The 124,301-nt window shown below is 41.8% G+C and overlaps 4 protein-coding genes across 7 annotated transcripts; 1 reads left to right on the top strand and 3 right to left on the bottom strand.

Annotated features, from left to right (window-relative positions):
• Positions 1–21,382: 21,382 nt before the first annotated feature.
• Positions 21,383–29,121, top strand: cox4i2 (cytochrome c oxidase subunit 4I2). Its single transcript, XM_085393492.1, has 5 exons — positions 21,383–21,523; positions 27,094–27,187; positions 27,961–28,125; positions 28,219–28,350; positions 28,727–29,121. Exons 2-5 carry the CDS (start codon positions 27,094–27,096, stop codon positions 28,858–28,860), a joined length of 525 nt encoding a protein of 174 aa, XP_085249618.1. The 5' UTR covers positions 21,383–21,523; the 3' UTR covers positions 28,861–29,121.
• Positions 29,122–33,134: 4,013 nt separating this feature from the next.
• bcl2l1 (BCL2 like 1) lies at positions 33,135–64,765 on the bottom strand. 4 transcript variants are annotated; one of them, XM_085392738.1, is made up of 4 exons: positions 64,557–64,765; positions 63,436–63,551; positions 60,028–60,800; positions 33,135–35,559 (listed from the first exon to the last, which is right to left on the bottom strand). In XM_085392738.1, the coding sequence occupies exons 3-4, from the start codon at positions 60,583–60,585 to the stop codon at positions 35,416–35,418; spliced, it is 702 nt and encodes a 233-aa protein (XP_085248864.1). In that variant the 5' UTR covers positions 60,586–60,800; positions 63,436–63,551; positions 64,557–64,765; the 3' UTR covers positions 33,135–35,415. The 4 variants fall into 4 exon arrangements, with proteins under 4 accessions (XP_085248864.1, XP_085248863.1, XP_085248866.1 ...); XM_085392737.1 differs by lacking the exon at positions 63,436–63,551; XM_085392740.1 differs by lacking the exons at positions 63,436–63,551; positions 64,557–64,765 and adding an exon at positions 63,949–64,540.
• Positions 64,766–65,456: 691 nt separating this feature from the next.
• On the bottom strand, positions 65,457–90,335 carry arfgef2 (ADP-ribosylation factor guanine nucleotide-exchange factor 2 (brefeldin A-inhibited)). Its single transcript, XM_085392899.1, has 39 exons — positions 90,020–90,335; positions 87,615–87,645; positions 86,262–86,385; positions 84,341–84,487; positions 83,389–83,568; positions 82,234–82,543; positions 81,982–82,119; positions 81,733–81,860; positions 81,200–81,333; positions 80,548–80,782; positions 80,291–80,390; positions 79,777–79,916; positions 79,261–79,369; positions 78,982–79,171; positions 78,742–78,853; positions 78,447–78,652; positions 78,219–78,303; positions 76,946–77,117; positions 76,690–76,841; positions 76,010–76,138; positions 75,702–75,860; positions 75,436–75,583; positions 75,218–75,314; positions 75,092–75,132; positions 74,820–74,989; positions 73,846–73,997; positions 73,488–73,660; positions 73,158–73,318; positions 72,919–73,049; positions 72,008–72,137; positions 71,762–71,897; positions 70,067–70,205; positions 69,857–69,914; positions 69,549–69,657; positions 69,301–69,440; positions 68,769–68,937; positions 68,327–68,465; positions 67,775–67,892; positions 65,457–67,045 (listed from the first exon to the last, which is right to left on the bottom strand). Exons 1-39 carry the CDS (start codon positions 90,186–90,188, stop codon positions 66,875–66,877), a joined length of 5,532 nt encoding a protein of 1,843 aa, XP_085249025.1. The 5' UTR covers positions 90,189–90,335; the 3' UTR covers positions 65,457–66,874.
• Positions 90,336–90,811: 476 nt separating this feature from the next.
• pard6b (par-6 partitioning defective 6 homolog beta (C. elegans)) lies at positions 90,812–113,251 on the bottom strand. Its single transcript, XM_085393927.1, has 3 exons — positions 112,884–113,251; positions 111,379–111,601; positions 90,812–94,537 (listed from the first exon to the last, which is right to left on the bottom strand). Exons 1-3 carry the CDS (start codon positions 112,944–112,946, stop codon positions 93,618–93,620), a joined length of 1,206 nt encoding a protein of 401 aa, XP_085250053.1. The 5' UTR covers positions 112,947–113,251; the 3' UTR covers positions 90,812–93,617.
• Positions 113,252–124,301: the final 11,050 nt, after the last annotated feature.

Genomic DNA, 124,301 nt, shown 5'->3' with positions numbered 1-124,301 from the left:
TTTCTCCATCGTGTTCCCAGTCACTAAAAATATGATGGAAACCTCCTCATAACAAAAATAAAAAAAAACAAAAACAAATGGTGGTTGCCAGGTTATTACACAGATTTTTTTTTTTCACATTTGGAAACTAGTTGCAAGTATTTACAGCGATCTCAGCAGCTGAGGGTGTGTTGCACACTCAAATCATGGGCAACCACTTTACAATCAATTGCAAGGTGATTGCACAGGAATCACCTTGCAATCACCTCTGACATTTGCAAATAATTGCTGTCTAATTTGTAAACACAGGCAGACTGCTAACACATTGCAATAAATAAGTTCTGATGAGTTCTGAATCTGAGCTAATTTTGTTTCTGGAACCAGCAAATTTAATTTGCAGTCATAAGGTCTGTCTTGATGTAACAAATATGTCATTATTTGTGATTCTGAAGTTACATTAACTACTCAAGCAAGTAAGTAGTTAATGTAAATTTCCGTTTAATGTAAGATTCTCTGTATGTAGATCCCATAAGAGATTTTTGCAGATTTTATCATAGTTTGTTGCATATTATCACAAAAGAACGCATGACATTGCTAACTTGACCCCATTCAATCGCAACCTGATAGCAGACTGATTCTGTTTTATCTGCAGTTTATCGTCATTTTTTTGCAACAAAGTCACTTTCATTATGGCAACTGACTACAAGTGTTCGCAGATCTTGTCCCCATGGAAGCAACCATTTAAAAATCAATAAAATACTAATTCCTTGCACATGATTATAATAATTTTGATTTCGAACTGTTTCCTCCAGTGTGACTGTAGCAAAACAGACATTGACTGTTATTATAAGATTGACTGTTTTTTACATTCATTGGGTTACAAGTGCACATCTTTTTCATTCCGATTTAAAATCTTCTAATTGAAGTGAGAGGATTTGATACAATCTGGTGTTTGCATCCACATCCTTTGTGCTGCACTTTCAAGTTCACTGAGTTAAATGACACAGTTAGGTAGTTCTTGTGTGTGTGCAGGCTCAGCAGGCACGTGTGAAGGAGTGGAGGGGTAAAGGTCAAGGTTGACCATTTCAGGTCAGGTGATCCAAGACAGATGGTGATTTCCTAGGGTTAGGGTGGCAGATTCCTTCTGGGACATCACAGATGCCCAGGGGGTCCCATATGCCTAAAGACAGAATGCTGAATGACTGTATGAATGAGTTATAGTTAGATTGGTGACGGTTAACACAAGCAAGATATTTATACAATATTGTAAACAGCATAGAGTATAACGTGGAAGTAGACCTGGTTCAAAAACTGGAAGGTTTAATGTGTCCCTGAGAATGTGTTGTCTAACATAGTATAACTTTATATGTAGTGTATCTGACTACACTCCAGCTCACTGGGATCACCCTGAGTCGTCTCTACCTAAAGGGTCTTAAGGTGATTGCTCGAGTCCACACCAAACTATCTTCTGGCAGCTGGATAGTGTAGTGGTAAGACTACATGTCTTGGAACAGGAGTCACAAGTTTGATTCCCACCCAGTATCCAGTAAGGGTCCTGGCTAGATCCCTCATGCTAACCACAAAAAAAATAAAAAATCCCTGGGACGGCGCAGCTATGTCTGCAGCCTGTCCACAGCACGGACACAAGAGCATTTCACTACACATTGTACCCTGTATGATAATACTGTATGTGACAAATAATAAAGTTTGTTTGTTGTTCTAAAACGAGTCACACAGAACAACAATACAAACTAATGCAGGTTTGAATGTGACCTAAAACTTACTAATGATTCCCTTACATGTCACTGTAAAATGAACATTTGGTGTAATAGGGAGTTATAAGGTAATGGAAATGTTTTATTTAAAAGCCTTTCCTTCCTGGAGTTATGAAGAACAGGTGGGCACACAACCACAACTTGCTGTTTTTTTATGCCTCAGCTTCAGAACGGATCACACAAACAAGAAGTCATCTTTCAAACCGCTGGTTTGATGATTTTTCTTTTCCTGTGCTTGGTTATCCATTTCTCCATTTCCACTCTTTGGTTAAAGATAATTTAACCAGGGTTGCTCCTTAGCTAGTTAAAAACAAATTACCCCAAAACGTGACGACTATTCCTGTAAGTAAGAGAACTTTGATGATTCCTAAAGATTATCCCTGTTTTCGATTATTAAAAACAGCATTTCACATTTGAAGCAAATGGTAGTAAATCTATAACTAATTTGCTATAGGGGCTACTGAAGTCAAGGATATCTGACAACAATGCAATCTGTGCCAAAGGTTACTGAAAACTCATAAATAAGATCAATTTTTCTATTATTCTTTGCTCCCCTCCTTCTCCCATATATCTATCCCTTGACCAGCTCCACTTAACTCTTCTTTGCAGACAAACAGCTGCTGCTCGACACCTCCACCAGAGCGAGGAATCATCCCCAGAGAGGAAAAGAGGAGAGGGTGGAAGGATGAGCAGGATAGAGGGAGGGAATGGATGGGTGAGACTAGACGCTCTGGGTTATAGGTCAGGCCTGCATGTGCTTGTGTGCTGACACATGTCCTGAAGACCCCCACACATCTCTGGAGGTCTGACACACACACACACACACACACACACACACACACACACACACACACACACACACACACACACACACACACACACACACACACAGGCTTCTAAAGGCTTTATGGGGATCCACATTCAACAGACCTCCCCACTTGCACACTTGGGGATTTTTAACCCTGGATGCAGGATACGGGGTTTAGCTTAACAGCAGATTGAGGGTCAGAGCCCAGGGGAGTCGAGGGAGATTTCCTAACCCCATCCACCACCTTTAAGACAAATACACACACCCTGAAGAGATAAGTCATAATCACTCCAATATTTCATCTCCCTCTTTCTCCAGTCACCTTCCACCTGGAATAATACTCATTCTCTGCCTTTGCTGTCACCTCTTTAAAAGTTTTGAAGAAAAGTGCTGCCTCAAACACCTTTTTCTTAATTAAAGAAAATCAGGTCACACAACTTCAATTGGTTTCTACTCGGCAGCCAGGCGGCTGCCATTAGCAAACACTAAAAATGCAAAATGCTTGACACACTTTCTAAAAATTTCCATAACACTGCAATAAACTTGTACTTCTGGGAAAAGGGTAATGGAGCAAGATTGCTGTTTGGTGGGACAAAAAGAGGGCTTAGGGTAGAAGTGTGAACGCTCTTTGAGGTGTGTAATTGCCTTTAAAAGAGGCCAAGTTTTTATTCTCAAAGGAACTTTGGCTGGATGACAAATGTCTGATGATGGACACATTGCAGGCAAATGAGAACAGGAAACCTCAGCCATCACCAATGTGCCAGTCATGCTCCATCTGTTACTCCATCATTCCCATCCAAGTTAATACCTCATCATGTTTGTTTGCTAGATATGAAGCAAGCAGTGTATTTCTCAACAGTCAGACCTTTTCAAAAAACAAAAAAAAAAGCATGTGTAAGCAGCACTGAGCATGGAAGTGCAGGTTACTCATTGTAATCTCAGGAAAACATGTACACCTGCACATTCATGAACTTATCCAATCATGCTGCAGCAGCACAGAAGAAGAAATACTGTGGCTACAGGTCAGCAGCATCGACGTTCCCATTAAGTATCGGAAACCAAACAAAATCCTGTTTAGATTCGACATTAAGATGCTTCTGGGTGATCTCACCATAAGTGTGAATGAGTCCAAGTTGGGTCAAAGATTTTCTGGCCTGAGTGATCAGATGTCTGTTAGCGGTGTGTATGCAGATGTGTGTTTGGCCAGATTGAAGCCGAACAGAAGCACACTCTTATTCTAACACATTTGGAAAACACAAATTTGGAAACACAGATAATGTGAGTTGGTTTGTTTTGTTTGTTTGTTCAAAACCAAATGAGCATTCATTGTATTCATTGTGTCAGAGGCCCGCACCTGCATCCCAAAGACTCAAAAGTATCTGCAGCCAATGTTCTGGAGTCAATAAACCATAGGACACCTAAGAAGACCTCTATTTTGGGGGGCACAATGAAGACTTAAACAAATACTTTGGCTGACAGATATAGACTCGGGCTGTGAGAGCTAATGACAGATGTGAACTGATCTACTATGAATTGCTCACTTATGATTGGATTCCTCGAGAGGCATGTAATGCTAGTTGTTAACAAGGCCTCTGGGATTTTGCCATGTTTGTCGGTTGGCAGACAGTTTGGCTTATTTCTGGACCTTCTGATCTACTGGATACGTCTTCACAACTCTTAAAAGCAGAAAAGTATGTCAGGATCGAGTAGAAATAGGCTTAAACAGCAGAAAACCATGCGCTTTCCTTCCTTGCTAACCGAGAACAGAAAACAAAGGCACTGACTTGCAGATTCACCAAAACTGGACAAATGTAGCCTTGTTTGATAAATCCTGACACAATATTAATATTGTGTTCCCATTGAGCTACACTGGGCTTGTTTCTTTAGGCTGTCTTCTGCTAGTCTCTACCTTCCCCCATATCATCATCCATTCCACAGCCATTACCCTATCATAGTGCATTTTCTTCAATTGTAGACCCTCCACTCTGCCTCCCTGTTAATCTAGGACATACGATGTGGAGTGTGTGGCACGTGCTACACTGCAGCAGAAGCATGGACACCCCCCCTGCAGACTCTCAGCTGCGTGCATATAGAGTCACTTCAACAAGACATGAATTATGGATCATATGAAAATGAATAATGAAAAGAAAATGATATGCATAGCTGGTGGGAGAAGCTTGCAAGGTCCCAATGTTTGTGGTTCATATGGCAACATATTATTTTTCATTTATAATAGTCAGATTCACAGAGATTAAGCCACTAGTTAGAAGCGGGGGAAAAAAAACATTAAAAAAATTAAATGCTGCTAAAACGAAGTGAAAACTCCTCCAGTTTTCTGTATTTTGGATGTGTATTTTACATTGCTACAGTGACTGCAGAGCAAACAAGCCACCATTGAAAATAACTGGGCAAGTGCAAAAAAAAGGGAAAAAGAATGAGGGAAAAAATGACAGAAGCAGGAATGAATTTAAATAAAGCACCAGGTCACTGAAAGTCAAAACATGGGAAAACCTGTACAGAAAAACTATTTTAGTTAACAGGAAGACAACAAACTATTTTTATAATCAAAAGTCCAGTTACATTCTCTGTTATACCTATTCTCATTTCCTTTAGTCTTAAAAGAAATTTTATAACACACAGTGGTACAACACACTTCAGAGCTACACGATATCTGGCACGCTATCTGTATGTATCCATAATGTACGATATATGTATCGTATATGAGTCAAAAACCCTGCAACATACTCAAACGACCTCAGGCCCAGTTCACATTAGCATCTCTCCAGGTCACCTGCTTGGCAACCTGGATACAAAAGCATTTCTTTTTAGAGACTAACCAGCCACGGAGGCTGCAAGCCAATGTACTACTAGTGCCGGTCCCAAGCCCAAATAATGGGGAGTGTTGTTTCAGGAAGGGCATTCAGCATAAAATTTCTGCCAAATCAAACATTCAGCTCATCGAGAATGAGATTTTCATACTGGATTGGATGGACGGATGTTAATAAAAGCACTTCCAGTACTGTTGACCAACAGGGTGCCAGTGGAAACTGTGCTACTGCTGGCTGAAGACAAAGGCAAAGGAAAGAGGGGGGGAGTGTTAGGAGGTGAGAGCAGGGACTTTAAATGAAAGAACTACGAAGTGAGAGCAGGTACAATGGCGAGTGGAAATCCAGTTGGTCCAGTTGGTTTTGAGAAACTGTTTATGTAGAGTGCTACACATGACTGGCTGTGCTAAACAAAAAAACCCAAAAAAACACTTGAACAGGAACTTTATCTTATTGAGTGTTCGTGGCATATTCAAATGATTTGACAGTGACTTGTAAACATGCAAAAACACAAAAGATGAAGTGATTGCATGCCACACTGCTGTGATTGTGCTAGTTATTTGAAAGTGTATTCATGGTGGAATATTTCAAACTGTGTTAACAAACAAATTCTTTAATTTATTTGTTCCACAATCACATCCCTGGAAGCATGTCAAGGTGTGCTTATACGGTTACCATGCAAGTCCTAGGAATAAGTCAACCGTATTGTTCAGGCTGTAGCTTGTTGGTTGATATGATCACTGCACGCCTGAAATTCACTTTCGCTTTTACATAAACACACGCGCACGAGGAAACCAGGAGCTGAGGGGATAAACTACGTTTTTTGTGATGATGATGGAGCAGTGAAGCTAAGTCAAAAGTTAAAGTGTGCACACTTGTGAGCAGTGGCAGTGTGTATGTGCATGAGCGTGCATGCCCACATGCCGCTATTCTAAGTGCAAGTGACACCATAAACGAGGAATCTTAAATTTTAATAAGCGATGATCACGCTATCCCCAAGATCATCATCCATCAGCAGAACCCTAATAAAGTGTCAACAGTGGACTTGTTTCACTGCTGAAACTGTGATTTAACATCTGAGGTTGAAGACAAACGACATATTATGAAGCCAGTTCATTTAGTCTGGTTCTCATTTTGTTACTTGGCAACAGTAAGCCCAGCACATGTTACCGTAAATGCCACCCTCTCTTTCATTTGAGCAATATTTCATCACAGAAACAGCAGCAGGACACATGAATAATTATCTTTTAAATAAACAGATGATCATGATTTAACGTTAAATATCATCTCATATTCTTTGATACTTTAACCTCATCTAGTAGCTCTTCATCAGAGAAACTAACAGGTGAGTGGGTTGCATAGGTTCAGTCCCAAGCTCTTTTTCTTGTCCGTCTGTAAAAGAAAACCCATTAGCACTAATTGCATCAGCTTGGAGCCGTTTTATTCCTGTCACATTTACCCGAGGTCCTGCACATCCATGCCCCTTCACAAAATAGCCAGAGTTGACAGAAGACAGCAGAGTCTGTAGATTAATTGGTATTAAGTTAATTACTGCGTAGATAGGAACCCCATTGGGTCAGGACCCTGGTATTGTGTCCACAGGTGATCAATCATGGGAACCAAAGGTTTCCTGACACAGAGGCTTTCAGCTTTCAGGACATAGACAAAAACCGGGCCACCACTGCCACGGTAACCAAGCCACACAACAACCCCACAAGCATATTAACAGAGTAAGGCCATGAAAACCAACTAGTTCAGAGTCTTAACAACATCTAACCAGACTCTGAATCTTCACAAGCTCCACTAGTCATTATTTTGTTTGTGTGACCCACTTACATCAAAAGGCTATGCACAAGTTTTACTTCTCCTTTTACTTCTTCTTCACAGCACATTAGTCAGCAGTAAATAACAGTGATGCTGTTTAGATGTATTAATTGCGACAGGATTCAGATTTCTAAGAGAAACACTATTGATACATTTCTATTTGATTTCAATTCCTGATATCATGATGGGAATTAGGTCAAATTTTCCAGTCATTTCATCAGCAAAGACTCCAACACCAAAAAGTAAATGGCAAACTTATTTATAGCAAAGCTGTGAGCTAGGCCGGAGGCTGCAGTTTGGGGAAAGTTTCACTGAGGACCAGCAGCAGCTCCCAGGCCTGGCAGGTCCAACATTTTCGCCTCTCGTTGTTTGTCAACATGTGTTGACAAACTGAATTATAGGTCAGTTGATTCACTAGCTTTGTTGGGGTAAAGAGTTAAGGAAAGTTCACATCATAGGTTTTTACCTCTCAATCGTAAAAGGCTGATGAGGTATCGGCTTACTTGAACATCCGAGTTTGTGAATGCGATAACTTGAGAACAAAGCCATGTAGGATTTTGACATTTATACTGCAGGTGCATCTACTGAGGGTTGCTCCTGGCCACCGCCAGTATTTTTAAAAACTGCTCAACACAGCGAGACTCTTAGCTAATTAATCAAATGTTCTAGTGGTATGATCTATCAGTCATGCTAAACTATCAGATAGTAATATAGTAACATAAATTAAAATAATGCCAATTTGGATTACCTAATCGAGTAAGGAAAGCAATTCCGCGACTTCAAGCAGCGACAGGAGAAACAACAAGTGGTGACAAAGTGGTCAGGTCCTGAGTTAAACTTAATCAACTCTGAGGAAAGAGGAACTACTAATTTGAGACCAAAGGATAACGGTCACTGACTTATATCCATCCATTCGCTTCCGCTTGTCCTTTTCAGGGTCGCGGGGGGCGCTGGAGCCTATCCCAGCTGTCATAGGGCAAGAGGCGGGGTACACCCTGGACAGGTCGCCAGTCTGTCGCAGGGCCAACACACAGGGACAGACAATCATTCGCACTCACATTCATTCGCACATTCACACCTAGTGACAATTTGGATTAATCAATTAACCTATCCCCACAAGCTGCATGTCTTTGGACGGTGGGAGGAAGCCGGAGTACCCGGAGAGAACCCACGCAAACACGGGGAGAACATGCAAACTCCACACAGAAAGACCCCGGCCTGATGTTGGAATTGAACTCAGGACCTTCTTGCTGTGCGGCAACAGTGCTAACCACCGTGCCACCGTGCTGCCCCCGTGATAAATGTCGTGATGCATGCTCAGTCATCCAGGTAAGTAAACTAGCACAACTGACTGAACAATGGGCTGTGAGGTCAGTTCCTTAATCATTAATATGCAAATTCTCATGACCATTGATCAACAACTACCGATCAAAGCCCAGTGTTGCTAGTTTCAGTCACTGTGCAATGTACCGTTTATAAGGTTGGGGAAACCTGCAGTCAGCTGAGACTGAAGAGTTTTTCCACTGAAAACGCTACGCCCAGATGAACAGAATCAGCCTTTTGGCAAGGTGATAAATATTACATTGTAGGCAACTTCATACCAAAATGTCTGCTAACAACCAACCATCAGAGATGCACGATGAATGAGTGTCTTGGAGTGTAGACAACCCTTTATGTATCACACAAAGAAAGTCAAGAGAGCAAGGTTGCTTGTTTGGCCAGACTTAAACACCAGTTCATATGATCGTCCTTGCACATACATGCTAACATGAGGTCATGACTGCTGAGCGAGGGAGACTGCTGCCTCGGTTGGTTTTGCAAAAAAATGTGAAAAACCTCAGCAATTGCTTTGTTTCCTGTTTTGGTTTGTATTCATGTTCCAAATGTGATTTTTTTCTGAGCTGGGACTACCAGAGGACTGCAGCACGTTGAGTATGCCTCAGTACAAGTATAAATAGTTATGGGAAGATTTGGCATTTTTCCATACCTGTACTTCTTATAAAAGTCTTCTAAGAAACTTCCTATAAAGAAGAATGAATCTATGCTTATGAGTTTAAGGCATTGTGCTGAATATTAGCATTCCATTAACCCTGTTGCTTTGGTTGCATTTGAACTAATCGCAATGAGCATGTTTAATTAAATTAATTATCATCAGGCAGTAATATCTTGGGGACTGAACACTCACAGAACACCTCCATTTGATGATTTTTGTAGTAACTTAAATATATTTCAAGGCGACTTGAATGTGCTCCTGTAACTTGAATTCTCTCAGTGTGATTTCCTTTTGGACAAACAAACAGCAAATCTGGATCAGCTTTCCTGGATGAGAGAAAATAGCCAAACCACAAAATGTGGGTGAGAGATCTTGCCCAATGAAATCAAGACAGCACAAAGCCTGCAGAAACAATGTTATCGCACTACACCAGAACTAACTTTAGAAATTTGGGAGCGAACTGAGAGGAGCACATTACTGAACAAGCTACTGATGAGTTTGATTTCTAAGTTAAAACGAATCAAATTATCTTTTTCATTTCAAACTAAAACATGCTGTTAAAATGAAACTCCTCCCTAGGACTGAGAGGGACAAGAAACTCTCAGGGTCAAATGTAGAATCTGTCCTGGGTCATCATGCTGTACGGGCTGTAAGACAACTCATGATCATGTCGCCAATGTATTTTAGGAGATAAAGTGTAAGCAGGGAATGTGGTGACATTGAGCTGGAAGTCAAGTCTATTCTTTATGGACTGAAGAATACAGCCAAAGTATGAAATGTATACGTGAAGAGCAAAGTGACCTCAGGATCATTTTATTTTCAGATGTTGCTGCTGTTTCCAATGTGAAGCTTTGCAGTTCATTGGGAAGCAGAAGAGATGAGGTCAGGGGCCTCCGAATCTATGGCCCTGAGGAGGAATCTGACCCTGAAGCAAAGATATTTGTCAGTGTACATGTTCATCTATGATGAAACGTTATGACAAGGCCGAGAGGATACAATACACACAGAAGGAGTCTAGTTTCCCTGAGAGGATTTACAAAGTTTCAGGCAACAAAAGACCAAACTTTAGAAGAGTCACAATTGTGTACAAGGTCAGTGAAAAGGCAGGTTTTATGTGAATCTGCCTTATAAAAGCACAGAGAGAAGTGTAGAAACTGAAAGACTAGAATTCTTATTGAGTTCTGAGCTCAGTGAGGCTAAACTAAATATGTCAAGCTTCTTAGACTAAGCTAAATATATGACCTTTTCCTGAAGCCAAAGTCTGTATCCATTGCTACCTAATTAATGCATATATATACAGTGGGGCAAAAAAGTATTTAGTCAGCCACCGATTGTGCAAGTTCCCCCACTTAAAATGATGACAGAGGTCAGTAATTTGCACCAGAGGTACACTTCAACTGTGAGAGACAGAATGTGAAAATAAAATCCATGAATCCACATGGTAGGATTTGTAAAGAATTTATTCGTAAATCAGGGTGGAAAATAAGTATTTGGTCAATAACAAAAATACAACCCAATACTTTGTAACATAACCTTTGTTGGCAATAACGTTTACTATAGGTCTTTACCAGGTTTGCACACACAGTAGCTGGTATTTTGGCCCATTCCTCCATGCAGATCTTCTCGAGAGCAGTGATGTTTTGGGGCTGTCGCTGAGCAACACGGACTTTCAACTCCCGCCACAGATTTTCTATGGGGTTGAGGTCTGGAGACTGGCTAGGCCACTCCAGGACTTTCAAATGCTTCTTACGGTGCCACTCCTTTGTTGCCCGGGCGGTGTGTTTTGGATCAGAATCAGAATCAGAATCAGAATGGGTTTATTGCCAGATGTTGAGGTTTACAACATTAGGAAATTGCTGCAGTGCTTCAGTGCAGACAATAAGAATTAAAGTGCTATGTAGAAAGAAAGATATGTGCATGAGATATACATGAGATATATACATGAGAATAAGAATTATGAGTGCTACGTAGAAAGATATATACATGAGTGCAGGTGGTGATCAGTGCCAGACATGAAATGATGCAGTGACACAGCGTAGGGTCATGTGTTAGTGGCGGGGACAGTCATGTGGTTATTGTTCATGTGACCAACAGCAGAGGGGAAGAAACTGTTCTTGTGGCGAGAGGTTCTGGTGCGAATGGACCGGAGCCTCCTGCCTGAGGGGAGCAGGTCAAACAGACTGTGTCCCGGGTGAGAGGGGTCAGCTGAGATCCGGGCTGCACGCCGCAGTGTCCTGGAGGTGTACAGGTCCTGCAGAGATGGGAGTCTGCAGCCAATCACCTTCTCAGCAGAGCGCACAACACGCTGCAGTCTCTGTTTGTCCCTGATAGTGGCTCCAGCGTACCACACGGTGATGGAGGAGGTGAGGATGGACTCGATGATTGCAGTGTAGAATTGCATCATCATCCGTGTTGGCAGGTTGAATTTCTTCAGCTGCCTCAGGAAATACATCCTCTGCTGGGCTTTCTTGATGACGGAGGTGATGGTGGGCTCCCACTTCAGGTCCTGGGTGATGGTGGTACCCAGGAAGCGGAATGAGTCCACAGAGGTGATGGGGGTGTCAGTCAGGATGATGGGGGGGAGTGGGGCTGTGTGCTTCCTGAAGTCCACAATAATCTCCACTGTCTTCTGGGCATTCAGCACCAGGTTGTTGTGGCTGCACCAAGACACCAGGCGTTCAACCTCCCTCCTGTAGGCAGACTCATCCCCGTCAGAGATGAGCCCAATGACGGTGGTGTCATCTGCGAACTTGATTAGCTTGACAGACTGGTGGGTGGAGGTGCAGCAGTTGGTGTACAGGGAGAAGAGCAGAGGAGAAAGAACACAGCCCTGGGGGGAGCCGGTGCTGATGGTCCGGGAGTCCGAGACATTCTTCCCCAGCCTCACGTGCTGCTTCCTGTCCGTCAGGAAGTCAGTGATCCACCGGCAGATGGGATCAGGCACATTCATCTGGGAAAGTTTGCCTCGGAGATGGTCTGGAAGGATGGTGTTGAAGGCAGAGCTGAAGTCCACAAACAGGATCCTGGCGTAGGTTCCGGGGGAGTCCAGATGCTGCAGGATGAAGTGTAGGGCCATGTTGATGGCGTCGTCTACAGACCTGTTGGCTCTATATGCAAACTGCAGGGGGTCCAGGAGGGGGGCCGTGAGGGTCCTGAGATGGGAGAGAACTAGGCACTCAAAAGACTTCATGACCACAGATGTCAGAGCCACGGGTCTGTAGTCATTTAGTCCAGTGATCCTAGGTTTCTTGGGGACAGGGATTATGGTAGAGGACTTGAAGCAGGCAGGCACATGACATGCCTGCAGTGAGGAGTTGAAAATGCCAGAAAACACTGGGGCCAGCTCGTTTGCACAGTGTCTGAGGGTGGCAGGAGACACGCCGTCTGGGCCGGGAGCTTTCCGAGCATTCAGACTCTTAAACTGCTTCCTCACATCTGCTTCATGAATATGAAGAGTTGTGGTTGGAGGAGGTGGTGTGAAATCCTCTTTTGTGTGGGGTGAGGGGGCGGGTGTTGCAGGTGAACAGTTTGAAGGTGGTGATGGCTCTATGGAGGGGGGAGAGGTGGGGGAATGAGTGTCCAAGGTGCCTCTATTGTTGGGGTTGTTGGAGGTGTGAAGGCTGCCTGATGGCTCGTCAAAACGACAGTAGAAGTCGTTAAGGGTGTTGGCTAAGAGCAAGTCATCAGTGGAGTGGGGGGTTTTAGGCTTGTAGTTTGTAATATTCCTAAAACCTTTCCACACAGAGGCTGAGTCATTCTCTGAGATCTGCTGCTGCATCTTCTCAGAGTGCTGATGTTTGGCAATGTCCACTTCCTTAGTGAAGTGGACATTGCCTCTCTGTAGCAGTCCCTGTCTCCGCTTCTGAACGCCTTACTCTTTTCCAGCCACAGCTTTTTGAGTTTAGGGGTAAACCAGGGTTTGTCGTTGTTATAACTCACCCTGGTGCGTGATGGCACAATGCTGTCCTCACAGAAGTGGATATAGGAGGTAACAGTGTCCGTAAACTCGTCCAAGCTGTTAGAAGCAGCCTTCATTGTGTCCCAGTCTGTGGTCTCCAAACACGTGCGAAGCTCCTCCACAGCCTCGTTGCTCCACAGTTTTTTGGTCCTCACGACAGGTTTGGAGAGCTTCAGCCTCTGTCTGTACGCGGGGATTAGGTGGATCATGACGTGATCAGAAAGTCCGAGTGAAGCGCGCGGCACCGCGCGATAGGCCCCGCTGATCGTGCTGTAACAGTGGTCCAATGTCCTCTCCTCTCTGGTCGGGCATTTAATATACTGCTTATATTTCGGAAGCTCATGGCTCAGATTGGCTTTGTTAAAGTCCCCAAGAGCAATGATGAGAGAGTCCGGGTATGTCCGCTCCGTGTGGAGAATCTGCTCTGCGAGTGCGCACTGAGCTGCTTGCGCATCCGCGTCCGGCGGGATGTAAACAGCGGCCAGGATGAATGAAGCAAACTCCCGCGGAGAATAAAACGGTTTGCAGTGAATGAAAAGATATTCCAGAGAGGGAGAGCAGTGCTGAGCAATCACTGTTACATCTGTGCACCAGCCACTATTGATGTAGAAGCAGACACCTCCACCTTTGGTTTTACCGGAGAGAGCGGCCTGCCGGTCCGCGCGCAGCAGATGAAAGCCCTCCAGCTTGAGCGCGCAGTCCGGGATGTCCTCACTGAGCCACGACTCCGTAAAACATAAGACACAGGAGGAGGCAAAGTCTCTGTTCATGCTTCTCATCAGGGCCAGTTCGTCTATCTTATTCCAGAGTGAGCGTACATTAGAAAGGAAGATCCCAGGAAGGGCCGTTCTCAGTCCGCGTTTCCTCAAACGCACGAGTACGCCGGCTCGCTTACCTCTCTTTCGACGTCTCACTTTCCTGATCAGAGTCAGCAGTAAATCTGCCGCAGATGCGACAAATATTGGAAATAAATCCACAGGCGTTGTAGTCCTGCAGTTAAGGAGCTCTTCTCTGGTGTAAGAATATCCAGAGGAGTGCCCAGACACAGAAGAAATGCACAAAAACAAGACAAAAGTAACGCACTGAAGCACCAGGGCATCCATACGCGGCGCCATCTTGGATCTTGGATGTCATGTTGGAAGACCCAGCCTCGTTTCATCTTCAAAGTTCTCACTGATGGAAGGAGGTTTTGGCTCAAAATCTCACGATACATGGCCCCATTCATTCTGTCCTTAACACGGATCAGTCGTCCTGTCCCCTTGGCAGGAAAACAGCCCCATAGCATGATGTTTCCACCCCCATGCTTCACAGTAGGTATGGTGTTCTTGGGATGCAACTCAGTATTCTCCTTCCTCCAAACACGACGAGTTGAGTTTATACCAAAAAGTTCTACTTTGGTTTCATCTGACCACATGACATTCTCCCAATCCTCTGCTGTATCATCCATGTGCTCTCTGGCAAACTTCAGACGGGCCTGGACATGCACTGGCTTCAGCAGCGGAACACGTCTGGCACTGCGGGATTTGATTCCCTGCCGTTGTAGTGTGTTACTGATGGTGACCTTTGTTACTTTGGTCCCAGCTCTCTGCAGGTCATTCACCAGGTCCCCCCGTGTGGTTCTGGGATCTTTGCTCACCGTTCTCATGATCATTTTGACCCCACGGGATGAGATCTTGCGTGGAGCCCCAGATCGAGGGAGATTATCAGTGGTCTTGTATGTCTTCCATTTTCTGATGATTGCTCCCACAGTTGATTTTTTCACACCAAGCTGCTTGCCTATTGTAGATTCACTCTTCCCAGTCTGGTGCAGGTCTACAATACTTTTCCTGGTGTCCTTCGAAAGCTCTTTGGTCTTGGCCATGGCAGAGTTTGGAGTCTGACTGTTTGAGGCTGTGGACAGGTGTCTTTTATACAGATGATGAGTTCAAACAGGTGCCATTCATACAGGTAACGAGTGGGGGACAGAAAAGCTTCTTACAGAAGACGTTACAGGTCTGTGAGAGCCAGAGATTTTCCTTGTTTGAGGTGACCAAATACTTATTTTCCACCCTAATTTACGAATAAAGTCTTTACAAATCCTACCATGTGGATTCATGGATTTTTTTTTTCACATTCTGTCTCTCACAGTTGAAGTGTACCTCTGGTGCAAATTACTGACCTCTGTCATCATTTTAAGTGGGGGAACTTGCACAATCGGTGGCTGACTAAATACTTTTTTGCCCCACTGTAGCTGACAAGTGACTGATGGGGACAGATAATCAATCAAGCAGTCAAATGTATTTCACAGAATTTTGCCTGCAATTATTCATACTGCTGCTAGAGCTGATTTAACTCCAAAATATAAATATAGGTCATAATAACAGATTTTCATGATGCTGCATCCTATTTACCAGGAGAGATGTGAGTGTGAGGAGCTCATGTCATAAGGTAACTCAGAATGGGTCTATTTCTTTGTGTTGAAAGGGGTCAGTTGAGGTGGTTCGGGCATGCTGGCTGGATGCCTAATGTTGATATATTCTAAGCATGTCCAACACCCAGAATGTGGAGGGATTATATACCCCATTTAGTCTGGAAACATATGCATTCCCGCAGGGCTGAGCTGAGACATCCGGCGAGAGAGAAGGACTAAAGGGCCATCTTGCTTACTCCAACCCAATTAAAGAGTAGCAAATGAACAGATGCAATATATAGAATTAAGCTCAGCACGCACTGCAGTAAATGATCCAAAAATCAAATGTAGCTCGTATGTTTGGCTACTAATGTGGATTATGCATGCAGAACGAGCACTTGATCCCAGTCCCTTTCATCCTTAGTCATGCTTTGGTGTTCTCTTTGAGGGGATGCCAACGAGGGGGCGATGGCACACTGCTCACCGATACAACCCAAAGCAGCAAGGCTCAATATTACAGAAGGGACTGGGAAGTGAAAGCGAGCACGAGCAATATTGCTAGTGTGGGGGCAATTGGGAGTATGCCCCAGTTATGTACAATGTTGCAAGGGCAGAAGTGGAGGGGACAGTCGTGCAGACTCACGTGCCAACGCACGCTGTGATATTTTGCCAAGGTCCAGACAAGTTATACAGGAAGAACAAGGCCAAATAAAACACGTTGAGACACGCTGAGGGTAAGCTGTGACAGACAGAGCCAGGCACGAGTCTGAGGCTTTCGCACACACACAGAGCACGAGGGCAGGCAGCGGCAGAAAGATCTGAGGCCACACGGAATCAGAATGAGTTCTTGCTTTCTGTGACCTACATACACCGTGTTAAAGGAATTAAGAGTTTGTTGTAGACGCATTTGTGGCTCGTGACTGACGAGCAGACGCTCAGTCCTCGATCCTTGTGGGTCTCTGCCCTGCGGCTCCGCACAATAACATATGATCAATAGCACATGAGGAAATGAAAGAAAAAAGTCAAAATAACAAAATAACTTACAGAGTGCAGGAATCACAGGGTGCGAGTGACTCCCAGAATCACTTTCCTGCAGGGCAAACTCAGTTGATTAAAAAGATGTGATGAAGCCCTCATCTTGACAAACGGAGATGATAACTGATGACAAGGCACTTGCCATCAATTCCAAAGAGCGTCAGTGCTACCGTCTGAGATCAGTGTGCTGAGTGTGGCTTTTGTCAGGACATCAGATGGGAAACATGTTTGAGTAGGCAGCTGAGAGATCTGCCGTTAGGCCCGTTTTTAAGGAGGCGTGTTGATGTCTGTGTGTGTTAATGTGCCAGATTGACTCCAAGCTGATTCCCTCCCTTCAGCCCTGATTTCTGCTGCTTTATTGTCCTAAAAAGGCACGATGGCTTAGTGGTGGACAAAGGGGAGAGAAGAAATGACTGATGGCAAATGCTTCTCATGAGAGATGGAGCAACATCTCCAATTCTAATGGGACAGCAGAGGGTGGCTGGGTGGGGTTGGGGGGGTCAAAACAAGGTGAAACCCCAAAGGAAATAAAGCACAAGTGTTTGAGTAGGAACGAAGGGGTAGGCTTGGGGATATCTGCCCCGTCACGGTCCTCATCTCATTTCCATAACTAAATCAGGGACGCGTGCCCTACTGTGTTTGTGTTGTACTGCCAGCTGCTGCCTTCGTTTGACAGACGCAGCACCCTCGCTAAATGTCACTGAGAGAGCTGCTTTGTGTCTGCTGAGATAAATGCATCTCACAAGCTTGATTTTCGAGAGTTTTATCATCCGTGAGGTTGCTTTGGCTGAAAAATGGAAAATCTGAAACTTATGCGTTTCTTTGATTCAAATACTTCTCGAGAACTGAAAGCTGAAACCTACTGGTCGGGCAGCATGTGGCTGCTTAATGACACTGACAGACAACACGAGAAGCTTGAACGCTCACAGGCGCATCTGCGTTAGCTATTACACTGATGTAGAAAAACAGGACAGGCAATGAGCTTCAGGGAAATAAGCAGTATTTTTAAGCTGCGTTGGAGTTCATGAATTATGAAACCATAAAATAAAGGTTTTGTCACGCATTCAAAAGTTACTTTAAGAGAACTTAACTGGTTACATATGTGGTGTTCTGAACGACTGTGCAGATGGTTTTTCTTGTAGTTATGCTACAGGCATAAATGTTTCAGTCAACATCTTCATCTCTGTCACATCCAGTTCTAAAAATAGTATTCCTGTTTTTATTCAGCTAAATCAGAAACTCGAAACGCTGTGACTGAATTCTCAAATGCTGAATGCTTTAAATGGTTGAAAAGGAACTTATATACACCAGTGAAATACGGCCTGGATCAGTTCCAGCAAGATAAATACTTGGCTTTGTTTCAACTCTAACTGACAAATGTGCCTTTTTTTAATGCTTTCATTTTGTAATTATGATGCAAGCAGGGTCGATTCTAGGATCAACCATAATGTTGCACATACAGTGCTTTGAACTTAATATTAACAGACTATGTTTGCAAATCTCTTTAGATCTCGATTCAGTTGCATACAGATTACATTGTTGGCTTCAACGCCATTCAATTTTATTTATATAGATTGATATTACAACAACAGTTGCACTTTATATTTTAAGGCGAAGCCCCAAAATACAAAATTTAGAAGCAACCCAATTAGCTGGATGGTCTACTGTAGTGTCTTAGAATAATTCATAGTAAGTAATCAATATTATTCACTAGATTTAGGATGGGCCCTTTAGAATTTTCCAAAGTAAGTTAAAGAACAAGGAAAGAAAAGAGGACAAACATACACAGCATTGTTTCAGTCTCTTAACCACATACAGCAGAGGCAGTCCACCAAATCATTAAGCACTTACAGCACCATTATTCAGCAAAGACAGTGGGAAATCACCCTGCCTCTCCACACAGCTGGACAAGGAGCGAACTGGTAACAGAGTCGGTTTTACACAAATGTTTTGTAATTCATACAAACCTGTATTGTCCAGACTCAACACAGAGCATTGTGTATTCAAAATTTCAAGAGTGGAGAATAGATTGTAGTCTGTCACATGAATGTGGACAAACATAATTTCTTGAATGTGACATGTCCATTCGTTTCTTTTTGCTCCCTCTCTATCCTCCTCTCAGTCTTTGTGTTGCCACCCAAAAGTTTAATGTAACAATGAAACAGAATATGCTACTAATGTCTAGTGATCTAGCTAAAGTCAAATATAAATAAGTAGACACTTTATAAGTCACAGCAATACCTCCACGTTCAGAACAGTTTGCACTTTTGCTATGTTTCAGTTGATGAAACATAGCAAACAACAACAGCAACAAAAGTCTTATTCAATAATGAATCCGTTAAAAACAATGGCATAAACTAATACTACATGCATTATTATGATTATTATGTTTTTAGTGGTGCTATGAAGAAACCTAGGGGTGTTTAGACTCTTTTTATGGGTGCTCAAACTCACCTATGGTTACAAATAAAGAGATCAGTTCGTTAGTCTAAGGATGTTTGTGTGGTACTGCTGTCTAGTGGGTGTATCTGGTATTACCCCTAAAAGCAAAAAGGGTAAAAGGTTAGTCCATCATTTGCAACTACAGTTTTTTATTTACCATTATCATTTTTTTTAAGAATAAAACCCTTTAAAGTCTCTTCTTGTTTTTAAGGTTCTATACTGATTACTTCAATAATATCCATCTATCCATTCTCTGCCGCTAATCCTTTTTCAGGGTCGCGGGTGGGAGCCTATCCCAACTTGGACTCTTCACCATTGGACCCTAGAACTGAAGAAACTTCTCGGATGAGAGGTAAAACGTCTTCAAGCAACTTAAAGAAGTCCAGAGGCTTTTCTTTCCAAACTCCTTAGACTACATCCTGGACAGGTCGCCAGTCTGTCACAGGGCTAACACATAGACAATCACTCACACCTAAGGGCAATTTAGATTTCCAGTTAAACTAACTGCATATCTTTGAACTGTGGGAGGAAGCCAGAGTACCCCGACAGAACCCACACAAACACGGGGAGAACATGCAAACTCCACACAGAAAGAGCCCGGCCTGATGGTGGAATTGAACTCAGGATCTTCTTTCTGTAAAGAACAGTGCTAACCACAATGCCACCCACTTTAATAATATATGACTTTTCTATTTATGTTTTAAACTGTTTTGTTGATGAATGTTAGGAACCACACTGTGTGTTGAAATTTGCTTGTGAAGGCAACTACTGCTACTGAAAAGGTAGCAGTAGAAAAGGTAGCAGTATATATATATTTTTTTTCTTTCTTTTTTTCTTGCAGTGGCCAAGTGAAAGTCCAGACCGCCATTGATTGTGGCGAGGCTTAAAGAAAGTGGAGCATAACTCAGTTAACTCAATTGAGTGACTGATAGTGTCATACAAAAGACAATTACATAAAATTATTGTTCTAAAAGTTATTGTACTAAGTGTGCTCAGGTTTTCCACACACTGCTTTGTCATTTTGGCTCAGTTATTGTTAAGTGATGACACAGTGTAATGTGGCATGTGCTGTTGTTCATCTCATGTTGTATTTATCTAATTTTAAGACTTGATAACGACTAGATCTTTTTTATTGTGTCCAGATATGCAAAACTCTAGAACTGACAGAGAGTGTACTTTGATTATGACTACAGATGGTAGGGAAGGAAGCAGCATGGGCAGGACGTTCCCCCAACTCTGCATTCCTGCCTCACACTACCACCTGGCTGAATTCCAAAACTTAGGAGAAAAATGGCACTTTTTTACTTTGTTTATCTTTTTGATTTCGCTCTGGAAAGTGCATTTAAAATTCTTTATCTACTTAGATGGAACACTAAACAAATAATTTCCCCCAGGGATCAATAAAGTATTCTGATTCTGATTCTGATTCTGATAAACAAAGATGGGATAATAATTTATGACAAGATTTCCTTTCTTAGCAAATAACTCTAGCTGTACTTTGACCCATGCTGGCTGGCTTACATTATCAGCCAGCTTTTCCTGCATTTCCCAGACTATAAACTCAGATAGTGTCAGTGAACCAAAGCGTATAATCTTAGGGTTATATAAAACAACATGAGTGAAAGAAACATTCCCGACTAGCTCCCTTGCTTTTTAATAACAACATGTCTGCTTTATTTTCCTTTTTTTAAGTCGAGTTTAACTGAAAAGTGCTTTTTATGTCCCCACCCCCTCATGAAGAAATGTTTAAAAGGTTAATACCACCTTAACTGAATTTTGGGTTCTAGGTATTTTGGCAGACTCACACAACTGAGCAGTGTGAGGTTACTATGAAAAGTCTGTCCTTATTTGACCCCTATCCTCCTGCCTGCACATAGGAGACTGTTGACCAGCTTGTGCACCACATATAACCCAGTAGCAGTTGGTCACAGCTATGAGATTAATGAGGACCTGGTGCCAGCGTGCACTTGTGCATGAATTAGGGGTAAATCGTGGAAACTTTACCCTTTATTTCCCGAAATCTCTGTCTGACTGTTCATATACAAGCACTCATCTCTCATTTTGTACTGTAAAAGATAGCCCACTGTGTGTCCTAATGTAACCTCCACAAATGTGAGCCCAAAGTCTCCACTCTGGCTGAATGTAAGCAGTGAAGAAAGCACATGGAGATGGGTCAGTAACAGAAGTGTAATGTGCCCTTGTATTGCCTTTGTTCTGCAGTCTAAACTCTGCCTGGCTCCCTTCTTTGCTAGTCCTATCACATGCTTTGCTCGATTGTTTACTTGCACTAGTTTGGTCACTCTCAGTCTAAGCTCCCTCCCTCTCTTTCTCTCTACACTCTTCTTTCCATCCAGCCTCTCTCACCCACACACCAGCTGATTCCTGCTTAGTGTTATGTGGCGATAAGGGCAGAGACGAAACGGGAAAGAAAGCTCTAAAGAGACCTTTTCTCTCAAGATTTGGCTTTTTGCTGCTGCAGCTTTAATTCATCTACTGTGAGTATCTTTCTTTGCCCGATCCAATAAACAGGCTGTAGTGTTGTTTGGCAAGGAACACTTTAGGAAATAGATGAAATAATAGACGAGTCTCCCTGCTCACACAACCCCAAACTGCAAGGGAGAGGAGGCGGACGTGCAGAAAAGCAACATAGATTGAGCTGAGAGATTTCTAGAAGTGTGTCAAAATGAACAGCCTAAAAAACCCACACTTTTAATGCAAATTAAAGTAAGTCAGCACTACTGGTTATTTTTGCAGAATAAAAACTGAACTTCAAGATTTGTTGATGCAACTGTATAATTTTTTGTTTGCCAGTGGGTCTTTGAGTCAGTTTTATTCTGCAGAAAGAAACGGTGTTGTAAAGGCAAAACCGAGTCTCTTATTTCTTTCCAAATATGTGTTTGTAACACGGTTTAAATGTTTCCATTTACCTCTGCCCTTGCAGAAGGTCAGCTCAGACACTTCAACTGACTCATGGCCAATTTCCACCATTTTCACTTGCTGTGTATGGGGGTGGGTGTTGAGTAGTGGTTTGCCAATATGAGTGAGGACCAGTTTAAATTACATACCATTAGAGTGAGGGCGTTTTTAGGAAAGTGCGGCACGACCTCACTTTGGCACGGACTTTCAATGCATTATTTGAGTGTTACAATTTGGTTTAGAGTTCAGTTTAGAAATGAGAAAAGGCTGGGGTAAGGGGTAGGGATGTAATTGTGATGGTTATGATAAGGGGCTATGGAATGAATTTCCTCTGTGAAAATCCTCAAAAAGATAAATGTGTAAATTGAGGGTGTATGCTGTGCAGACATACTTGGTACATACTTTGTAGGGACTTTGCCACCTAACAGAGATTTTAGAAACATGTAATTCATTGGACAGATACTTCTAAAAGGTAGTTATTATCTGAAATGAACTAGGCCACTGGTATGGACCCTGCAAATAATACCAGGTAACAGTTTGTTTAGGTAAACTTTAACTATCAAGGATCAGACTTAATTTCTGTCTTAGTGTCTTTCTGTTAAAGCACTGTGCAGAAGTCTTGAGCCACAACTCATTTCTATATATTTTGTTAGCAAAACAGGAAATAGATGTAACGATTTTTGAAACATCCAAACACACATGGAAACACAGTAAATAATATTTTTAAAAACTGCATTGGAAGTGTTTTTGGGATGATTTAATTTGTGCTGGAAAAATGAAGCCATTGCCAATCAGAAACTTCCCAAATTACACTGAGCGTGGATCAAAAGCTGATGTTATATTCCTGTGTTCATAATTTCATCATTGTGACAGAATCCCCAACACCAATGGCTGAAATGTAGCCCCAGACTATAACAGAGCCTCCACCATGTTTCTCAGATGGATGTAGACACTTACTGTTGCACGTCTGTCCTGACTTTACTCACATGATTTGCCTTTTCTCCCCATTTCCCTTCCTTAACGATGGCTTCTTGTCAAATACCCTTCCACTGTGACCATTTCTGGCGAGGCTTCAGTAAAAAGTTAGTGGTTCAGCTTAAGGGTAAAAGCTATATTTCGGGTCCTCGTCTGTTTTTTTCAGGTTTTTTTATCTTTTCCATCTTTTTTTTATTTAAATTTTATCCTTTTTATCATTTCCATTTCTTAAGTAGAATACTTCAGATACTGTTCATCAGATATTGTTTAACTGGGCTTAGGGCTGCTAATTCTACTTCTATCCTCAACTTGTCCAGTTTCCTAAAATCTTTTAAAGGACATGCTGCACACCATGCCGAGCTTCCAGCTAATAACTTTGAGAATCACTTCCCTGAGAATCCCTGTTTGGGTTCGGCAGACAGGGATAAAATTCTATTTATCTATACCTAGGCCTGTCAGACAGTTAAAGGGTTAAGAAACATATATATTTTTGACATAGTGCTAGTACCAAAATGCCTAAAGATACAATTTAAGTTGGCTCTTTGCTAAGCTATTTATGTGTAAAAGCTCTACTGAGCTAGGTACTACTTTATGCTTGAATTAGGGGCAATTGTAGGATCAAACCTTCAGTGAGGCCTCAATCATAATGTCATGCGTACAGTGCCTTCTAATTAATATTCATTATTAATAATAATATTATTATGTGCAATGTTACCATCAAATCTAATTAGTTGGATGACCTATTGTAGTGTCTAAGAATAATTCAAAATAAATAATCACAGATTTCTATATAACAAAATACTTTTAGCCATGAAACCTGAAGCAAAGGCTCAATCGTCTTGGCCACAATTTTCCAAAGTAAGTTGAACTATTTAGCAGATGAAAAGCAGATAAATGGACAAACATGAACATGACTTCATTCTCTTAACCACATGCAGTAGAGCAAGTCCACATAATCATCAAGTACCTAAAATAAGACACCTATTTGTACTTGTTGACCTTATATCCATCCATTCATTTTTTTTTCCTGCTTATCCAATTCAGGGTAATGGGGGTAGAGAGGTGGGGTGCACCCTGGACATGTTGCCAGTGTTTCACAGGACTTGACCTTATAACATCTTGGTTTAATAAACAACCCAGAATTTCATGAATACATCCAGTTAACTTCTTTCAGATAATCTATTATAGCAGATCTATTGATAAGTAATTAAAGATTACAACCTGTTCATCTGGACAATATAAAAACTCTATTAGCCCAGTTTTAACCTATTTTAAGCAGACACTTTCATTACAGTTAAGGAATCTCAAATATCTATTGCTCAGACTACTGCTACATAATGTTTGATGTGCACATTGTTATTTAAAAGCTAGCTAGAAATACCGTCTCTGCTTTGTTATGTGCAACAGGGAATCAGACGAATCAGGTGAATCTCATTAAGTGCTTTATAAAGGTGGCTTGGAAGAGTGCCAAATCCTCTTTTTGGTAGTCTGGCCACCTCATTATCTTTTGCTTTAGAGTTGCCAGATAATAAACCATAATAAAAAGCACCTTGATGCATACTCAAACATCCAGTTAAGTAAATCCCAAAAGGCTGATTCTGTTCATCTGGACGTTGCGTTTTCAGTGGGAGAAACGTTTCGCCACTCATCCAAGTGACTTCTTCAGTCTCAGCTGACTGCAGGTGTTGCCCCCCTGGTGTGACAGGTGCCTGGGAGGGGTGCGATCCTAGATCCCGCAGCTGTGTATTGACATAAAGAGGCACAGATCATGAACTTGTTTACGTTTCAACTGCAGGATTTATTCTGCAGATTTGCCTCCCAGGGGGGTTTACGCTCCTCCTGGCCGCTATGCGCCACCTAGTGGTATTTTTTAAGTAATGCCATGGAAGATGTAAAGTGTAATTAGAAAATACTGATTTAACACTGAACGATATAACAAAGACCAAAATATAACTGGGGTGTTCCCTTTTTCCTTGTATGAAGACATAAACTGAACTAACATCCCCATAAGTCTTTTTATCTCTTAACTTTTAACTATTAGTGTAATCCAGAGGTTAACATATGTTAACCTTTTACACAGGCTTCCCCAACCTGCAGGTGAACGACTGACGAAATGTTTCTCCCACTGAAAATGCTACATCCAGATGAAAAAAAATCAACCTTTTGGGATATAGTAAAAGTACTAACAACAAAGTGTTATTTTGATATTTTATGACATTTTGCATTCCTAGAGATGGTACAGGATAGAATGAAAACAGATTTAACCCTTCTGTGTTCTTGTTGTCATGATGTTACAGTGCAGTCACACAGTCACACAGGTGTTGTTGCTTCAACAGTGTGGCTTGTCATTAATAAATAAGACTTCTGTTGCAGTGGCAAAAAGAAGATGATGAGGTAATTTCATGACCTAAATCACTGGTGCAGATTTAAAACACACTTTACATGAAATACAGCAAACATTTCAAAGTGCTCTGATAATGTGGGGACATTGCTGTGTCTGTGTATTTTTGCTTTCTAAACAGTGTCAGAAATGTTAGCTAATGTAGGCTAGATCACTAGAGATTATTAGCTAAGTTGGATGTACTTTATTATTTTAGTTAGTTAAAAGTTCTGTCCCTGTTCTGGAAAATTGGGCTTCATTATTTGTTTATGGTACAGCTCTCGTGCCAGGTAACAGCAAGTGAAAAAAAAGTTGCCCATCAATGGACAGCAGCAGTCTGTATTCAATTTAGATATTGCTATTCATATGTCCAGGTGTATCGACTGTCAGGGTGTTTTTTCACTGTCTTTATTGAATAACGGTCATGAGGAATCATGCATAAATACTTACAGAACAATAAAACTGATGTAAAATTGTTTGATGCAGACAAGATAAAGGAATAAAGCTGCATCTAATAATCTACAATACCACTGTTCATCAGGCATGCACAAAGATTTTATATGCTCTTGAAAAGCTTAAACTCTCCTATCATCAATGCACATAGGTCAGAGGGATCATCCATGACAAGAGAAGTGATTAGTCAATAGACTGATTTCTTATCTGCCAATCTCTGATCTAGAACCTAACATGCTCTGGAGCAGGTTGGGTTTGCACCCTACGTTACTATAGCGATGTTCCCAAGTGAACCACTTTGGTAGTACTGAAAACCCAGTTACCACAGTGATGTTCCCAGGTAAGAAGAGAGCCACCCTGGTAGTAGTGGAAACCCAGAGTTAATCCTGAAGTTACCTGGATTTTAGTGTGCAATATTCAATACCTGCTGCCACTGACATCCAACCACCGCACTGTGAAACATTCTGTTCCGCTGCTATTAGCATACTGTACTATTGTATCATATATACATATAAATACATTTATTTATATCTAAATTATATTTCTTCTGCCTTGTATAGTGTATAGTTTCTTCTATGTTTGCATAGTATAGTTGTTCTTAGGTATGCTGCATCTATTTATTTATTCCTGCCACGTCCACCACTGCTGCTGTAACAATGTGAATTTCCCATCTCTGGGACTAGTAAAGGCTATCTTATCTTATATGACAATTAATACTGCTTCTTACTATTACTCTAGTATCAGATCTAGAAAATTTTACATTGGGGGGGCAAGTCAGTCAACTCAGTGAAGTATGTGAAAATCCCCTATATGTAAATGGACTCAACAAAATATCCACAAAAGCACTTTAAAAATATTTATTGTTATTATGTCTTCTAAGAAAAACGTTTTTATGTAGGTAGATAGGTTAGTTTAGACAGGTGCTGGGGGGTAAGGCTAACTAGTACCCTCGAATGTTAAAAATATTGTGTCGGAAAGAGAGATGAAACTGTTTCTTTTCCAGGTTTTATAGCAGTGATGTTAATGCGACATTGCAGAGTAAACATAATTAAGAACACTAATTCTGGCCTTATTGTATTAGTGCTGTGCATCGTGGCTCACTGCAGTGACGGTGACACTACACAGTGCAGCGCCTAATTGTATTTATCAATTACACCCGTGTTCACCCTGCTAGCAGCGTTTGTACGGCTCCTGCTGAGTGTTTTCTTCTCTCTAAAGACTCCAGTGTTTAACCGTCACTGACCTGTAACTCAAGTTACCGCTGAGGTTTGTCTCTACGGTGTCTATGACTATATGCCGGTAAAGTCATAATGATGTTAATGTACATTTACCTGTTTCTAGATGCTGCGTTTGACTACTGGGCGCGTGGGATGCCTCCTGGCCAGGCGCGCGACAGCTGCCGTGACTACCAGCAGCACGAGGATGGCGAGCAAAGGTGAAGATCGTTCAAAGGGGGTTTATAGGTCCACTATAAATATTTTAATCTTACTTTTATTTAATAGTATAAGTAAAATGGCATCTCTAAAGTTTTTTCTGTCTCACAAAAAACGGTAAATACTGACAAGACCTTAAATTTTCAGAGCATAAACTTAAAAAGAACAATTTCAGACATATTAAGCTAACATGGAGATATGAAGTTTCTATCACGGCAGAGATGTGGAATTTGAAAAGTAGGCAAACACAGGTGTAAATTAAGGCTTAGAGTTATTGATAAAAACTGAAGTGTTTACCAACAATTTCAAATTCAAATTCAAATTTTATTTGTCACACACACACACACACAACCATACACAGTATGACATGGGGGTGAAATGCTTGTAGCTGTACAATGCCCGACCATTAAATGACAGAAGAAAAGTTTTACAATATTTACAATTTACTACAAAAATTTACAAAAATTTACAAATTTCATGCTAAAATGGCTGCAGTTTATATTGTTAATATTAGTAATGGCCGAAACTGACGAAGATCGCCACCATAGAAAAGACGTGATCCAAAGGAATTATGGATTTAAGTCAAGTAATGTGATTTGTTAGTGGGGGGTTTCCCATCATGCAGTATACTGAGTTAAACAGCAGATGGCGCTTATGTACTTTCATAACTACACACTCATCTAGACAAGATGGTACCTGGGCTTATCAATGATGGAGTGGGTTGTGAGGGGGGACAAATGTACACTGCTGAGTATCTTTGTATCTGTGCCTCCAGAGGTGTCCGAGTCAGTGGACATGTCTCAGCCAATGTACTGGGACCGTGTGGACATCCCACTGCCTGACAAACCCTACAAAGATGTCCTGACTGATGCTGACAAGAGCCTGAAGCAGAAGGAGAAAGGACCCTGGGGTCAGCTGACTAAAGAAGAAAAGATTGCCTGTAGGTTCTTTAGTTTAGCTCATTATGCTCAGTAGAAGGGGGGGTGCTGTGTTATTGATGCACTCATCTTACCCCCCTCCTCCCCTGCTGCAGTGTATCGGCTGACGTTCTGCAAGACCTACCCAGAGATGAAGCAGCAGACAGCAGAGTGGAAGACGGTCATTGGGGGCATTTTCTTCTTCCTGGGCTTCACAGGCATAGTGATCTGGTGGCAGAGTGTCTACGGTAAAATCTGACTTTTGTGGTCTGAAAAAGTTAAACCAGTCTCTCTCGCAACGTAACACAAGCAATGCCTGTGGCTGAGAACACCAAACCTTTCTTGTCAACATCACACACTTCAGTGTCATTTTTTTTTTCTCTCTCAGCAGACTTTCATTAAGGAAATAACTAATAGCATTAAAGATGGCTCTGGCTCTTTTCTAATCTCCCAGTGAGTCAAACCAGCTGGGCCAGAAAGGACCTGAACAGAGCCTGGCACAGCTAGATGAACATCAGGCTTTAATAATGCAACTGTTTAGTTGGCAAGTTTGTTTGGCAAGTTAATTACAGGTGATACTGGAGTGTGGAGCATTATGTGAGTTGCATTCTTTTGTCCTTGTAGTCTACCCTCCACGTCCCAGGACCTTTGATGACGAATGGAAGTCCCAGCAGCTGAAGAGGATGTTGGACATGAAGATCAACCCCATCCAGGGCATCTCTGCCAAGTGGGACTATGAAAAAGGCCAGTGGAAATAAAGAGGGCTAGGCAGGGGGCTGAGGTAGCACAGTCTGGACCTTTTACCTGAGTGTGGCTCAGTTTGACTATAGGAAGCTGCTATTGCTTTTGAATGCTGTTACAACTGTCAAAACCACTAGAAAGATGGAGCCTCTCTAGGGAATTGTACTCTGTTACCTCTAGCTTTCCAAACAGTATCTTCCTCTAAAGCCACTTTAGCCTTCAGTCACAGGGATAACTCTGTCCGTCCTGATGTAACAAAATAAAGCTTGGCTTTTGTGTGTCAGGTGTGTTTATTGTGGAGTCCTGTGTATAGTAAGTACTTAACTGTGCCATTAACATCTAAGAATATTTACCTCCACCACGGAGGTTATGGGATATGAATAGATTCTTAAAGGTATGGACTGATTTCAGTTTTTGCCAGCAGTGGAAATAATTTTAAAAGGAAATGACTTTAAGTAAATCTGGGTCCAATAATTGTTTTAAAGGATTGTTTTTATAAGGCAAGACTACTGGCAGACTCACTTATTTTGACAAATATGAAAACAAAAAGCCTAAATTCTCAGTATTTGAGAGCCTTTTGTCTAACTTGTAAAGATGCAGGCAATCAGGCTGGCTAAGAAAATGCTCTAGAAGGCTGCATTCGCAAATGTAGACTGCACATCAGTTTAAAATATGGTAAAAGTACTTTTAGTAAGTTCTTCTATGGAGATTCTGCATAACAAAAACAATACTTGAAGAATACATGGATGTTGGGCATGATGCTACAGTTTAAGGAAATAACACAATATGCTTTTCCTGACAGCAGACTTGTCAGAGTCTTCCGGTTTTGTGTGGTTCATGTTTGAATTATTGGATAGTTGACTGTGTGCGTGCTCATTGCTGTTCTGTTTGAAATTTGGTTTCTCGTGTTTGACTTTCAGATCATTTCCCTGTGGTGAGTTTTAGTTCATGAATGAGTCATGATGCCTGATTTTGCTGTACGGTTATTCTAGTGATGCGTTCAGTTTTGCAATTCTGTCTTTTGATTTTTAGTACCTTTAGTTCCTTCAGTTTGTTCTGTTTCTTCCTCCCTCTGTCTGCTCTTTGTGATGGTGCCTGTTATGGAAGGTTACTTTTTTTTCACGGCTGGTATTAGTTTTACTTCCTGTCTGTCTGTTTTCCCCTGATTCCCTGATTGTTCTCACCTGTGTTAATCACGCGCTGTCTGTTCATGTTTGTCCTTGTTCAAGCAGGCTCACTAAACTCTTTTATATTTTTCCCTTTTAACATTTGTAGTTTATGTGATTTTGTTGAACTATTTCGTAATGTATTTTATTGAGCTATACTCTATTACAGATTGTCTTTACCCCTCTAAGACCCAACCCATCAAAACATAGCAAGAAAATTCTATTTTTTTGGAACTGAAATGTTTATTAACCCTTGTAACAAAATCCTCTTTTTTTGCTATATCATGTTATGTATGACATATTTTTTGTATCGCATTTGATACATTGGGTGTTTTGTTTTTGTTGGCAACTTTTTGTTAACAACAGTGTTAATTTTAGACAAAATGTTTTTTAAGGTTTTTAAGGCAAGTATCATGTTGATGAGACAGAAGTCTCAGAAACTCATGTAGCAAATATGATACACATGGCATTACAGGGTTAATGTTTCGGCACCTGTAACACAGGAGTTTCACAACTTTGGGGTTAACCGTATCTGAGTTAACACAGTAATATAACAGTAATAACAGTAATATTCGTTTTATTAGATAACCAACGCACTCCCCTGACTCGGCTGTCTATTTATGCAGCAGAAGTTTGCATCTCTTATCTGAGATATTATCACTGCCTGCTGTGTCAGCCCCTTCACCACCCCAGCATCCACCTGCAGGCTCTGAGAGAACAACGTGACTCATGTCAGTGTCCACAGGCAAAATACCAAGTTTTACTATTTAACTCAACTGATAATAATAATAATAATGGATTACATTTATATAGCGCTTTTCAAGACCCTCAAAGCGCTTTACAATTCACTGTCACATTCACACACTGGTGGAGGCAAGCTACAGTTGTAGTCACAGCTGCCCTGGCGCAGACTGACAGAAGCGGGGCTGCCATATCGCGCCATCGGCCCCTCTGATGACTACACATATATATTATTATACTCTTCTATTGCAATGACTCATTTGAAACCATAGCTTTCTATTTAGCTAGTGAATAAAGTTAATATTAGAAGTTTAGCACTGTTGATCTAAAAGCTTGACTGAAATCTCCATTGCCTCAGTACATCATGGTTGACCTTTATTTTCGCAACTCCCATTTCCTCCCATCCACTAAGCAGTCTTTTGTGGCATAAAATTAACTTTCTTCTGGCTGATTTCAGCTTCTGGCAAATACCCTGAATATTTAACAGCATATGTTCACGGGCATCTCTGCTCCAACACTCCCCACCACTATCCAAGACATCAGAAAAAGAGACTCGGCATATCTTCCAACAACGGGCTTTATTAGGTTCAGTGTCATTTCAAATTTTACATTGGCATTCTAAAGACATACAAAGTGACCATTGGACATGACAGCAAACTTTAATTTAGACCCAACAGGAACACACCGGATAACTTTTTTTGAAAATGTTTTCTTGATTTGTTTGCATTTCTTTTCATCTACTAGCAGTCCAACAGTCCTAAAGAAAAGAAAAAAAAACACGACTGACAGTGCACATGGATGCAACGATGGAATTTAAGGCCATTTGAAGGAGCACAGTTATGCTTTTTTTTTTCCTTTTTCTATTTTTTGACACCAAATATAAATAAAGTTGAAAGCCATCAGGTCTGTTTTAAATATTTCACTAAGCTAATACTATTCTAATCAGCTTAAATAACTAGCATATATATGTGGGGGGGTCGTGCCAATGCTGTCACACTTCCTTCATTTGTGCCTCCCTTCTGCCAGAAAGAAATTCACACACATGCTCCCGCACACACGCACGCACACACGCACACACATCTATAAATGGGTAAGAAAAGAGCTCGTTAGAGTCAGGGGCCCGGACAGCAGGGACAAGCCTGTGAGGAGCTTTTGATGGGGCTAAAAAAATAGATATATACTGTACTGGAATGTTTGAGAACATACCCTGGCTAACAAGGCGGTGAGGAGAACACGAGCAAACCAAACGATACTGATTATTCAGGCTATGCGTTTTGTGTGATTTTGGTGAAATATTCATAACCAGGTCAAAAATCAGGGCATTAACAGGAAAAATATGTGGACGGTAACATAAAGGAGCCAATATGTGACGTGAGTGATGAGTCCTTGTTTTGAACATGGAGGCAAAGCTGGTAGCTGGACACCATGATGGATGTCTCAACCACAAATCCTTTTTTCCTCTTGTTTGCATTACACTCTGTTCCTTTAATGTTTACTAGGTGTGGCTGAGTGTAGTGCCTCGATGAGAAAACAGCACTCGCCTGTAAAGCTCCACAGTGCTTTATTGTGCTGTAGGACATACTGTTCAGCAGAGAGAGGGAGAGGCTGTTTGGAATAAGATCAAATTTGGAAGCAGTGGGAAGATTCTGGGAACGGGAATGAGTGTACTCCCTTCTCCACCACCACCCCAACCCCATCCTTCCCAGTGAATTAATCGAGCAGTTGTTAGTGCACAACACGCCAGGCGACAAACACTCTTCTGACTTCAGCTTCAAATTAAAGATGGATAGGTGTCTCCTTCCCGTCCTCCATCTCCTGTGGACCGGCTCTGATTGGCACGTGCGTGCATGTGTCTGCGAAGCAGCAGGTGGGCCAGCTGTGACTGACACACGTGACTAAGTGCAGTGACAGCTGGGGGACCGCGGGAGGAAGAGGTGGAGCTGGATGGCGAGGGGAAGAGAAGAGACGGATGGCGGTTTGACAGCTCTGAAGCGTCTGGGGAGGACGAAGGAGGTGGAAAAAGAGGGGTGGGAGGGGTTTGTGGATAACTGGAATTGAGCGAGATGAGATATGAATGTTTAGATTTTGAGTTTCATGCTCCTACAGCCGCTGACAGCTGCTGATTTGCTCAAGATGGTACACAAACACGAAGTGAGACACATTTCTTTAGCTCGCAGACGACGCGAAGCAGAACCGCATCGTCTCCTGAAGGACAGCTGCTTCATCAGTTTGCTACATAAATCTGCTTGCTCCAGTGACGATAACACGAAGCATGAAGTGTGTCACCGATCAGTGTCAGATGTGACTAAAGGCTCAAAAATAAAAATTGATTAGGACACAGTGGGGAAAATAAACTATAGGGAGGAAAAAAACAAACAGCTGTGTGTTTGAACAGTGCAGCTCATGATTAGGATTTTATTGCAAAATAATCTGTGAAAATGACTCAAACACTTTCATCTACACCCCTCCCAAAAAAATAAATCTTAAACGAATGGTCTATTTTTAAGAAGTTATAGCTGCATCTAGGGGCTGTTTTCATTGTCAGTTAATTAAAAGCAGCATTATAGAAGTTGGACCCAATGACTTTTAGATCAGTAACAATCATCAAACCAGTTGCACCTTAATTGATTCATAATTTTATAGTAATATAAAGTAGCTGTAAATCCTGTGAAGCATCTGCACCTGGAGTATGAACAGGCAATAGACGACTGCTATTAGAGCCACGCTGATAACTGCGTCAACAATTCTGGTAGACCTCCAGCAGTGTTGTGCAGGGGTCATTAAGTCAAATACAGAGCTTTTGGTCATTTATATCAACACACTTGTTATTTAAGCTCTTACCACATGATTATTTTTGAACTGCCGAATCCATCTTTGCTCTATGTGATGACGGCCATGAAGTGTAGTTGAAACCTTGTAAGTGGATCTTGATCATGTATGAATGAGGCCAGTCGCACTCATTCATACAGGATTTGTTCATGTGAGCTGTTACATTGTCAGTTACTGATTAACTGTTCATACACCTGTTACTGATGCCTCATAGGAATTACACTGCAGCAGTGTTAGAATATATGATGTTTTTTATACTGTTTATAGAGGAGGGGGTGTTCAAACAAAGTAGTACCAAACATATCACCCAATGACAATCTTGAAGTGGACCTATTAAGGGCATGACTCACAGTCTTTAGATCGTATACTGGGCTTTGATGCCATTTTAGCCCCCTTACACTTCCTTTCAGGGAAGTTTTATGATTGGCTGCCTCTTGTAAACACAAGGTTTAAACAGCGAATGTGAGTGGCTGCTGTGCTAATAGCAGCAACATTATATGGAGGAGGAGATATGGCACTCAAAGATTCCCAGATAAAAATCTGTGGGAGAATTCTGAGATGCTAATGTTGTTTCCCTGGCTCTCTCGCCAAAAAGCCAATCAGCAGCTGAAACTGGAGAATTATTAGCCAATCATGTGTTTACACGCGTCAGAGAGAAAGAGTTTCGAAACATTTTCACTGTGCGGTGTCGGCCACTTCTCTATCATAGCAAAGATGTTGGTGTTTTGATTTTTCATGGTGGGAGGAGCACAGATGTTGATCGCGTCAGCTGATGACGAAATGTTCTGAAACTCCGCACACTTAAATTTGAAGCCCCATTTAATATGAGCACCACCACAGGACATATGCATGATAGGTCCCCTGTGAGATTAAAGACACTTCTTTCAGTGTAGCCAAAGCATGCCTGGAAACAATGAAGCTCTAGCTATTGCATGAATTGCTACAGTAATGGCTGCATTCTTCAGCTACTGTATGGTGAACATTGAGCGTCTGAGCCATGGCACCCTGCTCCTATGAACTGTGGTTGAACTGATTCTGACAACCTGCCACACGCGATGGTCGAACTGAGGCCAACTATGACCATAAAGCACAGACCAGTCGGGGTGGGATTTTAATAGTTGAGAAATAAAGAAAAAACAAAACAAACAAAACACACAAAAACAAAAAACCACGCATCAACAAACTAGTGGACGCTAATCTGCATGAGTCAGTTTAATCTAGCGCTCATACACAAGCCAACCGGCATGAAAGATAGGGTAAGGGGGAAACCCCCCCCAAAAAACCCAATGTGTGAAGTGATGGGTTATGTTGCTGTATGTGACGGTGATCAGGATGGCTTGCAGGAAACTACGAAAGACTTACAGTAAACTTTCCCCTGACTTTGCTCTCCATATGGCACATACAGAGCTTTACAGAGCTGTGATTGTGGCGTCTGTAGGAAAAACAAGCTTCAACAGCAACACATCTGGAGCCATTAGATAAGTCTGGGTTAAACTGTAAGACTAGAATCGGTTTCAGCTTGTTCTGTTGATGAAAATGGAGAAACAAATTTGTTAAAACTATTACATATAAACAAGGTGTAGGAACGAGTGAAGAATGGAATGAAAGGAACAACTGGTTTCGGAGAATGGAAAACGAAACGTCTTTCAATATCTGTCTTCTTTCTTCTTCTCAACATTTGAGGATTCTTAGTCCACTGTGGGAGCGGATGGGGGGGAGGGATGCAGGATGGTAGGGGTTAGGGGAGTAAACATCGTCAGCAGCTATGATCAGACGAACTGGACCTTCATCTAAATGTTGAGGGTTGTGAAGGAGACGACTGGAGAGCGAGAGGGCTCACAGGCGTTTTTGCGCGATAAGCGCACCCGCCACAACGCCTGTCACCACCGTCATCCCCACCAGCAGCCACTTCTTGAAACTCTCCTGAGACCTCCGGCTTTCAGCCGCCGCATCCTGCCCGAAGATTTCAGCGAAGTGCTCCTGGAAAGAGAGACAAAGACGGAGTGTAAAGGGTTAATGGCAGGGCATCTGATGCACTCTGTGACATGCATGTGGAAAAACCGACAAGTATGCACACTTCCTAAAAATGCCCCATTTAAAAAATAAAACAAAACAAAAAAACCCCTACAGTATCAGGTGAATTCCCTTTGATAAAGGTCCCTCAGCCTCAAAAAGCTGCAGAGACATCCAATGCTGGCTATGACTATCACCACCCACACGCTCATATGTGGAAATTTCCATACAGGTAGGTCAACAGAAAAAAAACCCCTAAAAGACACCTGTAATGCCACATTTAAAGAAAAGAAAAAAAAAAGGAAATAAACCACAACCCCCCTCCCCCCAAAGTCGTCCACTCTTTTCTGGCATCCCCTCAGAACCACTGTTGTTGTTACTGACATTCTTTCCCACTGTTGTCCTCAGACTGCCATGCCTACATTGCCGCCCACTGAAATCATTTCCTGGAATTGAGCTGCTCCGGAGCATACAATTTCTGGTTTCTTGCCACAGGGAGGCGCCAGTCAGGCTCTAATCCAAACCATAACAGCCATCAGTATTCCTCATCCCTCTCAGCTGACTCACTGGTGATGATGCTACATGTTGTTCACAGTTCAGAAGCATCAGTGTTTCACCTCAATAAGCACGATATGAGAGGCCAAAGACCAAATTGCGAGCACTCAATGAGAAAAAGTGAAAATGACTCATTCATATGTCTGATTCTTAGTCAGAGGTAAATACGAAAGGCAGCACACGGGGTCTCTATTCAGCGAGTGGTTGGTTGGGTGGGTGGCGTGTGGGGTGCTGTTACTGGAAACTCTGTATGTAGTCAGTGACACACAAAGACTATTAAGGTGAAATAAGAGAGTTTGTGTTGTCACTGGAAACGGAGGGTGTTTTTGTACCATACTGAAAGAGCAACTCTCTGAATTTCTGAACACGCCAGGCACACGGTGGCACGTAGAAAAGTAATTTACAAATCTCTAAAACAAACGGAATCCTCAGAGGGAGTGACGAGATGAGTTTACACCTAAGAGGACCAGAATGCAGGATTTAAGAGGCTATAAAATATATAGTTTCTCTCTTATTTATCAGTGCCTGACTTGATGTAACCCACCACTACTTCCAGGAGGTGGCAGTACTGCACCTATAAGGTATTTACATACCAGTACAAACAAATCCAAGAAGGATAAAAAGTGAAGCTTGCAGAGCCAGACTGCTCTAAAGCCAAACATTTTCCAGGCTGATTGATGAGATGCCCATCGTTGCCTGAGCTGTACTGGAAACCTGATTTGTTCCACACATACTTGGAAAGGACTTCTTCCTGTTACTTCCTTTCATAATAAAAGTCCTTGACTTATACATGGCCTAATTTATGTGCATAAAATGCACATAGGCATGGAGAAATGCATCAAAGTAATTTAAAACCTACAAAAACAAAATTGTATCTTTGATTATATATGTATATTTTTATTTATTCATTTATTTATTATCAGTATTGTACATGTAATATAAGCGGAACGGTGTTCACACACACACAGTAAAGTGTGACTTTAAGATAAAAAAAAAAACCCTGCATCATTCACCAGATTTGATTCACTCTGTTTATAGAATAACTTTTAGCTGGACAGCGTTTAATGATCATATCTGATTGCAGATAAATATAAAAGAAAAGCAGCAATCAAAGTAGTTAACAGTAAACTGGATATTCATAGAGTCAGGCTGCTTGTTGGACAATTGTTTCTTTGCTACTTAGTCTAAATTACAGACAAAATGTCACTAAGACTAATGCTATAAAAAGGACTGCTCAATGCTCAAGCCAATATTAAAACCACCTGCTTTACATTTACTACAGCTTTTGTTTGTGCCTTCTGTTTTTAAGAGGCAACATAGCCACACTGGGCGTGCTCAAAGCAAAGGTATTTTCATTTAATCTCCACTATAATGCATCTATGACAGGACCATTATATCAGTGCACTGATTACACTATATGAGATCACTACACATTCATTAACAGTGCGGTTATGTGTATAAAGCTGAGCATTGAGCCATTTATTATTCATCTTCAGTAAACCTTTCAGTAAAATGGCATGTCCTGGTGTAGCACTGCTAAACCACCACAAAAAACCCCAAATAGAAACAACAAATCTAAACAAGAACAGAAGAAGGTTATATGTTGTGTTATATGGAAAATGTTGTATTTTAATCTCAATTCGTGACGTTTGAATGTGAACGAACAGATCATTATTTGAAGAGGCGGTTCACTGAACAGATAATAGTAAAGACTATTCTCGGGCAGTGAGTTGATATCAGCTGGGATTTAGAGCTCTCTCTACCAAAGTTAATTCATTAAATCTGATATCAACTGGATCAATAAAGGTAATGAAGATGCATGTCTGAAAGCTCCTTAATCCTTTAAGGCTGATGCCCCGAAGCCCTTTCACTTTCTGGATCAGAGATCATATGGATCAGAGTGAAACCAGGAAGGGATGGGCTAATGTAGAGAGTGATGGAGAGCAGTGGAGGGGAAGGAAGAGATCCTGAGTCATTCATTGAGTTTCTATTCTGTTTGATCGCGAGCCCCGTGGACTGCTGTCTGGTGTATGATGCATCACTGATGAACCATTACAAACAAACAAAAAAAGGAACTCAGAGGTCCAAAAGTTTTAAGTAACATTAACAAGGAAATCACATTATTGAAATAGCCCAAACGTTTCTACGATGAAGTCATTCACTGGAGCGGGGACTTTGTCCTGTCTGCTACAAATGTAACAGAAGGTTTCCAGGAGGAAAAAAATCTGGTTTGCAGCCATTTCCAACAGTATGCAGTGTGACAATAGATAATATTTATATGTTTTACTATTGACATGTATTAAGTGCTTTCTCCATTTTGGCTCCAAACCTTATGTAAACTTCATAATTGAGACACTTCATTTTAACTACTCTACCTTAACACATTCATTGAAAGGCACAGCATCACTTTCGATCAGCCAGTGATATAAATTCTATAAACAGTGGTCAAACTGTGTTGAAGTGGCAGTTGACCATAGCTGAGCATCCTGAGGCTGGATGCTACAAAGTGAATGCTCTATTTGAGATGTTTGGTATTTACAAGATCTTTGGAAAGCCTTTGTCCAGATATTGTTGGAGTACAAGTGGATGAAATCAAATCTGTCTAAAAATGTAAATGTTTGGCATCATCATCATTAGCAATCAAAGTGTATTCTCAAATGAGATGGACAACATGTCCAAGGGAAAGGAGATGTATAATAAACTAGTGGACCTGAAACTGATCCCATAGGAAAAGTGTGCATAACTGGTAGATTTCTACAGGTTGTATTATAACATCAAAAGCACATGTAAACAAGTTTGCTACAAATAACAATTTAAAAAGCGAGTCCAGTAAAAAAAGATATGTTTCTCAATATTTGCTAAAAAAAGAAAAAAAAAACCTGCAGGGCACAGTTTTCACGATAAATGACTCATCATTGGTGTGAAGTACTTAAAGTCTATTCATTAAACAGGCTTGAGGGAGAACCCAGAAAGCATGATAAAGAGTCAAAGCATTACCTACTAACACATTGTTTGTTTTGCTCTTTTAGATAGGATTTGTTAACAATAACAAAAGTGAAGTAAAGCAGCAGGCCAGATACCATAAAAAAAAGCTTTTCAGAGAGCAAGTCGAACTAGATTAAACTCCCGAATTAGTCAGAGTACAATATGGTGGAGTATGACGCTGTGCAGGCTAACTGCTTAAACTGACCAGGTAAACAACAAAATTATTCCACAAATTTAAACATTCTAGACAAACTTTTTTTGGGGTTACAAATCTGAACAGTACAGAAAGTAACCAGTGCTATTTATTTACATTGGACCACTGTGGTTTGTGGTCTCTGAGAGTGCGATTCCCAGCTCACGTTAGCTATTTTCATTGATACTTTTGCTCTAAATAAACACACAGCATAGAACCACAGTTACAATGATCTATGATGTGTGGAATTTGAAAAATAAAAAGTGTAACTATTTGTAATAGAAGCAGGTTTAAAAGGCTCACTGGAATCCTACCTGCCTCATTCGTCATGTGTTACCAACTGAAACAGCTCTGCATACCAACAGTATCACCCTCTCTACCTTCTTTAGGGACGGAAAAACATGCCAAGAAGAATGAAATACTTGTTTCTGACCTCACCCAGGACTTCCTACAGGCCTTGATATGACGCATTTTTAGAAAAGATAAAAAAAAAAACCAAAAAAAAAACTGACCTTCTGTTAGCAAGAACGCAAACCACAGATAACAGCATGGACAGATACAAGGGGCTGGGCTAAAATGTGCACTCGAGCAAAGTTGATCTTCAGCACTCTGAGCTACTTTAAAAGTAAAGCAAAGTGGCCACGAGGGAGTGATATATGCTACTTGGGTCAATAATGACGTAGTGTAATTACAGTGGGATACATCATGTAATATGTGCAAGAGTTTTATTGGAGCCTTTTCATTCGTTCTTAAGAATGGGTCAGTCTGGCCATTTCACATCCCTTACTGTCAAGCCTCTCAGAACAATGAGAAGAATGTGGGTGTAGAGAACAATGCTGTACCTTTTGATGACAGCTGCCATCAAGACATGCCAGTCACTGTGCAGGGAGTGCCTGACGAAATAATCTGGACTGATTGTGTAGTTTCTCTCAGTATTACTCAGCATTAGTTACATTCAGCCTTACACTCAGCATTAGTACATTTACAGTTTTTTCTTCAGTTATGGTTGATTGTTCTACTGCAGCTGTTTCACTCCAGTCGGACATTGATGTTCAATATTTTTTTTAAAAACTGTTTCACTGATCAATAATGGGTAGAAAAAGTTGCAGATGGGCTAAATTGGACTTTGCTTCATTGACAAAGGCTATGTAAAACATCAAAGTGGAAGATGGTAAATGGATAGGTTCTTGTATAGTGCTTTTCTACTCTACTTTAGCACTTAAACATGTCTCATTGACACATTCATACAAACACTTTTTTCTACATGCAAGTACCTTTTTATACAGCCAGCCAGGGATCAAACCAACAACCTTTCAGTACTCAAAGGAGCTTGCAAAGAAAAGCGTCTGGACTTCTTTAAGTTACTTGAAGACGTTTCACCTCTCATCCGAGAAGCTTCTTCAGTTCTAAGGTCAAATGGTGGAGAGTCCCAGATATAAACCTAGTGGGAGTAACCCCCCACAGAGGGACAAAAGGACCCCCTGATGATCCTCTAATCACCTGAGCCACACCCAACTGGGTGTGGGTCCCAATCAGCCAGAGTTTCGGGTGAGTTCATTGTGAAACCTGGCCCCACCTTATCATGCGAATTCCTGAGATCAGATGGCCCAGGATGTGAGTGGGCATTAAGGCGTCTGGGAAGGGATCTCAAAACTGGATTATAGATGGCAGAGAGTTGGTGTCGTAAACCACCGTCTACGTAAACCACACCAAACGCATGACAAACGCATGGCCAACTCCAATCATATGTGCCACGCCTCAGTCTTTGGCCCACTTTTTAATAATACATCTCATATCACTTGGAAATATTCGTCCCATCTTCACATCTCTAGAAATTTAAACTCCTCCCTTTGTCTCTTTGTCTTCACTAACATAAGTTGCCAATATCTGGATGTCATACAAAACTCTTAGTTTAAAGACTACACAATGCAATGGCATGAATTTAAAAATCCAAAATGCATGGGTACTGTTGCTGCAAACATACAGCAACAGTACTAAAAGCAATTGGCTATTTTTAAAATAAAATAGCACAATTGTTGGGGACTATTTTCAGTTGAGAAGTTATGTGCTGCACATGTGAAACTCACCTAAAATAAAACACAATGTGTGTGTTCATAGTAATGAAGGAACATGTCAGCCAGTACAACCGTGTGTCACTGACTGATATGATTTTTATAGTTTTTGGACAACAATGGGCCCCTGTGGGACAGAGGAGCAAGATCATTTCATTGCCAGTTGTTTGCTTTTTATGGAAGTTGCTGACAATAAAAGAAATGTAGATCATAACCAGACGTAGCACAAAAGCAGAGGAAAACAAGCGCGGGGGTGGCTCTAATTGAATCTACCATGTTCAGCATGCAGGGAGATGTGCTAACAGGCTTGGGAAAAGAGTCAGATCAAGTGGTACAGATGATCTTTAGCTGTAATTTGCATTTCCAGAGAAAAAAACCTTTACGTGTTCTCGAAGTGATGGTGACAGGTTGGTCATCAGTGATTCAGAAGCGATAAACAAGGACACGGACAGACACGTAAAAACCCTTCTTATTTTTCTACTGTAGCAGTGTAAATTCAGAATTTGTGATCCTTGCTGTACCTGTAAAAACTCTTAAAAGTGGGTCCAAACATGCCTTTTTTATACATTGACACTGACACAAAAAACAAGCTACTAGTGCTCTGACACTGGACCACTGGGTACGGGCCAACCACTGTAGACAGTGACTGTGATGCTATAAATCACAAGCAACAACACAGCCTTACTACGGGTGGCAGTGGTATCAGAGGGACCTGGATGCTGCGGTCACGCAATTCAAATATAAATCACCTGCAGCTGTAGCTGCTGCTCTACACTTTTGCATTCAAACACATAATTCAAAGCATGACTTTTCCATTAGCTCCATCTGCGAGCAGATCCTCGTTTTACTTTTAAAACGCCATCAACTGAATGCCTGAGGGGGTCCAGATTTATTTCTATACCAGAATTATCATGCAATTTACTGTGCACATGTCAAGACAGGGCTGCTGGTTTGATACACTCAATCTCCTAAAGTCCCACCTGGCAGGTAAACCCTGTCTTTATCTGCTCTCCCCTTTTTCCTTTTCACACGGTCACGCCTTTATTTCTTTATCTCTGTGTGGCTCCCGGAGGAAATCAGGTGCTAGGCAGCGGCCTGCAGAGTACTTTCAGGCCTCGTCTGTGTTCCCCCCCCCCCTTTCTTTTTCCTGTGTCTTTAACTTTGCCTTTCTTCGTTAGCTGGGAAGAAAGGATGGGGGGGATTAGCTCATGAAAGCAAAAAAGGTTGGATATAAGAGAGAGAAAAGGAGGGCAAAGTGAAGAATCACAGGGAGAGAGAGATTCTGCAGTTGGTTACCAAGGCTACTGGGAAGCAGCTGATTAGTGTGTGTGATATGTGAGTGTGTCTGGACCTGCAGGTCCACTTCTGTAGTTGATAAATGGTCCAATACTACATGTGGAGAAAGGAGCATTTTACCGATCATTAGCAGTAGCTTCCCATTCATCAGCTCTGACTTGTTGGTTGCTCTGATGTTGCACCATAACAAGTTGCAACGCTCAAATCCCCTGATGGCGAAACCTCCTGACCAGACACACATGCATAAACATACACACACCAGATGAACATTAACACCTCACACTCACTTCCTTTTTATACAAAATAGGGCGGAAGACAGATGGAAATACAATAACTTGGGGGGGACTGGAAAAAAAAAAATCTAGTTTTAATATCAGCAGACCCGTGTTTAATCATTCTGTCACACTGAATGCCGATAGCATCACTGTGTGATACATTCATATCCATATCAAAGTTATATTATCAGAAAGTGTTAAAACCTCAACTATTTACAGTAATAGAAGGTATTTATAAATGCTTAAACTACAGGAAAAGATATCTTAATGATGTCATAAGAAGCAGATTCTCTTACATGTTAACTCAAGCACAGGGAAGAACTGCAGCCCCACCGACTTGTTGACTTCTGTTTGCAAGGGGTGATCAATCATAAGAAAGCTGCCTGAAAGCAGTGGTTCTCAAACTTTTTCTGATATTTCCCAATACAAAGTGCAGTCCAGTCACTAAAAGAAAATCTTGTGCTATGCAAAATATAATAAGGGATCCTAATTTATAGGTAAAGTAAGTATTTTTTTAGATTATTTAATAGCAAAAAAGATTATGTATTAATAACTATATACATTGATTGGTATGTAATTATGTCTTTTAACAAACTAATTCGCATGAATTTAGGATTAATGCATTCAAAATACACAGAGTGGGCGCTGGTTTGTGGAAGCCCCCCATGTTGCCCCAGCATCTTGATACAGTGGCCAAGATGGACATTTCTGTTTTGCCCATCACCGTTTTATATTTGTGGCTAGAAACCGACCACGTGCATAGTATGTCTTATAAGTTACTTTTAACCTAAAGATCATAAAATAGCTCTTTCAAGCCATATATGATCATCTAACATCATCACATGTATATTTTTATCATCTCATTCTCATTTTACCTGCTCTCCTCCACCATTCTCTCTCCTCAGTGTCGATATCATCAAATTGAAGTGAGCTTCACAGACTCATTGACTCATATCGGACTCCTATCGCAAAGTTTTACAGCCTCCTTCAGACTAAATAGATGTGGACACATATTGACAGCTGGGGTAAAGAATGGACTGACAGCCTACACTCACTACAGATCAATGGCACCCAAAGTTGTTTGTCTTACAGTGGCCATGGTAGCTAGGATTACGCACTTGAATCAGGAGGAGTAAGAAAACAGACTTCGGTTAACTGCAATCTGCTTTTAAAGAATAGGGCTGTTAATGAATAGCGATACAGCCAAAAAGATTAATTATTTCTGAGTGCGGTTACTTTATCAGGTTCAGGAAGTAAAAGAAGATGAATCCCAGTAGAAAGTGTTGGGATATATGGAGCTTTAATGGTTTGGAAGTGGAAATGCAGAGAACCCATTGTGCAGTGTTGCTATATCATGGAAATTACTGCTGTGATGCTATTCTGAACCTTCTTTGACACTTTATAAATCACTATCCTAATTACTATATACTACTATTGGTTTTATAAATATAACCCTGTAACTCCATGTGTTCAATCTCAATACAACAAGCAGGTCATCTGTGAGTGTGGATTAAACCTCTGATCTAGACAGCTCACTCATCTGGCAAGGTGCACTTTCTAGTAACCTACAGAGCACATGATATCCACGCCACACTGACCACAATTGGTTGACGCACGAACAGAAGGCCACTGTGACGAAAGTATGCTGACGCTAGAAAAGACTGAAGGTGCAATTCACATGCATTGAGGAATCCACGGAGTGCACTTTGCCAAACTGGAAAATTCTCTATTATGACAGAAAGCTGACAAAGACACAAACACAAATATGTGCTGTTGCAGTGTTTGTGAAAGCAATGTGTGGACAAAAACAGTTCAGATTAGCCAGCTTTGCAGCACCCAGAGATATGGAACAAACAAGCACATAAGCCAAAGTGGAAAGTTACAGGATCTGTAGAAGGTCATACTCTGTGGGGAACCGGGCATCATAGCAAAAGAGAAAAACCTGTCGCAGCAACATTTTTGAGACTGAACATGTGGGTAGATTTTTTTTTTTTTTTATTGTTTTTTTGGTTTTGTTTGTTAAAAATCCTGATGTAAAATATTTGGGATTCAAGTCTCATCTTCAAAACAAAACCCTGAGAAACATATCTGATATACATACACACATAACTATGCACTGCTCTGAGCATGTTTAGAATTCTTCAAGCATGTGTTAAGAAAGGCTTGTCAGTGTGAGAATAAAAGTGAGGAGTGCTTCCTGGTAGGGCTGTTCGATATGACGATATATATCGGATGACGATATAAAAACGTCTATGTTTCATTTTACGCTATCGTTTGTTTCGTGGTGTCGCACAATAAACTGTTTACGGCAATATATTTTCATCGTTTTGATGGTCACTGTAGTGGCTATATTCATTTCTCAAAGTTCTCTCTTTCTCTTATATAACCACACTATGGACGGACAAGCGCCTGTTTTTATGCGTTGTGGTTAGCAACAACGACGGTAACAGCATCACGTGTCCGCTTGCTTATGTTCCACATAAACCTTTCACAATAAAGCTCAAGATCTTGTTGAGACTTTTCAAAATAAACTGAATCACGTGAAAGAGCAGATTATTTACGGATGAGAATTAAAAAAGAACCGCCAGGTGCTAAAAAATAAACCTTAGACTCAAACGTTAATACAGGCTTTTCCCCGCAGCACGCTGTGTAATAGATACTCACAAAGAAAACGGCGGCTGTTACAACTTATGTCTAAAAATGTATAGTTTCATGCATCGGTTAAAACACTCGACTCCAGCTACATGACGCGCAGCTGGAAACACTTCCTGCAAGACGAGCTGCCCGAGATTCACAGAATTTACAAAAAATGTTACATTTTTGTGATTTATATCGTTATTGGGACGATAGAATTCGGGATATGAGACTTTGGTCATATCGCACAGCCCTACTTCCTGGGCACATCAACAGAAGTCTTTACATGAATAGGCAGATTGAAAGTTAAGGAAACAGAGACCAGTTCTTTTTTTAAAGGCTGCATTAAATCAGAGGCTGACGCATCTTTAAGAGGCGTGTTTCCACGTGAAACATTAATGAGTGAATCACGTGATTCATAAAACAGAAAAGCTGAGAAATGTAAAAGTGACAAGTGAGTGGTGACTGAATATGCTGAAAAGGGAAAAACAAAAGCCGGATTACTGTTTAGAGCTTACAGAGCAACAGACTGGTGATCTCTCTGAGTCACAGACAGGCAGAGCTGCCTCTTAATGCTCTTTAAGAAGTCATCTGGTCTTGGCTGTAGCTGAGCAACACATCCTGTAAGTTGCAAAAGTTGGAATGTGGACACGCGAATGTGTGGCCTTGAGCGCACATGCGTGCGCGCACACGCACACACACACACACACACACTGCAATTTCTCTGGGCTCAGAGTACAGCAACACATTTTTTCATGTGTTTTTGTTTATTGAGTAAAGTCACTGTTGGACAGATCTGACTGATGAAATGCTGTTTACAGGGCAACTAAAATGTGACATGCTGTTCGTACTGATGAAACAGAATGATGTCATTAACATTGTTTACATCAGATTGACGTACAGGAAGTGAAAGTGGACCTCTGCCTTAGTGACAAACCGTCCCAGAGCGGATCAGAGAATCACTGTGACTGGGCAAGATCAAAAAGAGCACTAAATTAACTAAGAGCCAGATAAACCTCCTGAATTCAATGTACTTCTAAGCTGTGAATGTTTGCCAGAGCACAGTCCATTATTCTGGCAACTAAAACCTTTGAAACATCCGTTTCATCACAGGGCAAAGGCTCAGAGAGCAGCTAGGAAGGGGCCTTTGCCAGGACATTCTCCTAGAAAAACCTATGTGCAAAAAGATTTTAAACAGTCCTCTGCAGAGATGGAAGAACATGACACAAGCAGTGCCCATTCCCAATATTCTTGATTAAAAGGTGTAGAGTAAGAGAAATCTACACCACCTGCTTATCATCTACGTAGCACATGCGAAAAACGCATGCTTAAGCATACAGGTAAGATAACACTAGAGTGACTTTGCTCTGAATGGCTCTATTAAGGAAAGCCTAAAACATTTTGGAACTGAGCTAACTTAAGATGGAACATTTTTGTGTTCGAATTATTAAGTCAAAAAGTGCTGGACTACAGTGTGACACGCTGGCTCTTTTAACCACTGAAAAGATGAACAATACAAATTCTCAGAAATGAAGTGTTCAAAGCTGCTCACCACAGTTTGTGCAGCAGTGACCAGACCAAAGGTTAAAGATATAGTATCAGGATCGACCTCTGCCAGGTCCTCATTTCAAATGATGTTTAAAAAAGGGATGCACCAATCCAGTAAATGGATTTAGCTAACTATACTACAGGGACAACTAGTTTAACAATTCAGTTCTCAGCTCTGTGCTGTGCTCGCACTAGTCCACGGACTGTTACAACCACAGCTTACATGCAAAAGGCTAACAGGAAAGGGTCAGCAGTTTGGAGGGATTTCACAGCTGTGATGCTTACAGCTTTTCTTTGTATGTTTGCAAAAGTTAAGCATAATGATGCCAAGTGTGACATGACTGAAAAGCTCCACTGCAGAAAGAGAGAATGGATTTGGCCCATATTGGCCGCTTTTCATTTGCTCCCTGTTAAACTCAGAATAAAACTTAAAATCCTGCTAACCAGGCCCCATCTTATCCAAAAGACCTTGTAGTACTGTATCACCCCAATACAGCCCTTGGCTCTCAGAATGGTATCTTACCTGCTGTTCCTAGAGTTTCTAAAAGTAGAATGGGAGGCAGAGTCTTCAGATTTCAGGACACTCTTCCTAGGAACCGCCTCCCAGTTCGGATTCAGTAGAAAGACCATCTCTCTATTTTTAAGATTAGGTTTCAAACTTTCCTTTTTGATAAAGCATCTACTCAGAACTGGATCAGGTGACCTGAACCTCCTCTTAGTTATGCTTCCTCACTCACCTCTGTTCACTCTCTGTGTGTATACACTCATCTCCCTCCCCTCACCCCGTAATTAGTCATGGCAGATGGCTGCCCCTCCCTGAGCCTGGTTCTGCTGGAAGTTTCTTCCTGTTAAAAGGGAGGTTTTCCTTCCCACTGTCGCCAAGTGCCTGCTCATAGGGGGTCATGTGATTATTGGGTTTTTTCTCCCTATTATTGTAGGGTCTTTGCCTTACAATAAAAAGCACCTTGAGCCAAATATTGTTGTGATTTGGAGTCATATGGACAAAACTGAACAGATTTGACTTTTTATTCCTCTGAGTTACAAATACAGAATAACCCTTGTTATTGGATCAGTACTCTGTATTGGCAAATCTCTGACGTTCAAGGCGTGTGCACTTTGTGTGCTGACATTTTGAGCCTATCAGGAAGCAGACCCATAACACAGTGTTTTGCAAATGATTTCACCAGTGAAGGACTGAAAGCACCGATTTTCACAGCCTGTTGGCTACAATTTTGTACTGCGAACGGAAGCGTAGTGCTCAAACAGAAAATCTCCCTCTTTCTCGTAGGCTGCTGCCTTTATGACCCCTCTGTATCAGCACAGTGGCCCATTGAAAAGAGTGAGGGTGCTGTCCTTTTTCACACAGTGCTTACGTCACTTTCAACAAATCTACAATTTGATTCATTATCAGTATTATCAAAATAAAAAATTATCTCACAGTTAAAACTCAGCATAACATCCCAACTTTGGTCCTAATCTGTCGTCATCATCATCATATGATTAGACTGTTCATTTATTATTGCGAATACTACTTTTATCCCGTCAGTTTGAACCTTTATACTCAGCAATGAGAGTCCAGTTAAGGGGAAAAAAGTCAACAATGTGACTGCTTGTTCCTTTCTCCTTATCAATGTCTTCATCATCTCACGATGAGTTCCTGTTCCTCCTCAAGGCCTTCCGTTCCCGTTTTCATCCTTATCACAGTTGCTAAGGCATTTCAAGGAATAAGAAAGTCAGGTCAGCTGCCAAAAATTCCACATGACCAGGAAGCTTTATTGTAGAGCCAAACGCATTTAGATCTTAGGGATTTAGTTCACGCCTGGTGCCAGAAGCTCACAGTTTCCACAAGCAAGGAAGCTGGATAATACTAAAAAGTACAGGCATAATTCAAGGAAATAGGGAATCAATCTTAATCCAAAAAGATAGACCTCTCGAGCTAACAGTCAAGACCGTGAAAATGGACCCACTGTGAGAGGAAAATATGAAAAATATATGCTGCACTTGCTGATTCCTGAGGAATGGCGCATCCATTCGAATCGTGATGTTTCATATGGCTGGATCTGTTCTTGATTTCTTAAGCAGCTCTGGATGTGGTTTCCCCTCTACTCTGTTTTCTGAGGCAATGAAACATTTTTAACAATGGCTTGACAGGAATTGACTGTCGAGGCTCTGAAGCAAGTCAGGTTTAACAGAGAAACTCTTTCTTCACTGCCTTACGGAAAACTGATGCTCAGCTTACACAAAGCAGTCCCAGAGTGAGAGTAACCTGCACGGATGTTTAGCTTCCTGAAGTGATTCAGCCACTGAACTTCAAGTTCTTGGCTGCAATGTGACATCAGTGGCAGTGTTTAAATTGGGGAGAGGGGGGTGTACTGGATTATTTCCAAGCAAAAAAGGAAGCAAGCAAGAAAAATGAGGAAATTAAATCATTAAAGCACCCTTTAGCCGTGACACTCGCTGGTGTTGTGCCAGCTCCAGTGTGCTTGTATGTACTTTTCCTTCTTCTTTTGGTCCTTGGAGCTGACACTGTGTGTGCGTGTCTGTAAATGTGTGCGCACGTGTTGAGCCGGCGGTGAGACCATGAATTAAAGAAGAGATTAATGAGTCAGGACATGCAGGCTCAGACTCCAATCTGTTCCCTGCCCCACTCTGGGGGCCGTCTCTCTCCACAAAACCTCATTCTGTCAGCAGACGCATACACATACTGTACGTATACACCGCTGAGACCCAACAGGAAGGCCAAGGACTCGAGAACGTTTGTGTGTACATCTGACAGAGAGAACGCAAGGTTGGCAGAGTGTAAAGGCAGAGATAGAGGATGTAAGGGAAGCAAAGACGGCGTGGCAGGATGTCTTCGCTGATATAACCCACTGCCCTGTAGGCCGTCACCCCACCCAGACAACACACCGTAACCCTGAGACCTGCCATCTGTCCGGAAGAGCTGGAAGAGACAGAAATCGAGGGAGGTAACAGACTGAGACGGAACAAAAAGACAAAAAAGGGAGTCAGGGGGTGGGAGAGAACTAAATAAGAGAACAGGAAAGTAGAACACACGAACAAGGGTGAAGCAGGCTGCAGGGGGAAAAAAAGGCTGATGAAAATGACTGGAAACAGAAAAATGGGAAACCCATGATGAGAAAAGAATGTGGAGAGAGGAGAAAGTGGCGGCAGAGGCAGCTTTCCTTTAAACCACACTTCCTATCACTTACTGCTCACTTTCAGAAAGTTTGCCTACATGAAAGAAACCTGGAGATGAATATCTCCAAGCCTCCAAGTTTTTGTTCCCTCTTATTTTTTTCCTCCTTTTTCTTTAATATTTCGGAGCTGATGCAGATACGGTTTCGTCTCTATTGCTTTAAGCCCCTGAGGCCATTCAAACAAACCTGTGATGAATACAATGACGATGGCCTTGATGCTCTTTATCATCATTTAGCCTTATATGAGATTGGGTGCCACATTACCATGAAATAGTCATCAACCCTCGCTATCTGTCCCTCAGCTCTCCCACTTTAATACATGCCACGAGTCTCGCTAATCCCATGATATGCCTCATAATCTCATCACAGATATGAGCGGAGAGAGGGAGAAATGGGGAAAAAGGCAGTAAGAGAGGAGGGTGGTGAGGGATGAAATGCAATGAGAGAAGAGAGGCAGGCAGATATTAGATCTATGTAAAGACATAAGATACATCCATGCATCTCTCTCTGTCTCTCTCTCTCATATACATATGTTTGACATAAGACGAAGAGTGGCCTACAAATTGAGGGGGCAAGCAGACAGCAGGAGAGGGGAGACTGGAGAGAAAGATGTAGGGAGAAGGGGGGGGGGGTTTGCTTGTGACCTGATTTCCCCACTAAGCCACTCAGAAGTGGAGCAGCACGTAGAGCAACTGAATGTAGCATCTCCACCGAGCGCTGCAAACATCCAGCTGTTCTGCTCGTATGCACTCGAAGTGCATGTGTAGAACCATCACGGTGCGCACAGACTGCACCACAAAGCCCGTTTAACTTACTGACCTACATGCATCTCATGCGCATCCTTGTCTTGCTGAGTCACAAGCCTCATGTTCCTCTCTGTCTGCATTTGCCTCTCTAGAAGTCCATGCTTCTTCATTCTGCCAGCGTTTTGGGTGGGTGGGGGGTGCGTGGGTAGTTGGAGACACACTACAGTGGCAGTCTGATGTCTACCAGTCTGGCAAAACCACTCTAACAGCCCGGCGTGCTGCAGAGTGCTGGCAGTATAGACGCACGCACACACACGTCTATTACACAGCTGGATATCCGTCCTGTGTACATAAACAGCGTCTGGATATGGAACGCACAGATGCCTCGCTGCTGTGACACCAGTCTGGGTTTCGAAATCAGAGAGAGAAGACGCTGATAAAGAGAATCAGATGCAGTCTAGATGCAGCACGTGTATTCATTAGGAGCATGTATTGATATCTCACTGCTGTGTTTTCCTGTGTGTGTGTGTGTGTGTGTGAGAGACGCTTCGGGGCCACAGGTCTCGTCTCTCACATGACCAACCGATGTTACACACACACACACACACACACACTTAAAGACTAGCTCTTTCAGCTATTATAAAGCCATTTCATTAGGTATATCTGTTCAACTGCTTGTTAAAGCAAATACTTAAACCACCAATCAGATAGCTTTTAAGAATCTAAACCAGAATCCTTGATTGGTGGCTGTTGACTAGGTTTTCTGTTCTATTTTGATTTTTTTCCCCAGCAAAATAAATGAATAAATAAATAAACAACCACTGCAGTGGTAGCAGATTGTTAATGTGACTCTGGAAATTTGAGGGCTGTGATGTAGATATGGTAAAGAGGATCTACTGAAGCTCAAAGCAGGCTGCTCTGAGCTTTTTAGAAACTCCCAATCTACCAGGATTTTCCCACTCAACCGTCTCTAGGCTTTACTGAGCACCTCTCGGATGTGGTGGAATCGAAGATGTGCAGCTGACCTATCTGCAGCAACTCTGTGGCACTATCACGTCAACATTGAGCAAAATATCTGAGCAATGTTTTCAGCACCTTGTTGAATCTCTGCATGAAGGATTAAAGCAGTTCTGAAAGCTTAGTACTAGCAAGGAGTAGCTAATGAAATAGCCACTGTGTGTTTATATAAAAATAATCAAAGAAGAATTTTCAAATATTTTCTCTTTCCTTAGTTAGACGATGAGAAAGTAGAAAGCCTGAAATTATCACTCTTCCACAAACTGAGGTAAATATCCATCAATACTCAGACACGATAGCTAACACAAAAAGCATTAGCAACGGTACAGCCCAGGCTTGGATTTCAACAATAAAGCAAAGCAAAGCAAGAAAACGTCCATAAAAGATGACTTTTTGAATGATTTATTGCTCGTATGAAGTTCTTTTTGTGAATCTCACATTTTAAGCTGATGAAAAAAAAAAAGAAAAAAAAAAAGAGCTTTTGGTCAACAAGAACCTTCCAGAGCAGGATTGTCAAACTCAAATACACAGTGGGCCAAAATTCAAAACTGGAACAAAGTCGCGGTCTAACATTAATATTTATTGAAAAAACAAAATCTTCCTCCAGATATAAGAATGAATCTTTTCTTATGGACCCGGTCGCAGCAGATGGCCGCCCCTCTCTGAGCCTGGCTCTGCCGGAGGTTTCTTCCTGTTAAAAGGGAGTTTTTCCTTCCCACTGTTGCCAAAGTGCTTGCTCATAGGGGGTCATATGATTGTTGGGTTTTTTTCTCTGTATCTATGAAGCACCTTGAGGCGACTTATGTTGTGATTTGGCGCTATATAAATAAAATTGAATTGAATTGAAACAAGTTTTGCTGAAAAACTGAATATGGAACAAGCAAAGCTTAATACTAGACAATATATATATTAGCTGTATAATACCATCAGGCCAGTTATAATGGCTTCGCGGGCCAAATGTAATTAGGCTGCAGGCCAAATTTAGCCCGCGGGCCAGAGTTTGACACTTATGTTCTAGAAGAAGTAAAAGTCTTTCCATAGTTGAACCCGGGGAGTGTTTTTTACTGCTTCACTGAGGTGTTGGCTGATTGTTGGCTTCGGCTCCCCCATTGTCCTCTAAATATAAGATTAGATATAAAATCATCCAGATCCCAATTACTGACCAAAATAATTCTGCTTTTAGTCCCCCCCTCCCAGACATGGCTACCACAACAACACAAGAATAGCTCCTCCATGCCCTTTTTCTTCAAGTAGAACCCCCCACTTCACACACACACACACGAACATAAGCGCCAGACAACTTTAAAAAAAAACAAAAAACACACAACTGGTCCCTGTCTGATGTTCCTGTCATGGAGCTGGTGGCGCCTGAATCATACAATCTGTTTGCTGCCATCCTCAAGCTGTGATTCTGACACCCACCACTGACTACGAGCACGCGCGCTAACACACACGTCCGGTGTCACAGATCATGAAAAACTAATGCGCGAGCTTTAACGTATGCACACAGAAACAATAGAGACATGTCCACGGGTGAGCAGCTACATTCAGAGATCAATCTGCATAAAGCCGCCCACTGCAAAAAGCCAGTTATTGATGCCGGTCCAACAAAAGTGCCCGCCATTGATCCAAAAAAAGGAGGGGGGGGGGGGGGGGGGGGGGTGTCTCTGTGTGTGTCACAAGTCAAAGAATGTGACAATGACAAAGTTGCTTTCATATCAGCGAAGGCTTTGTCTGCGATGCAACGCTGTACCTGTGGGCACAACTAAAAAGCCAGTATAGCCCATTTTCCTCTGTGTTTGTGTCTATGTGGCCACAGGTTCTTTGTCTGAGGTAGTCACATGACCAGTCTGACTTGGCGCCGTCCCCTCCCCTCTGCAGTGCGCCACCATACAATAAAAACGATACGATATATGAGACAACAACCACCCACGCTACACGTGTGCTTACAAACAAACACCCCATCAGTCCCTGGAAACTTTGCTTCGTGAGCAGAACGCCATCCTTAATGCAAAAAAACAAAGAAAGCGCCACGAAAATATAAAAACGTGTCTCTTAATTGGCCGCATGTGAGCTATTAGTGATAAAGCGGAGAGGAGGAGGAGGATGATGTGGAGGGAGATGTTAAAGAAGAAGGAAGATGAAGGAACGGTGGCAGCTGCGTGGGAGGGGGTGGGAGTGAGTCGGGATCAAGTGGGAGGGAATCGATAGTGTTGATGATGATGTTATGGGTGATGTGGAGGACGAGCACGGGAACACGGGTGCACAGGGTTAATGGCGAGATTGACGAGGTTTGTGGCAATGTGCGAGCTGGAACACGTTTAGCTGCTGTGGTCTTTGGACTGGACGTAGCTGGGTGCCGAGGAGGAGGGAAAGGAGTGAAAAGGAGGACAAAAAGGGGAGGAAGGGCACAGATGGAAAAATATGGGACAAAAAAAAAGTTCAATTGTCGTAAGGAGCTGTGCATTTAAAGGAGAACGAAGGACACGGGAGGGAAACAGAGGGAGGGTACAGATACTCAAGGTTGGAAGGGGGGGGTGGCGGTGGGGGTGGATGAGGGGTTGGGGGTTTTGAAGCAGCCAGCTTAGGTCCCAAGGGTGCGATTTCCTGCTCCAATACATTAGGACAGTCTGACAGACGACTCTGTGGATGTAACTGTGTATCCTATGTGCATGTTAATTACAGAGAGAGAGACCGAGGGTTAAGTAAGTCTGCAGAGGAGAGAGCAGCACAAAGGCAACTCAGGTGTTTCCCTAGTCAAAACAAGTCAATGCGCTTACCTTCTGTGGACCCTTAATTACAGCCTCGGTGTCTAACCACTCTACAACAGCCTACATTCATAATCACATACATCAACACTGTGTGTGTGATTAACAATCTCTCATCAAGAGGCTGAAAAATAAAGAAAAACACAACGACGTCTTGACTGTCTGTAGGTTTCGGGACAATCCCACCACGTACAGAGGAACTTCTGCACAGGAATATCCTTCCTGTAACTCCCTGCTATTTCTGCTTTTGTATTCAGAAGGCCACTTTTATGATAACAAAGAAACAAACTGTAAGAAAGTCAGTTTGTTTGTTTTAGTGCCAAAAAACTAATAGAAATTCTAACCCTACAACTAGAAATAATTACATAAACACTTCAGGACAAAGAAAAGCTGACTGAAATTACTTGAGGACCTTTTCTGAATAATTCGGGCAGCTCTGACAGAAAATTGAGAAAAGAGATAGTTCAGAATAGTTTTTTGTCATAAAACATGCAGTTTATTATCTGTCCTTTGCTTCCAAAGGTCGACATTTATTACATTTTATGTTCTGGGTTTTTTTGCTGTCTCTGTGCTGCTTAAAATAAATAAATATATAGCTACCAGAAAAATTTCTAAAACAAAAGGCTGCTGACGTTTCTAACAAAAGTCACTTACCATCAGCTCATTGTGGAGGGAGTGATATACTGAGTGTAATACTACACATTTGTGGCAAAGAACTTCTACAGTAGCTGTAAGAATTGTAACAGTGTATAACTGTTTTTGTCCAATTACAGAGCTTTACAACACTGAGGTTACACGTTACATCAGGCTGTAGATACAAACTAGGTTCTTGTTAGTAGGATCTGATGAGGTTTGTTCACAATAAGAAAAGCCAGACTTTCATTTAAGTGCGAGTGAAAAACGTGGCATATAGTGTGCACAGCCATAAGTGGCTGATTAAAAAAAAGAAAAAGCAAAGCTGAAGTAAGGATTTCACTGCTCATTTTTCTTGTAGTTAACTTTTCCTTCACCTTAGCAAAAACGTCAAAAGTACAAAGCACAACAACTGGACTAATGGGCTTCCTTAGTTTCTCTGCATACACCCCCACTCGACCCATCCAGCTCCAGCCAAGCATCCCCAGACTGTGGCAACATGGTTCTTCTAAATGAGTTTAGGCTTTATTAGTCTGTCAGGGAGGGAAAAAAAAGAAAGAAAAAAAAAAAAACATTGTTTCCCCCAGTAGCAGGTTGAGATATTATTCATCTATAATTGGTAATAACCCTGTACCCCCACCCTGAGGCGGCTCAATCTCCACTGAGTAATCACTGCCACTGCCTGCTCTGCTGGAAACAGCATTATTAGGTCGATAGCACTGTCTCTACTGCTGCTGTCTGCCAAGGAGGTTTATTATCAGACAATATATGGCTCTGCTCCTGTTGTTCTTTAAAAACCACACAGGAGGCTCCAAAATAAGCTCCGGCGGGATCATTTAGGCTGAGGCTTTATCAGCTTTTATGACAGCGACACTTGATCAAAACACCGTTCACTTTACAATATTTAAACTGGCACCTCGGCTGATTCCACCAGGTCAAAACAATGTCACAGGTTTTCTTCGCATCAACGTTTTAAAAAGCAGCGATTCAGATTCCAACTCTCACACTTCAGTCTATAAAATTACTACTTCTTATTTCACAGAACCAAAGCTGAAGATATTATTTTATTTATTCACTTTTTTAAGCAAAAAGAACAATTCTTGCTAAGATTTCTCTCTAATGATGGTGGAGTGTTTAATTTTCACTCAGTGTGACATGCGTGACATCTCGTTTATTTCAAAATGTGTCAGGTTTATATATTAACTTGTGCTTTTACAATTTTCTGAGAGTGATCCTGGTTTGCACACCAACTTGGTTTGTCCGGCTCAAAATGGGCTCGACACGGTGACTGTGGTCATAGCCAGGATTAGTCTGCACATAACTTCTGTTACCTAACGTAGCACAAAACTGGACATTACATAGATGGATTTTTTAAAAAATGCATTAAAGCTCGAGTGACTAAAATCCAACTTGAAATTCACAGTACTTTAAAAACACTCCTGGGTTTGTTGTCACTAAATTTTTATATGCAGTAAAAACCCTGCTTAACAGCTCTCTGTCACCTGTCTGAATTAGCTGGCTTTTTATTTTATGCAGAAGAGTCAAACTACTGATCAGAAATCCCCTTTCATGGGAGTGCACACGTCGCCTGATAAAGAAATCCTGGGTGATAAAAAACAAACAAAAAACAAACCTTATCACTGATAAGAGACGGGCTATACTGAACTTTCTTTGTAGTAGCCCTACTGATATTTAAGTCACTGAGTATTTTTCTTGGAAAAAAACTGAAACAATCTGTGTAAATCATAGACCATCCACAAAACTGTGCTGCATTTCTGCACAGTACTACTGGAAAACAAGCTGCTTTGATAATAAGTGTTTAGTCTTATGAATGCGAGACTGTTCCTGAAGCTTTAAAACCTGCTGTAAATTCCCAACTTTTGGGAAACTACCCTGAGCCGTTTGGTTCTTCCCAAACAGTAAAAACGTGCGATAATAAGATAATGAGAAAGAGTGATTGCTGAGTGAAACTGAAACAGTGACCTTGCTGCTGCTTAGGGCGGACTAATATTTCATCAGCTAACACTAAGGGCACACCTGCCTCACAGCTATACCCACATCTGCCAACGGTTTTGTGCTTCATCCCTGTGAGGAGGCGTCAGGGGAGGAAAGGAAGAAAAGAGGGAAATGAAAGACCAAAAAAAACAAAAAAAAAAAAACAAAGTCTCATGTGGGTTTTACTCAGAGACTCTGGTGCGTTTCAGGGAAAGTGTAGGCTGTCTTTGAACAGACAAACCCACAAAAAGAAGGCAATGACACTGTGACAAAGGGAGGGGGGAGGCATAAAAGATAGAACTGCAGTGGTAAACCACCTCCTGAAGTTTGTTTTAGTATGAATACCTCGACTCAAAGTGTGTCAGCTCACAAGCAACTTACACAGGACACATGTCAAAAGCAGCTCTTTTCCCCCTTAAACGAGCCAGTGGAGCACCATTATGAAAGTGACTTATAGAAATGGAAGAGAAGGGGGAACAGAGGGAAGGAAGTGGCATCATGTGCTCAACATCAGGCAGAAGTGAAACCGTGCTGGCAGATGACATCCATTGAACATTTCAGATGAAGTCATTCATATCTCCGAGTCTAGGTTACACTGACACGCAGGCCACTAACCGCAAGCTTCTATCTTCAGCATCTTAACTAATTAGTCTAACTTGTTGCTAAGCAAAATGCCTTCGTGTTTGAGAGTGTGAGCGTGGGGTGCCTGGATCATTTCGACTATGAGATCATGGAGATCATGACATATGTGTTGATAAGACTGCGATGACAACACTGAAAACATCCATTTGCGGTCAGGATGTGAAAATCGGATGAAGCATCAGATTAACCTGTAAGCTCTCGGCTCATCTATCGTCACCATAAACGTCTAACACGTACCGAGTAGCCACTAACACTTGATTACATATTTGGAGAAAAACAGTTGTTAATAGTGATCGCACTTAGACGTTGTATAAGTTTAGGAGACAGTAGTCATTAACTACCGTAATGTCCAAGTGGTCACTGTGTCATTCAGCTATAGATACAAAAACAGTAATGTTTCCATGACTGAGTTTGGCTATAACTGTCAAATAAAATCGGATATTGCGACATTATTGCAGTTTGACAGGGAGCAAGAAGTGAGTGCGGAAAACTTCATAGCACTCAATCAAGAAGCTAATGAGATATTGTGCCACACCACGTGGCTACAAACAAAAAACAAAACAAAAAAAGGTGTCATTTTGAGCTCAGACCTACAGGTGCTTTGTCATTGGATCTCTCAGCAGATAGTCAAATAATTGCATTATTAGCATTTAAAAGCAGCAAAGCTCTTACAAATCAGATCCTTGTCAGTCGCTTCCATAACCTGACACCACTTGATAAGGTGGTGAAAGAAATGCATATTTTAACATCTACAGTATAAACAGCAGAGCAATGATCTTTCATGTTGTTTTTTTTGGAAGCTTTTCAGCCACAGGGATGTTGGTTTTTATAGAGTCGACCTTTGACCTGGTGTTATAGAGCACTGGTATAAATATAATCAGCCCCTCTTCTCCCGCTCTATTACATACCATCAAATAGCTGAGACAAAGGGAAAGAGCTGACCTTATCTGTCCTCAAAGTGTGCACGAGCACACACAAACACACGCTGGTACTGTCCGTACCAGTGTGGCTGACTTTAAAACTAACCCGAGGAGGAGGGAGGGGGGGGAACCTGAGCTTTCATCTGCATGCAGCTGCCTCGGTGAAAGACAACTGAAGAAAAAAAAAATTGCACAGATAAAATGATCAGAGAGTGGAAGAACGAAAAAGAAAACAAAAAAAAACAAAGCACAGAGCCGATAAACTGACCAGAGCAAAACAAAAAGGGCTATCTGTAAAAGCCTTGGACTTTATCCTGCCCTGTGATGACAGAACTTCGATCCCCAGGCAGGCAGCAGGAGACTCCCAGAACCCTGATTTAGGCTGTTAATCTCCCACTTCGATTCAGCTCATTGAGCAGCGTGATGCTGATCAATTAGAAAACAGCTGCACTAGCTGCTGACCACACAGGCACGCTTGTTTTTACTGCTTTTAAAGACAGATGTTTCTTGAAGCCACGTGTGTTCCAATTTCCATCTTCATCAGATCCAATCTCAAGTCTCTTCTTGGCAGGTTATGGAGCCAGCCACTGTCTCATGTCGACTTGTTAGATTACCGAGACACACCAAAACGATCCTCTAGAGGTCAAGCCACACAGGCAGGAAAGCCTCACAACTAGCACAATGGAGCAAATCTGCTCTTGACAGGGAAACGGCACATATGATCAAAAACACCGCTATCACTATAGCAACAAAAGCAGGCGTAGATGGGAAAAGTAAGGGCAGGTTTTAACCTTATTTTCCACCTGACTGCATAGTAAAAGTGGCAGCAAGGAAATTTTCCATGCTGGCGACCTGAGCTTACCTTGCCTGTGTAATTAAAGGCCGCAATGTTAAAGAGCCCTTATATGAAAGAGGCTATACAAGCAAATGGCATGCGCGCTTCTGTGTGTGTGACTCACCCATCCTCCTTGGCTCTGGATCCAGGGCTGAATGTGGTTGTCTAGGTAGACCGTCATCCACTCTACGATCCTGCCCACCAAGGGGCTCATCTCCTTCTCGACGCACTCGACACACAGTGCCCCGCCGAACGCGAAAAGCCCTACGATGCGGCCCCAGTTAACGCCGTCCCGGAACACCTCGTCCATCACGTTCTCGAAGCTTTGGTAGGCCGTGGCCGGCGTGATGTGCAGCTGGCTGTGAAGGTCGCTGAAGGCACGAGCGTATCGCAGCTCGAACTCATTGGCCGTGTCCCGGAGCGCCTCCTTCACTGCGTCGAGGTCCGTCGTTGATGGCGGCTGCTGCTGCCGCCGCTGCGGGGATGCCGGTGGGGTCCCGGGACTCGTGCCATTAAAAGTCCCATTGGCGTGTGTGTCTATTCGCTGTTCCTCATCCAACCCCGCTGCCCCCCCATCAGTCCTGTTCGAAGGCTCGTTGAGTACTATGTGGTTGAGAGGATAGTTTCTCTGGGAGAGTTTATACCTTATGTAGAAAAGCACAAGTTCTCTGTTTTGAGACATTTTGTATTTAAATGTGCTTTTTTTGTTTTCCCCTCCTCTTTGCTCCGGCTCTTCTCTCTGCTGGTCAAGCCTCGCTGTGTTAGAGTGTACACACACTGCGCCAGGCTTTTTTTTTTCCTCCCGTTTTCTCTGCTCAGACCACCATGGTCAGCTGATATCCACGGGACACTTGGGGGGTGAAAACCAAACCTATACAAGGCTGCACAGCTCAGGCCCTGCAGAGACACAACGATGAAAGGTCAAAGTCTGGATTGCTTATATCCAGGATTACGTGTGCGTGCGCGCGTGTGTGTGTGTGTGAGACCGTGTAAGGAGAGTGGAGAGCGTAGGGACGACTGTGAACCTTCAAATTAAATTTGGACAGGTAGGGTCAAAGTGCGTCTCTCTAATTGGGCTGTTACATATGAAGCAGATGGCGATGATATTAATGAGACGACAGCAGAGAGAATGTGTGTGTACACACACATGTGTGTGTGTGTGTGTGTGTGTGTGTGTGCGCGCGTGTGTCAGAGAGAGAAAGAGAGAGACAAAGTTAAAGGAGGTGTGAGGAAGGTGAAGCGAGATCAGAACGACAGTCTGGCTTGAAGCTCCACGTAGACATCCTAATCAGTGACCTCTGACCTCTGAGGGAAGCTTTCACACATCTTGTTTATCCCATCTCCAAGTACTCCGTTATTCTCTCGCTCACACACGTGCCCTTAAATCTTCACACAAAACTGACTCCGTCATATTTCCAGCCTCCTCCTCATTACTGGCATTGGAGGTTGCAGAAAGCATTAACGATGCATGTATATGAGCTTGCATTATGGGCTCTTCTGACAGCTTTAGCATGAACGTGTGGTGACAGTGTTGAACTGCAAAATAAAATGTGGTAATAAAAACTGTATGGGAGATGCCGTGCTGCCACTCTCCGCCGGCAGGTTTGTTCTCATCAAGTTAACTTACGTTTATGTTTCAGCGGCTGATTAAAAACAGCCTGAGCGTTGTTAAATATACAAAATGTCATAAACTTCCTCTGAACTCAAATTCTGGGAAACTATTAGCAAACACATGCAGCAATAACCTCAGTAATTTGGTTCTTTTAAGCAGTGATGTATCAAACTGCTCTTACTTAAAACATTCTGCTCAGATAGGTTACGCACAGGTCAAACACATGTTTGGTTACTTTGTCAGCGAAGGAATTTTTAAAACATGTGAACTACCACCGAGGAGAAAGGTCAGCATACCGAACAGGTACGCACCCACAGATCAGCTTCATATTTGAATTGGCCTTGAATTGGCCAGTTTACAGATATCAATATCGATACTTATCTTTAGCTGACAAACCTTAAAACATGCGTTTTGTTGTTGTTGTTTTTTTATGTTAACGTTAAGTTTAAAAATTAAGATAAATTAATTTGTGTTTCTGGAACAAAATGCAAACAAAAAGTTACAATAATAATAACAAAATATTTGTATTAGCTATCAGCCAAAATTTTATTTCAAACATTAGTATCAGCCATATTAAAGAGTAACAGCCCCCCCCCCCCAAAAAAAAAGAAAAAAGAAGAAGCAGCTTTGATTAGAAATATATCCAAGTTAGGAGGAAATGAACATCCGTTTCTATCAAATCAAATCTTCTCCAGTTAACATTTTAGGCAAAACCGATTTCCAGCAACAATAATGTGGGGAATGAATGTTTTATTATTCACATGTATAACAGAAATTTGAATATATCTGGAGTTGTTCCAAATAAAAACATTTGGGTTGTGGAAAATACAGTCTGGCAAGGATATATCAGCTTTTTTGTCAGGTTACATTAACAGAAATAAATAAATAAATCACAATTCATATGTGAATAAGAAAGTCCGTGGAGAAAAGCTCCTGCAGCCTCAGTTATTACTTTCACATCCCTGACAGCAGCCTAATAACATTAGCGATGTTCAGTAATACAAACTGCTTTATTAATTATTTCCGTTCCCGTCCTGAAGCCTCTAAATTGAGTTTAGGTCCCTGAAACAAAGACTCTGAGAGCAGTTGACTGGTCAGCCCCTTCTGTATTCTGCTGTCACCGTACCACACTCACTGGTACACACAAAAAGACGTGGGAGGGACGTGACCCGCCGGTGATCCCAAACTGTCTGCTTATCGTGAGGGAGTCTGACCTTTCCTGTAGCAATACTGACATTTACGTTGATACGTGGCGGAACCTAATAATCAGGGTGGCCGACCGCTGGGAAGGAGTTCCATGCAAATAGCGCTGGTGTCATTGCATAATACAATATACTCCTAACAGCACAATAGAAGCACGATACAGTGTCAGCTGGCTCCGAGCTATGGCAGAAACTGCCCCCCCACACACACACACATACACAAAAAAACCCTCACTGAAATACACCCAGCTGACTACTTAGTCCGCATTTGGGTGGTAAAAGTAACAGAAAGAGCCCGTTACAGCACATAAAGACCCACAAGGCAGCAGTGTTTACAATGGCCACATGGTCCCCAGCTACCTACACGTGGCTCGGGTTTTAATGGGCCAGCACTGATGTAAACACCACACAGCTCCTCAAGGAATACCAGCGAGTCGTGACCAAATGTAGCGCCCGAACGCGACATTAACTCAAACATTAACTTGTTTCAGTTAAACTGCTGATGTTTTTACGGTGGAATTTAAACTGTCCTTTTACACATTAACCAGTCAGAGCAGTGTTGAAACATGCTACTCCCTCTGGTGGCGCACTTAAAGCTTGTGTCAATTCCCCCACCGTCAGGATATTGATTATTATTTACATTTTTATTATTAAGTGGCGTTTTAACACCGTCAAAGATGTAAATATAATAATTAAAGATCATTCCCGAGCGTCTTACCAGCAACTCTTGATATCAAACCCGGGGGGAGTGCTCTTCTCCGTACACGGATCCTCTCGGTGAAAACGTCCCGAATCAGTCAGACAAGCCCGTCTGTCGCTTTACGTGTACAAAAGCTGTCAGAACACAAGATAGGTACTTTGTGCTCAGGACTGTATTTGCACGTATCCTCCTACGTCCCCCTCCTCTCTTTGCATGGACAGCCCTCCCCCGATTGCGTAACACCGACGCTTTTATGGATGCCTGTTCACGATCGTGTCGAAAATTCTCGTACGTGCACGACTTAAAAACAGTACACGTATGCTATTACTCGCTCCAGTAACCTCTTAGAGATAATCCAGGCGTTAGATATTTTAAATGTTAACAGCTAACAACACGTTAGAAAGATCGATGCAATTTATTACATTTTTCAATTCGATTCAATTGAAAGGGACGTTTCTTTGCACTGTCACTAGTTGTTCATGTATCTGCCTTAACGCGTTTAGCACAATAAATTACATATAAATAACAAACCTGAAGTACCGGTTTTCACCGTAGTTTAAATAAACTCCACTCTGTCTCTGTATTCCGCATACATTTTGATGTTTCTAATGAAAACTGTAGGGGATCCCGTGAACGCAACACAATTCCATTCCAAGACCTTTAATCGCGTCTCGTTAGAAAAAATGCCACTTTGCGACAACACCCTGCTTTATATAGACGACACCACCCCCGCAATTAGCATTGCAACACTAAAATTCCTAAGTAAGCCATTATGACAGAGACTGCTCCGCCTGTACTAACGCGGCTGTAGCCAGCTTGTGAACATGGCTGTCACTGTCATATACATGTAGTCGCACATTCGCAGACTGCAAGATTGAAAAACATATTTTCCGAGGCAAACCCTTTTACTACAATGAACACGTATAGTTTGCACAAAGCAGAATTACATTTGACCCCGAAAGCTTTGTGGAGGGAACGAAAGTATCGCTGCGCGTTTTTTCCCTAATCTGTCGACCTCTTTCCTCTCGCAGGATTCAGATAGGAAAATCCACCCTCTGCCATTCCTCCTCACGTTATTTCACCGACGCCATCAGCAGAGGGATCAGAATTACACTTGTACATCGAGCAGGAACTCTTACTTGTAGGGTGGTCTTCATAAAATCATGTCTGGTGGCTCAGAATCCAAACCCCGGCTGGATCAACCCTATCCGTCATTGCTGGCCCGTCTTGCGGAGGAGGTCCAGCTCAGCTACTGGTTACCGCAGATCCGCCCACAGCTACGCTTTCTACGTAACCGGTGCCAGTCAAGCCTCACTACAACTAGCGGGATCATTGCTTTTTTCTAACGTCAACACTCCGCCACAAATGCATTAACTGAGCCGTGCCAGTGTCGCTGAGATTTTCGAGTGCTTCCCAGCGTGAACTACGAGCTAGCCAAGGCTAGCTTGTAGGAAGCATCAGCTAACGCTAGCCGGCTAATATTAGCGCTAACTTGCTAAAACTGCGCTAGTTGTATTGCTGAAGCGTCACATCTGACACACAGACATAAATTATTTAAGTCGACTATTTATGGCAACTATCACACATTTCATTGTTTACATATTAACTTTAAGGTTCATTTCTTTTTACTTTGTTTTTTGTTTTTCATAAAAGGGCCCATGTAGCAGCTGTTTGGCATTTTACACTTTAGATAACAAAAGACGTGAGAGGTCTCCATAGTAACCTTTGTTACCCCAAAGCCTAGCAGGCTTCAAGGTGACTACCAGTTTGATTGCAGTGCCACCCTGTGGACATCTTGATATACCCACACACTTCTACGTTTTTAAACATTTAGTGTTTAAATTGGCTTTATTTGGTCATATCATAAAAAGCACGTGCAATAACAGCAAATTTAATGACGACTCCATTCCACACCGCATTACCAGCTTCCCTTACCATTAGAACTGGAGGTCAGCAAACTCAGCGCTTAATGTTAGGTGGTACCACCTGTGTTGGTCACCCTCTAAACAGCTTTAAAACTGCAGCAACAGACACTGGAGTAGATCAGAACTCAGGTTTATTGATTACGTCACCAAATGCTTAGAAGATTACATCACAATATTATGTATAGAACCGTAGATCACTTTCATTTCTATGTATCTTACATTGAAAACTTTACAGTCTGTATTTTTTTTTTTCATTTACTGTATATATTTATATATATTTATATATTCCCTAGATTTAGGGAAGTAGACATCCATAGTTGCGAGGGAAGGAATGCTTTTCAAAAAATATTTAAATGCACTTTAAATAATTACATACATCCTTCTTTTAAAAAACAAGGCATGGAACAAACTCGAAATGATCCAGGATGCAGAGATGCTGGAGCCTCTGTGGATGCAAGTTTTGGTTTTGCTCTGTCAAACTAATGTGGAAGAGGGTCAACACTAAAGGGAGTTCTAGGCATCCAGTGCAAGTCGTTACACTGTGTCATGTTAATACCTGAACACACTGTAAAAAATAAAGATATGGACAACTCTAGTATTCTAGTCCAACTGATGGATGTGTGGAGGTTTTATGAGTCCACTGTACAGCCAGGAGAAGTCGACCCCAGTGTAAGGCTGACTGGGTCAACACACGAGGGAATGCACAGCAGAGGGAAGCAGCCAGTATATCAACCATCCGTACACTGTAAACCAGCAATTATCCAAACAATAACTAAAGAAAGTGAGCCAAATAAATATGTAAAATCTCATTGATAGGCAAGAGGTGACAAACGTGACGGGATGGCCGTGTCACACAGATCTCCCAATTAAAGAACGCTGATAGTGTTATAAGAGGCGCAGATGGGTTTTTCCTGCAGCTGTGAGGTTCAGCCTTTTCAACAACCTCCTTGATATTAACACAGATATGAGAGTTCAATAATGCTTCAGGATTGACATTAACACAAGGAACTTATTTTGATTAGATCACCTTTTTTTCTTTTCCCCAAACAGGCACAGGTGGCCAGATTTCATCTTTTACTAGAACAAATGCAAGGAAATCAAATTCAATGATATTTTTCATTTCCTTTCAGCATATAGACATTTTTCTTTTTGTTTTAAAGTATTTAAAAAATTAGGCAGGAAAAAAAAAACGCTCAAAATCTGTGAAAGGGTTTGCAATAATATCAATAAATTATTTGTTTACAGTTTTTTCGAGATGAGAGTCAGGGGGACGATAAATGACTACAGTCAGCAGAGAGTGCCGGTCACAGTGCTGTTCATTTCCGAGATAAAGAGGACGGCCAGGGGTCCAGGCGAAGGCGTTTCTGGCTGCCGAGCGCAGCCAAAAACAGGAACACTCAATGCAGAGTCCCAGCAGGAAAGCTTGTCTTTATCAGCCATCTGTGATCCGATCCAATCAGAGGTATAGTGTCTCTCGGGAGCTGTGTCCACCTTCTCACCAGCACTCGCCGTTTCCCTATTCACCTGCCTTCTTAGGATGCGGGAGTCCGGGCCGGCGCGCCCTCTGGATGAGCAGCAGCGATGTGGAAGACGGAGCCGATGCGCAGGAAGAAGCGCCTGAGGACGGCCCGCAGCTCAGGGATCAGGTCAAACTGCATCATCTCACACAGGTGGGGGTAGTAGCAGGAAGCGTGAGGCTTGAACTGGAACAAACAGGAGAACATTTAACTAAAGACTAAATGACCAAAAAAACCAACCAAAAAAAAGTGTATTTGGAAAAATATACAAAAGGAGGGGTGGTTGCTGACCACTACGTTCACAGCAGGCTGTTTAATTAATATGTCGACAGTGATGCATGTTTGTTCCTGGTTTTTTCCTGCCTTTAACAACAATTTCACGGAATTATGAAACTTTCCCAAAACGCAAAGTAGGGATTGCATAAGAAAGCGGTGCCGGCCAATCCACTGTAACAATACTGGTCTAGTTTTTGTTGATGCAGTGGTTTGTTGGCTGGCTGCACGGCGCCAACATTTCCTACTACTTGTGGCTGCACGGTTCTGGTTTTGGTCTAAAATGACCTGGAAAGGCACCTCAAGTCATGCGCTGCCATGAATCGTTGTGCACATTCTCTAAATACATAATTCATATGTACTCACAAAAATGACATGAATTCAAAAGGATTGAACTAATAACATATTTTTGCTTGGGAAGAACTGATCTTTTTTTTGTACTTTTATTGTTATTCAATTCAGTGGGGAGGACGCAGCGTGAGTTGGAGTGTAGCACAGGTAAAGCTTTACTGAACAAATACTTTATCTAACACTAAACTACTACTAATACTCTTTCCCCAAGTTGTTACTATTGTGTATTTGGAGGTGTACTGTGTGTGTGTGTGTGTGTGTGTGTGTGTGTGTGTGCGCGCGCGCTCCTGCCTTGTCATCGGGCAGCCGCAGAGTCCTGGTGAGCAGCAGCATCAGCAGGCTGTTCCAAGCCTCTCTGTGGCTCTCTGAGGTCAGACTGATGAAGTAGCCCAGAGCTTCATTACACACCCTGAGAGAGATGACACAACACAGACACACATAGACGATTATGACAAACACAAAGCTGTCAGTATCAGCGTTGCTACACGAAACTGATTATCAATCCGCATCATCTTTATCGTAGAAGCAGCTATATCATGATGATAAACGTCTCACATGTGTGTTCTTGATGCAATACATGAGTCATCTCTTACAGCGACAAACACGACGAGGTGATATGTGCCCGGCTTTAGCGTGCCAATATATTACACGAAATGCGCACGCAGAGTACATTCATAAATTTATAATGAGGTATGAGCTGTGTGTCAAAACACAGGAACAAACAGCAGCGCTGCCCTTTCTGCCAGTGACACACTCGGTGCTTATTTATCCAAGGTTTAACATTTAACCGGTGATGACACACAGGAAACACTGTGAGAAAGTGCAGGAGAGTGCTTCACTCACAGCAGCAGGCGTGTCTGGATGTCAGGCCACGAGTCCTGCAGCTGAGGGTCCGAGTACATCCTGAACAAGATCCTGAGGCTGCAGGCCAGACTGCTGGTCTCCTGCTTCAGTAAGTTGGGCTTAGATTTCCCTTTAAACCCTGAAAGGTCACCAGAGAGATGACAGCTGTTAAAGCAGTAACAGAGGCTTGTAGTTAAGACGTGTCCCATTTCACTGCATATCACGGTTTCCTCCACACTGCCTTTCCTTTCTGTATATCTATTGTTTATCAAAAAAAAACAAACAAAGGAAGTGAAAATAACACTGGGCTGGATATAACATTACTCTTCCCACAATTTACTGATAGTTCTCCTCTATTTAATGTAAAGCTATAAACAAAGAACCTTCTGAACTCTAACGTGCACAGGACAGAGAATCCTGGGGGCTTTCCCTTGGTTTTTACCTGCCCTCCAGAGTGCCGTCCTCTGTTCGTTATTGGAGTTGAAGTCCTTAGCAAAGGTGTGTGACTCCAGCAGGCAGTCCAGCAGCTTGAAGAGGTGTGCGGACGTCATGTGTCTGTACATGCCCTGATCTGGACCCGACTCAGCCTCCGACTCCTCCAGAGCATCCCGCTGGCAGGAGGAAAAGACTTTAGCATATATGATTTTATAATAGTTTTAAAAATAAGGCTGTACAAGGGGACACTGGTCATTTCTTGTCCCTAGGCCACTGGCGGCCTACTGAAACCATCTGGGACTACGTAGACACTTAATTGGATGAATTCGAGCTAACTACAAATTTTTAACAAAACAATTTTTTTCCTGAAACATTTGTCTGTGGCTGCTCCACCTTATATTAAAATTGTAAAGGTGAAGAGCAGGAATACATTTTCACTCTTTTCTTTGGTTCACCTCTTCAGCTCATTCCGGGTTATGATTTTGTGATTACGCCAAAAAGTGACACATTGATAGAGTGGGTGAGGTGCCAAGCTTTACCTGCGCAGCAGCCATATTATCAGCATCCTCCTTCTTGCTGGTGGCTGGGTAGAAGACAATGTTGTCGACGGTCTGTATTAATTCAAGCTGCACGACACATTTGATCAGCAGGCCTGCAAACAGCCTCTGGTCTGAAACTCCTGCAGCAGAGAAAAGTATAAAGGTGTGGAGATATGAGCACTGGAATTCATGCTGCGATTATTCATTTTACAGATTGAATAAAAAAAAGCATGCGCTCGTGTGCTCACTGGCATTGCTTCTGCCTTTCCAGGTGTCGTCACTGGACATCTGGCTGTGTCCTCTCTCGGAGAGCGCTCGGTCGTAGCTGCTCTGTGACTGAGTGTCGAAATCAGCATCCTGGAAATGTACAGGAGCGACAAAATACACCATGAACACAGACACAGGTTAGTGTCTGATATAGTGGAAACTGTGTGTAAAGGAGAGTTCTTTTCATTGGTTAAAAGTAAACTGTATGAAGCATGCGCAGAGCTGCTGCTGTGCATAGTCATCGTTTAGTCACAGGGTGAACTTGATGAGGTTTTTTGTTTCCTCTTACAAAGTGTTTTGCGTCAGCTGCTTCCTCATCCTGTCCAGCCGGTCGCCAAGTCAACAAACTGGTTTGGAAAGCAAAACAAAAAACCACAAACATGTGACAGCATAAACACAAGAGTAACTTTTACATACACCAAGTTGTGAATCCCCATTAACTCAGTGATGCCATCTTTGACACTTCAACTGAACTTGAGTATAGAGGACCAGCACTCACGCTTGAGGGCTGGTGTTTTGGAAGATCTCCAGCATACAGGAGCATGTGATGTCCCACACCTCAGGGCTGAACTTCTCCCCATTCAGGATCACCAGGTTCTCCAGGCAGTTTGTCCCGGACCGAGCCAGCTGCTCGTTGTCTGCAGAAAAGACAGAACAACTTCAGAACGCATGTGCTTCACACACACACTGGTGCGCTGCCTGTCAAAACCTTAAAGCTGTGCATGAAGTAAAAACTGAGGAGAAAATTCTGCCCGCTCCAAGGTGAACCTGTGCGGCCTAAGAGGTTGACAACTGTAGTTTGAGCCTGGCTGGGGAGCTTTGTTTGCATCTCACCTCTTTATGTGCCACCATTTTTATGAGTTTCTTTAATAAAAAATAAATAAATAAATAAAATAAAAAATCCCAAAATACAAAAAAGAAGACTCACTTTTATTTCATTTATTCATGTTCATACACATAACTGAAATATCACCTGCTCTAACTCTGGGCTGTGAACATAAAATTCTGAGTCTCTGTCCATTAGAGAGAAAAAAAACGCAAAACTATATTAATTCAAAACCATGTGATTTGCAGACTCTCTTTGGCACCTATGGATGCCTTTCAGCAGCTCTGCTAGTTTTCAGGCATCTTTCTGCAAGTCCTACTCTGACCCTTTACACTTTATGCCTCTGTAAAGTCTACTGTATCCCTGTTAAGTTGAAACTGCTAGCCATCCTCTTCCACTTATCCAATTCTGGGTCGCGGGATTTCTGGAGAGTCTATCCCAGCTGCTGTAGGGTGAGAAGCAGGCTACAGTCTTGACAGTCCTCGCTAACTGCATGTCACTGAACCCCCCACAGAGACACAGGGAGAACACGCAAACTCCACTGCCCTGACTTGAACCACTGACTTTGTTATGTGTCCACAGTGCTAACCACTATCCCAACACTATTTCCCAAAAAGCAGCAATCCCTTCAAGGTAAATTTTAATCATAGGGAAGAGAACAGAGACAGGGAACCTAATCTGATGAACAAGTGGCACATAGTGAATGGAGATTGTGTTGGTGTGGCCAAAATACACCTTGTGTCTTTTCTACTGTTCAGGAGAACTCAGAACTTTAACAGTAGAACTCATTACTGGTTGCAGCTGGACCTGGCTCTGATCACAAGTAACCACTGTTGACCTGAAGGTCAGGTCAGAAACAGATGATGTTTACTAACTATCAATTGGACAGAGATGGTAGCTTATTGGAAACGTTTGCAGAGGTACATGAGTAGAAGAGCTTGAAATTTTTATATTTTTATGGGTGTAGTCCCAGAACTCTCAGTTAGTTGGAGTTTAGGGTGGGGATAATACTGACAAACCAAACAGGTTCAACTCATTAATGTTCCCCCTGCCGCTCTATGACAGCTGGGATAAGCTGCAGCCCCCTTGTGACTCTTAAATGGTTGATAAAACTTGGAAGATGGATTGGTATTTGTATGCTTTAGGAGAGTTTTTTTCCTCATCAATAAAATAATCCAAAGAAAATAAATGTTGTTTCAGAGGGCAGAGATGTTCTGACCGCTTAGTATTCTTCCAACATGTGAGATATATCATCAGGACACCAGCCTGTACACCTAAAATAGAACAGGTGTTAGCGCTCTGCCTCATTTAAAGGTTGTTTGTCAGGACAGAGGCGTGTAATGAGCGATGACTATGATGAACACCTACCTTGCCTGACACACCACTGGAGTTGGGTGAAAATGTCAGCCAGTAGGATTTCACTGAGTGGCTCATAAAACTGTGTGAACACGTCACAGATGGCATACAGGGCATGGTTACACGTTGTCGTCATCCACTCAGTTTTCTGGAAGCAAACAATAGAGGAGCAGGGGTTTTTGTTTTTTTACTTTTTTTATTGCTTTAATTCCTCTGTACATAAATAGCTGAACAGCTGAAATCACACACAGCACTGACCTCTGTCTGCTGTTCGGGAAGCTTCATGTTGTCGAAGATGCGAAAGACAATTCGGAAGAGGTCGTGCCACCAGTGCTTCTCGAAGGTGTGACCGTAACTCTTCATAATCTCAAACATGACTGTGAGACCTCTGTCGGGAGAAACGGTAAACGTCAGTTTTACTGCATCATGGCGCAACCAGAACAGAACTGTTACTGTCTATAAAGTGCAAAAGATGCATTAAAACAGCTGATCCAACATTGTGAGTCTTTATGTAAAGGTCTGCAGTGTGACAGAAAGAATAATACTTGGCTTGGTTTGTTCCATTTAGCATTTATTTATACATCTAAAGTACTTTGCAAATATATGACCTCCATCTGATGGACAGTCTGACAGTCACATGTGTTCCTTCATGTTTCATCACATTACTTGAAAACTGTGTGGGTATTGTTCACTGGTAGGCTCAAGTTATCGAAAGAATAGAAGTCACTGGTGGAATGAGGCTCTATGTTTATTTGGTTATTTAAAAAAGAAAGAAAAGTACCCGATAGACTTCAAGGTTTGTCTGTATTCATGTGACAATCCTGGCAGTGTCTTGTGTGTTTTTGTAAGCCCAAAGAGCGAGTATTCAGCTCTGACTCCTGGAGGTTTGGGGTGGATCTGTTAGCTGTGCGTTACACCCTGAGCACTGTATTTTTAGTCTATATTTGTTTACCATTTGGAAAATGTATGACTGTGAAAAGCCTTGTTTCCTTAGCAACTAGCACACAGAGTATTGCATTGTAACCACTGAAAAACAGCCAGCTATATTAATTTTTTCTTTTTATTTTTTGTATGACTGGGCTCGGTGTCGAGTTAAAGTGAGCATTTTATCTTCATGATCTCTGCACAGATTTATGGGTGCGTTTTATAGTTGGGTCAAACTCTACGACCTGGTGCGGACATCCAGCTTGCAGCGGTTGATGATGCAAGAAAGTTCAAACAGGATAGGGAACCAGCCGCGAACCCAAACCCGGTCGCCAGGGGCAACATTCATGTCGTCACTCGTGTATTCCCTCAGGGCCTGCACATGGACACAGCAGGAAGTCAAGAAATGAGGGGAAAAAAGGAAAAATAAAACAACAGAGTCAAGAACCAAAACTGGTGTTTTCCCAGCTCGGGCGGTGAGCACCTGTGGTCTGTCAGAGACGTATTTAGCACAGTGTCGGATGAGTCTGATGGCCTCCATGCTGGTGTCAGGAAAAGCCGCATTGCACACAAACTCTGACAGGCACTTCACTGCATCCTGGAAGGAGTCGATAGCAGCTGCAAAGTGCTCCCGGAAGGTGTTCACTGATAAAAGACAAAAGCATGCAAAGTAAGAATGATAAGGTCCTGATCTGAAATCCCTCTTCTCCAACTAAAGTCAAAGCAGCACTTACACCTCATGTCTCTGTCAGATGAGCACTTGGATGGTTAACATCCTGCTACCTTGTTATTATTATTGAGTAAACATACTCACAGACAATGTGGCCAGTGGTCTGGAAGGCCAACTCCACTATAGTCTCATCATGGTCCGACGCTGCCTGATGAAACACTGAGAAGATGTTCTTCCAGCCTGAACGGATGTTTGCCGCCTGGGAGTTTACCATCTGAGCCACACACCTGATCACCATGTCTCTGATAGTGGGGGATCTGAGGGGGGGGGTTAGAGCTGTTAGCCTCACAGCAAGTAAGCAAACTGCTACTCCTCTTTTATCCATAATATCTGATGAATATAAGAGGTTCATGTAAACCACTCTGAACCCTTCTTACTTCAATAACCTTTTATGAAAACGAGAAAGTACAGTTTCACATGACTCCATAGAAGCATTCGCTACCTGTTTTTCTTCATGATGTGCTCAAAAGGCCTCAGGAAATCTTTCTGGAAACGGAAGTTAGCCAGCTCTCCCTTCTCCAAGAACTTCATGGACAGCTGTCTTAGTGAGTCCACAGCAAAGATGGCAACATCCTCATTAGGGTTACAGCCCACCTACAAGGACACACCATAGATAGCTATCAGTTCAGTTTTACAAAAATACTGATGGTGGCAAACACGACAGGACTGGCACCTGCTGCTGAACCCACCTACTTCAAGGTCTCATGTGTTGAGCATTTAGAGATGCTCTGCTGCAAACCTTGGCTGTAGCAAGTGGTTACGTTTGAGTTACTCTGGTCATTTTCTGACCGTTGACATCATCATCATCATTATCATCATCATCATCATCAAGGCATTTTTACCCAGAGAACTACCGTTCACTGGACATTTTCCTCTTTTTCAGCTTAAAACCCTAGAGACCACGCTGTCTGGCATCATCAACAATGCCCTGCTGAAAGCCACTTAAAATCACCTTTCTTCCCATTCTGATGTTGTGAATGTCGGCGGGTTATCTAAATCCACTGAGTTGCTGCCATGAGATTGCCTAGCTATTTCCATTAACAAGCAACTGAACAGGTGTACCTAATAAAGTGGCTGTGAGTGCAACTCTGAAGCAACAGATCTTAATATAATGACTGAGATTAGGGGGTAATATCAGTGCATAGTGTCATTAATGACAAATGTCAGTCTTGAAAACCGTCCTACCGAAAGACAACGTCATTGTCGGCACATTCTGTAGATACACAAAATTTGCAGGCAAAGAACAAGAACTGTGGCGGTAATAAATTTGTGTCATCAAGGGTTCAATACAGGACAAAAGGCGGTGCACAGAATGATGGCAGCACCACCCAAAGGACACTTCAAGACAAGCCTTAAGGCTCTGCACTTGATAAACATTTTGAAATTCCAGCTCTGTGGATGCTTTGCGACACTGACCTTGTTGAAGTGGTCACCTATGACCTGCCAAATTCTGGACCACTGCAGCCTGATGCGGTTCATGTTGTAGTAGGAGATTTCCACAATCTTCTGCAGGCTGAACATCCTTGGCTGGTGTGCCGAGGCCAGCTCGTCCATGGACACCGCACACAGCCACCGCACAAAGTCCACTGGAAACAATTAAATGGGAAGGTGCTTTGAATTATTTTCTTTACATCAAACATGAAAAACCAAACGGGGATCATTTACACAGCAAAGTAAGACACACTCACCGATGGCATTTCCATCTAATCTGGTGGAACCAGTAAAGATCCTGCAAACATCAAAGTAGTTTTAACATTCAATCGTTATAATGGACAAATGATGTGTGTGTGCAGTGTCTGAAGACTCTGACTCACCTGTCTACAGCTACCACCACACTCTGAGAGCTGGTCTCTCCTACTGACTCCTGAATATGAGCCATCTGTCTCTTATCTTGACTTCCCACCAGGTTACCTGCAACAACAAAGACATTTAACACATACGCACGCACAGGCAGCCCATAGACACACCAAAATATGTTTTAAAGACCCAGTTTGAATGCAGCATATGTTCTACGTAATCCATTGTATCCTACCCAGGCCCAGGGGCATGAACTCCTCTGTGCCGGAGGGTAAGCCTTTGATGCCACCTTCCCTGTCCCGGACCACCCCTGAGATGTAGCGCGTCTTCACCCCTGTCCCAATCAACTGGGCAAGCTCCAGCTGACTAATACACCTCAAGATCTACAAAACAGGCATTAAAACAATAAAAATACACCATTATAGAGACATTTACGAAGAAACAGCCTACATGCAGACATTAAATTACATCTGTCGCTTGTTAAGAAATTTTAATTCGCACCTCATGCCAGGAGTTGCCCAGGTAGTTTCCATCAGTGTGGGCCACAGTGATCAGAGTCTTAATAGTGTCAATGTTCTTCTGCTTCATCTCTGTGATGCTGGAACTGGCTGTCAGGAGGGTGAATCTGGCCAAAGCCTGAACGTACGCATCTCGCTCCAACTGCAGACAGAAAGGGAGTGAACACATACTCGTGTTTTCACGCTGCCTGCACTGAATTGCTTCCAAAGGAAATATTAGAGATATGATCATACGTGAAATATAACCAGTTGGAACAGTTTTCTACAAACTGTGTGTAAACATGAGCAGACCTGCATACTGAAGATGCATGCGATCCTGATGGCACACCGAATGCCCTCCAGACACAGTGATGCTACCTCAGGGTCGTCGCAGTCCTGCAGGCCCACGCTGAATGCAGCCAGCAGTGGGGTCCATGCCAGCTGGAACACACACAAAGTATCATCTCATTTTACAAGTTGTATCAGTTTCTTACTTGTTATTAATTTCACAGTCCTCATCCTAGTTGCAATATTAGTGCCAATGCTCCAGGGCATCGTCTGATATAATTTAAGGTGTTAAATATAAATCTGGCAAGAATCAGCACGGAAAGATGGTTGAAATCTGGTTTTCTGCTAGGTCACAGTAATGACAATGCGCTTCAACAAACAATTTTTGTGTCTTTATTGAACATTCTCAGTCCAGATGACTGATGTTTTCATTAAAGCTTCATTTTTGTTAATTAGGCCTTTCACCTCACTGAGCATTTTGCATTGTACCACCGGTGCTACCTTCGCTGTGTGCACACTTTCAGTGCAATCATGGAACTTCATTCTTTATTGATTAGATTGGCTTTGGCTGATGTTATAAGTCAACTGTTCCACATTTCATTTCCTAACTCAGCATGTGAATGCTTGAATGAATATTCCCACTGAGCAAGAACAACACGACAACTTTTCCTTGGTTATGCAAATGAGGAATCAATTAGAAATACCTTAAACATGGGCCTGACGTGCTCCAGGTGTGTAGCACTGAAGAAGGGCGCCTGAGCATGGCTGACCGCCTCCATTAGAGCTTTGGCGGTCTTCGCCATCTGTTCCATCTCCATGTTGTAGAGCAAACGACGCTGCTTCTCACTGGCCACACCTGATGGAAGGTCGACTTTAATGTTTCTGACTGATTAAAAATGCACAACAATAAAGCGTCACTACTGTTTCTACTATTTTGGTGAGTAATCCTGGAGTACTTACTCTGCTTGGTGGACTTTGGAGTGATTGAAAACTCTTTGCTCTCCTTCATGGCTATCTTCTTGCCTGCAATTTCATCATATATGGAGGACAGATACTCCTCTGGCAGGTCCTTACTGTCATTAATACCTCGGTTCATCTTAATGTACTGCTCTTTTGTCATTTTGTTCTTCACCTATGTAAACAAAGAAGATCAGGGCAGACAGTAGGAAGGGATTCATTAAAAGGAACATCTAATTGCATATAAACAGAACATTTCTACTTTTCAGGGAACATTTGCAAAGCCTGTCACCGGTTACTAAAATGTAACATCAAAAATAATTTTCATGTAAATGAACAAGTTTCATCATATACATATCTGGAAGCAGTGACCTTAGAGGAAGTGCTTTCTAAAGATTCAGTCTGAATATTAGTGCAAAAGATACTTTAAGAATGATCATCCAGTTAGAGAATATCTATAAGAAAACATTAAATAGTCAGAATGTCAGATCAACAGAGTGACTGAAAAACTTGAAACTCGAAATAATAGAACCTTATTGTATATTTTAAACAATATTACGTTTTAGTGATTACACTGTGGTGGACTGTTTATGGCTGAAGTTAAAAAAAATAACTTTCGTCTGCAATTAGGGTATTTAAAAAAAAAAAAAAAGTAAGTTATAGCAGATTCTGCAGGAAACACAATACACCTTTGTTTTCTTTGTCTGATGCTGTATTACAGTCTCTGGCTCTCAGTCTTCAGTCTGCATGCATCACTGCACACCATATTTCTCGCCTGCTTCTCTCAGAGTTTAAATTTCAAACCTAGTTTCCTCTGTTACGGCGGTCTGTCAGCAGCAATAATTTGGGGCGGTAGCTATTTAATGAAGGCAGCATTAAACCAGACACTGCCTGGCACAGCACCCACATTCATTTGAATGATGCTACTACAATGACACAACGGAGCTCTGCGAGCTAAAGGATTGGGCTCTGCTTGATGGGACAGCTCACAGTGACAGCTTGCTTGAGTTTTAAAATCTGGTCATGATCCTCTGTGCTTTGAATCCTGATAACATGTTAAAAATGTTGAGTAATGCTTCTTTTCTTCCATTTTCTCCACAGATAACCTTGCTGTCCTTCAATAAACAACAACACAAAACTGTCTCTTACTCCTCAGTGCCTACACAAGGGATCCAAGTCCTTAATGAACATTTACCACAAGCAGTTAAATTGACTGTGTGACAATGACTGGTGATAATATGAGTGCAAGGACACAAAAAGAATCAACAGTTCTCACCTGAGGACTATGCAGGTCTGTGGTGAGCATAATGATTGAGTATGCCAGCACGTACGCAGTGTCGGCACTGGCAAACAGAGTTTGTCTGCAAAGGAGGACGCATACCAACATTTAGTGGTTGCTCTGTTCTATTTAAATGCAAACTCCAGAAATAAACAGAAGTAAATCTTTCAAGCACAAATATATTGACAGCAACCCGTGACAGTAGTAGGAAACAGTGGCTCTTACCCCTGGTTACACTCCAGGTACCGAGCAGCAAACTTCTCCATCAGCCTGTCGATCTTCTGGGCCTCCCCTGGCAGCCTGAAGCCTTCCAAGAACATCCTAAGTGCAGAGACAAAGTCCCGGCCACAGAAATCCAGCTGGTCCACGTAGCAGTACATCACTTCTTTGTTGAACTTGATGTTCTCTCCCAGGAACTCGCCTACCTGCGTCTGTGGATGCACAGACGATGGGGATTTACTAACTTGAATTAAGAATGCAGCAATAAGTGTGCAAGTCTGTAAATCTGTGTAACCCTCACTGTGTCCAGTCTGTCTTCCTGGTGGAGGAACTGGGCGATATCCTCAGCTTTAGGACCCAGCATGCCCTGATCCTGCAGGTACTGGATACCACGCTTTGGCTTCTTGTTGAAGCTGCAGGAAAATAAAATAAAAAAAAATCAACAAAACTTTTGAGTGGACAAGAACAAGGGGAAGTGCAAACATTGCACGCAGGTCCATTCGCATGTTAAACCACAAGCAGGCTGAGAAAAAGAGCTCACAGTTCAATGCCGTGCTCAATGATGTCCTTCTGCTGTTTTATGACCTCGTACTGCTCTGGGTGGTCTGCCTGGGATACAGCAACACTGGAAGAGATGGTAGAATCCAGCGAGCTGATGCTGTCCCGACGTCCCGCCAGCTGCTCTGGGAGCTTCAGCTCGGCCCCCTCGCTATCAGACGGATGCTCCTGACCTGCAAACCCAACGCACAAGAATAAATGCATCTAAACTACCCACTCTGATTTTCATTATTACTACATTCACTTTGGAAAAAACACTTACCCAAGTTAGCTTGAAGGTTTGGATTGACATACATGTCTTTGCTCCACTCCACCATACATTTAAGGATGGACACCAGACACTCCAAACCCTTTTTACGTAGACTCAGCTCCTGTGGAACAATACAAGCTCATGATTATGGTCACACGCTCATATAATATGGCCTGCAATGCTATAGCTAAATCCTATAGACCGGACACACCCAAGTCCAGAGGATAAAGCTTCTGGGTCTGAAATACCTGCAATTTTACTAATGGCCAGCAGGGGACAAATCAAGCTGTGAATACAGTCTTTGAGAAACTGACCCTACTTTTCACTTGATCCATTACATCGCCATGGGTGCCATCTATGGGCTACATCCTTCTTCTCTAATAACACTATGGCTCTGCCTCCTTACAACTACAATTTTTAATAACTAGGCTGTTAAACATAACTCTGAAACACTCAGGTGTTGCTAAGCAGAGAGATCCTACTTTGGCACAGATTATCCTAATGAAATGCAACACAGTGCACACATACCTGCAGGGGTGTCATCCCGAGCTCCTGACCACTCCTGCCCTGAGCGATCTTTGACAGATCATTGACAAGACGCTCAAAAATGTTGGCAGCATTCAGGTCACAGTCGTAGTTTACATATATGTCAACAACACACTGAGCATCTGGGAGAAAGGCAAAACGAATTAAGAAAAACATTTCAAAAAGGTTTTTATGTCATATGTCTTGAAAAATTCTGGACTGCCTTGAGCAACCCCTCGCTACAATAAAATGCTTAAACTAATGCTGTGCTAAATTCATTAGTGCCAACTGAAATAGCAGCTAAATTTCTGCATTTGATGAAAAGGTAACAAAAACCCAGAGAATGGCAAATCATCATTTATCAAGGCTATTTTGAGACTTGCATTTCTGCTACCACTTCCTACTGCTCTCTGCAGTTACAGAAATGTCAAGCCTGTGCTCTTGTTAATAAGCGACTTTCAACTACATCTTAGTCATAGAACTTAAGTATAATGAACTTGTATCAGTGGACCTGTACCTGCACAGATGCGTGTTAGCGTCTGGATAACCATCCACTTGTGCTCAAAGGAGCTGGTCGACGTCTCCAGGATGGTCAAAAAGATCTCTCGGAAAAACACCTGAATCGAGGAGAATGAGATACTCAGGCTTTAAAGATATAGCACCTGCTGTGGACAAATGTCCTTCAAGGTGATTAAATTAACTTTTAAATGAAGATTTTTTGTGCCAATCGACTCAATCCAGGAGACAATGCATATTACTATCCAAGTGTTTTACCTCAATCTGCATCTTCAAGTGGACTTTGAAGTGGGAAAGCAGGGTGAGGAAGATGGCCAATGAGAGTTCGAAGACCTCAGGTACAGAGGAGACGCCATTTTTGGACAGTGCCACACACAGATACTGCTTGATGGCATTCACAAACATCTCGTGGGTGCGAAACACTGGCCCGGCGCCCTGCAGCACGGAGAGCAGCAGCTGCAAGGAGACAATCTTGGACCGCAACTCATGAGACCTGCAGATTAGAGGAAGGGTAAAGACACAAGTTCATACACGTAAACGATGTATAGTTTAGGGGTTCATCTCAACCTGGTATTTGATAAAGGCTAGGACGCCTTCTCTTTAATCTACCTGGGCTCATTTTACTCTGCCCTATTCACACTGACTGGCCCAGCAACTAATGTTACAGTAATTAGAGAAGACAGGGTCACAGCAGGATGGAAAAGGGTAAGTTCACTCTGCAGAAGCCAGAGGCAGTGATATTTTTCTGGGCAAACTACAGTGTGGCAAGTAGATGCTAAATAAAGTGTCAGGGCAGGGGATCTAATGATATCATCATGGGGATTACATAAACTTAAAATTCATAATCAAGCATCCAGGTTAAGTTAAAATATTATGTGACAATGTCAGTCAAGTCATAAAAATGACTCACTTTGGGTCTGGAGGGCCATCAGCAAGGGGCTTCATGGAAAGCTTACACAGAGAGCGGAACACCAGAAATGCATCTTTTTGCAGGATGTGAGAGAAGCGAGCAGCGTTGTGGGGTCCCTGCAGGCCCTCAGCATCCTGAGACAGATGAAGAGAGTTAATCACACTCTATACCATACCTTAAAGGCAACAAAATCTCTAATTGGTCTAGCCTCAAGCCTTTATATACTAAAAGAGGCTCAAAGCAGAGCACAAGATGCTACATTAATGTTTTAAATGATAGCTTCATTTAGGGAACAACTTTAAAACAAAGCTCCAAAAGCAGAATCGAACTGAAACATAATAAAATCCCAAAGTCGAGAAAAGGGCCCAAGAAGCTTTAAGAAGATGTAAATGCACACATGGAGGTTCCGATTTAGTTTGTTTCAGTCACACTGCTTAACTTTTTTTCCTGAATTAAGAAATATGCTATTCACTCGGATTTTAAGCGAGACTGCACACTACTAATGAACATCTGATGACACTGACACTGCTCACCAGCATGTCTGTGGAGGACAGTGAAGACCGGTCCTCGATGATACCATTCATCTGCTGACCTTCTGTTCTGACTCTGGGGGGAGCCACCTCTGTCTGCTCGGTGGCAGGGTGCGGTGGGTGCTCGCCTCCTGGAGAAGAAGCCAGAACAGACGTTTTCAGGTCATTGCAATGACAACTGAGCAGACTGTGAAGAACAGAAGATGCAGGATACACTAAAAAGAGAATAGGAATATTAGAGGAGTATCCCACCTGCTCCAACATGGGTCTGTGTTGGCTGTTGCTCTCCCTTCTCTGCTGGGTTCGAGTTGCTCTCTGGTTTGTCCCCTTCGTCACCTTGCTGAGCTGCTGTGGGAGAAGTCTCAGCACCCTCCTCCTCAAACACTGAATCTGACATAAAGAGATAACTGAATTTATAGATTCAAAGGTTCAAGAAGCTAATCTGTTTGAATCATTGAGGATTTTCTTGAAGTGCTTCTTAGATTTGACTTTTATTACACAAACCTGTTGATGGTGTGACCTGCTCTGCTTCTCCATTAGGTGGAGTATTTTCACTCTCGACTTCTCCATTGACTGACGGTGTGTCTGGCTCTTGGTCCTGGTCCAGATCAGGGGCTGGAGATGGGTGTGTGGAGCTGCTGGTATTGGTGGTGAGATCTGGAGTACTCGCTGCCGGGGATGGGGAGTTCTGTGGCTCAGGAGTTGACGTATGGTCAGACCGGGGGGAGCCAGACCTCCAGCTGCTTGGGACAGGAGATGGATTTTGCTGGGGCAAACGTAGGCGCTCCTTCTCCTGCTCCTGAGCCTCCAAAGCCTGTGGAGGAGGGAGACGATGAAGGGACTCCCTATAGTGACACAAGCTTATCAATCCTCGGGTTGGATAAGCTAAGACATTTAGACATTTTGACACAGAGTAACTGTTGCAACAGTCTCAGGTGGTCGAGTCTAAATGCATTGAATGTAGTGTTATCAAAGTAGATGTGACATTTTATTTATTTATATATATATTTAATATTCATATTTATTGTTTATTTTGTCTGTCTGCCACAAGTAGGACAAATGAATGCTTGGGTAATGGTATAAGTCTTGGTCGTGTTTTTCTGGCCAGTACAGTGGTGTAGCGGTTTGCGCCGTCCCCTCACAGCGACCATGTTCAAATCTCCTGGCTGTGCTCAGTTTTCATGTTCTCCCTGTGACTGCAGTTTAATGGATCTGAGGTAGTTAAAGTGGATAAATAAAATACTCTACACTGTGGCTTGTAGTCTGAAGTGCTTTGAGTGGTCAATAAGGCCAGAAAAGTGCTATATAATTTCCTGTCCAATGAGCAGCTAATTGGAAGCTAATTATTACAGACTAATTACTGTTCCTGCCTGAGACAGGACAAGGTTACAGCTGTTTACAGCTCATTAGGTACACATGGCTTAACTGTACGGACTCTGGTTACTACTGCAGGTAAGGCTGAGGCTTCTATAATTAAAACTGTGATGATGACTTATTTTCAGTGAATCCAACACTAATCAGTACAGTGATCCTTTAAGCAAGCACACAGTGCCCTACACTGTTTAACAGAGACTTTACTTTTTGAACAATAAGATTAGAACTTCAGGCTGCAACTGTTTTATGATGAGCAGCAGCGCTTTGTAACAGTGTTAGACTGACAGCCTGGTTTTCCATGCGGGTGAAGATAACGTTGAGCATCTGGGTGAGGGTGGCCTTGGCCGTGGTCTGGTTGATGAGGTTGCGGCTGGCCAGGTAGATGTTGTAGCAGGTCCTGACGGTGAGGAGGACTGTGCCCTCGTGGATCTCAATGTGCGGGGAGGTGACCGTTGTCAGCAGGGCCTGCACAGACAGAAGAGGAAGTTGAGACTTATCACACAGGATGTCTTATTCAGACCATGCTGCTGAATCATCGCTGGACTTCCCTACTACAGCTTCTCTACTCGTCTCCTCCATATTTGGTGCAGAATTAAAATCTTTAAAGGCAGTTTCACTTGATCAGTGTAAATGGGCTGTAATGACGGTCAAGGCTACTTCTACAGTTTATGCAATCAAACAGATGCTGATAATCTGTCCTATAAACCTTTTGTCAACAGTGATGAAACAGATTCCTTCTTACAGTAGACTTTGTCCTTTATGACCAACCAGGATGTTTATTTCAGGAGGTGGGCGGAACCTCAACAAGCAGCAGCAATGATAACCTACCATCTAAAACGCAAATATTAAGAAAGATGAGAAAATATAAAATGATGTGTGACATATCATGGGTGAGCTGACATCATCTTTCCTATAACAACGGTCCAGATACATAAGTTTAAAAAAATATAATGACAGACATCTGACAGTGTTTAAATAAGCTAGGGGAAACTTGGAACAGCAGGTATTCTATTCATCTTTGTCTTTTCTTTGATCCTGAAATGATGAAGACACAAATGTGTCTGCAGTTTTACCTCAATAACCAATCCTCTCTTACTCCTAACTCACATTAGAGACACAGCATAGAGAAAGAAGCCTTTGAGCTTGGCGGTCTGGGCTCTGACATGTTAGTAAACAACAACAACGACAGCTGGATGATCTGAAGGCTGCCAGATGTGAGGTGAAGCACTGGGTATACCTTGATGATCTGTAGCTGGACTCCCTCATCGGTTTGTGGTCCCTGGAAGCAGTTGCAGATGGTTTCCACCAGTCGGTCGATCAGCCTCTTCCCAGGAGTTCTGCTGTCCGGAGCGTTGCCTGTGATGTGGCCGTAAGCAATCAGCTTCTGCAGTGGCGAGAGAGAGTGTGTGGGTCAGGGCGGCAGGGTGTGGAATGCTAGAGTTAGTGTTATTCCCCTTTTGGATACAGTGTTGTCCAAAAGTCTTGAGCCACCCCTCATTGGGAAATGGGTGCAAGGACTCATTGAAATAGTATGCAAATATAACTGAAAAGTTATATGTGGGACTTTTGACCAAAACTGAACTAAAGACAAATAAAAGAAAAAAAAAAAAAGAAAATTGTGGAATTTAAAAATCTATCCTGACAGCGGGGCACAAACGAATGTAGTTTTTCTTTTGCTAAATGATTAAAATATTCACAAACGGATTTAATCATTTATTATGAAAGCACGAAGTGCAGTTGTGCTAGAAATGATAATTATTTGTTTTCAAAATCTACTTTTTTCCTACTGTCTTTTTTTTCTAAATACCAAAAACACCAAAACTACAACGTTACCCCATCAATTGGGTTGCCAATAGGTAGATATAGCGCGTCGCTCTGTAATGCAGACATATCCATCTATCCATCTCTCATTTAACCATTAATTTATCATGAATTGAACAGTTCGATCCCTATATGGACCTTTATGTAGCCACCTCTTTATACAAACCACTGGTATATGGACGGATGAACAGACATCAACCCAGGTCTGTTCATCCTTTCCTCAGTAACGCTCCAAATACATTTGAAAATGACTGAAGCTATGAATGTTTACAACTGAAAGAGATCTACACACACTTTGAACTCTAAACTATATATAAATATAGATCAGAGATCCTGTGTCAAATGTGAGCTGTGGAGAATCTGGAATTTCCCCTGGGATCAATAAAGTACCAGTTTATCTAGCAAAATGCCTTTCTCTCTCAAAATCTGTCTGTGTTCATTAAGCACTTCTATATCTACACGTTACTGTCCACAATTTAATTTGAATGTAGCAATTAAGAACCTGTGTAACAAACAAACAGGTGTTCTTTACTGATCAATAAGCAGTAAACCTCAGTATGTACGAGCACTGTACGAGTGAAGGGTCATATTTTGGACACAACCATGAGCCCAAATACCTCACATGATGTTAGCACCTCAATAACTCAGAGCACATAACAAGTTTAAAGAAAAAGAAAGGAAGTCTGTGTTTGCTTGCTTAGGCTGTTGCAAGTCAGTACCTTTGTTCCACAAAAGCAGAGTAAACATACTTCACAGGTTACAGCTGGCACAACAATACAAGTGTAGCTACTATGAAAATCTCCTGACATCTCCGATTGTGGCTCAAGAGTTGGGAGTTCGCCTTGTAATCGGAAGGTTGCCGGTTCGAGCCCCGGCTTGGACAGTCTCGGTCGTTGTGTCCTTGGGCGAGACACTTCACCCGTTGCCTACTGGTGGTCAGAGGGCCCGGTGGCGCCAGTGTCCGGCAGCCTCGCCATTGTAGCCAGGGTGGCTGTGGCTACAATGTAGCTTGCCATCACCAGTGTGTGAATGTATGTGTGAATGGGTGGATGACTGGTTCTGTAAAGCGCTTTGGGGTCCTTAGAGACTAGTAAAAGCGCTATACAAATACCATGCCATCTCCGTGGCACATGTGCATGTGTGCGTGGAATGCAGAGCCATTGTTCTGCGTAAATGTCAGACAGGTGTTTCAAGATTTTACCTTGCAACCTCCAGTTGGGTTATATAATCATTAAAAAAACCTTGCTGTGTTTTACTTACTGAATGCATAAGCACAAGAAGAGTGAGAGTGACAGGTGTTTGTGTGTGTGAGTGTGCGAGAGAGAGTGAACTTTAACCTGCAGACAATCCAAAGAGGTGCTAACTATCCGGGGGGACTTAGACTGACACGCCAACTCAAAAGGCAGCACATATTTATCAGCCTCGATGTAGTTGGCTCTGGGCGGGACCACGGTACCATCCCTGGAGGAAGGAAAGGAGAGCAAACAGCTGAGAGACCTGGCAAAGCTGCATCAAGAGCAGATTTCTATACACGCAATGTATAGAGTGTAAGCTGTGTAAGCTGGAGATCCTCAACTTCATGATAATGACACAGATTATGTGAATAATTCAAATGTTATGTCAAATCTCTTATTCTGCAGTCCTATTATCATAGTCCAGAACTCTCACAGCACAACGACATTCAGTCGAACAGGTGGCTCGTCTACGGCAGAAGGCACATTGCATTGCAAACACTATCCCATAATCTAAATAAAAATAGAATGCAATGATTTCTAAATCATTCAAACTCTATATTTAAAAAAAGCTGCAAAAAAGACATATCAAACACACAACAAGGATTTTATTTGTTGTCCCAACACACCCTTGCTCTGAATTTCATGTCAGCAATATGTTTCAATAAACTGAGACGGAGCCATTAAAGGACTGGACAAGTTCCACAGATCTTTAGAAAAAAACTTCCCTGATGGAGTAATTGTGTTAACTGCAATAAGTAAACTGATTAGGTATAAAGACAGGATCCCACAAAGGCTGATTCATTTAAAAGTAAATACAGAGGGAGATCCAATGCTCCACGTATTTACTGCTAAATTAAAGTAAACGTTTCTTTATGGATTTTCTCGTCTACAGTGCAAAATATTAACAACAGATTCAAAGAATCCAAAGAAGTCTGTTAGCAACAATATTAAATTGCTGTGACCTTGTAGGTCAGAAATCCTGCAGTGGAAATCACAACATGGACTCTTTTTGAAAATGAACATGGCTGCAGGCTTTTCCAGAAAGTAAAACAGAAATGTTGGCTGAGCAACTTTGAGACAAACAGGACAAAATAGTAAACCATCCTGTGATCTGATCAATCAATGTGGAGGTTATTTTTCAAAATGATGGAGTGCAGTTGGATTAATCCTGAACAACTGAGGAGCTGAAAGTCTGTACCAAGCAAAAACTGGAAAACAACTGGTCACTTCCCATATTTCTTTCAATAAAATGTCATCTTTTAACATTTGATATGTTGCATTTTTACCATAAGGAATAGATTTTTTAAATACATTGTTTACAAGCAGTCCTACTATTGCAGTCAAATCACAATGAAATTCACAAGCAATCCTTATTTCAAGTTCTTACCCAAAATACCAAGAAGAAGGAAAAAAACTTTCAGAGAAAAAGAAAGCTTTGTATTTAGGAATACTCACTTTTGTTTCTCCAATTCTTCCTTGATTTCATCTGTTAGAGGAAAGCACAGGAGATTAAATGTTACTGAGGTCTGAACGCTCTGCAGCACACTGCTGCCACACCACACCACACCACACCGCTGCGTGCCGCAGCACATAAGTGTGACTCTTGATCCAGGGGTTACTAAGTTGAGCATAAATTGTAGTAGCATTATATGCTACACACAGGAAATTAGTATGTGCAACACTCACTACAAATGTCATAATCACTATTCTAGACTAATATACTTTAAATGGTGACAAAAACATATGATTCTCCTTCCTTTTCACACAGTAAGAATGTGATGTGAGGTCAGTTCATTCCTCCAAAGTGTATAAATTAGTACTACACATAAATATATAAAAAGGTATGAATAATACTCACACGCTTTTTTAGTCACGTGGCTGCTGCTGACAACGTTCGTCTCTTTCAGCATACCTAGTTCATCATTAAATACAGTACCGTGCAAAAGTTTTGAGCCACCACTGAACCCTTTGTTTGTTAAGACACTTAACACTGACCAGTGACTTATTCAAGCATAAGAAGGCACCTAACTCAAGGGATGAACTAGCTTTTTGTCTACACATGACAACTTAGCAAAGAACCGGTTTTAAATTGGACCAAAAACACAATTTGTTTTCATTTCTTTAGGGGAATCTATGAAAAATGCCAATGATACCACAGTTTGACAGACATAAAGAATTATTGCACCAACAATGGAATTCCCACAGAACTATAACCCAAAAACTTTGCATATTTCACCATGTTGTGCATTGTGTCCTTAAAGGATTTGAGGAAAGTTGACAAGTAGAGGACAAAAGAAGAAGTGGGAGGGCTAAAAAATAAACAGTATCTGACAATAATGTCCTTAAGAAAATGAGAAATTGCAGCACAGACCTGACACAAGACCTGAGAGATACACCTGACCCCAACCCTTCAGTTAATCCACCTACTGTTTGCTGAAGCCTCATTAGAATTGGTTTAAGTGGAAAAGGCTGCCAAATTACCCATATCAGGACAGAAAAACAAACAATGGAACACTATCAGTCACAGACTGGCCTCCACAAAACCCGACCTAAACATTATTTTCGGAATGTGGGATGATCTTGACAGAGAAGAGATCAAAAGGCAGCCAACATCCAAAGAAGAGCTTAGGAATACGCTTCAAGAAGCCTGGACAATTATTCCCAAAGACTGGTTAGAGAAATGCCAAGAAAGCTCGTCTAAGAGAGTTGAGAGAGCGTGGAAAAATAAAGATGGTCATAGCAAATAGTGACTTTTAAGCTCATGAGAGTTGCACAAACTCTGTTTCCACCTTATATCCTGTAGTTTTTATTTATGTTTGTGTAAGTTTAAATAAATTGCTGCACCCATTTCCCATGCAAAACATAAAGAAATGAGGGGTGGCTCGAGACTTTTGCACAGTACTGTATAAACTAATGCAAGACAGCTTAGCTTTCTGAACAAGGTATTTGTGGCAGTGAGGGAGAAAAAACTGAGGTATTCATGAGACTTGCCTAAGGCCACATTGACTGAATATCGGGAACACACTAAACACAGCCGTGAGGCGTTGAGGGAACACGTGTTGTGTTCAAGTGTCACATATGAGAGTCAAACACGGACAGAGAGCACACAGAGCAGCCCCGCCTCGCCCACCACCACTCAAACACGTCCTTAAACTGCCTGCACCCTAATATTGTGGCACAAGTTGTTTCCCCAATTTCTCAATGATCTAACAAAAAAAAAAACCCGACAGAGACAAGCACCTTAGAAAGCAACACCACACTCCGGGCAGCTTTTAATGTCTTTAAGTCCAATAAGACACTGGTCGCTGACTGTCACACAAACAGGCAGAGCAGTCTGAGCTGAAATACACACAGCAGTGCCGTAATTAAGTAAACAGCTCGGCGTGTGCAACACTATCTGTGACTGGGTTGAATGGAAAAGAACGAACGTCAGAATATCCTGGAGTTAGGTAGCGTGTGTGCGTGTAGAGCCGGACCAGGCTGTCTGGCTAGTTGACAGTGCTACGTACAACACAGGGATTGGTCTGTTTAACTAGCTAACCTAGCTAACCTAGCTACAACTAGCTAACGTCAGTTAGCTACGTTAGCATGTTACCCTGCCGATGCCCGTTTAGAATGCGGCTGTGGCCGGATATCAACATAACAAAGGTTATAATTGGGAGTGAGAATGGTGTCAACACATAATTATATGTCTGTAAACATCAACGGGGAACCAAACAGGCGATAAAGGCCATTCAGTTGCTAACGCTAGCTAACTGGGTATCTCTACCATAAAGGCAGACCTCAGAGCGAAATGTTTCAATGAAACGCGACAGAAACATAAGGCTCGGCGAGCCAATGTTCATAACAAACCCACTTACCTAGCGCCACCTGGCAGGCTTTACGCAGCTGGCTGTGCTGGCTCCTCTTCACCTCCTTATCCGAGAGGATTTTCTCCAGCGCCCTGGACAGAAACATGCTCTTGGTTTTGCTGTTTTCTGCCTTCGACTGCGAGTACTGCTGCTGCTGCGGTGGCCGGTGTTGTTGCATCTCTCGATCTTGTTGCCGCTCCTCTCTCAGGCCGTCATCTTCGGCCTGGTCCTGCGAATTAGCAGGTGACAAGGAAAAGCTAATGAAAACCAGGCTATCACAGTACGTCCAGTAGAGCTGCTACCTCAACTCAGCGCCGCCATGTCACATCACGTGATTCTCAGCTGTGTGGATTTTGACAACGGCACCTCAGGTAATCGCTCAAACCTAGTTAAATAGAGTTATATCAATGGAAGAAAAATGTATATTGTTCGAATCAGACATAATAAATGATAAACATTCCGTTTTCAAAGACTTCGAGTTCTGTAACTTAAGTTAAAATACTCATTTTAATGTTGAATATTAAGCTCGCTCACGTCCTGGAATATCCTGCAGATGGCGCCCAAACTCCACAAAGTATTTATATGAATGCTACTCAGTTCATCTACCGCACATACTACCTGAAAAGCAGGTCAGTGGCATCTTCGGGATATTTTTTTTTTTTTTTTTTTTTTTTTTTTTTTTTTTTAAATTGGAGCAGCACAGGAGGGAACAAGAACCAAGCAGGATGTAACAGCAACTGAATTTTTAATAAGACCTGCTTGCAAATTGGTTAAAAATTCAGCCACTTGTAACAGTTTTTATTTGTAGACAGACCCCCAGCTTCCATAACCTTGATTTAGGCCGCAACAAAATCCAACCACTGACTATTGCTACATATTAGTTTATTTTATATTTTATCCAGTTCCTCCAATCAGCAGTTACAGGTATATATATAGATAAATAAAAGCATCAATATGAAAATACTGACAGACAATCTTCATTACAAGTCTAAAACATAGAATTTATCTGGCAAGCAACAATCATTGCTCGATCACTTAAAAAATTTCTGACAGAGTAAAACATTTAGCCTGTTTCAAGGTTGCTTTAATACATGTTTTTATTCCACAGAAATCATAATTCACAGTATGAAAAAAAACAAAAACAATAATGGTGTCATGTCTTGCACAGACTCTCCTGTTGCTTCAGCCAGAACCGTAAAATCACCTACTGAAATCATCTCTAATGGACAATAAAAATCTACTGTACCGTGAGATTTATGACCAAAAACAACAATCACAGATAAACAATATATCAGTTATAAAAATAAAGTCATAAAATGTGTACAAAGAAAGAAAAATATGCCGACATCTGATTAGAGAATAAATAAAAATGTTGCTGTGGTTACAATCCCAGTGTCCTGTGGTAAAAGTAGAGGAAATAAATTAACAGTGACTTCTAAAAGCCTTCCATCCAAAGTACGACTCATCGCTGTGCTTTAAGATCGGGAATGAAAGAAGACAAGTCCCACCAGCATGTGCTGTACCATAAAAAGGCCCAAAACACAGTACCTTACACATATAAGTTACAATAAACAAGTGGGTGGTTATACACAACCTGTGTGAAGGTTTCTAGTCAATGATTCACTGTGTAATAAACAATAAACAGAGCTATAAATGATAAACATTAGTGCAGTGGTGTTTCACTGGAAGTGCAGTGTGTGCCAGCCATGATATTGTGGGTGAGATAAAATCCATGCTAAAGTCAGGGTTAAAACTTTTAACAGGAAAAAAAAAAAATCAATGAAAGAAATAATAGACCATCTGCTCTCACTTCAGGGAGGCAGCAGCTTGTAATGGTAATGGTGGATCTATAGTGTGCTTTCAATAAATGTTGTGGATCTGCTTTATGAACAGGAACTGTGAGAGTTACTTCTTCACTCAGACATTTCACAATGTCTGAGTGGTAGAAAAAAAATCAAAGTAAACGGACGTTCATTACAGACAAGAAATCATCCTACTGAAACCACAAAAATGCAGGTCAGGGCCAAGATATTCTGTACACAAGCCAGCCCTGCCTCACCTTTATCAAATACAGAGAGTGAATCAGCTTTTGCCTTGCGTGTGTGTTTGTTTCACCGTGACTCAGTCCTACAAGGGCGTACTTTGGAACCAGGAAGTTTTTCACTTCTGACTATGTGAGCCATTCATTTTAACCCACTCCTTCATGTCAGCCTCTGTCAGTGCGCCCCAGGGCAGCTGCGGCTACAATGTAGCTTGCCATCACCAGTGTGTGAATGTGTGTGTGAATGGGTGGATGACTGGTTGTGTAAAGTGCTTTGGGGTCCTTAGTAGCCACTGTAAAGACAGTTGTTAAGTTACATTATCTTAAGTGATTAACTGAATTCAATAATAATACAATGAAAAGCAAGACATGTTGCAATGAGACGGCACTGAGATTAGATGTACTGAGTTATGGTCCAAAAAGAAGGAAGAGGGGAACACTATTGCAAACTAAATTAAAAATCCCATTCACATCGTTTCTTCTGTATACATGCAGCAGGGGAAATAGCCCTTGTCGTGATAAGGAAAAGTTCAATATGAATGAAATACAACAGGGAAATTAACTAGAAGATTTCCTAGTCCAACAACTTCTAACTGGTCAAATAAAAAACAGCACTGTCACTTGCGGGATCCAAGTATTAATAATAATAATAATAATAAAGACAGGATAGGAAAAGCCCAAGGACAAGATGTGCAAATATTTATCAAAATCACCAATCTTTCATTATCAGTCATTGTCACATCAAGTATAGACAGCAGTGTTTAATGCCATCTGAGCCAGCACAAAGAAAACAATACTTCTTCTATATGGGATTCTCCTCCCAAAAAAAAAATAATTTTTATTTTTTTATATATATATATATATATATATATATATATATATATATGTGTGTGTGTGTGTGTGTGTGTGTGTGTGTGTGTGTGTGTGTGTATATTTTTTTTTTCCAGAGCTCAGCATAGTTGTTTGCTGTGCCTTGTGAGGGAAAATTCTGCACTCATGCTGTGGTTACCTGGGAGAAGGCAGGCGATCAAAGCATGCTTCAGAGTGACAAGAGAAAAAGAAAAAACAGTGTTTTTGCTTTACGGGTGATATTAGCTTGTTAGCACGACTTAAAAAGAGGAAATATGTAATGGGTATGGATGGGCTTCCTATCTCTGCCCGCTAAAGGAAGTTCGGCGGAATAACAGTTATGGGATTAAAAACAGGTGCGTTTAGAATAAACAGAAACAGTGGACATTTTCGGGGGGGTTTTCTGTTGTTGTTTTTGTGGCTGCAGAACCAGGAATGGGGGCTGTCACTGCTATGGCACAAATATGTGGTCATTGGCATTCAGAAGAGCAAAGTATGGGGGTGTAGTGTTTGATGTGAAAGGACAAATTTAGTAGGTCGAGATGTAATACGCAGACGTATGTTTGTGCTTCTCAGGTTTAGTCACTGTGAGATGGAACTGTACGTTCCTGGGTTTTATTTGATTTCTCCATCAACCCTCCATGTGTGTTAAAGTACAAGAGTGTTTATTTCTCTGGTCTCCAGTGTGTAGTGTGTAAAATGTCCAGAATGTCCAGTCTACAGCGTTATAACAGTACCGTCCTCCTCCAAACTCCCCCTCTCCATGGCTCTGTCTGGGGACGGCGTTGTAGCCTTGATGTTGCTTAGGGAACTACTGCTGCCGCTGGTGGGCAGGGTCCCATTGGTGTTAATGGAGAAGGTGGAAGTGGTGGTGGTGCGGAGGTTGAGGTGTGGTTCGTAACGAGGCAGTGAGCTCATGCTGTGGTTGGAGGCCACATGTCTGATTGGCTCAGCCTCGCCTCCAGCCTCGATTACCAAGTCCTCTTCATCTTCATCGCTCTCCAACTCCCCAACAGGGAAGTTCTGGATGATGTGTGGTGGTATGGAGGCTGCAGCACTGTGTGACGAGTAGCCGTAGTAACTGGCGCCGCTGTCTGATGAGCGTCCTGAACTACCAGATGCTGCACCCCCTCCTCCGCCTACTCCACTACGAACGATATTGTTCCGCTGGTTGGCAGGCTTTACGGTGATGATGAGGTTGTGGCTGTTGGCGATCATCATGTCTGTCACCTGATCCAGCGACTTCCCAGCAACCTCGATACCATTCACTTCCAGCACTTCGTCATTAACCGCCAGTAGGCCGGTGCTCTCCGCAAGCCCGCCTGGCACCAAGCGAGAGATGAATATTCCTGGGACTTTCTCCAAGCCCTGTGGGGTGACCCGTACACTGGAACCATCGCGGATGTAGAAACCCAGTGGTTTTTCCTGGCCGTGCTTGTACAGACGAACACGTCGGTGCGTCTCTGGGAGGATGTCGACGTCGATGATGGACGATACAGGCCGGAAGTCTTTAGGGAGGCTGATTATCACTGGAGGTTTTTTCTTGTTGTGATCAGGCCGCAGAAGAACCGCAGAAAGCACAGTGTTCTTCTTCCTGGTCAGGGAATCGGTACCAAATGTTCCATGATCAGCTTCCTCTGTTAAGTAGAAGACAGGAAGTAGAGAAATAGAAGAGGAACAGAGAAACAAAGAGGATGTTAATAAAAGCTGGTTAATTTTTTCAGTAATACCACACTAGGCTCATTACACATCAAATTGTTATTCAAGCTGACACAGTGTTGCATCATGCAGTTTAGAAGAATGAATAATGATTTGCTCTCAGCCTGAGGCATACCTGCAGGGCGTCTGTGCTAAACATACACAAGACACTGATCCCTATAGCTCCCCTCAGGTTGTACTGATGCAAAATGGCACACCAGCTACCTCAAGTCAACTCCCATCAGCTCTCTCTGACACACAGCCACCCACAAATGAGCTTACTTATGCTGCATACAATCTCATGAACCGAGTAGATAAAATATATTACACACAAGATTTTAATCGGCATATTCTTGGTATCAGATCGTCAACATGCATCTGTTTTCTCAGCCTTGGATATGCATCTTCATTGAAAATAAATAAATAAATAGAGTGCCCTTATTAAAATGAGCAAAGAAGAGTACAGGCATACAACAAAGCATTACATTCAGTTATGCTGTTATCACCACTGGAGGGAAGAAATTTAATTTTCATAGTAATGTAATAATTATTGTATTAATTTGCAAAGAGAACATGCAATTCTAAATTATAATTATAATATTAATGGATGCATTAATTTCATTATGCACACACCACTGCTATGATAAAGATGCTTTAGGAGTCATAGCAGCCATGACCCTGTCAGTGCACTGCAGTAGGCTAGGCCCTGATCCACAGCGAGTTTAGAACAAAGGCTGGGGACTTAAAGTTGTAGTACACATTTGTATGGGGTGCTACACTATGGATTACTTGCTGTGGTGACTTCCTGGACTCCATCCAATCCATACCAAAGTTCAAAAAATAAATTTAAAAAATATTACATCTTAATTAACAAACTTTAAAAGTGCTAGTAGGCAAATTTTTGTTAGGTTGCATATTTAACTATTAAGCTAAGCAAGGCTAAGCTAAGACGAGCTAAGCATCTCCTGGCTTAAATGATATCAATGTTATCATGTCACTTACAAAAAAGCAAATGCTGACCGTCTAACTTTTTACATCACACAAAGGTCACATTTGAAACAAAAACACTGTTGTGTTTTGGCTGTCACCATCATACAATGCAGTACAATTCCACCACGGCAAGCAAGACAGGCACTGCTTGCCTCATGAAATCTAAAAACAGAGCTCAATTAAAACCAAAGTGAAAGCAATCACTGTCCTTGCATTGCAAACAGCATTACAACCTATAAGCTTCCCTTTCTGCCTGTTTGTGCCATCCATTAAACTACTGCCATTCTGTAACTGCAGTCAGCTACTATCTTTGGAAGAAGGCTTAACTTTGCTTTGAGGCCAGCAGCTTTTTCTGGTTGTCTGCAAATGCTTGTGATCTTTGAAAGGACACTGATGGGAGACTAGCATGTTAGACAAGCTCTAGATTAATTTTTTTTTTCTTTTGATACAATTTGGTAAGTTATCACTTTTAAATTTCACAACCAGGAATGAGTAGGGCAGGGATGCTAAATACAAGACCCAGGGGCCAGAATCACCAAAGTAATTAAAAAGTAAATAATATATTATATAACAGAAAACAATTAAGAAATAGAAATTTCAGGTTTGTTTTTTTGTTGTCGTTTTATTTTTTACAATGGGTAGTTAACTCATTCACTGCCATTGACGTCTATAGACGTCAATTACGTTTTCAATGGGAGGGGCTAGAATACAACCTCGGGCAGCTTGTCAGTGAACATCAGACTGCTTGAAATGTATTTTTCACAAAAAGCTCGTTTTCTCCCTTTTTTTTGGTCAAAACAGGCATTTTTGGTGGAACCCACCTCTTTTCTACAGCTGATTACTAAAGAACGGAAAATGGTAGAAACAAGCTTTTTTTTTTTGGATGGAAGAAGAGAGTCTGTTCTTCATTTTGGTAGGTTCAGCGTTTATGTGATCATAACACACAGTTTTCTGTGGCTCTTCAAAAATGAGTAAAAATGCTCAAAAACCCTGGCAGTGAATGAGTTAAATGCATGGTTAAACTTTGTGACAGACTAAAAGGTCTGGCCCACTTAAGATCAAAGTGGGTTGTATGTGAACCTCTATGTAAAATAAGTTTGGCATCTGTGGAGTAGGGTTTTTTTTAACAGTACTATAATTTCAAACTTGATAACCAGTAAAATACTCAGTACCATTTTGAATGCCGTGGGGAGCAAAAGATGGCAAAAAAATATTTTAGGCTTTATTTTTTAAAATAAAAACAATACAAACAATAACATTAATGGCACTATTTATGCTTGCCTTTTCGTAAAAGTCCCGACATGGGTGGCATTACAACAAGGCCCAAGGCTGGCCAAGGTAACAGAGGGAAAAATATGACCCTTGGCTCTCGAATAGTTAACCAGTATACAAGAAGCTAAACATTAACATCTTTCATACTCTTCTTTCGCCTCTTCTCCAGTCCCTATTTTTGTCTGTTTCTGGTGATATTTTTATCATCTCTATTTTGAATGAGTCTTTAACTTGCCCACCTTTTCCAAATTCATAATTTTTTCCTGTTTTGACAGCACTTTGTAAACTCTGCTTTTAGATAAAAGAGCGCTATTAATAAAAGAAAAGAAAAAAAAGGGAAAAAAACTGTCAGTCTTACACTGAATACCTCTCCCCTCACAGTTTGTTTCTCCCTCTGAACATGTATTTGAGTAATCTGGGAAAAAAAATCCACTCGGGTGTCTGATAAGGATTCAGCTTCTCAGGTTCTGACAGGTACACACCTCACCACTCCCCTCTCCATCCCGAAAGCCAAAACAAAGGATCGACTGTCCCGAGAAAGAGTGGCTGTCTTATGTTTCAGTTCCCATGAGGCAAGAGTTAGTGTATACACTTTTACTATATCTTTGCCAGGCTTGATCTTATGGCTCATTTCCACATGAAGAAGAAATACAGCTTTCTTCGAAGAACTAGGTAAATGCTAAAACACATTTCATCATGCGTGCTAGGTTCTTGTTCCAAAGAGCAATATGCAAATAGTGCACAGATGGATGTTTTGAAACACTTGCGCATGCGCATATATGCACGTCCCTGCACAGCCGACACAGAGGTTGTTCTTGCAGTGCAGTCATGCGCAGCTCCACATCTCATTTCACTCTCTCTAGACTTCTTTTCATCTAAACCATCTCTCCATCTGCACCATATGAAAGGACCAGACCTGACAATAGAGTTATATTTGAGTAAAAAGAATATGGCGGTCCCTCGGGGCCACTCACAGGCCCTCAGAACAACTAAGAAACGCTATTTTGGTATCAAATGGTGGACACTCATACCGCTTTCTGAGATCACCAGTATGCAACATATGCAAGAATCTGCAAAAACACAAGCAGGCACAAAAGGCAAGACAATATACTACACAGCATTTCATGTTTACGGAATTTATCTTCTATTGTTCTTTTTATTTTTAGAGTAAAACTCCCAGATTAGTCTAATTTAATACTCAAAAGAACAAACTTCCTGATGCCACATGGATGGTATCAAAACAAATTTTAATAGAGTATTGCTAAACCAATAATATATAAGGTAATGGGGGTAAAAGGAGGTCCTATTTTGTTTTTATCCAAACCTACATGGCTCTGTGTGAAAGAAGTAATTTCCCCCCTTTTATTAAATGATGAATTACCTGTCATTAACTATATTTTTGGAAAGCTTATCCACCAATTTCACTAGCCAGATCTAGGCCTGATTACTGCCAGACCTGCTGTATCAAGAAATCACTTAAAAAGAACCTGTCGACTTAAATGAAAATGAAATCATCATTTAAAAAACATATTTTGTATTATTTAGGTTCTCTATCTAATATTAAAAAAAAATTAAGTTTCATGAAAGTTTCATTGTGACAAATATGCAAAAAAAACAAGAAATCAGGATTTGGTAAAACATGTTTTAGACTGTTCAATCGAGCAATTAGGTGGATGTTTATAATAAACATGACCAAGTTTTAAAATTATTAGGTCACCGGAGGTGGAAAAAGTACAGAGATTCTGTACTTAAGTAGAAGTACAGATATTAGTATTAAAAAATACTATTAAAAAGTATTTAAAAAATATTGTGTGTGATTTCCTGTGTTACTGTTTAGGCTCAGATGGGTTTGATGTTTTAAGGCTTGCACTGACATGAAATAATAACTCCCCTCATATAAGAAATATAAGAATAGTTTTTAACTGTGAGCTCAAGAAAAAAAAGCTGGTAATGAGCATTCTTCGGAAATAAGCTCATAGATACCGATATAACGTCAACATAATAATCATTTTTTACAAAATGTCCACACTTTTAAAAAAAATAAATTATGTTATGTATATACATATATTAAGTGGGTTATATGGTGTATATTAAAAATCTAAAAATCTAATGCATTATCATATTTATGTCTGTTGAAATAATTTAAATAATAATAATTAGCTTGAGCGACAATTACAACTGGCTAGCCCAGAACAACTCACCACAGAGCTTGGGGAATAGTGTATAGTTAAATATTTAGAGCATACCTAAAGAAGGACAACGTCTAGAACAGCTGCTTCAAAGGGTTTGGGTCTATTTTGGGTCTGTCACCCATATCCCAAAGTTCTCCATTCCTTCCTTTATTTAAGAAATTCAGAAGGGTAGTTCTGTGTTTGCTGTTGAGTGTGTTTGCATATGTTCAGCATACATCACTTTTATTCCCTCAGTCCTTGGTAAACACTTTGAGCTTGACAGTGGTCCAGTGCGTAGAGGTATGTGACTGATTTGGCTAATGATTAAACCATTGGAGGTGGACTATAAGGGCAGGAAACAGAAATATTTTATAATGTTCAGATTTCTGAAGATATTTATCACAAGGCTGCTGTTTAAACTCATAAAATTTATGGACACATTGGCAATAAATCAGTGCAGCCAGGAATGAGAAACACATGCTAGTATATTCATTGCCAAGTTGATCAAGTTTTCAGTCTTCACATACCACGGGTATGCATTTTTAAAATGATGAGAAAAGATGATTTGGCAGTCAAAACTTTGAATATTTGGGTTCTTGGTTTGAGCCTTAGATTTCAAATTTCATCTATTCACACGCATTCATACAACACTAAGCACCTTTAACTTAACGTTCAAACGCTCTGACAGATGCATCAGGGACAACTCAGGGTTCAGTACTTTGCCCAAAGACATTTCAGCATGGATGTTGGAGGAGCCACGGATAAGTAGACCTGCCCAACTCTTGAGCCACCCTCTATTGCAACTCCTCATATTATCTTAATATGGCTTAAAAAAGTAAACACAAAAAATGTTAGTGAAATTTGTTTTGGGATTTTGTGGTATGTTTGAAAGAAGAAGGGGGAAAAAAAAACATTGGCTGACATATTGGATTTTGGTGATTATTAAATCGTCAGATATCATTATGGAGCATAAAAATCTTTGATATCAGTCATGCTCTAGGAATATTAGCTTTTTACTGAATGATCTTTCAACTACGAGGATATTCTAGGCACTACACTCTTTTTTGCATCAAGTTGAGGTCCTTGCAACATAGTGCAACACAAAGCCATACAGACCCACATCAACATGCGCAGCTGTGTGCTGTCATCTGTGGCCGTGTGACAAATACATGGAACAACCAGTAATGTGAGCTACTCGGATGTTTGTGATTTGGTGGTCCTGTAGGCAGAGAGGACACTCTTCATTTTTGTGGTAAACTCCACTTTCTGTTCAAGCCAGCCATTTAAACCAATCAACATTCCACTTAACATTATGGCCACTGAGCTGCACCATTAGATTTTGGAAGATTTTGTGTGTAAATGGGCTTCTGTAGCCTCTGCACTGGTTGGTTTCCCACAATCTCCTATTCTCAGCCAAAGAACTACACAGACAGACTCCAACACTAACCATACTGGGAAAATGTTTGGAAGATGTCAGTTATAGCTGCTTATGGTTCCATTATGAAAAATATCAGCTCAAAGCTTTGTGAAGGCTTGTCGACTTCCAGTTAAGTCATCACTGAGTCCCTAACGCTAAGCTATCAAAATGTTTCTTTTAATGTCCTCCCAAGTCCTTTTTGCTTCTCTCCATAACATAAGGTAACAGTTGGGTTCGTCACACATGATTAAAAAAAACAAAAACAAAAAACAATAAATAGACAAGTTCAAGATTTTAAAACAGCTCTTTACTAGCTTCTTTGCTTCCCCTGGCTCAAAACTAGAAATGTATGACAAGTGTCGGTCCAGAATTTCAAACCGGTGCTATCCTAGCTTTATTCCTTGCTCAGTAATCATGCAGTTTAACTGGTATCAGCGCTCATATTTGAGATATGATTCACAAACTCTAAATAGAAAGCATAATCACTATCCCCACACTTGGCATGGCTCTGAACAGGTTAGGTATTTCAAATATGCAGTGGCTGCTTTGATTTCCCACACTCTGAATGGAGTTAGTGAGGAGCAAAGGAAGCGAAGCAGTGGAGGAGAAAATGACAACCCAGCAGCACATAGCCACAAGTGAGGACACATGCAGTGATGCTCAGTCACCCCTCTCCGTAGCATGTAACTAACGCACACAAGCACGCACAGGGTGAACAACGAATGCATCTTCATCCTGACACTGAAAGAACTATGACATCTCTGCCTACGGAGAGGAGGTCACTCATTTCAAATGGCACGCACAGGTCAACTGCATCATTGCCCTAACACTCTACTTTTAAATGCCCTGGATCTATCATGCTCCACCTTTGTACTCTCAAATTGACCATATTACTCGCACAGAAGTGATATGTGTGGGCAATCACAACATGCCATATCCGCTCACACCAGAATTTCCAGCTTTATTATTATTGTTATTATAGACTCTAACAGGTGAAAAACAATAGGCTATATTACACAATTATGCATCGGTGCATCTGTTGAGCTGCACCTTTTTCTATGGACATTAATGTACTTCTGTCTTTAGTAAAGCATTACTGCATTTATTCTAATGATGCTGACCTGTTCAGTAGTGACTATACTTATGATTATCCAGCATTATTGGAGGACAAGAGGCTTTCCCTGCTACAACAGTGACATTAAATCCATTACTTCCTTGTATTAGTTGTCCCAGGTGCAGCGTCAGGGAAACCTGACACCATGTTTGGGTGGAAGAACAAGATCAGGAAGGAGCTACAAGAGCTGCCATCATCAGTCCAGTTACTGTAGCCAACACTTTTGGCTCTATGTTTATATTCTTTTAAAAGGATAGTTGTGCACTCATCAGTGGTTCAGATGAGAGTAAAACTGTTTAACAAGTGCTGTCCATCAAGCCAACCCTCCATATAAAACGTATGGCATGTCTCAAGGATAGGAGTAAGAATAGCGCAAAGAAAAAGACGAGCAGGTGAAGGTTGTGGTGTTCTGGAAACAGTCAGGTTTGTTGATGACAAGCCTGGATGTTCACCACACAGCTGGTGCTGCGTTGTTCCCGACACAGAACGATACAAGAGAGGGGGAGGAGAGGGGGAGTACATGATGTGTGTGTCAGTGTGAACTTGGACAGATGAGAAAAAACAGGGATGGTGCCAAAAACAGAAAAAAGAAGCAGGAAGGAGAGACACAAAATGCAGAAAAAGAGAAGAAAAAACACAAAGAGGACAGGAGGTGATAAAAAAAATACTTTCAAAGGAGTAAATTCCCAGAGGGTTGCTATTCCTGGTGTGGTGAGCATACCTTCCTGGCACAGCTCAGATAAAAAGTGCCTTAATTCTGCTGATAGGGAAGGAGAAAGAAATAGAAGGAGGGAGGCTGTGCAGACTTGTAGAGGTATGAGGCGAACTTGAGCAAAGGAAGTCTTCATGTAGAATTGAGTTGTCAATTTGAGTAATTGCTTATTAGATCCATTATTTAAAAGACTCCGGTCATGAACATGACTGCCTGCTCCTAAGCCTTTTCATACGATCTGTCATGAATTCTCCATTACACACATCAGCCCTGCTTTATTACCCTGTCTTGACAGCAGCCATTTATCAAAAAGACCAAAACTGGAGGGGGAATCAGCTGTAATGAAGCAATGTACAGGGTGGGCCATTTATATGGATACACCGTAATAAAATGGGAATGGCCTGTGCTGGCATTTCTCCTGCGGTGTTGCTATCAGTGTGTGAAGAGTGGGAGAAGAGGGTTGCATTGACAATCCAACACAATGGGCAGCACATTGAACACATTTTATAAACTTGTAAATAACTCATGAAAGAATAAAGTTACATTGAAACCAAGCACACCATTGTTTGTCTTGTGACATTACCAGTAAGTTTGATGTGTCACATGGCCCTCTTCCTATTGAAAAAAACAAAAGTTGTATCCAAGATGGCCGACTTCTAAATGGCCACCATGGTCACCGCCCATCTTGAGGAGTTTGCCCCCTCACATATACTAATGTGCCACAAACAGGACTTTAATATCACCAACCATTCCCATGTTATTACGGTGTATCCATATAAATGGCCCACACCCTGTACAACTAATAGGTTTAATGCAGAATTAACACACTTTATTTGCCAGCTCACACACTCTCAGTATGCATGTATGCGTGCTTTGGTCTTGTTCCTGCAGCATTCAGCAATTCCATCAATTTATTTTGTGCTGGCACAGATGCCTCTCTCTTTCCTGTAATACCTCCTGACCTTGTCCTCCAGATGTTATTCCTGTTACCCTCACTCAACATGTCTCTTAGTCACTGCGGCCCATCTCTCAGCTTGAGTCCTTCTTTGTCTCTGTGGCGGGCCATGGTGCTGCTGCAGGGGCGATGGACACACCTGCACGGCATCTGCAAACGTGCCTCACCAGCATAAAAGGTCTGGTTATTGTTGTTGTTGGAGTGTGTGGCTGTGAGCTAAAAAGCTACAGCCAGTGTGTAAACAAGCAACCGTGAGTGATAATAAAAGCAAGACACTGAAAAGCATGAAACTATGGATATGTCTGCCGTGTGATTGTTACAGTGGTGCCGAAACATAGAAAGGGGGCACGGCAGACCCAGGACTGGGTCAGCCAGGGAAGGCGCTGGCCTGAATGGTGGCTGAACTCGCGGCCACACAACAGGAGCAGGCGGTGGTGTCACGTCGCCGGCGGGAAGAAAAGCAGGACCAGACTGAGCGTCATATTGAGAAGCTGGCAGCTGGGATACGGTCCTGACCGACACCGCCGCCTCCCCCACCGGCGTTCCTCAATGGTGTGGGGTGGAGGAGGTCCAGACTGTTCCGGATATATAAACATATAAACAGGATATATTCTTAGAATCAAATTAGATAAGGGCCTCAAACGGGACTTTTTTCTACAGATGACTGTTTTAGATCTCACTGTAGGAAAAATACAAGTGACGAATTCAGCTGATTCACTTTCAGAGTCTGGGGACTGTTTATGCTGGCTCAAATGAAAATAAGGGACCAATCACAAATAATTTTAGTCATGATTTGACTTTCTCTACTATGACAAGCCAAAAATCTATGCTGTGACAAAGTACAAACCATTTCAAGGACAAAACGTGGAGATTTGGAATTTGCTTGTCAGAGACTCACTGGAGAAGCAGATGATTGCACTGCTCGTTGTTTCACAAAGTGTTATCTAGCGACTATTTACTTAAAAGAGAAACTTAAAAATGGAATGATTTCATAACATAAAAAAAGTGAGTCTACCTCCTTTCAAAGTCAATCTGTGGGAAATATTGTTTGTGCTGGAATCATGTTACAAAGGGATCTCATTACAGTCAGCATGTGCAGGGAAAAAATGACATGTAATCTTCCATTATGTTATGGTCATTCAAGTGTTATTTTAGGATAGACTCATACTAGGGCTGGGCGATATTACCTAAAATTCATATCGCGATATAATTTGAAGCATGTGCGGTAACGATATATATCACGATATATTCTTTTCTTCTGTATAACGTATTTTCCACACTATAAGGCACACTTAAAACCTCAAAAATCGAGAGTGTGCCTTATGTATGAATTCTGGTTGTGCTTACTGACCTCGAACCGATTTTGGCGTGCAGAAATCTGTTAAAAATGTTTTGATGGATTGTCAGAGCATTATGGCTGCCGTAGTGAGGAGCTTCGCGGAGTAATCTGGGTCCAAAACTCCGTCATCTTCAGGTCCCAAAGTCAAACGAACACCGAGAGTTAAAAACGGTCTAAAGTCTTTCATCTTTAATAAAATGATCAGTGTTGCTGCTTTATCGGGTGTAACAATTAAGTTTAACATCCAGGCATCCATGAAAACAGAATTTATTACATTTAACGGAGTTAAAGTTAACAGGAAGTTAGCTCGCTAGTTTACACCTAAACATGACATACCATGTTCTGACTGAGAGATTTTTGAACCTAAATAAAACGTACAGCTCTGCTACCACTTCCAACATAAATGAAGACAGAAAACTAAACAGCAGTGGCGTTTGCAGGGTTACTGAAGTTGGACTACCTGGTATATAATGTTGTGCTACGTGATTGCTTGCGACACAGCTATGTTAGTATAACATTAGGATGAACGCCAACTTTTTTTCCACTCCATAAAAGTTAACGTGAGGGATTCTGGTGGTTAGGGACAAATGCAATCGCATAGCAGGATGCTATACACGGGCCAAACTTCAGTCAGGAGAACAACTGAGATTATTCATCCACAATACGAGGTTAGTTATTAATATACTGCAAAAACATGGAAATAGAACAGCTGCGAGAGAATTCAACATTAATGAATCAATGTTACGGAAGTGGAGGAAGCGCAGTTTTTGGCTTTCCCCATATTTCAAAAGTGCTTCATCTCTTTGCTATGACTGTCGCCCGCCATAATTTGCAGATGATAATGGTTGTAGCCGCTGCGATGCTTTCGGCCAAAACAGGCGAAGCTTGATGACATCATCAACATGCGCTATCGCGATAGAGCGATATAGTCAAAATCTCTATCGTTGGCCAAATTTATATCGTTTCTATCGTATATCGTTTATATCGCCCACCCCTAACTCATACCTATCCTATAATATCAACACTTCCATATAACTCTGTTAGAAAGAAAGAAAGAAAGAAAGAAAGAAAGAAAGAATACAAACAGTGAAGGTGGTTAGGCAACAGCTTTTGGGAGCTGCATGTCAGAACATAGCCAGGGTAAATATGCTACAATGGTGAGATTTTAAATAATAATAATAATCACAGATAAGCATATTGGTTATCACGCTTCAGATCAATATCTCTGTAGTTTAAAGCCCAGGGGGACACATGGCTTAATTAAAAATCGGGAAAGCACATCTTTCTGCTTGCAAGTGAAACTAAAAGTCTAAAGATCATAAATTATCCGGGAAATTATCTTGACATTGAGTGGAAAACAACATATTTCATAGTACATCCATGGTATTCACATTATAACAAAAATAACTGCTCTCTCTTTGTGTAAATTATTTGAAAACCATAAACAAACACGCGTGTCTGAAGTTTCTGTTTCAACTCATGAGAACAACTACAACATATCATCACGTACTTCTAAAATGTGCCAAGCCGACAAAGTTCAATCACATCTCATAACACAGTGTGCGTATCTCCCTGATCTTTTCTCCGACTAGTACAGTTCAGTTATAACCTCTCCATATCAGTTTACTCTTTGTGGTTTGTAACAGTAAACAGTCCACTTTTCCCAACTCCCCAACCCTCACCCTCCCCGTCATCCAACTCCTTCTCCTAATTGAATGTGCGGTTTCTCCCTTCTTCATATTTCTCATGCAGTCAACACATTTCCTTCCCTCCTTCTACCCATTCATTTATTCATTCATCTTCCTTAACCAACCCTAAGCTGAGAATTCTGACAGCCTCTATATAACAGAGCCTGGCCTCCTGCTGTCACCACTGCTCTTCCTCCATCTGCTTGCAGCCTGCATAGTCTCATTCAGTCAGGTTTCAAAGGAGAGACCGAGCAGGGATCTGGCTCACCTCTCTCATTTCTGTCCTCCATGTCCCTGCTTACTTTTATTTGATCTCCTTATCCTTTCTCTGCTCTTCCTCTGTCTACCTTGTTGACTGAGCTGAGCTGTGGAGCTGAGGGTCCAGCCTGGCCTGCTGTCCTGTCTAATCTAGCCAGCAGACGTGATCAGAAGCTGGCCACATTCCACCAAACCCCCCTCCGTTCAATCTTCCTCCCTTCTTCCTTTCCATTTCTTTCTCTCTCGCCCACCCTCCCCAGCGTGGGCCTCACTCTACATTCCTCCCTCACTAATACTATTCCCGCTATCCTCTTCCCTCACTCACTTATTCCCTCTCTTGCTACCTCTTGTTGCATTCCGATCGCACTAACACTACTCCCTCTCATCTCCCCACATCTCTAATTACATGCATTGCCCAAACAAAGCCTTATACATTACTCCCTCTTTAGTACTGTTTACTGTCCCTCTCTCTTTCATCCTCCAATCTCTTATTAAGCTCAAGTTCTGCTCCTCCTCCACACATTCTTCCTTAAGATCTACAAATTCATCATCCCCTCACTCATCACAGACAGCATCCTGGGGAATACATCATGCACTGTAGAAAACCTCACATCCAGATCAAGGGTGGCTAATTTCTGTTATTTTTACAGAAAGAGCTCCTCAGGGAAATGGCATCCTTCACACCTGCCACCATATCTCTCTTCAGCATATCCTTTCTATTCAAACCCACAGTAAAAGTGCATCTCTTTAGTTGTGGTGTCCTTACTTAATCTGAAATCCTATGCTTAGTCTATCTCTCCTTTCTTCTTCTGTGAATGTCACATTCCCACTCCATGTCTGTCTCAGTGCACTTTCATTATCACTCCCTGTCAGTGCCGAGCAGATTCAGGTTCAAGTTCTTATCATATTCAGAGACTTTGCATGTTTTGCAGGCTAGGTGTACTTTCACACTGAACATATTCCATCTCTGGCTGGGTGACTCATTCACTGGTTACTAATTAAAAGGCAATCCCTGCTGGGAAACACAAATACAGTCATTTCTGTCCCTCCCTATACCTTTCCCCTTTACGTTAATGGATAAGAGTTAGGAGCTGAAACTGTGAGAGCAGTGAGCAACATCACTGAACAAACACACACCCTGGGATTGCCTGAAAGCTGCTACTGCTACATGGATGACGACCTGGACACTCTGAAAGTTGTGTGCATACAAGCACAAAAGGCGTTCTGGATGACTGATACAGACAAACATGTTGTCAAACTGAGGGAGAACTTCTTCTGTCAGCCATGTTTAAAGACAATTAAACACAAGGCTGAACGTGTGTCTCATTTTCCTGTTTCCCTGAAAAGAAGTATTTAATAATAATGCTAACTCAATATACACAGGCCAACAAAACCACTGAAATAGCACATCATTTTGTTGAGCAAGTTGCAACCCAACTATAAACTGGAGCAGTTCAAGACTGAAACATCCTGGGGCTTCTGAAAATGTAAAACAGAGCTACAATAATGAGGCATCCAGGCAGATGTACTGGCTAAAACGGTCTTACTGCAAATACACCTACATCAGTGCACAATTTGTTTTACTACTTTATAAGAGTGGTGGTATTAGGTTAATAATGTAGTACAGGCTAGGCTACACACTGAATTAAAACCACTAAGAGGTGATGTGAAACAGGCTGATTATCTTGTTGCTTATCTGGTTGGAGTGTAATGTTTCTGCTGGGAAATCTGGCATTCATAAAACTGTTAATTTGGCACATACAACCCATCTAATTATTGTGCATACCAGGCACACCTGTTTATGGCAGCAACACTCCTTGATGGCAGCTGTCTCCTCCAGCAGAACAGTGCACCATCCTACATGGCTGCACATGCTACAAAAAGCCTAAATGAAACCAAAAGCTGCACTTTGTCAGCAACCAAGACAGAAAGTGCTTACATGAGAACAACTAATAGCATTAATCACTAACTCACTCACTTTAACCCAACTTTACCCATTATCATTTATACATAGTCTCTGAGAGAGAGAGACACACCTCTAAGTAGTTACAACTGCATGAGATATATTAATAACAAGTGAAGTCGTCAAAAAACCTCAACAAAGACAGTCTTTGCAAATGCTAGCAATCATGCTCCCAGCATGCTTTGCAGCATTAATCCACCTATGAGCAGGCCTCTTTAGGGGTGCCATGACAACCAGTAAACAGTGGACAACTCACTGCCAGCCCAACAGTCATCAACACATTGTTCACAGATGGAGGGGTGGGGGTGGAGGGTGTCAGGGAATACCCAGTGCTGCTGGGTTGTATTTGTTGTGCGTTGAAGCGATTTCAAAAATGACCAGTAGTCAAAAACAGAGGCACAAACATTTCAGCCATTTCTCAGCAGTGAACAATAAGACATTAATGGCTGAATAGCACAGAGGCAGAAAAACAACAATGTAGCCATTATTTAACAACCAGACAACTACATACAGTTGCAGCCTAGTATCCATCGAACCATCTGCACGCTGACGAGTGGATGAAACCTAAAGCGCCCAGCCTAGGGTATACACAGCCTAGATTTAGTCTCTGAGACAAATAAAATTCAGTGCCAAAAATAACCCTCATTATACGCATGAGCTCTACAGTGCACAGACTAGACACACTTTTAAAATAAACACACAAATCATCCAAATCCCTGAATGTGGAGATTGTGGGCAGTTTTTTGTTCTTTTAGCTCCAAGTTTTCTTTCCCAGTCCAAGTTCAGCAGGATTTCACTGCACTATTCCACACCAGCCTAGTTGGAACATAATTTGGCCCCCACTGCTACTTTGTCTGAAGCCTTGCTCTTATGCAATAATGACCAATCACATCACATCTGACTGAGACATTTACATAATTACTCAGTTGCAGTCTTAAAGGACACAGAAGTCTAATAGCATTCGAACTGAACTGATGACTGGACTGCTAAACTTCTGAACTGATGCAGTGAGGTACACTAAACACAAACACAACTAAACACTGTGGTAGGGATCATGACCTCATGATCCTTATGCTATTTATAACTACCTGTTCATATGAAGATTTTTCATTTGGCTGTTGGGTCACATGCAGATATGGTAACAAGATCATTAAGTTCAGTAATACTATTTATCCAAAATGGAACACAAGACATCTCATTTCAAAAAGATCGGGGTTCTAAAAGATGTAAGAAGCTTTCCAGATAAACAAGCACTGAGTGTTAAAAAGCTTCCGCATTGGCCCCAACATGGACAAGCCATTAACCTGTTATAGAGCCATCATCAGAGATGAGATCCAGTGCCTGCAGATATATGATTTAATAAATTATCTATAAGCTGCGAATTTGCTGCTTCCACACAATGCACGGCTTTATATGTTCAGACCAACTGGTGCTTAACGGTAAAGTAAGGGGGTTTCCCTGCTGACAAATCAGGAGGGAAACCAGGGTTTCAGGTCAGGGGGTCTGCAGGGGGTTATGACTGCATTAATGCGTCTGTCTTCTGTTTTTGTTCTGGCTGGGATTCCTGCCGAGGCGGTGTTTTCATGCGTTTTTCATGTGAGCAGCAGTGAGCCCAGTGTGGGGCTAGTGTCTGGAGCATGTAATTGAAACACAGTCCCATGCAGCGATACACACTGACCCCACTAATCTTCTTCTGACAAAGTGGCTTAGCTTCTATAGGGTCATATGGCACAGGCTTAAACACAACAGGCACAGGCAGACCCTGTGGTCCTCCCCACATTCAACAGGTCACATTTAGCAACTTAGTGATTAGGAATACACTCCAAAATCAAAGGAGAGGTTAAACCTTTGTACGCATACTCTGACAGAAACATGTTTATGTAATCACTATGGATACACTGATTGTGAAATTATGGGCCAACAGCAGCATTTTGTTTTCAAATCTATTTACTTTACTTTTGCTCTTGCTTATACCTCATTTACTCCATGATAACAACAACAAAAAAAAAACCCCTGACCCTTTCAGTTTTTTGTAACACAATCACTTAGCTCGTGTGAAATCTTGGAGACAGAACATATTAATGTCGACCACTGACATCAGTAAATGCCATGTTAATTGGCAATATGCCAATATCAGACACCAAGGTTGATATAGTAAGACCTGCAGTAATCATACACATGAAATAAAGGTAAGCCATACTTGAGAGCATGAATTTAGAGCAGCCACAACTTCTTCCTTTATTAGCTAAAAGATAAAAAACTTATCTACAAGGGGAACTGCAAAAGCAGAGCAATTATGGCAGAAATATTGGCAATGATTACACCAGAGCCAGCAAAGGAAGTTAGAAACTGCAGCAGCAGTGTTTACAGAAACACTGCTCGAAATACTTGAAACCCGTATTTCCAAAACAGTCAGACACGTAAAAAAATAATTGCCATGCAGCTACCAAGCTGCAATACAGAACAGTCTACTGGACAAACTCAAAGTGAACTCCATTCGTCTACTCTTGTTGTTTTGCTCAGCTCCTCATTTCAAGTGCATTCTTCCTCTCAACTTTTGTTGTGATTTGGCGCTATATAAATAAAATTGAATTGAATTGAAAAGGCCCCTAACCTTAGTTAACTAGAAATCAATAAGGAAAAAAATAGAGGCCAGCGGTTTAGTAGTTTGTTTAGCTGAACATGGAAACATACAACAAGTAGCCTAAAAACTGACAATGTAAAGTGACACTTAAGTTTTTATAACTCTGTCACAGCTATAGTCAATAGCCTATCACATATTTCTAAGCTGTGCTTTTCAATGCTAATGACTGTATTTGCATTTCCAATGCAAAGCAGGTGTAACCAAGCAAACAAATGAAAACTTGGGACACTTTGTCCAAACACTTCCTCTGTGCATACCTTTCCTCTGGAGGAACAGCCTGAGTAGAGGGTTGGCTGTGGAGATGGCCTTGTGGTAATTGTCGTCATTGTTGATGGGCAGTAGGTCACCGTGCACGTCAGCGTAGCCCACCAACAGCTCCACATTGGGGATGCGATGCACGTGCTGCAGGAGACCGTAGAACTCATCGAAGCGGCCTGGCTTGGACCGTTCCAGAGAGAACCGACGAAACTCTGCACCAAACTGGGATGGGGCAGAAAGGCGTTCACATGTGATTGCAAATGAACACACAAATACACACACAGGTGTGACGTATGGCCGAAACCAGGGTATGAAACAGTGCCTGATAAGCCTACTTTGTACTGATGCGTAAGCCAAAGCACACCACGTGTGGTAAATTATTCACGTGTTTTGTGTATCTCTAGGTTTGCAGATAAAGCTTTTATCAAGCTACCTCACAGAATATTTATCCTGCAGCTATTACAAAGACAGTGTGCTTTCAGCAATCCCCACAAACATGTTGCTGGTTTACCTGTTTAAGCCTGTGGACTGACTGGATCAATGGCTCTGGACGCCTAATCTTTAGGCAGCTCTGTAGCTGAGACAGAGCACAATGCCTCATTGGTAGCGTTAGTGAGAGGTACCAGCTGTTGTGGTTACTGTTGCTCAGCGCTGACAAAAGATGATCTCCCAGCTTAATCAGTTATTTTATGCATCAGTGCAAAGCAGAGTTAATTTAATAAGTGGTTGGGGACATAAGGAAGACAATCTTAACTCAGAAGAGTTAAGAGAAAAGAATTTAAATAACCCGGGATAGCTGAGTAAATAATAACAATAGTTATTGCACTACTGTAGGGAGGCAAAATTAGTGCTGTAGCTGAAAATATTTGACAGCTTGTGTCGACGCGTGCAAAAACTTCTAGAACAATATAGTCATTATTCATTACACTTATGTGTGGTCAAGCCTCAGCAGGGCGCGGATGGAGCCACGAGCCTGACGCAGGCCGTGTGACACCTGTAACCGCAGGCAAATAACGCGACAGGCAACGACTATCACCTTTAACCGAGGTAATTTGACATAAACTTTTGGTAATTTGAGTAAACTTTTCACGCAGATTTGATTAAGTTAAAGAGTTGGGTCAAACTTGAAGTCAGTACTCGGTAAACGAGCAGGAGAGTACGGCGGAGAAGGCTGTGACAGGTGACACTGGCTCACTGCGCAGTCAGCTGACAAAAACCTTCCACCTTGTCACAAACTAGCTAGCCTTTAGACGTAAAACGACCAAAAAACTACGCCACGGTTACCAATAAAGTTTTAAGAATTGTAACCAAATTCTCGGGTGGTCACAGTGGAAAAAAACCAAAACGGTTAGCTCCTCTTAAAGTTTATAAGCCTTGCTTCATAATAACCCGCTATCAAGCCTCTTTAGCAGGCTAAATTAGCAAGAGTGGATTTAATGAGGACGAAGGTTGTCTGGAGTACAAACACTGGAAGGATACCTGACAAATAAGTGTCCGTACCCACCTTGCTCTTCACCTCCACTGCATTCAGAGAACGGCTGCTCGGCACTCGGTGGTTTTTGTTCATGTTTCTCTAGCAGCGGGAACGCCGCCAAAGCACTCACACTCTCTCCCTGCTCCTGCCGCCGCCGCTGCCAACGTCTATCCACAAACCCCGTGTGTCCACCAGTTGTTTTTAAAGGTTTAGTTTAGGTTTTTTTTAGTCGCACAGGCTACACCGCGTCTTCTCGACGTCCGCCGGTACAAGTGGTCCCTCCACAGAATGCGACAGAGGCTGTCAATCAGCCAGCTTCAGCTCGTAAACTTGTCTCCTCTCATACTTGCCGCTGACACCGTAGCTACAGCCCCACACCGTACCGTCTCTGGCTTACCTCTGCCTGCGACTCTCTCTCCCTGCCCGTGCCCGGAGAGCCGGAGATACGGAACTTCAAAATAAAAGGCATGGTTTCTATAATACTCTGTGGCTTCAAAATAAGAGCACCTTCCACCTCACCAGGAATAGCCCACTCTGTCCTGGCACGGTGTGCCAACCATGCTCCAAATAGCTCGAACAATAATGAACAGTAATGCCTCATTTTTTGTTTTTAATGTCATTCATAAACAAAATACCCATTTTACATGGTTTTTTGCCATCATGTTAACTGAAGCACTGATGTTGCACTTTCTCACTCTATTAACGTAATGATGACCATATCTCTAAAAACCCTAAATTAAAATCGTGTGCATTAATCATTTAAACAGTTATACTATACTCGGTAAAAACTAATAGATAGTGTGTAACAGAGATTTTATGATAGTTGAATGAAGTGTTACCTGCGTATGTAAAATTAGTATGGGTACAAAAAATAAACTGTAGTTCCTGCCACTGGCTTGTGATTGTTTTAATTTTATAGTGACATCTTATGGCCAAAAGCAATATGTACCTGCTGCAGCTGCTGGCTACCTGCCCGGTAAATGCAAATACATGCCTGGTATGTTTCGGGTCCGTTTTGACCCAGACCAAGAATTCCATCATAATAAATGTCTACAAGGTTTTGTTGTTGTAGACATATTAATTTACAATGTATAAACAGCCCATCTGACGTTATTACATGGCTTAGTGATGCTTAATTATTGTTTCCGAGACAAAGCATAGCTTTTACATTATACAACATTCATCTTTGGAGAAGGACATCTATTATCACGCAATGCCATCACCCTTTTTTTTTTTTTTTTACATAAGACATAAAAACGTATTAGAAATAAATATTTAATTGAAAGTGAAACTGGCATTCTGGAACTTTTGGAATTTATTGCATAAACAGTTAAAGAACTATTTTAGCTGAATACAGCAAAATGATTCTTAGCAGGATTATTATCAGTGAGTGAAAACGACTAAAGTATTCCTTTAAAGTTACTTTACAGAGTAACATTTTGACTATGAATAAAATCCTAAAATCCATCTCTATTTCAAAACAAACAAACAAACAAAAAAGCAACAACAACTTTAGAAGTCACATGTACTTGATCAAATAACAAGAAAAAATGCCTCCCTCTGCTATTCTGCTTTCAGCTAAAAGCACTCACTTTAGTTCAGAAAATTAAAAAAAATGATAACTTGCACAGTTGTACTAAGCATATAACAAACTTGCATCTCGACGTTTGCTCCTATATTACATGTAGACACTAGAGGGAGACAGAGACTGCGAAGGGAGATGCATGTCCTTGTTTTTAAAACTACAAATGTCTCGATTTGAAGCTGAAATATACACATATTTGACTAAGTGGAAAAAGCAGCAATGATTTATCGTCCTCCGAAAGACACAAAACACAACTTTTTTTTTCAAGGCTTATATGTGTGTAAGAAATAGTTGGAGTTCCTCCTTCTGTATAATACCTGCTTCATGTAGGTAAAGGATTCTTCACATGACTGGAAAACAGAAGGCAAATACAGGGTAGCTTGTGTTGATACAGTCATGTGCTTTTCAGTACAGATGGTGTTCCACTAAAAACAACAAAAAATTGTAAATCAAAATTATTGAAACATGGGTTTTCTTCTTTTACACACTTGTAACCTCATTGGACCCATCATAGGTTTAACCATATACATATTCCCACACAACAGAGAGCAGCTACCTAAGTTTTACTCCCACATTGTCTGTATATCTTGTTAGTAGTGCTGCAGCCTCATTTTGCCTTAATTCTTTGTGTCTTTGGTTCAAAAAGGTCCAGAAAAATTCCTCAGAGATATTGGTCCACATTAAACTCAGCACATCCCAGTTTAATGTGGTCTATTGGACTGGGAACTGGTGACTGCCGAGGCCATTTGAGTACAGTGAACTCACTGCCAGGTTCAACAAGCCAGTTTGATATGACTTAAACTTTGTGATGTGGACCACTATCCTTCTGGAACCAGTCACCAGAAGATGGGTACACTGTGGTCGTGAAGGGATGGTCATCAACAACCCTCAGTGAGGCTGTGGTATTTAAACAATGCTCAGTTAGCAGACTGACTGATCCACATCACGATGGATCCATGCTTTCGTGTCATTTACACCACATTTGTGATCCTATCATCTGAACCTTTCACCAGAAATCATGGTTCATTAGACCAGATAATGTTTGTTTTTTAACAATGAAAACATGCAAACTGTAGCCTCCATTACCTGTTCTTAGCTTACATGAGTTTGTGGTCTTTTGCTGCAATAGTCCAGAAAGGTCCAATGTGTTGTGCATTCATAGATGCTCTTCTGCAAACTTTGGTTGTAATAAGTGGTTATATTTAAGTTCCTATCTCCTTCCTACCACCTTGAAATAGTGCTGTGCTGTGTCTTGGGTCTCAAAGAGACCATTTAGGTTATTTAAATGTATTCCTAGCCACTGAGTCACACTGTATTACTGAAATACTGTGTGGCTACATGGTAAATGGTAAATGGCCTGCATTTGTATAGCGCTTTTCTAGTCCTTAAGGACCCCAAAGCGCTTCACACTACATTCAGTCATTCACCCATTCACACACACATTCACACACTGGCGATGGCAAGCTACATTGTAGCCACAGCTGCCCTGGGGCGCACTGACAGAGGCGAGGCTGCCGGACACTGGCGCCACCAGGCCCTCTGGCCACCACCAGTAGGCAAACATGGGGTTAGTATCTTGCCCAAGGATATTTGGCATGCAGCCAGGAGACGGCCTGGGATCAAACCACCGACCTTCTGATTAGTGGCTGATCTGCTCTACCACCTGAGCTACAGCCACCCTGTGTTCTGATGACCTGGTTTGACCACTGATGTTTTAGCACCAAAAAGATTGAAAACGGGATGAAGCCATGAGCAGGTTACAAGACTAATAACAGTCCTTTGTGCTTCCTTCTTGTAGAGGGTCTGTCTGTGTAACAAGAAGATGTGATAGAGGATGATGGAAGTGAAAATAGAGAGAGAACATAATGGAGGTTACCCTGAGGGTGATGAGGAGAATGAGGAGAGTAAAGTAATTGTAGGCTTCAATCTGATGACAAATGTGGAGAGAAGTCTTCTCACTTCTGAGCATATTGTAGATGTCACGGTCCCTGATTTTCTTGGACTTTGAGAATCAAAGAATGAACATCTAAAAATAACTGATTCATTTTTTTTTAAAAAGGTTATTCCTTGATTTTTATTTATGCAGAGCTTTTAAGTGTTAGTTCCAGTTTGCATTTTCCCCTCATTGTTCCCTCTCACCCTCCTGTCAGTTCCCTCTAAGTTTTGTCATGTATCTGTATAACCCTGTTTTGGTTTGTTTTTTTTAATAGTTGCTTAACTTTAGTGTTTTGTGTTTAATTTGACTTCCTGCCCCCTATCTTATTGTCTATGATTATTTTCACCTGTGTCCTGCTACCCTCCAGCTCCAATTCCCTGATTATCTTTTCATAAGTTTCGCACATAAACACCGCTGTCTTCTCCTCAGCCCTTGTGTGTCTGTTCACCTCCCATCTGTGTTTTGTGTTAGTTTATTTTCCCGGTGGAATTTTACCAGCCATAACAAAGGCTTATTTTAATTATTACATTCTGCCTCTATATGTCTGTATGTGGGTTGTCAGTCCTGCAGTTCATGACAGTAAAAAGTTCACTTCTGGCTACGTTAAGGACCATTACAGATTGTTGTACATGCTCAATTATTTGTTTGAGAGAGATGCATGGCTGAATATGAATAAAAATAGAGAGCATATGAAGACCAGAGCCCAGGGTTGTGCTACACTCCTGATTATCATGACTGTTTTGCAAGTCACACAAAACATTTTCTCTTATAGGTGAAAATATATTTTTAAAGACAATCAAGATCCTGCATAAATACAACTACTACAGACAAATATGATGTCAGGTACTTTTTTTTTTCCTTCTTTTTTTGTTGCTGTTGCTATTGGTAAGAACAAGATTACTGACAAGAAGTAGAAAGCATTCTTACCTGTTATATTGTCATATCATATTAGCTGATATTAGCATAGCTATCAGGTCAAAATATCTCGTTTTTAGCCAATAAACAGTAAATGATGTAACACTTTGATGGGTCCAACAAGGTGCAGGAAGTTACTATTCTGCTATCTTTGAAGAGACAAGAGGAATACTAAATATTTAATTTATTAAATAATATTTCTCTGTTTTTTGGAAAGTAGTCTCAACAGCGACATCTGCAGGCTATGAGGGGACAGGTCAACCCGTGTGCGTGTTGGGACAGAGAGGAGGACAGCAGGAGTTTCACTGCCTGACCCATCGTACACCTGCTGATACCAGTTCAACATTGACTTTATTGTTGGAGATCAGGAGGAATGAGCAACCAGGGAATCACTCCCTGTTAGGGTTTTAGCTCTGACCTGCTAAAAAGGTCAAACCAAGAAGAGATCAGTTAAATTACTGCTAAACAAAGAGAAAAGCAATTCAGAATTTACTGTTAACTGTAAAGAATTAAAAAAAAAAAATCAACGTGTATTTCAGCCACTGTTTATTTCTGCAAACTGGACAGGTATGGTGCAGAGGCAGTCAGCAAACAAACTGTCCATAATGGACAATCCTGGCCACCCTCTGCACCTATACTGGACAGTTAGTGCTGCACTTTCTCTAACTGACTGACTGCAACAAGGACAGATACAGGAAAATTTCTATACCTTGTGCAATAACTCTCTACATTGCAACCCATAACATAGAATCTGTTATTTCATCTCGTAATGCCTTTGACGCCTACAGTATCATATTTGACACATACAGTTGTTTGTGAGGTTTTGACGCTTCAGTAGAGTCAATACTGATATTTCTGGCTTTCCAAACAAGTGGGGAAATGAGGGGTGGCTCAGATCTTTTGCACAGTACTGGGCTTATTGTATTTTACTGTATTTGTTTTGGTTTGGATTAGTTTTACCTTATTGAGTTATTTATTTGGTTAACGTTTAGTTAAAATTAATAGTTAAAAATGTAAATAAAACAGAACACACTGATTTACAGTAATAATTTCCGATTTAATTCATAATAGAACAGAAAACATATCATCTTGAGCTAACAAGATGTGCCATTATTAGCTTATCGTTAATATCAATGAAAAAACAACTCAAATTGAAGCTGGGCACAGGTTCATCAAACAAACAAACAAAAATTGTACAAACTGTGAAACAGTTTCAGAATAATGCTCCTCAATGTAAAATTGTGAAGACTTTTAATATGTTATCATCTACAGCACATAATGCCATCAACAAAAAAGATCTGACTCTTCAAAGGCACCACAGGATCGCTCTTAAGGATGCAAACAACGGATTACAGCCTGCTGCTAGGAACAAGCTCTTCGCCTGCTGTGGCAGTATGTTAACTGTGGTATATCTCTGCGGTCTAGCCCAAACTCTTGACAAACTTTTCCATTTAATTTAATTTTCATTTAAACCTCATTTTTAAATGGCCTTTCTTAATGTAATTTAATGATTAATCTTTTCATAAATACAAAGGTTCATAAATACAAAGGTTCATAAATACAAAGGTTCATAAATACAAAGGCAAATTACCAAGCGATTGGCCTACTACTGAGTAGTAGAAAAAAGATGTTAAAAAATATTCATACAGCTGATAGTAACGTTGACAGGCTTCTTCTTTTTCTTCTTCGATCAGACGATCCCTTTAGGGTTTGCCACAGCAGATTATTTGTCTCCATCTCACCCTGACCCCTAACGTCATCCTCTGTCACACCAACTCTCTCCATATCCTCTTTTACTCTGAGCTCTTCCTCTTCTCCTCATGCCTGGCAGCTCCATGTTCAGCTTTTATTGTTTCATATAACCACTTTCTATCCTCTGCTCACGTTCCTATCTTAATTTTTTCTCCAAACCTGAGCTGACCTACAGATTTCTAACCCTGTCCCTTTTTTGTACTCTGCTGCTGCTTGCTATAAGGACCGGAAGCTGTGACCTCTGACCTTTTTACTGTTGGTTACCAAACAAAGAAATCAATGTCATCTTTACAATTAAAAAAAGGAGGCATTTTCTTGCCCATTTGCTAAGAAAATTCAATCCCTAGACACTCAGCAGTAGACTGTTGCCCTATTTATCACCCCTCTCCTTTTGGACCTCCCTCTCCCCTGCCAGCTGTGTACAGATCTTTGTGTCAGACCTCCCAAAAGACCATCTCCCTCCCGTGCACCTACATGTGCCATGCGATGCAGCCGACATCCTTTTTACACCACCGAGCAGCGCCAGCAGCTGCCTCATTGTCGCTGAGCAGAAAAGCTCCTCAACGCTCCTCCACTTAAGTCTTACTGTGCAGGAGGCCCACAGACGAGCAAGGGCATTCTCAGTCTCTTCAGTGCACACGCCACCACAGAGCAGTAGACCCTCAGCCTGCTGGGTTTCTCTGATTCTCTCTCCCTCTCTCAGGGGAGATGATGATGTCATCCGCTGAGTTTCTGCAGCCGCATTCATGCAACATCCTGCAAAGTTTCATTCATGTTTTGACAGGCAAATTGGAGGCTGTTTGCAATATACTGCAATAATCTGCCCAACACTCCAGGAACATTCCTTCTTCCTTAATATAGGAACAGTTTGGATTCATTTACTCTGAGTGGGAATGGAATTTATGATTGCTTTGTGTCTACGAGTCATGTAAACATGTAAAATCCTGATATGCCCACTGTGGACTGTTGATAACCATTATTATTGGGCAGAGGTGAAATTATGAAGAAAAAAACAATCACTGTTTTGCACATTTTTCTTCACTCTCTTCATACAAACAACTGTGATGTCATAGAGCATCAACTTCAGTTTGTTACAGGTGATTAAAGGTATGAGGAAAAAAAGATTTCTGTTTTCTCATTTTTATGTGATATAGATTTTTCACCTCTTCAGCCTTCTATAAATCCTTAAAGTTATACATAACTAATGATTAAATATCCTTGGGCCTTCGGTGGTGCAGGCTTTGTAAAGTACTATTCATAAGGTTAAAAGAGAAGCCAAAAGGAGACAAGAGTAACTCCATGGGGGAAAAAACGATGGTGAACTTTTATTATCAAAAGGTTCATTTGAAGCAGGGGTGTCAAACATGAGGCCCATGGGCCAGAATCGGCCTGGGAAGGACACCATTATGTCCCACTTGATGGATTTGGAATATGTGAAAGACTGCATAGATTTCAGTAAGAACCTCCCCACAGCCATTCATACGACACCGTGATGGACTATATAAATTTCAGTTTTTTACAATGTGTCCACAGTAGAAAAACAAAGAGACTGTGAACTAACAAAAATGTTCTCTTTTGATATTCCAGGAGTTTGAGCAATGAGAAACGTAATTCTAAACCTTTATTTTTGCTAAAATATTTCTTTCATTTACTACAGCAACATTTCTTTATTGTGTAGAAAAAACTGAGAAGTACTGTTGGATTTTTACTTTATTAATTGGTGTTAAATGCGTAGTTAAAAGCATTTCCACTAACAGAAAGGGAAGTGTCTCTGGTTCAGTCCATTTAAGATCAAAGTGTGTGAAGTGCTTTTGACATATCTGATTTAAAGGGACAAGACACAAGGGGACACAACAGGGGAAAGTACTGTAGCTGTGACAGGGATGAAACACTGGCAAACAGAAAAACACCACAAAAGTATGCAAAACACAATGGAAGTGATTTTAACATGATGGAAAAGCTATGGAGGTGAAACACATGAAGGATTACAGAAGAAGAAGTGTTGGGAGGGAGAAGACGACGCAAAATAATCTGTTTTAATTGCACCATTGATATTTTACTGTAGATGCACGCTATTAGCTGTTTACCACAGCTGTCTCCCCAAATTCACTTCCACTGTGTTTTGTGTCCCTTTTTTCAATGTTTTTCTGTTTGCTGGGTGTTTTTTTAAGTTAGAGTACCTTTGACCTTTCAGGGCCACCGTAGAAGAGAGAAAATCCAACAGAGAGAGTGGAAAACAAGATGAGATATAAGCTGACTCGCTGTTCTTTTGCCACCTGTATCCGTGTCACTCCAGATCTCAGCCTCAGCGTAGATGACCTCTCTCCCTCATTAACAGGGAGCTTTCGTCTGATTTTTTTTCTCATTGCTTACTCAATAACTTCACTGTATTCTTTCCCTGAATCTCTTACAGTACACGTGTGTGTGTGTGTGTGTGTGTGTGTGTGTGTGTGTGTGTGTGTGTGTGTGTGTGTGTGTGTGTGTGTGTGTGTGTGTGTGTGGAGCACAACTGTTCTGACTGCAGGAGGCGCTAGTCGTGGGCCAAGTCTGCAAGCATCTCTCTGTGTCTCTCACACCCCACAGTCCTCCCCCCAGCCCCCACCCGCATCCCTGCCTCCATCACCCAGCACTGCAGAAGAGGCCTCTTGTCTCCCCCGCAGTCTGCAAGGCCTTTCTTGAGCCTGCCCCCCCTCCCATCTACACAACTCCACCGCCTCCTCTCTCTCTTTCTCTTTCTGTATCTGCTGGTGTTATTGTCCCAGTTTGTGTGGCACCTTGCTCCAGATGACCTCTAGCGACATGCAATATTCAGAGGATGAACGAGATGAAACCTTGCACCCACGACATCAAGAGCATCACTTCCACTGGCATATTCACATATTTTGCTCTTATTTAGCAGCCCACCTCTTTTTCTTTTTCTATGTTGTTTTCATTGTCGGGAAACTCATACTGGCTCCTGCAGGTTTCCCACAGGGTGCGCCATTAACAACTTCATTGCAGTTATTGTTATAGTCCAACCTGCCCACGTGTTCCTTCTCCTCTGCTCCTCACCTCACCACCTCTAACCTGTCCCACCTTTCCCTCCTTCTCTCTCCTGCCTCTCATGCTCTCACCGCTCAGGTGGATGTGGGCAGCAGGTCAGGTAGGAGCAAAATGTTCCACTGACCTGTGGCCAGTTCAGCCAATTCGCCTCCCTCCTGTTAAGTAGATGGGCTCTTTTTGTCTCAGAAGCCAGTACCTCTTTGTGTCTGACAGCTGGAGAAGAGAGACAGGGTCTCCCTCTCTTTCTCTTCCAGCTGTAGGGGGCGCCAGTCACTACACCGCCACCACCACCAGCATAACCTTGCCTTGCTACCCCCCCCGTCCCCCGTAGTACTTCCTACCCTGTTTCTACTTCCCACTTCTCCATCACCCTCGCCCTTCCTCTCCTCCCTCTGTGACTCTCTTTTTCTTCTTCACATCCCCTCCCCCCAGCTCCTTCACCCACCCCTTCCATTCCCTTCTTCTCCCTCTCGCCTCCCTTCCCCTCCCCTTCCCCCCTCTGAAAGGCTGTTAAACGCTCCTTCTGCACACAGCACTGCAGATGAGGCCTCCGCCTCCCCCACAGTCTGCTAGGCCTCTCTCTCTACTCTCTCCTTCAGACCCCCCCCAACCCACCACCACCTCTCCTTCCCTCCCTCTCCCTCACTCCTTACAACAGCATAGCAACACTGACTAGCCAGCCAAGGAGAGTCTTGTCTCTCTCTCCCTCTTGCACTGGGGTAATTTCCCTCCATTTTAGATTCCTCATCCCAGGGCATCAAGGATAGGATTTTAATGAAATACTTGGGAGGGGGAATATATGTATCTGATCTCCCTCAGTTCGCCTGCACTGGTAGAGCACTGTGACCCACTACATTTAAATAAGTCCCATCTGATTGATCCCTGCTTTGGCAGAACTCTCATCCAATGTGCAGAGGGTTAATAATGCAATGCTCCCAGTGCTTTTCCACAACAAGTTAATGGTAACATGCAGACTGGATCTACTTGGTACAGCCTGAGCACACAGGTATATTGTAGCTGTCAAACACCTCACATGGAGAACTGTGTTTCATCTTTTTCTTCCAGTGGTGAACATTCAATACCCTTAAGTTGTGTGACGAGGCATCACCCCGGGTCACCCTACCATCAAAACACAGTTAAATCCTTTGATATGACACCACTAACTGCCCCAGTTTTGTTTTTATAATCAACAACATACTGATGACATCATTGTTTGACTGCACCTATGACACCAGAGAAAAAGCTCTGGTTCTGTTGGTGATTTTATTTTTTTGTATTATTATTTTATGGTTACCAAGCAATGCTGGATATTCCTGGAACTATTTCTGGCAACACACCAGAAAAAAAGCCTGTCTTAACTTCAAGGTGCTCACCCTTTATGCTATGCAGAGGATAAATCTGTTTCTTCCACAAGATTTTATTTTAGGATGACATTACCCCCACTGTTTTCTCAAATTACAGCAGAATTCAAACCTCATTAAGATAATGGATATACTAAGATATTTAAGATCTGACTAAAGAAATATTTACTGGATAAATGTTTTGAAATAAGATCCAGTTTATGTGGACAGATGTCTCACTGTTATCACTGGAGCTTGCACACTTTATTTATTTTTTAGATAACTTAATGTAGAGGATGTCAGCACATGACAGTAACCCACAAATTTAGAAATGGATAAAAACATGGCAGTCATATTTTGTGCTAGTGTAATAAGGATTTTTTTTTTCTTTAGCTGCTAGCCTGAATATATTGTCTGCTGTTACCTTACTTTATCAGGAAACTCACAACCATAGGTGATATGTACGTGTGCTTCATATCCAAAATCATCCGGAAACTGGTATATTTATTGAGCATGTTCACACCAAAGCTGCTCTGGCCCACTGAGGCATAGACACAGAGCCGCTGGCTCCGAACCATTTTGGGGCACAGTGCCCTGCTGAGTAGGTATGCTTTGTCTGCAACCATGTTTAAGTAGGTGGTCATGACCCGGAGTTTCCTTGAAGAACACTGAATTATAACAACATAATCAAATCAATTGAAAATCTGATTAAGTTACAGCGACCCAAAGAGCAATAGAGCAATGTACATAAATGTTGGTGCGTTATAAATGTACCACAAGTTCACATTTCTTATTGAGACCTAAATCCTGGTCCAGTGTGGTCAATATATTTCAGTAGTGGGTAATATGTGGCTTGTGGCCTGTACAAGTGAATAGAG

This window comes from Rhamphochromis longiceps, linkage group LG20 (genome assembly GCF_057381845.1).
Source record: "Rhamphochromis longiceps isolate RC_006_pf linkage group LG20, R_longiceps_female_GT1.1, whole genome shotgun sequence".
Classification (NCBI taxonomy): domain Eukaryota; kingdom Metazoa; phylum Chordata; class Actinopteri; order Cichliformes; family Cichlidae; genus Rhamphochromis; species Rhamphochromis longiceps.
Note: the sequence above shows the minus strand (reverse complement) of the source record. Positions and strands in the feature narration are given on the sequence as shown.

Bases quoted from the DNA above. Each gene is read 5' to 3' on its own strand.
- cox4i2 (XM_085393492.1), top strand. From the start codon at position 27,094: ATGCTGCGTTTGACTACTGGGCGCGTGGGATGCCTCCTGGCCAGGCGC. The intron at 27,188-27,960 runs GTGAAGATCGTT...CTGTGCCTCCAG, and splicing joins CACGAGGATGGCGAGCAAAG to AGGTGTCCGAGTCAGTGGAC. The intron at 28,126-28,218 runs GTAGGTTCTTTA...CCCCTGCTGCAG, and splicing joins TAAAGAAGAAAAGATTGCCT to TGTATCGGCTGACGTTCTGC.
- bcl2l1 (XM_085392738.1), bottom strand. From the start codon at position 60,585: ATGTCTCAAAACAGAGAACTTGTGCTTTTCTACATAAGGTATAAACTC. The intron at 35,560-60,027 runs GTGAGTCACACA...CTCTCTTTCCAG, and splicing joins TCCAGAGCCAAGGAGGATGG to GAGCACTTCGCTGAAATCTT.
- arfgef2 (XM_085392899.1), bottom strand. From the start codon at position 90,188: ATGCAACAACACCGGCCACCGCAGCAGCAGCAGTACTCGCAGTCGAAG. The intron at 86,386-87,614 runs GTGAGTATTCCT...TCCTTCCTCCAG, and splicing joins GAAGAATTGGAGAAACAAAA to GGATGGTACCGTGGTCCCGC. The intron at 74,990-75,091 runs GTGAGTGTGTCT...AATTGTTTCCAG, and splicing joins ATTAGATGGAAATGCCATCG to TGGACTTTGTGCGGTGGCTG.
- pard6b (XM_085393927.1), bottom strand. From the start codon at position 112,946: ATGAACAAAAACCACCGAGTGCCGAGCAGCCGTTCTCTGAATGCAGTG. The intron at 111,602-112,883 runs GTGGGTACGGAC...GCCCCATCCCAG, and splicing joins CAGTGGAGGTGAAGAGCAAG to TTTGGTGCAGAGTTTCGTCG. The intron at 94,538-111,378 runs GTATGCACAGAG...TCTACTTAACAG, and splicing joins GCTGTTCCTCCAGAGGAAAG to AGGAAGCTGATCATGGAACA.